Consider the following 113,999-nt stretch of genomic DNA (forward strand, 5'->3'; position numbering starts at 1 on the left):
GAAATCTGATAACATATTAACTTCTGAAATTACTGCTGTCTAAAAATTTACAAGTTAACAGCCTTTCTTGTTACTGATTATGTGCTGCTTTTATATAAATATTGTAGCACTTCTCTGTGACTAGATAGGGTTGCAGCTATTCAACAGATTTTAACAGCATCCTATATATGCAGTGATATAAACACTATTTATGAATGTTTCTTTCATTCTGAGAAATTTTGCTTTCCAGTCTTTTCAAATGCATGCTCAACATCTTTTTTTAACCTTCTTGGTCTTAATTCTTCTTTGAGCATTTTTGCTGTCAAGTTTATTATTCATTCTTATCATACATGTTTTATATCAGTCTTAAAACACTGTAATTTTTGGCAGTTATCTAATATTTCATGGTCAACTTCCAATAGTAAAGTTAAGTCTATGGACTGTAACCATGTGAACTAGCATGTTAATAAAATCCAGTGTGTTGGTCGAGAACAAAGCAGGGTTTTAACAGAAACTGTTATTGCAAAAATGATCAACAGGACAATTTCTACAAAATGATCAGCAAAACAATATTTACAAATATTTCAACAATGGCAAAATGGTAAGTTCTGATATTCATATGATGAAGACATAATCTTTCAATCAGTTTAATTGAGGTCTGGAGCTGGCATGTCAGTAACTGCTAGTAGTCTGTTGTTATTTATGTATTATTGTCATTTTGTTTATTTTCTTTTGTTTCCTATTCTGAAATCGGACTCGGACTTCTCTTAAACTGGGTTTTACTGTGCGTACTGTTGTACGTTTGTTTTTTCTACATTGGCTAGAGGTATAAGGGGAGGGTTGAGATCTCAAAAAACATGTTTAACCCCGCCGCATTTTTGCACCTGTCCCAAGTCAGGAGCCTCTGGCCTTTGTTAGTCTTGTATCTTTTTTAATTTTAGTTTCTTGTGTATAATTTGGAGTTTAGTATGACGTCCATTATCACTGAACTAGTATACATATTTGTTTAGGGGCCAGCTGAAGGACGCCTCCGGGTGCGGGAGTTTCTCGCTGCATTGAAGACCCATTGGTGGCCTTCGGCTGTTGTCTGCTCTATGGTCGGGTTGTTGTCTCTTTGACACATTCCCCATTTCCATTCTCAATTTTATCTCTTATAGAAGTTATTGACGTTGAATCAAGAATTTTTTTACTCAAATCTTGTATTTTGTGCAAAAAACTATATTAGAGAGAGAGAAACTAAAAATAGAAAAAATTATCAGCAATACAAAAGCAACAAAAAAAGAGGTCATGAACTATATTAATTTTTTCAATGTTGGCAATGCACTTTTAGATCCCAGGTGAGCGACTTAGACTCATTAGATCCTCTCTGTTTATGAGTATAGATGACAAGCATTCAGTCAAAATGTTTTGCCAGTGAACATTAAAAAATTTGTAAGTGGTTCTGTGGAACCTTGTGTCTCGCATGCGATTGCTACTGTCAGTGTAAAAGTGTAATGTTGACTTAAGAAGTGAGTCTATTTATCAGTAAAATACAGAATTTAAAACTTTTTCATTAGATGCTATTTCTTGGTCTAGAAGATTAGCTTCTGTCTAAGTTTCATAACAATCCATGAAGGTTTACAAATTTATCATGTCAAAAAAATTTAATCCCCGACTGTCTGTAAAAAACTAAGTCCATCTATCAGAAAAAAGAGATAATGTCTGAAGCAAACTTTTGAAAAAAAATACATTAACTCTTAATCATAAAAAGTTTCTGCCAAAGTTTCATAAAATTCTATGAAGCTTTGACAAAGAAATTGATGTGTAACAAACTTTAGACTGTATCTACTTTTAACTGTAAAAAAAAGTAAGTCCATTTATCAGTAAAATACAGAAAAATGAAAATAAATATTTTTAAAATTTTGCTCTGGATACTGTATTTAGGTCATTAACAAGTTTTTGTCCAAAGTTCATAAAATTCCATGAAGGTTTGACATAGTAAGTTATTGATGACTGAAAAACTTTAACCTCAGACTAAATCTGAAAGTTAACTGTAATCAGTGACCGCTGTGGATAGTAAACAAGGAATTGATAGTTTATAGCAAATACATGTTATTTCTAGTATATTTATGTTAATATAACACAGAAAAACGCAAAAATAATTAAAAGAAAAAGAAAACAAAAAAATATATTTAACTGATTTTAGAAAAAATTTTCCTGTCCCCCAAGTACTTATGATGCAACCACCACATCGTTGGCGGCTTTATCAACCGGTACTTACACAAAACGCTTTGCAAGTACTTGAGTTATGTTTTTAATCCCAGAAATAGGCGTATTACTTACTCTTTCATTTATTTCTAAATAATTTCGAAATGTGATACGCAAATATCAACTATATTCAGACATTTATTTAAATAGGAATCGAGAAACTTTTTGTCAGATTTCTCCCACACTCTTTCAAATTTATTTTCGATGGTGGATAATATTTTGGTCCTTTTTTCAGAAAGTTTATAGCCTCTTGGTCTTGAACAATGCTGAGGTCCACTTGTAATTACATAGCCATAGGGATCATATCTAAACTTCAATGTTTTAACAGTCGCATGTTGAAGGAGCATTTATTTTCTATACTGACATCTGATGTAACTAACATATAATTTTAAAAATTAAATTTCTACTAGGTTTTTTATACGAATAAGAAATTATAGGTGGCTCTATGTTATCAAAAAATGGAGGTATAAAGGTCTGAACTGTAGAGTCATTAAAAATACTAGACACATTAATTAAATCAATAACTCTATAAATGTATTTTATTTTTCGAAAATACCTTTTATGATCTTCAGGTTTATGAATTCGAGGGAACAGTCTATGGTGACAAAAAGCTGTAATGATACATGTACACTCATATTTTGATCTGAAAAATCTGTTTCTCGTGTCTCGTTTTTTATTTAGATAAGACCGTTGGTTTTCCTGTTCAAATTGTTTTACACTAGTCTTTTTGGGGCCCTTTATAGCTTGCTGTTCAGTGTGAGCCAAGGCTCCGTGTTGAAGGCCGTACTTTGACCTATAATTGTTTACTTTTTACACATTGTGACTTGGATGGATAGTTGTCTCATTGGCACTCATACCACATCTTCTTATTTATATTCATGAGGAAATTTGGTATCGACAATTCACCTAGATTCCAAACATAGCCTCCTCTTTAGAAAAAGGAATTCACAAATAAAAAAGGCCTTTAGTATTTATTGCCAAAGAAGTTAAGTTCAAAACATCCAAGTCTCCAATACACTATGAAGAAACACAGGAAGCTAGATTTAGCAACATAAAACCCCAACAAAAATCTAGGTGAGCAAGTGCCATCTGTTCATAAGTATTAATAAATTGATAAGTCAATTATGATGTCATAAACGAACCAAGGAGTAGATAAAATTGTCGTAACGACACATGGAACATATTTATTGTCATCTAGAAATTATTTAATCTGAGCTTTGTTACAATAACCTCCATTAACATGGCACATTTTCTCCCGAACAGCAAGACAAAAATAAACTAGAAACTATTACTGTAATACTTATCTGGATTGGTTTATTTATGCCATTTCTCTGTGATTTTTGTTATTACATTCATTGAGAAATTATAAGAAGATTGAGTACTCACAAAACTAGTTTATTACTAGGACACATGTCAATATCTCTACCCCAAGTTAAAAACCTCATCAGGGTTTGTTTTTGATAATATCTTTATGTTTTTATCCCTTTTGGAATTTGATGCTATATAGTAGATGGTAGTTACTGAATTCATGGATGGGATTGATACTTGTCTATCACTGAAAACCATTTGTTGACCTCATGGTTTGTTTTATTTTTGTTTTACATTATCATTGGGTTGCTGTCTCACTAATGTAAACCAATAATATCCATTGACTCAAATATATTGTAACGAATACATAATTATGACAGATTGGTTGAGACACAGAAGCAAACATTTGGACAACCAATAATGTTGACAACATTGATGGTTTGACTGTGGTTCTTATATGGCAGTTGGTTACCATTTCTGACCAGTTGAACAGTTTGATTTAACAAGACAAACTGCAATTGGATCAGAATTTTAAATGGCCTGCAATAAATGCAGATAAGCACTAGCGATCAAGTCACAGTAAATTACAGTCACAAACTGCCCTAAAGGACTTTCATATTTGAACAGGTTATACTTTGAGCTATTGCTCACTAATAATACACCTTTATAAATATTTAGTAAATAGAAAACTGATGGATGTGAAAGCGTATCATTAACACAAAGCTCCAAATGTTAGAAAGTCTTGATTTGTAGTTTCTGAGAAAAATGTGATGAAAATTTCATACATGGCCATTATGTGTAAGAATATATAAGTATTCAGTAAACAGGAAGTTTATGAGCAATTAATCTGAAAATGTATTAAACAGTAAAGCGTGCTGACATGAAGCTTGAAACTAAATTTCAGGAAACTGGTTCTTAGTTACTGCTAAAATGCAATAAAAGTTTTATGGGAAGGACTTGACAAAAAAATGGATAGACAGAAGGATTGACAGCCAGAAGGAAAGAAGGAGTGACTAAAACATGGATGGACAAGTTGACAGCCAGAAGGAAAGAAGGACTGACAAAAACATGGTTGGACAGAAGGATTGACAGAAAGGACAGACAGACCGACATAAACCAGAATTTATCCCTCCTTTGAATCAGGGATATAAAAATCTATTTACTTGCCAATTTGTTTGTTGCATTTATATACAGTAGCTGTGAGAAAACATATAGACAAAATAACTACCGGTAGCTAGTGTATAGACTTTATTTATTAATACAATGATAAGTAACAGTAGTAAACAAAATAAATAAAAGAATAGTCCTGTACATATCACAGACAATAGAAACAATTGGATGGACATAAGATGTAATAGCAAATGACAAGGTATGATAAGAAATGTCCCTGGTATCCTAAAATATTAAAACTCTTTTGTTCTGAGGTAATATGGTGTATTGAAAAGTAAATGTTTAAAACTGTGAATGTTCATTATTATCCTGATCTCTTGTACCTTACATTTACTGTAACCTTAAAAAACTGGCATTTTCCAGAAAATGAAGAAAATCTTTTTATTTTATACAATTATCGGGAATTTCAATTACTGTCCAAAACAAAGACATTAGATAATGTAAGAAGTTTATGTGAATTCAAGAGTGGTATGTTTTAAAAAAAATAACTGGTTTTGTTTGTCAAATGATATAAATAATACAACAAAAAAGTTCAAATGCTGATATCAAAATCATGTCTTTTTACCACATTTTGAGCATTTTACTAACAAATGAAACTGTACCTAGTCCTAAACCCAATTTTCCACTATGTTCAGCATTTTGCCCATTGTGTACAAATTTGCCAACTTCTGTAATTTTTTTATAAAGAGGGTGCCATCCTTAGAATACCTTGTCTTTGAAATGTAAATGAAGAATTTCTGCAACACTGTTGTACTTTGTAGTATATATAGACTAGTTTCAACTTTGAACAGAAACAGAAACAGAATTTGTCTATTTTCTTTCAGTGTTATAATTTATAACAAATTCAATGTTGATAATTTTGTAATTTTTACAAAAACTAATTTTCCAATTTCCCTTAAGGGAAACCTGATGTTGGGACAGAGTTTGATATTTTTATGTCTATCCATCATTGGCTTGCCAAATGTTTCCCTCATTTTGGTTTTATTCACTTTAACATAATTGAACACATATATATATATATATATATATACAGAATCTACTACAATAAATGATAATAATTTGATTGATTGTTGGTTTCTTAATGCCATCATAGTACATAATGGATATAGCTTGATGATATTTTGATCAGTAGTGTTAAAAAATATATATATGAATGTAATTCCTTCACATGCATTTCTTGTATTTTCATTTTTTCGTTTTCTCTCAAGCTTGCTATTTCTTTACTTCAAATCACTAGAGATAAACCTGTTTTATTTATCTATAGGCTTATTTATGCTAGTATAAAAACGATGCAAAGTAAAAAAATATTCCTGGGCAATAAGAAGATTTTTTTTCTTAGAAAAAAAAACAAGAAGTATTGCAATGGTTGACCTTGCCAATTACCAGCAAATTATATTTGGTCTGAAAAAAACCTAATGCCATGCAACTTATATAAAACAGCAGAATACAATATACTTATCAATATTTACAAACAGAGGTTGGTTGTAGTTTGTCAACAATAAAAAGTAACATATATAACAAGATGTCAATAAATATTAATCTCATTTGACTTTTTGTATAACTGAATTTCACAGAAATTAAAAATAATCACTAGAGCTAATGAGATATTGAGTCACAATGTTTCTTCTCCACCTTAAATATGAATTTATAGGTCTTTGAACAAGCATTTATGATTTATAAACTGATAATAAAAAAGAACATATAGCATTCTGTTTGTTTTGTAAAAACCATAAAAAAGGGACTAATTTAAGATTAATCATTTCATTTTTCTGTTTTATCCTATAAATGTAAACATATGTAAAGAAGGAATTAACTTGCTAATGAAATAAAATTGGCATCTTAAAAATGTCCATGGTCAAGAGCATGTTGTTTTAATTAAATTATTCAATAATGTATGCCAAAGAATACTTTGCTCCTATCTAGTGAGTGTCAAAATTGCTGAAGGGGAGATAACTGAAAAGTAAAATAAATTTGAGTACAACTCTTTATAAAAACCAGTCAATACTAGTAAAAGATGTGACAGTAATACAGATAAAATACGTATTTTTTTCTATTTTCATAATATCCATACTCTATGAATTAAAAAATCATTAAAGTATAATTGTAAAGCTAACTAGGACATTAAAAACCAAAGTTTACTATTTACTAGCTTATCTCCCTTTTCTGAAACAAGTCTATATAAAAATAATAAGATGTGGTACAATTACTAATGAGACAACTATAAATAACAAGCCAAATGATGTGGGTGTAAACAATTATAGGTTACTGTACTGCCTTCAACAATGAGCAAAAGCTGTACCAGATAATAAGTTAAAAAAGGCCCCAACATGACACAATGTGTAACAATTCAAACAGAAAAACCAACAGCCTGATTTATCTTGTATGTTCTTGGTAGTACTTGTCTAGATTAGTTCACATTTATCTATTACAGTGTGATGTTGTCTAGCAAATTAGGCAGAATTGTATTAAAAAAACTGAAAAGTAAATTCATATTCTTCTTAAAATGAGTATTATGTCTCTATGCCTATACTAATGTCATTCTACTACTACATTTCAATGTAACATAATTAAGTACAATGTATAACTTAAGTAAAGATTATGCATTCACATTCTTACAAGTTTTAGTTTAAAGTCCAGTTACACATACACCATCTAAAGACTGAGAATTTCTTTTTCTACAGAACTGTCCTAATCATTAATAGATCACTGATACAGATTAACATTAAAAATATTCTCTAGCCAATAAAATGATGACAATTATGAAATGATCAGAGTAAAAAAAAACAAAATAATAATCTATCAAAAATGTTCTTTTTTTCATTACCTACATGTAAACATGACAATGGCAAACACTTAGTCATGCAAAGAATATTTTCATAGGAAATAAATATTCATATTTTTGATATAAAAGGAATATAAACATATTTAGGTGAGACATTCTTCTTAAATAGTCAGGTCAACAGCTTATGCATGAAGATTTGATCAACACCAGATGAGGACGAGGGACTTGTAATGTGTCTCTCTATAGTTTATAATAAAAAACAGCAATTTCATAATTTCTAAATACAGGTATGTGTAAAAGAACCTAATTTTGGCATTACATTTTTAATTTGAATATGAGACTTTTTGGTAAATATGAATAAAATAAGATATTGGGTAAATGTCAAATATAAAAGAATATGCAGCATAAAAGATAATTCATGCTTAATGTCAGATTTATACAGTTGTGTTTCTTAAATAGTAAAAAAATATGAATCTCCAATAATGAGCTTTTCATGAAATCTTTCTACTTTTATCACTTGACTGGTCATCTTATAATGAAAGAATATTTTATTATACTTGTAAATATGGAATGATACTACAAATTAAAAAGTTATGAGGAATGTTTATCAAAGTAATTCATCACTATCATAATAGTCTTGATGCATCCAACTTTCCTTAGGTTCACTAGGATATACAGATGTCTGGGACTTTTTCCCTTTTTTCTTTCCTTTTTGTTTTGTAACTGAACCTGACATTGGTCTAATGGTGTCTCCTTGATAACCAGAACTAGGTCTTCCTCTTATGAAGTCTAAAAAGTAACATGATAAATATTAAAATCTTTCCAATACCAATTCATATGGAATAATAAAACAAGAGGCTCTCAAGAGCCTGAATCGCTCACCTGTATTTCAGAGAAGATTTTTAAATGTTAGCGCAAACTTGATGAACAAATTGTGTAAAATTGTCTTTAAAGGGCAATAACTCCTTAAGGGGTCAATTGACAATTTTGATCATATTAACTTTTTTGTAGATCTTACTTTGCTGAACATTATTGCTGCTTACAGTTTATATATATCTATAATAATATTCAAAATAATAACAAAAAACTGCAAAATTTTGTTAAAACTACCAATTCGGTGGCAGCAACCCAACAATGGGTTGTTAGATTCGTCTGATAATTTCAGGGCTGATAGATCTTGACCAATTCAACAATTTTACCCCATGTCACATTTGCTCTAAAAGATTTAGTTTTTAAGATATAAGCCAAAAACTGCATTTGACCCTAATGTTCTATTTTGAGCCATGGCGGCCATGTTTGTCGATGGATACAAACTTCATATACAATTTATAAACAAGATACCCTAAGGAACATTTAGTTAAAGTTTGAAGGTAATTGGCCCAGTAGTTTCAGAGGAGAAGATTTTTAAATGTTAGTAAACTTGATGAACAAATTGTGTAAAATTGTCTTTGAAGGGCAATTACTCCTTAAGGGGTCAATTGACAATTATGGTCATATTAACATTTTTGTAGATCTTACTTTGCTGAACATTATTGCTGCTTACAGTTTATATATATCTATAATAATATTCAAAATAATAACAAAAAACTGCAAAATTTTGTTAAAACTACCAATTCGGTGGCAGCAACCCAACAACGGGTTGTTCGATTCGTCTGAAAATTTCAGAGCTGATAGATCTTGACCAATTAAACAATTTTACCCCATGTCAGATTTGCTCTAAAAGCTTTAGTTTTTGAGATATAAGCCAAAAACTGCATTTGACCCCTATGTTCTATTTTTAGCCATGGCGGCCATGTTTGTCGATGGATCAAAACTTCGGATACAGTTTATAAACTAGATACCCTAAGGAACATTTAGTTAAAGTTTGAATGTATTTGGTCCATTAGTTTCAGAGGAGAAGATTTTTGAAATAGTTTATGACGACAGACGACGACGACGACAGACGACGGACACCAAGTTATGGCATAAGCTCACATGGGGCCCTTTGGGCCCCGGTGAGCTAAAAATAGGTGCTGAAAATAGTGGGAATGCATTAGATCCTTTAGTTTGAACAATATTTATTTTTTTCCAAAAAATGACAAATATACAACAGATACAAGAAAAACTTCTATAAATTTGTCTCTTTAAAGAAAATTTCTACAAACATTAAAGGTTTACTTTTAAAAGTATTTAATAAATGCCACTCAGTTCTCACATTTGTGGAACGTGGATGGATATAATGTTAAACTATCAAACAATTTTCTCTGACCATTATTTGATCCAGATTCACAAAATACACTGATACATCATTAAAAACAAACTAACCAACCAACATCTTCCCTTAGTCAGTAATTTACAGAAATGTATCTGCACCAAATTAAAAAGTATCTTTCAAAATATCCTGCTTCTTGAAAGGAAATATATTAATAACTATTAATTTTTTTTCAATATATTAAACTAAAAAACAATGAGCTGTAAAATTGCAGATATTAGAAAGTGAATACTTTTTTGAAGGTGGCATATGAAATATTTTAAGCAAATGAACTTTTTCTGCTTATCACTAGTTTTCATATAATAAAAATTGAGAAACTACCATCAATAAGATTTTTTTTTTTTATTTCAAAGTAAAACTGCATTCACTAAATTAAGCTAGAAAGTTACCATTCAAATCTGAGTGGAAATAGAGATTAGGTTTATTCTGATGCATGTAGGGGATTATTTTCTTATTTTTATATTTTAAATCCTTGTGTTTGTTATGGTGTAAATAAAGTAAAATATCTTTCAAACTGTTTTTTTTTATACAAATTATTGAACTGAATGGCTGTATTTGGAAACAGCAATATTGCTAACATTTTTAAGACACAATATATTTTCAAGCAATGACTTTATTCTTTACAAGGATCTGCTCTACTACTTTTTATTAAACTTTAACAAGCTATAAAAAATTAAAAAAAACATTTTTTTTTGTCCTGATTCATTAATTACTACATATTAGCTATGTTATATTCTCCCCATTCAAAACATATAAATATATTGAAACGCTGTCTCCCTGGTGCTAGAGTCGGCCACCAGAGAACACAGGGTCACAAAGAAAAAGAGAGTAAAATAATCTATAAAGTGTAAGGTTCGACATCCACTGTTTACCGTCGGACCAAAACACGTTACAGAAAGGGAAATCGTATACTTGTAGTTATATATATATTTTCAGTTGTTAAATAAAATATCTGAATAAAATAAAGTTTCATATTTTATTAATATAAAAAATAATCCACAACGGAGAGAATGGGTCTTGCAAGCTCTGTCACTGGTCTGTTCGGGTCCCCGGTAATGGTTGGTCTTACAGTATACAAACAAACTTTTGATAATAACCGGCTAATAATATATAATTCAACAGTTAAGTAACCCGGAGGTCACTTATTTAGAATCTTTCAATAATCCCAATTTAAGGATAATATTACTACCATTCCACATTATACAACATCAACTCAGCATAATAAAACCAACAACATATTAATTACTTTAGAACCGTCAATATAACAACCTTAGCACTGTCACCGACACATATACACTTAATTTGCACGTCAAAAACTATATTAGCACCGGTACCATCAAAATAATTTATCGCCGTCAAAAACAACTTATACACAACCAGTAACAACATTAGCACCGTCACCGACAAACTTAATTTGCACCGTCTATATAACTTCATTATAATTAGCACCGTCACCCGCAACTGTATTTAGCACCGTCACCAGCAACCGTATTTAGCACCGTCACCGACAACCGTATTTAGCACCGTCATCGGCAACTTTATTTATTACTATCACTACCACATTAGCACCCTCACCGGCAATATTATTTAGTCTCGTCATTCATAAAACAATTCCTATCGCTAACAAACTTAATCACTGTCAATGGCAATATTAATTAACACCACCACCCACAACCTTAGCACCGTAACCCACAACTTTAGCACCGTCACCGGCAACCTGATTTAGCACCGTCACCCACAACCTTAGCACCGTCACCGACAACCTTTAATAAAAACAAAGTAAACTTTCAACGCTTGGTTGTGATTATCAGACACATTTTAGCTTCTATTCAAATTTGATACTTTCCAACTTTGCCAACCCAACAATCCCTCGGTTCTGTTGTTGCTTTTGCTTTTATACTTCCAACTGAACAATGGCAGAGCTTGTTACATATTGTTTACCAATCTGCAACCATGGATCACACAAGGGAAATTCCCGTAATGCTGATATCATTTGTAAACATGGATTGATCTTCATCAATAAAGATGGGTTTTGATTTTAAATACATTAGTAGATCATTAGAAGAGTTTTATTTGAGTTTATATTCTAATAAGGTAACTACCGCGAAAATATGAAATCAGTACGTGAAATAAAACTTCTTAACAAACTAACATACACAAAACTGTCGTATCATTGAAACAAATGCCAAAATAACAAATTATAAGTCTGACATTACTTGCAACATTAGACATCTCCCTAACATCTATCATTTATCCTCAATAATTTCAAGAAACTATACAGACATAGGTTTACTATAAAAAGGGGGAAAAGCCGGCATTACATTATATAGTTATTACCACTGAACTACAATATGAACACATGACTCAAGTTTTGCTAAATTGAATAAAGTTGGCATTTGATGGATGGATGGATGGATGGATGGATGGATGGATGACTGTTTAATGTCCAGTGTCCAATTAAATACATATTCAGGATGAGATCATGTTGATGTGAGATAAATATGAACCCTGCTTTGTTCTAGACCAACAAGATGAGCCAGATATTTGAAGTGCTAGTACACAGGAAGAATTGTCAACCTACCCAGACAACCCTACCAAGAAACAGTATTCTGACTCCTGGCCGACTATTTTTGCTTTCACTCCTAAAATGCTGCATGCTTAGTGTAGAAGCAGCAAATACCAATTTTCAAGTCTTTGATTTGACCTGGCCAGGGATCTAGCCCATGACCTCCTGCACTTAAGAAGAGCAGGCTACCACAAGACCACCAAGGCGTTTGTTTAGCATTTGAGTACAAGAGTACAATTCTATATTGTCATTGATAAAAAAAAAAGCTACACAAAGCTTGATATGAATGGTCTGATTACTTTCAAAGTTTACACAATCAAGATTAGAATTTCTACGCTTCATATAAAATGTGCTTCTGTCAACCCTTTCACACCCCAATAAAATTACAAAGAGAAATATTGTATTCTTTTATCAAATAATATGCACACCATACAAAATGCACTTGATTCCATTTCTATGCTTATGACCACGACCATATTCTTTGCATTTTGTCAATTCCTTTGGAAATGCACACAAATTTATTAACCACATTCTGCACTCATTAAGAGAGACTTTGGGCAATAAAAAAAACCCACATTTTAGCAGCATTATATAAACTGGACTTATTTTCTACTTGTTACTTTTCTAAATTTACCAGATTTTTTTCCAATATGAATATGAGGGAAAAAAGAAATGAGATGGATACCCACAAACCAGCAACCAAACAATGATATATGACCTTGAAGGTTTTCTATAATGAGATGAACATAAACCAGAAAGGAATTGGTTTAAAACTATAAAACTAATTGGAATGATTAAGTGTTTATTAGAAACATGATACAGAAACCAAATCAAGAATATAAATGACACTCCGTGCAGTTTTATATTCACCAAAAACATAAACTTACAGAAATAAATATATTACATAGATGGCACAGGAACTGTAAAAAAGGGGACATAATTCATATTTAAATTCATTCTTGAACCAGAGGTTTCATATGTATTAACTCATCTCACAATAAATATGTGTAAAAAGATCTTTTTTTCTACTGTGTGTTTCTAGTTCAATGGAAATTCTAGTTAGAAAAACTGTAACTAATGAAACTGTACTGTATTTAGTAAGTGAATTATTACCCTTTTTAATTATCTGAATTCTTTGCATTACCATTTTCATACAATTTTTAGTCCTGAACATTTTTGCTTTTGCTTTTGAAAAAATCAATGCTTACTACAAACAACACCAGTACACCAGATGTTTCAAAATTTAGAAGGTGTGTTCATTTTTTACAAGTAAGACATCACTCTTATACAATTTGGTAGCAAATTATTACTGCTATAAGTTGAGCAAGAACTGCTATTCCTTCCAGGGCACTTAAGTCTAACCCAGGTTTTTGGTGAGGTTAGTGTTGCTCAATCTTTAGTTTTCCATTTAGTGTTTCATGGACTGTTGCCATTTGTCTTTTTTCTGTTGCCATGGTCTTTCTTCGATTATGATTTTTTATTGCCCCCTTGGTATGAACAAAGAACGAGGAATCTTATAAAAGGGTCTCCCCACTTATTCTTTACCTAAATATAGTATAAAAAGAAACTAAAATTGCTGTTGGAAGACATGTTGATTTGCAAGATCAAAAGTATTAAAGATTGTCACTCTTTTTTTGAATAATTAACCAATCAACCAATTAATAATAATATAAGTTAACTATACCTATTTCACCATCTTCATCTAAAGTTAAGTCTGTTTTGGCCCGTTGCAATCCCTGACGTAATTCTTTGCCTAGTTTCTTTGCAGCCTTCTCATTGCCACCAGTATCTATAAATACAAAAAGCCAAATTTAGATTGATAACTTATTTTAAACAGAATAGCACATCCTAATTTTTATGGTGATGTTGTTGTGGCATTTTATAGCCACCTTTACAGTATGGTTTTTTTCTCATTAGTGAAGGCCTTACGGTTGCCTTGAATTACTTACATTTACTTCATTTGAACTTTGGTGGTTAGTTGTGTCAATCATATCACATTCTTATTTTTATAAAAGGGTTGTGCACTCATAAACATGTTTTACCTCCCCACATTCTGTATGTGTGCCTGCCCCAAGTCAGACCTATAATTGAGTGGTTGTTGTTGGTTCATGTCAGTCATATTTGTTTTTCATTAATTGTTTTGTTATAAATAAGGTCATTAGTTTTCTCGTTTGCATCATTTCACATTTTGTCATGCTGAGCCTTTTATAGCTGACAATAGGGTATGGGTTTTGCTCATTATTGATGGCTGTAGGGCGACCTATAGTTTGTTACATCCATGTCATTTAGACTCTGGTGGATAGTTGTCCTATTTGCAATCATACCCCACCTCCTTATTTTTATATTCACTAGAATACAATAAAACTACCTCTGATAGCCGTATCTACTGCATCCTCTAATTCTCTTTTAGACATGTCTGAGGCTGTAGCTAACTGGGCCAAAAACTGTTTCTTTTGTTGCTAAAAAAATAACATGCCAGTAATTATTATTGCAGTTTCATTTAATTTTGAGGATGTATATTTTATATTTTGGAGATTCACGAAATTGTTCATAAAAAGGGTAATTAAATGTATCACTTGATTTTGTGAAACAATCTGGAATAGATATTTCATTGAGTACTTGATTATAGTGGCTTGGTTCTGCTTATTGTAAGTTATACACTGACTTTTGAAGATACATTGAAATGATCTGTATCATGGGCCCCATACATTCTTACCAACTCCCTATGCTTAATTTTGAATTTTTATCAATAATTGGAAATTTGAGAGAAATTTGTTTTCTGTTTAGCAGAGGCTCATGACATTATATCTATACTATACTTTGTAGTGTATAAGCCATCAGTATAGTAAGCTGCTATTCACAAATGTAAAGACTTTTTATTTTCAATCTAAAGTAATGACTTTTCCTTTTTGAAGTTTATCATTAGTACAAAAAAGAGAAAAGGAAAAAGGAATTGTGTCAGTCAACTGTCATATATCCTGCTATTTACCTTCAATTCAGTATCCAATGTAACTTCTAATTCTCTATTCAATGCTTCCTTGCTTTTCTCTAGCTCAGCCTTCATTTCTAAGTCTAGCTCTTCTCTGTGTCTCTTGTGTTGTTGTTCTAGATAACTTAATTTTAAGACTGATGCAGCTTGTCTAAAAAAAATAAATATTTGGTTTTTTTTTTACTTCTTTTTGGTTCATTTTAGCCAATTCACATCAAATTGGGAATTAATATATGTACAATTATTGACATTTGATGAGGTTGTTACAATGATTTATCAACTCCAGCGATATGATATTCACTGAGGCCAATGGCCGAGGGTGAATGTGATATCAATGGGGTTGATATATCATTGTATCGAATGATATCAAAAGTCAACAATTTTTTTATTATATTACTTTTTTATCCATCTCCAATATTCTAATATTTGCTCAAGATATTAAACTGTTCCTTGATTTTCTACTTAATAGTCTATCTGCTTTGGCTGAAGCTAACTTTCATAAAAGTTAAAATATTCAATAAAATTGACTAAAAAAATTTAACATTAAAAAAAAATGAAGATAAAGAAAGACGAGAATATCCATGAAGTCATATTGACGTTGTCTAGGGAAAAACTATTTATAGGTTAGGGCTTCCAAAACAGTCGTACTGTCCGGCTGGCACAAATATTTTTTGGAAGCTCTGTTATAGATACACATTAGATGTTCCAAATCATGCTTTTTCCAGCAGTGAATATCATGTATTATCAGAGAAGATTCCCTATGTTTTTAGCCAAAGAGAAAAGAGAATTTTCATAGTCACATGATAATAAGATTGATTTCATTTAAATGTGAAATAGTAAAAGTAAAAAAGTCACTTACCCCGCACCGCGTCTTTTTATAGAAGCTGATTTTACTATCTCTCTTTCTTCATGTTTTTCTTCTTGAAGTTCTCTGAAATAAGATAAAATTATTGACTAAATCATGTCTGGTCTGCTAGGAAAAAAACCTTCAAAATATGTTAATCAATCATATACCTTTTGTGGTATTTCTTGCTTTTATTGTAGTTTTACTTTAGTTATTTTCTTTGGGCCAGGATTTTATACATATTATGACTTTATCTGTCATTTTCGATGAATTTTGTATTGTCAAACATGATATGAAAACACAAAATATGAGTTACTATTCAATGCTGAAGACTATAAAGTCACATTTAGGGACACATATTTTTAAGAACCTAAGTAAACTAGAGGCTCTAAGAACCTGTGTCACTTACCTGCTACTTTTTAGTAAAAATCATCTTAAAGGGGAACAACTCTAATAAGAGTTAACTGACAATTTCAGTCATGTTGACATATTTGTAGATCTTATCCTGCTCATAATTTTTCCTTTCTAAAGTTTCTATCTATCTATTAAAGTTTTCATGTTAAAAGGCAAAAAATGCAAAAAAAATGTAAAAAATTATCATTAAAGGGCAATAACTCCATTAACAAGTCGACTGAAGATTTCAACCATATGGCTTATTTGTAGATCTTATCTTGCTGATCATTTTTGCAATCTATCTATTATAATTTTTAAGATATAAGGCAAAAACGCAAAATTCTGGTAAAAATTGTCATTAAAGATCAATTTCTCTAATAAGGAGTCGTCTGACAATTTTGGTCATGTTTGACTTATTTGTAGATCGTGTCGTGCTGATCATTTTTGCTTTTTTAAAGTTTCTGTCTATCTATTATAATTTTCAACTAATTGGAAAAAAATTTTAAAAGTGGTAAAATTCATCAACTCCTATAAAAAGTCGTCTGACAGTTTTGACTTATAAAAAAAGACAATAGTTAGAGCTCAACATTGTGAACATTTTTGCTGCTGTCATATTTTCCCTATTTATAGCGGTTTTTGAAATATTAGGCAATATACCCATAAGTTATATTTTTAGCCATGTTGGCCATGTTGGTTAACAGACGGGGTCATCGGGACACTTTTTTTAAACTAGATACCCAATGATGATTGCAGCCAAGTTTGGTTAAAATTTGGCCCAGTGGTTTCAGAGGAGAAGATTTTTGTCAAAAGTAACTGAAAACGCTGTCGACAATGACAGACAATGACAGACGACGGTCCCAAATGATGAGAAAAGATAATTTGGCCTTTCTGCCAGGTGAACTAATAATATGAGACAAATACTTTTCAATCAGAGGACAAAGTCTATATAAGCAGATATACAACCATTTGAATGCATTTGTTATTGTTTTGCTTGAAAGATATCTAACATTTAATAATGGTGGAAAATGAATACCTAGAATATTTTTTTATGTGAATCCCAAGGATCCGGCATGTCTACATATTTAGGAACTACTGGTACAAGTGCTATTAGAAAATGATTTTAAGGGCTATTGTTTTAAAGACTAAAGTTTAAGGAATTATTGCTCCATCCTTTCTACAGAAATGAGAACTTCCTTCTTTATAAATAAAAAGAAAATAAAACCTACTGTTCCTTCATTAATTTTTTACTCTGGATTTTATCTTGTATAACTTGTGTTTGATGTTCACGTTTATTCTCTATCTGGTCGTGGACATATTCCATTTGATTTTTGTGTTGTTGTAAGATCTGATCAACAGCTGAAGTCTTCACTGTACCATCAGTTAACTTCTTCTCAAGTTGGTCCTATAAGTAAACATAATTCATATGAATGTTAAATATTCAAAATATGTGTTTGGTGAGAATTCAGTATTTGTAAAACTTCTTGAGAATTTAGGTAAAAAACTTCGTACCATGAGCCATCTACAGAATATGAATTGTCTTATTCTTCTCCCATTTTAACTATTACTGGTAAACATTATGTTGTAGATAATGCGTATTTTAAGGTGTTTCTTGTCGTATAACACACCTCGTTATACCACAAGAAACACCTTAAAATATGCATTATCTGACTTATTTACCGTCAAAAAATAATATTTTCTGCAAAGATTACCAGGAATTGTATCCTATCGTACCGATCATATTGAAGTGGGATATTCTTTTCTTAAACGTTTAGGTATAACCACGCCTTAAGGCTCATTTTTAATGTGAATTAATCTAGATAAAAACAAGTTAGAAATCACTGTCCAGTTACAATATAAATGGTGTGCGAGTAATTGCAGAAGAAACTGAATTATTAAGATTTACGAAAAATACAAGTCACTTTGTAAGTAATTTGTCATATAATTTATATAAAAGGGGGTGCTATGTTTTTTCTTTTGTTTCATTACATTTTTATCGGGAAAAGCAGATTATTTTTTCCACAATTTTTAACGAACTTTTCAGAATAATAGTTTTCTCTTTTTTGTCTGGCAATATTTTTTTCTTTCTTCAAAAATTGAGAATCAGGATAACATATAATAGCCCCACCCTCCACCGTTCTGGCTGTTCCCTTGTAGAAATAGGAATATTTTGTCATTTAATACAGTAAAGGGTATTTATTTCAGCCTACACGGAGGAAAGAATTGTTTTTGAAAGTGTTAAAGATTGAATATTGTACAATAAAGCCCAATTTGTAATAACACAGGGATTAAATGTTTTAGTACTCTGTAGTTTGCATTGTAATCAGGGAAAATAATGACCTGACGCAGGTCATTATTTTATACCTTGAAGCACAATTCATTCAAAATTGGTAACGTCCAGGTTGTTTCTTCAAAAGAATGACCTGTCGTTCTGAAAGGATATAACTCCATATAGGTATATAAATAATCAGTTAATGCTGTTGTCCTAACAACACCACATTTCCCTCCCTATGTCTTCTCTACACAATATCAGTACATATCAATAATAATATAAATCTGGTGTGAAATGTAAGTCATAGTAGTCCAAATGTTGTGAAACTATATTGTACTACATAAGAAAACTTTTGCAGTAAAATATAATTCATACACCACCATTTGAAACTTAACCAAATAACTCAATTGTGAAATGTAAGTCTAGCACCAAATTGGTACAGCAATAATTGCACTATATAAAGTAAAAGCATATTTGAAATACAACTGGATGTTGTTTTAATAATTTTTGCAATACATTTTGAGTACTGTAAATTCAGAAATTATTGCGTGCATTTATTATTGTGATTTTGTCATTTTAGACTAAAATGTGATTTTAATTTTTGCGATATTGAGAAAAATCCAGTTTAGTTCATATAAAAAATTTCAAAATGAGAGTTTAAATTATTGCGATTATAACCCTGTCACATTTTTCGCAATAATAAAAACATCGCAATAATTTCTGAATTTACAGTAATTAATCTTAAAGTAGAAATGTACATCTGTATTTTCAAATATATTTTTATCTCATAAATACCTGTAAGCTCTGTAGCTGTGTGTCTTGTTTTGTCAATAAAGCTTGTCTTCTGGCTGCTCCAATCTATAAAATACAACACATTGCTATATATTGCTGTTAAATCATTGCATCTATTTTTTAGGAACATATATCAATTCCTTAAATCATGTAAGTTTCAATCAATAAATAAAGTAATTGATATCTGTGTCTTTTATTTTTTCTGTATGGAATTCATAACAAATCTACTTTGAGCATGCACAAAATCATGTCATATGCTGTACAACTCATGATGAGGCTGTATTCAGAAGTACAGTTGATATGAGAGTGTCATTAAGAAGGCATGATTCCAACATTACCAGGTTAGGTAAGTACTTTGAGCTTGCTTTCAGTAAGTTACAGCATTTATTGGTATAATTCAAAATTGTTTTCTTTATACATTTTGGTAGCCCTATGCTGATATTTATGTTTTAACAATTTTAACCAAATCATGATCTTCATAAAGTTTATCAATAGATATCATGTCATAGCTAATCCACACACCTCTAATCTACCAATCAGAACACCTAATTCCTTCTCCTGCTCCATTAAAAGGGCCTCTGTTTCAGAAGCCATTTTTCTTTTAAAATCTATCAATGCTTGTTGTCTTTCCATTTCTATTTTTTCCTCTTCAGATGCAAGTTCATCTTCCTATAATGGAAAGATTGCATTTGGGAGTTGCTGTCTTATTGACATTTATGTTTCCTTTAATTTTATTCATATGAAGAATATTAATAAAGTGACTTTTTTTAATTGTTAAAAAAAATTGACAAAATCCCAAGGAAAAGAAAGAAAAAATATGTTCTATTTATCAAGTGTTATTTTCACATTCTACTTTGAATTCCCTCAAAAGGCTCTGAAAAGAAAACACATGAAGTAGTTTATTTTTTGAAATTTTATTCTTCAACCAATCATTTTCTTATTTTTAAATTCAAAACAAAGTTGCTAATAATAATGTGAAACGATTATTCATTTAATCTCTTACCAGTTGTTTTGTAAGTCGGTCAAATTCATCTTTATTCATTTTTGATTTGCTCAAGAGTTCATCTTCACGTTTTTGTCTGATTTCAGCAATTTTTGTTCTTCTTTTTGCCAGTTTAGCATCCATACTGCAAATTTATAAATGATACTCATAAGATGAAAGAGTTGAAGAGTTCAAAGTCTAATGATTTTCTATTAAATCTGAAGAAAATGTTGTATACAGAACTAAAAACTAAGAGCTCATTTCAATTGTCTGACAATATGCAATAACTATAAATACCAAAAAGATTCTGTAAAGTAATCAGTTTGTTCCTGTTAAAAATGTCACGGACATCAAGTTTGATGTTTCTGTGCAAATGCATATACTGTATTTTATTAATTTTTCAACTTATGTTAAATTACTCATATGAGTTAATATACTTCGACAGAGTATTCTAAGCCTGCTGTTTAACATATTAAGTACTGTGGATTCATTTATTTTCATACGCACCAATTTTTGTGGATTGAGAAAAAAATGTATTTTCGTGGATATTTAATTTCATGTTTTTTGCCAAAGCTTGTATATAAGAGGGTCGTAATGGGGGTACCTTCATGACGAATAACGGTAAAAATTCTTGCCAAATGACGTTAACGGTAATTTTTGGTGCATGATGATAAAATGTACACTTTCTTTTAGACGATAAAAAAATGGACTGATTTTGACGAATCATGTTAAATTTTTTCCAAAAATAACGGTAACAATAATTATTTGAGACCTCTAACGAATCACGATAAGGATATTTTGACGAATCATGGTAAAATTTTAACCAATTTGACGCTAACGGTAGCCTAAAAATGACCGTTTGACGCCTGACGGTAAAGGGCATTCCTACCCTCATATAAGTATTTAGAAAATTGTACTTCAATGAAATTCAAATTCATGGTTTACCTTTACCCACAAATTCCTCAAAAATTGGTATCCCACAAATTATAATGAATCCACAGTAAGTAATGTCATTTAAGTTTTTACCTTTTTTCTTGTCTTAATTTTGACATCTGTAACTGGTTGTTCAAGACTTGCATGTTATGTTCATGTTCCTTCATAATTTTCTTCTTTGCACTAAAATATAGAATATCTAGAATGATCACCTCCTTCATTTTGAAACTGCATACTGTTATGGTTTGTAAATAACATCTGAATTGTTTTTTCATTTTTTAACTGGAAAGAAATGCTAATAAATTTTCCATATTACTGAGACATTTCCATATGAATGTGGGTAGCAATGTGGGATCATGTTGGATCAAAATATCAGTAACTATAAAATTACCTTTTTATTCTAACATTTGAGGTATCAATAACTTAGTAATAAACAAATCTTGATACCTGATAATATTTGCAAGTTTGATTGTTGATGGTAAGGGGCATTCTCATCCTTAGCAATATACAAAATTAGAAAGAGTGATAGTTGATGCCATGTACTCAAAGAGTCTAATTGTCAAGAACCAAAAAGGATTGATTCTGTGCCTGTTATAAGAAACTGGTAAAATGATAGTATGCCTAGAAGCTTATTTTTTCAAGATGATGTTCATCTTTTTTTCTATAATATTCATTGAAAAATGTTTTGTTTCATTTCCAAAATATAAACTAAGAGTACACAAGCTGAAATGTCTAGCCTACTTAATTGATCATAACTGAATAATATGTTGGTGGTCTTTAATAAAATTAATCTTATTACATGTACCAAGAAAACTTAAAGTTGTTCAATAAACCATGACATTTATAATGATTCCATAGACCAAATATAGCTTATTATTTACTGGTCCAAGGACACAGTTATCGTCCTTTGGTTTTCGTTGTCTACGAATATAGTCCCTAGTGTGAACAGTGTATAACTTGCATTTTTTTTTATACACTTTCCCAATTTATTTCTTGATATTTTATGCATGAAATATTAAGTAAGGGGATGAAATTACATGTTAAAAAAATTTTGGTGCTGAATCTTTATGTTAAGTAGTGATTTGGTCCAGTTAAAAAAGGTCAAAAATTAGAATGTCTGAAGCTGTCAAACTGAATTTTAGCCCCCCTTAACACAGAATTGTCAATATTTTGAGTTAGAGCTGGTAGAAGTTTCTATAATTTTGATATTATTTGTATCAATAGTAGTACACTACACTGTAAAAATCTTTTTGAGATAGAGCAGGTGCGATTTTTTTAATTTGAATTTATTGTCTAAAAGAAATGCACTACGAAATAACTGTGTTCTCGGGCCTACTAACGCATGAAAAAATCTTCATTCCTTTTTTTAATATAAGTATAATCATTGAAAAAGTAACCACAGAGAAACTGAGAATTATACACAAAAAAAACACAATTTTACTAAAAAATTTAAGAAGAAAACCAAATCACAAATGTTAGGAAGGACCATCTCCTTTTTCAACCACTTTCAAAAAGTTTAAAATTTAAGCTTAACATATATTGTTTTTCTTCTCAACTAAACAAAACACAAAATTGAAGACTTACTCCTCATTTAATTCCAGACTGTTATTTAATACCCTATTAACTGTTGTAAGTTGTTGTTCAGCAAGTGTTTCTTGTTCTTGGTGAGATTTCTGTTCATCATCCTCAAGTTGCTGAAAGAAAAGCAATATTTTTTCTTACAAAGTTGAAAAAACAATTTTATCAGCCATTCAACAAGACCAAATGATGTAAATTAAATGATATGGTAAAAATATTTCATTGCATTTTTTTTCATGCATCCACCTTCATTTCTTATCAAAATCTATGCAAAAACCTGTTTTTATGAGAATTTTAAAATTTTGCTAAAAGATTTAAGTTAACACCGATACAAAAAATTCCTTAACACATCTAAATAAATTCTGTACAATGGTAAGCATACAACCTTTCACTAGTTTGTCAAGAAGAATTCAAACTGCAACTAGGTAAAAATTTTAGCAAATAGGTATTGATTGTGAAAGCACCAAAGCCTTTTGTATATGCATAGAAAGATTGTTACAAAAATTTCTTAATAAATTGTTAGCTGTGGAAATAAAAACTGCTGAAATGAGAGAACTAGATTTACTTTATTTTTATTAAGATTAACTGAGTCCCATCAATACAATTTTGCAATGGCTAACAATTTCTAAAAAAAGTTTTTGTAACAATCTAATATTTTTTTATCATATTGAAGAAAATTTCTTAACAATTATGAAGTTACAGTGTTGATGTTTTCAAACTGTTCTTGAAATAATCAAAATCTATCCGATCAGTTACAAGAAAGTAGTGTTATGATATGGTGGTCTTCTTGATAATGGCGAGGAAAGTGTAAGGCCAAACAATTTCTGTGAACATTACCATCATTTTTTGCTCCCATCTTGCTTGAAGCATAGCTTTCATTCTGTTTTGTTCTTGTAGTCTAGCATCTGTAAAGTTAAGGTCAAAAATAGACTTTCATAAAAATTATAAAAAAAATACCTCACATATTATACAAATGTTATTTCAAAGAATTACCATATTACTTAGTAAAAAGATACAATAGGATTATCGTTAAATATTGGTGCATATTGTCCAAAGTAGAATGAAATATTGCACAACCTTGACAGTTAAATTGATTTACTATTCTACACAGAATCATACTTAGGGCTATTCCATTAAAATGTATGTGGGAGGGTAGGAAGGGAAGTTTAATTATTGAATGTGGGTCATGGGTCTTTTTTCAGTATGCCTCTATTACCATTATGCAAAATTATCTAAAAAATGGTTCTTGGTTGTAGGGATATTTTGAAAGTCCCTTCCTACCCTCCCACATACTTTTTTAATGGAATAGCCCTTACTACTATCCATGCAGTAAAACAATCTTAGTATGTCAAAACTTCCAAGTTTATAAAGACATCATGATTTACATGTAGTATATCACTGAATACAATAACAGGGAAATATTTTTATTTTTGGTAATGTTCTGTAGAAATTATGATGTTACCATACAATAAGTTATGGTTATTATACATTCAATAATGATAAATTACATTTTTATTAATCATTATCATAAACATTTTTAATACTTTGATTCTATTGTAATAAGGAATTGCAGGCTAAAAAATGACAAAGCAAAATGATGTGTTTTGTCCTATAAAAAGTCTACTGACCTATAACTTAACACTAAGGAGGTCTTTATAAAAATAATCTGCAATCAATTCCATCTTCATGCCTAATATATATATCATGTACTGTGTTACAACTCTAGATTCTACTGACTAGGAAAGGTAACACTAGGCCTCCGAAAGCAGGCGGTGTTGTCAAGATATCCCAATAGCATGAGTTTGAATCTCAGTGAGGTAAGAACAAAAATTTCTTTCCGCAAATTTGCAGATTTAACATTGTTGTGCCTATATTTAGAGTAATTATATATATAACATATATATAAGTTGGTTATTTCCTTGTTTATATGTGTTTTTACTGATCTTCAAGTTGAACAATCCCTTGTAAATGTTTATTGACTTACCTTCAAGATTTAGCATTCTTTGTTTATGTGCTTTGATCATTCTGTTGACGTCTGCAGGATCAGCTGATGATACAGAACCAATAGCTTTGTTCATTCTTTCTCCTCGCTCTTCTATTGATTGCACTTTATCCCGATTTATTCTCTAAAATTGTGTACATTTTAAAAATTGACTTAATGAGATTTATCTTAGATATAAAATACTGAACAATGAGAACGAAAACAAAAACAAAAACAACAAATGGCAGTAAGAAAAACCATATCTCAATTAATCATTTTTCTTTGTCTGAAACATTTTGCAAATATGACATTTATTCTTCATTTGCTGAATTAAACTTTCTAGTCTTTGCCTTTAATTTTGAATTTTCAAATTCTTATAACATATTGCTGTTTAAAACACACGTTATTTCTATTCTTTCTGTCAGATATGATGATGTCTGAAAACCAAACAGTCTATTTTGATTGCTTTATGAAAAACAATTAAAGTTATTTGAAATGTCTATTTCATACCGATCTTTTGAGGTAGCCAATTGCAACTAATTTATATAGTTTGTTCTAATGTTGTGCTGTTGCACCACTGTCCCAGGGGCCAGGTTAGGGGAGGGATTGAGTGCTCACGAATATGATTTAACCCCACCACATTCTTTATGTGTCTGTATCAAGTCAGGAGCCTGCAGTTCAGTGATAGTCCTTGGTTAATGTCTGTCATATTGTTTTTATTGTAAATTGTTTTGTGATAAATTAGGCTGTTAGTTTTCTGGTTTTTATTGTTTCACATTTTTCCTGTTGGGGACTTTAAAGAAGACTATAGGTTTTTCTTGTAGTTGAATACTCTACAGTGGCCTATAATTGCTTTCACCCACTTCATTTGAACTCTGGCGAATAGTTGACTCATTGGCAATCTTACCACATCTCCTTATTATTATATTACTGACTTTATTAATACAATACCTGTCTAATCTGATCAAGTTGTTGTAATTCTGTCTGATCAAGTTCTGCTTCTGTTGATTCTAGTTCTGTTCTTTGTTCTTGTAGCAACTCATGATAACTCTGAAAATATTTCTAGTATTGAATATGATGTTTTCCTCGAATGTTTTTACAATAAAAACATAAAACGAGAAGTTTTGCTTGCATTGTATGTAAAACTGAAAGTATTTAACATATGTAATATATGTTCAGGTATTTTCCATGGAATATATCTAAAATCATTTTCAGTTGAGGCAGACTCCTTGGATTTCAAAACATAAACTGTTGATAAACACAGAGATATGTCTTGACTGTCAGCAGAAAATTCAGAAAAAGACAATCTGATGAACGGCAATATTGCTGATTAATTCAAAGTTACTGGACCATGACCTTGGGGGTCAGGGCCTCGAAATAATCATCAAACTATTATGTACTGATAGTAATGCAACTTAAAAAATATCATTGATCTATCACAAGTAGTTCCTATCAAACTGCCTTCAACAGAAAACAATTATTGATGCCGTCACCATCGTCATCTGAGCTGGAAAAGCAACACCTATGTCTCGCCTTCCGCTTCTTTCATCACAGGTGAGACAATAAAACAAAATCACAAATATGAGGAAGGACCATCATCTAAGTATTATATGAATTTAATATTTAAAAAAACAGTTACTTATATGTGACCAGCCATGAGATTTTCAGGCCTATGGTGGTACCAGGGTTCAAAATTCAAAAGATAAATTGTGAATTCAAAACGTGATTGTTTTGTATATATCATAACATAAAATTCAAATTTCCTCAGGTCAAGAAAACTGAAACCTTATTTTACCGCATGATATAATTGAACATTCAATAACAGGTGCCCCGATTTCAACTTTGCATCGACGTTTTCTTATTATGACCTTTACCGCCATAAGCCTGGAAATGTCATGTCGGGTCACATATTCCCTACAGGGTTCTATGTTAAAATAATGATCGTCTACTAAGGTTGCACTTTTTGATTTTAAAAAATCACAGACTTTGGTACAACCATGATATCATCATCATTCATGTCTAATATTTATTCCATAGGTGGTATACGATAGAAGGTTTCTATCAGCATCAAAATAATATCTTGTTGTAGGTCTACAAGATTGAATTTTTTATTCACCTTTTATTACTAGTCTGAGGACATGATGTTTGTGGGTATTGCCAATATGTTCTTATTTTATAATACTTTCTGTTGTGGTAGCAATGTTTGATTTCAGACAGGCACAAACATTACTAACTTGATGCAGTATCATCATTTGATTATTCGTCTTCATCTTGATACTAATATACAGATTCAATTAAGATAATGCATGAATAAAGAAGATGAATGTACATTTTTTTTTTTACATTCAAAGACAAGCTCCAGTGTACCTGATAGCTTTCTTACTGACTTGAATCCCTTTTTCAAAGATTTGCCATATCAAGCGTTCTATATTACTAACACAAAGACATGGTGAGTTATTATTCAGTATTTCAAATAGAAACAAGCGACTTCAAATTGTTACAAAACAGATAAAAAGTATGAAAATTGTGAATTTTATGGTAAGTTGATGTCAAACCTGAGCATTATACAAACATATGTCTACTAAATGCCCTTATTGCACATTACATATCTCTTGCCATGAATTGACCAGCTTGCTTAAATGTTTAACCAAGTAAATGCTGAACAGAATACCATAATTCAATATTGTGAGTAATGATTTCACCTACCTCTATAAAATTACCAGTGTCTGTGGATTTGTCAGCTTTATGTAAGAGCAAAGATTTTTCTTGTTCATGTTTCTCATTCAGCTGATGAATTCTTCTCAATCTTCTCTGTTCTAATTTATTTGCCAAATCTAACTGTTGTCTTTGTGAATCTGATGAATGAAAAGATCAGAATGTAACTGAACATCATGGTTTCACATTTTGCTAGTAATATATAAGTAACTCCAATAATGCAAAGTTGATTACCATGTTTTATGACATAAGAAAATGGGGATAGACAAATCTTTGTATACTTTACACTCATAAAGAAAATGTGAAATTATCAACAACAAAAAACCACATAAATATGATGTGTTCAAGACTTGACAATGAAGTCAAAACTTGCAAAGTGATTTCAAATTTTTCAGAAGTTCAGGTAAATGAAAGAAATAGGATGGTAAGTCATGGCATCATGGCAATATATTTGTAAATGATTATGATGTATGCATTTCTATCAGACAAGAAATGCATGTTCTATGAACGATAAAAGATAAGTTACAAGTACATGTTTAAGTTCATATATTTTTATACCGTTGAAAGTCCTATATCAATGCTGATTCAAAAACTAAAAGTATTTTTACCAATGATATGGAGTAGATTTAATAACCATTATTCCATAACCAAGACATTTTCCAAACACTAAACAGTAATTAATAAAACTGTAAACACATATTTATGTCTCTCCAGTGTAATTTCATCAATATTGCAGGACAAACAAAACAATTAATAAATGATCTACAATTTATTTTCCTTTGAATTTCTCCTTTGAGCCAGTGTTATGCACAACAATTCACTTAAAAAAAAGTTTAAACATCACATTTCATTTGCTTTTTAAAGGACACTGAAACACTTTAACACCTATAAGGGAAGAAAATGTGTTGTGTGCACATATATCAGTATTATACATTTTTTTTAAATATCTTTTTTTGAAAACTCATGAACAGTTAACAGAAGTAGAAAACATATAGATATTTTAATTGTCAAGACCTTTTTCATGTTGTCTATTTAGCCGTTTAAGATCCATCATATATTCATTAAGTATTTCTTTTTTCTGTTTCTCTGTTAAGTTTCCATCTTGGACAAGATTTTTCATTTCTTCCTCATAACTATCAGCACTATTATTGCCTAACTCCTGTGCTTGTTTGTCTTGGATATTTCTGAAATCTATGATCTGTTTTCTCTTTGCCAATCTTTCTTCTAAAGCCTGGAAGATAACAATAGTAGTTGAAAATGCAGATTCATTTTATTTAATCATATTGCTAAAATTTCAAATACTTATGCAGAGAAATGCAGATATTAGAAAGAATCTGTTGAATGCTACTTTTAACTAAACCAGTATGTTGGTATAAGTTAAAGGGCTTCTATTATCTTGTTACAACCACTAAGACTGCAAAGGTTCTGTTCCTCATTGTAATTGAAATGTATAGATGCTAGATTTTAAAACAAATCAATTAGAATAGGATGAAAACTAATTGGTCAGGATTTTATTAATATTAGTACACTTAGGTCTCATTATATGACCCAATAGTGTTGGATTCTATTTACTTCTTATGACAAATCATTTCAACAAATTTTTGTGTGTGCATATTGTTAAAGATTTGTGTTTGAAATTCTTAAAAGGCATTTCTGTGGTTGTTGTTTGTTGCTGTGTTACATATTTTTTTTTTTTTTCATTATTTTGTACATAAATTAGGCCGTTAGTTTTCTCGATTGAATTGATTTACATTTGTCATTTTTGGGCCTTTTATAGCTGACTATGTGGTATGGGCTTTGCTCATTGTTGAAGGCCGTATGGTGACCTATAGTTGTTTTTTCTTTGTCATTTGATCTCTTGTGGAGAGTTGTCTCATTGGCAATCATACCACATCTTCTTATTTTTATATTGAATTATAAAGTAAATTATTTAGTGCTATGAAACATGGTAAACATATCCATTTACCATTAAAATGCCTGTACATAGTCAGCAAATATAATGATTTTTCAAAGATTATTTCAAATATTTTATTTTTCTTTTCTTTGTCATATTTTCATTTGTTTGGGCTTACTGTTTTTTTTCTGTCATCTATAACCCAAAAAGTGTAAATCATATATTTTATAATTGTACCATGATAATAAGATGATAATCTAATGTTTTGTAACCAGAAGACATACACTTTGATATGAATATGTGAATCAACATTAGATACTTAGAATTTCAAACTTACACTGAAGTCTTGTCTAATATAAAGTAAATTTTTAAAAAAAGACCAACCCTTTGTTGTCTCAGTCTCTCATCATTTAGTTTTTTCTCTAGTTTTCCCATATCTTTAAGTAAACCTTCTATTACTGCCTCTATCTGTAATGATTTGTATAATTTGTCATAATAAACATACAGTGTGCTGTCTTCTACAAATTTATTTATGATAATAGACACATAAACTTTTGTGATATTAAACAATTATTTTTTTTTAAATTTGACATATTCAAATTGTTTGATTTACCATAAGTTAAATTTGATACTGAATGTGTCTTCCTGATTCCTGATTCTGGTAAATCTCAAATTCCTTCGAAAACAAATGGCCCAATCCCGAATTTCCACAAAAATAAAGATCTAATCCTAACATCCTGAAAGTGGTCCTTCCACCCCTGAAGATAGATTCACTGACATTGTATATAATCTCTATTTTCATGAACTAATCTATACTTATATAGGAAAAGAGAAAAGAAATGTATCATCTATAAACTGAAAAGAGGTTGTAAAGTGGATAATATTAAAGTGTCGTTTACCCCAAATTCTATATACAAGATACGGTACTCTAAATATATAAATTTTTAAGGCATTCGATTTCTATTATTTTTGTTTGCATGATTTTATTTACATGACTTAAAATCAATAAACAGGTCTGCATTTATTTACTTCTTTAGGTTTATAATATAATGATAAATTTTCAATCACAAATCAGACAATTTGAAAGTAGTCTTTTTTCAATTTTTTGTGGATACCATGAAAATATTGAAAACTCATATTTTTAAATATCTTTACAGTATTCTTCAACATAATCTCCTTGTTTAAAAAGAATTTTCCTATAAATTCATGAATATATTTACTTTTGGCACTGAAACCTTTCCCGCTCCTACATTTTACCATCTAAATGGTTGGCAGGCTGATATAAATAGAAAAAAAATTACCTCAGCTTCTGACAACTTTGTATGTCTTCTCAAGTCTTGTTTTATCTTCTCTCTTTCTTCATCTAAAACTTTATTCTAAAAGAGAAAAAATAAAACATGTCAGAATATTAATCAAAACTATAAAAACCACAAGATAATTCTTTCATACTTTTAATAGAATTATCTGTTACTTTTAAAAATAAGTTTTTGACAGCTTCTACTATGAATGATATATTTTTCTATACTATAGTATATATTATACAGTTACTTTTTACTCCTAGGGTATAAAGATATCAATAAACCAATAGTACCAGATCTAAAATTATATTATATAAATGTGGGCTTTAATTCTGACTTATCTTGACAAAATACACTAAAACCTGTATTAAGCAGTCACTGTTGAAAAGTATCAAAAGTGAAAGTCCAAGAGAGGTGACCTTTGAAAAAAATTCACTCCAATATGGCCTGTGCCCGGATCAGGGCAAATTGTTTTAGTGTTTTAAATCAGTAGAGTTATGGTTCTTGTGTCAGAAATATGGCGGATACCAATTTCCCGTTTGACTTCGATACAAAATTTGTTATGATTATCTAGGTTATTAAAAACATTAAAATGAACGTTGTTAAAAGTTGAAAAAAAGATTTTGTGCAAAAATTAGGTGACGGCTGACCGGGTTAGACAGGTGACCGCTAATTTGAGTTAAATTATATAAAGAAAACGTTTGGGAGGATCTGAAAGTGACCGTTGGAGGCAGGTGACCATGAAGGCAGGTTAGACTGTAGAATAAGTTAACTTATTTCAAAATTAACTTTGATCATGAGAAGATTTTTTTATTTTGCTGATACATGTAGTACCATACTTCTCAACCCAAGGGAATACACAAAGATATACATTACCTGCTTTTGCTGAGAAGCCATGTCTATTTTTTCTAATTCATTGTCAAGAGTTTGTTGATCTTTACTGTGAACAACTCTAAGTTCCTGAGAAAAAAAAAGACATATATTGAAATATTTGTAAAAACAATTAATTGTAGTATGCCAGACTTCATCCTTGCAATTAGTGATATGACAGGCAAAATAATGATTACTTGCATAAAAGAAGTACATCAAACATTATTATGTTGCAATAATTCTTATTGATTTGCATGTGTACAAATACTTGAATCGGATTGGTATATTAGAGTTTTTTCCTTGGTTTACCATGTTGCAGAAACTACTTTTGTAACCTTTACTATAACATATTCATGTGCAATACACATGCATGAAATCCAGGGGTTCACAGCAAATTGAGATTGAAAAAAAACAAATACATAATAGTGACTGTTATTCTATTCTAATACATAACAAAAGAAAACAATGCATTGAAGCTTTAAAAATGTATAAAAATAACAATTTCATGAATGATCTTGGATCATAAACGTCATGGCAAATCATGATGTCATACGAATGAAAACTCTCAAGCTGAAGATTATTCTGTTACTTGTATCCTTCATATTCTTGAATATCTAAGTAAAATGAAGTTTTTGAGGTAGGTGTTATTTCAATTTTTAGAATTCAGAAAGTCAATATGACAGCTAACTCCTAAGTTATGACATTTCAATTTTGCATTTGATGGTAAATTGTAGCCAATGAATAAAAAATTATTAATTCAAAATTGATAATGTTTGGCTTAAGAATTATAAGGATTAAGAACATTTTTTCTACAGGTTATTGATGTGTAAACTGGGTCGCTTACTCACAAATAAAAAATGTGTTTAATCCTATGCTAATACAGTACGCTCCTTCAATATCATATAAAAACTTATGTAAAATGTTATCTGTATAAGTTACAGCAGTCATCTTTTGGTTATTTGCATTTTTGGGTTGCTTTCTCATTCACGAATACCCCACATCTCCTTTTCTTCATATCTATGTCTTAGCTTGCAAATTATCAAAGCAAAGATAACTTTTCAGGTATATTTTCAGTAAGACCATTACAGCATAAATCATTCATGAGTCAACCAGTTTTCTTGAAAGATTTCGATTGAGATTGTTACATTAGATTTTTTTTTTTACAGTGGCAAAATTGTTCATGAAGAATCATCTTATTTCAGGTGAGCAAATCTGATCCAAGTTCCAACATGTAGCATTTTTTTTAATTCTTTTTTTATAAACGATCATCTATAGTCTGTTAGTATATAGTATACAGAGTTGACATTTACACAAATAATGGTGAAACATGCATGATTTGTTTTAACTGGAATAAGTCTTATAAATGACCTATAAAAAAGAATATAACTATACATACTGCTTCAGTTTCTAATTTATCATCTTCAATCATTTTCTTTTTGTTTTGAATATCTTCCATGACAAAGTTGACAAGACGAGACAGAAGTGGGTCATCTATTTTGGCTTTCTTCAGCTTCATTCTTAACATGGCTAGGAACATCTACAATAAAACAAGTCAAATAATGTTTATTTAAATTTTTCCCATTTACACTTAAGGTGGTACATAACACTACAGGGAGATAACTCTGTAAAAATCAGTTGAACGTTTTAATCACGTATTATTGTTAAGGAAATATTAAACTTCTCAATGATCAAAATTAGTGTTTTCAAACTGCTATATATCCAATGAAATTTTTTCGATAAAGTGTGTGGTTTAAATTTTTTGAAATTTTTATATTTTTGTCAATCGGTCAAGGTAAATGAAAATTAAACAAGCCAAATTAATTTTAGTCAAGGTGTTTGGTACAACCTTAATATAACTTTCTAGCTTCTCATCAGATTTTTGTTCTTTTCTGAATCGTTAGTTTGCTTGTTTAATGGAATGGTTAAATGCTACCCTCTATAGGTTCATACAACTGCCTGTTAGGAGGTTTGATTCATTATAGAGGATATGAGTGCCTAGGGTATACCACCATTTTTTACTTCATTACTGACAAACTATGGTTGAGTGTATTTGTTCTATTGACCCATGTGAGTCTTGAATCTTAACCCCAATTATGACAGGATGGAGTTATCTTTACAGTTTTATTTAAACAAACTATATAAACCACCTGACCACCATAGGGAGCTTTTTTTCTATTTGCTAATGCATGTACCGATGCCATAAGGAACTGTAATTAGTATTCATATCATATGAAAACAGGTTACCATATATTTGTATCATGAGCAAAAACTTACTGGTAAAAACATACATTAGTGATTAGTCATGATTTCCAAATATAATTGAATGTACAAAATGTTAAATCTAAATTCTTTGGTATGATTATATCACAAGACTAGGATTATAATTGATAACCAGCAAACAAAATTGTTTTGTCAAATACCAGTAAAGAACAATACTGGAATTAAGTGAACAAATTGTGTTTTATTGTCTCTTCCACAGTTATTTCAGAAAGCCTGAATTTGTCTCTAAAATTAGAGATTGTATTAGAACTAAATCTACCATAAGATACAAGTTATTACGGCTTCTTGGGATGACATACCAGTTCACTGCAATATTCCTGTTACTGGTGTCTAATAATTCTCATGTAATATATTTTAATACATAAATTTTCTTAATTACATAAAGTCTGTGTACTTTCAAATATACTTCTAACAAAACTTTTCATTTCAGCTGATAGTAACCAGTACCAGTACTACTTTCCGGTACTTTCATTACGTTCTTTTATGAAACACTTCCACTTCAGCCCAAGGCAAGCTGAGGTATAGTTTACCAATAGAGCTATCTGAATCTATTCTGCTATTAAATTACTCACAGATTCTTTTTCTTTGCCAAGATCATTAGACAAGTGATCAACTCTGTCTAAGTCTTGTTTAGCTATTTCTGATTCTGCCTCTTCACTGTAAATAGAACAATATTGTTTAAATGAGAATTCAAAATTCTCACTCCTATCTTTCAGCTGTATATACAGAAAAATTTTATCATCTTAAAACTTATGCTGCGTTCACACGTAATTCGAATTAGTTTAATTCGCATTCAAAACGTTTAACGTCCAAACGTAAATTCTAATTCGAATTGCAATGCGCGTCAAATTCGCTTTACTTTCCTAACGACGTTAACTTTTAATTCGTATTAACAAAAACGCATTTCTAAGGCGAATTGGATAATGCGATTTAGCCAATTCGAATCAATTCGAATTAAAAAGAAGAGTGTGTGAACGCGATTAGCGAATTCGATTCGCATTCAATTCGAATTAAATGTACGTGTGAACGAGGCATAATAATTCAGATGATAACGTAACATTAAAAAGGAAATGGTTCTTAGAAAAAGTTTGACAGTTTAACTCCTCCCTATTTTCACTTGCCTGTCCCAAGTCAGGAACCTTGTCAGAAGTTGTTGTAAGTCATATCCAAATGTCTTCATTATTTGGAGAATTGGGTGTAAATGGCAAATCTTGTGTTTCTGTAATTATTTATTCATAACAAAATCAAACATATATAAATAATCTGTGTTCGCAGTGACCGCTACTTTCATCAGGAAAAAATTAAAACCAAAGTTTGCAAGAAACCATATGTTATAAAGGGGCCAATATAAGAAAAATGGAACATTTATTTTTGTATATATTATTAATTGCATTAATATAAACATTGTCTGAATTAACAGTTCTGAAACCTTAATAATCTCATGGTAACATGCTCACAGCCTCACCCCTGTAGAGTGTTCATGGGTTTTTTTCCTCTGCTTACATTAAATTTGAAATTTCTACTTCTCTGCTAAGCATGAAGCATACGGAGTAAGACCTAAGAATTGATGTTATATATGCACGGAGTGTGATACGAAAAAGTGATACGAAAACTGCATTAGTTTGATTGGCTTATCCAGCATCATGAGATGATATTATGACATTTCCATTTACAATTCGGTAGGTCATTGATAACTTTCGAAGGTTAAGACCATGTACATTTCGTCCATGGCAACGGACATATGTGATTTCTTCAATAATATACAAAACACTCACACTTTTCACCTGGAAATCTTTTTTTTGTTAAATTTTATTACATTCTGAAGCGTACAAAAACCTATAAATTGATCCAAATTGATCTAAACCATTAGAAAAAGGGGATGAAGAGGCCTGGTATTTTAAGAGTCCTGATAATATATGTATAGACCTTAAATACTGATTTATGAGAACAATACATGATTATGGAGTAATTTTCATTAGGTCCACTACAATGAGAGAAGTCTATTACATAGAATATATCAGTGTGTTCAAACTTAAGATCACCAAAATTTTTTAGGTTATCTTTGTCTTAACAGTTGTAAACACTTCTTTTTTAATATTTTTTATTACTACACTATAGCAGCTGTGGAATAATTTTTCAGGAAATTTATAATCCTAACAAGCCAGCATGATAAGTAAATAGGTCCATCTATGAATAAAAATAGTTATATCTTATTTTTTTATTAATATTTTGTAAATTTTATGACAAACTGTTTGATGTTAAGGGTCATCATTTTTCTTTTATTAATTTTTCTGAAATAAAATAACTTAATCTGGAACAAGAAAATAAACAAACTAAGATAGCACCATATTACCCATATGGTGACCTTATAACAAGACTAAATAGGCAACAACAGGTGGCTACAAAGAAAAATTTAATAATCTTATAATATAAAAATAAGGAGATGAGGTATGATTGCCAATGAGACAACTATCCACTATTTGCTTAAATCCTTGAAATATCTAACTACAAAAATAGACATGAAGGGAAATACGCTTTTATAAAATGAACAATATGTTTACTTGAATTGGCTGAAGAGGATTAAGGAGTTTAATCAAATGTTAAAGAATTTATTAAAATGAATTATGATTTTTATAAGAAGATTGCCTTGAAATGGCATTTAAAATTCTATTAATTAATTAAAGCTTGAGAAATTAACAAAGTATGACGTGAGAGTATATCTCACATCACGCAATAGGAATAATAGTCTATTTATATCCCTTAATCACATGAAATCAAAAGTATTTCTTATCAAAATAATTTCATTTTATAAACATGTTATACTAGCTATATATATATATATGTTATATTGAGAGGTCTAGTCTCCAAAACAGAGATTGAAATTATGCAAATATCTGAAATTGATCATTAAAAGTTTCATTTTCAAATCTTTTTTTTGCTGATCTTACAGTCAACACCCCTGATAAACACATACATGTTGTATACATTGATGGAAGGTGCTATATATATTTACTTTAGTTTATTTGCAAGAAAAGGATGGGTCAGATAAGCTGACTGCACTATTGGAGCTACTTAGCAAAATTATCATAGCAAAATCTGTATAAGACATCGTACAATATAACTGATGGTACACTTAAATATTCTTAAGGCGAAGTATATGTAATTTGGCAGTATTTCAGACCTTTATGAATTTTTTTTTGCATCTACAACATGTTGACTTGCATCTCTATATATATATATATATATATAAAGCATCTTCTTTGACTGTACCTTGTAAACTTGACAAGAATACCACCCATACCAGTCTGAAAAGATTTGTCAATTTTCACTTCTTTTCCTTTCTTTTCATGCTGATACTCATCATCTAACCCTAGTTTTCCCATCAGACCTTTTCCTTTTCTCTTCCCTGCACTCTTCTTTCGACCTTTTTTATCAGCTACAATCTATATAAGAAAATATCTTTTTTAACCATTCAATCATTTTTTACAATAAATTAAAAAAAATAACAGACTTAAATAATTTCGTGCATAAATTGCAAAAGAACATTTGTCATGTCATGTAACATCTGTAACACCTTTTTGAAAAAAAAAAATCATAAACTGACTTTTACAAAGTTTGTTAATAAGAACAAATTATTTCACCATATGGCACCATCTCAAAGTTTATGGAAATTGAGTTTACAACAGCAAGCACTGCCATTAATTCAGTGAACATAGACATATGTTTTAATTCTATATGAAGAACACTGGTTGTAATTTGGAGTAAGTCAAAACTTGCTTCTAATTTGGCATGTCTTTATATAGGAATAAATTATATATTAGATGCTCCAACCAAAACAAAGGTTTTGACAAGTGAAGGTAGCAATTTTGTGTCATGAATAAATACATTGTATTCCTTTTTTTTTTATGTTCTTTCCCATGTGTGTAGCCAAATGCTGTCTTTTTGACAAAAGAATATTTATCTTTTCTTAAATACTGGGGAGCAAGGCTTCCAAAACGGTCATATATGCCGGACATTTGTATAATGTCCGGTAAAAGTCTGGCTGGGCAAAGCATGAAACGGTCATCTACTTTTTAGTTTTCAAGGCTTTAAGAGACGGTCATTTTAACATAATTCGCGATCTTTTTGACCCAACGTTTTGCCTTTAACAGCCACACATTTCCGGTCATAAAAGTGACATGATTATTAAGTACTATCAAAACAACCCCTACTTTAATACCTTCTCATTTTAATCAAGGCTAATTAGTTGTCAAACAGATGAAATTTACCTGTTCAGGTGACAGGTAAACTATTTTGAACCGGACATTGATCAGTCTATTCAAAGTTATTTTCTTACATTTCAGCGGTTTGCATCTAATTAATTTAGTCAAAGATTTAAATTATCAGAAATACGTTTACAAATATGATTTGATGAAAAAATTGAAAAGGTGAAAATGAAAAATCGTCATAACCACGTTGTTTGAACCTAGAGACATGTCTCTGTTTGAACTAGTACACGTCATGTGCGCAGGTGTGAAATTTAATTATGCATCCTAATTTCTTCAAAAAAATGCTTAAATTGTCATTGATACCTTTATCTCACGTTTATTTCAAATATTTTCTTGAAGAAATAACGTAGAAAGAGCTACTTCCACTCATTCACACTTTGCAAACGTACACGGAATTTACGTATCCGTCTCTGGTCCATGTTTTACCATTGTCAAGATAACATCCGGTATAAAAACGAAAGTAAAGTTTTTGACAACGTTATTTTGCACAAATAAAGAGTCTAAGGCAGATATAAGTACGCTAATGTTGCACACTTCGAATGATGCACTGCCAATTTAACAGTTTAAGTCAGAACTTCGAAATTTGAATCAAAGAAAGTTTAATATCTTTTTTTTTAATGTCAATCATTGGGATGGCTAACTCGGCAACTGATTACCATAATTGCCTTTTGTTTATTTAGTCAGAACTCAGAAGGGATTAAAATCGGGATAATATAAAAAATGTCCGGCTGGCTAAAAATAATTTTGGAAGCCCTGCTGGGGAGAGGTGTACATTTTTTCATTCCTTTCATATCTTTCAATATGCAGCAGTGTCTAACAAAGGATTTGAAATGAGTCCTATTAGTTCTGTTTAAAGTGGATTCATTTATTTTCGTGGAATAAGGAAAAATAGTTTTTTTGTGGATATTTGATATCCTGGATTTGCCTAAATCTGCATTCAATAAAATAAAATTGAGAATGGAAATGGGGAATGTGTCAAAGAGACAACAACCCCACCAAAGAGCAGAAAACAGCCCAAAAGCCTTTAGAAAAATTGTACTTTGTTGAATATTTTAATTTGTGGTTCACCTATACCCATGAAATCCACGAAAATTGGTATCCCACGAAAATTGGTAACCCACGAAAATTGGTATCCCACAAATAATAATGAATCCACACTACAAACCTCAACTCATCATTATATCTTACCGTAACAGTATCATCATCATCATAGTCATCTATAATTTTTACTGTCTCTCCTCTACTTCTTTCCTTCCTTTTGCTGTCTTCTATTTCTTCTTGGTCTTGTTGCTACAAGAAAACAGAATTCATTCAAAAGTGTTATGAATCTAGATACTGTTATATTAAATTCAGTTATACTTGACAATGAAAGATTTATGATAAATATATGATAATGATTGAAATAACTAAAACTGTGAATATGAGATGATTGTGATGTGAAGCAACCAAAAATCAACCAATCAATCTTCTACATCATTAATCCAAGATTAACCTAGAGAATTTTTCTATTAGATATGGATATTAACAAATTAAGATGTATGTCATAGTGATTTGAATGTTGCACACAATATTTTACTTAAAATAAGAGGTCAGGAGTGAAATATCACTGATGTTTTATCAAAATTTCAGATGCTGAAATAATGAGTTTGTGTTTTCAAGATGAAAATGTCGAGCTTTTCTTATAAATTCATAGACAATTATACCGAAAATAAGCCATAAATAGAGATTTAAGTGACATTTAAGTGAAAATTGACAAAGTATATAACGTAACACTCTTGAAAGTTGTATTTATCTAAAAAGAACCATTATATATACAACAAACATCAGTCACTTTTCAAAATAACATACAGTAAATTCAGAAATGTTTGCGATGTTTTCATAATGTGAAAAATTGCAATGATATATAGGTGTCACAAAAATAAAAACTTGCATTAAAATTGTGATAGCATTACTTATATGCAGTATTTTCTGAAACAGCAATAATTTATCTAACATTTTTTTTCATTTTCAATAATCAAAAAAAAATGTGTGCTAAAATTTCAAAATTTACAGTATTTCATGCACAAACGAAATGACTGATCCATATACTTCGTGTTCACACAATATTTGATGCATCAAAAAGAATGGTAAGTCTTGTTTATAAAAATGAAATTAAATTGTACTAAAACAAGTACTTCACATTATAATACCCTTTAAATTCTAATTTATTTTGAATTTCAAACAAATGTCCACAGGGGCCACTATCATCTGAAAACATGGTTTAAACTCAAGTTGTTTTCTTTATTACAATCAACATGTAAGAAAAGGTCACCAGTAAATGGAAGATCTAAGTATTGAATTGTGGAAAAGCATATTGTTGAATTAAAATGGAAATGGATCAATAATCTTTTGTATATACATGTGAAGTTTAGGTACAGTTTAATGTGATATACTGATTAAAATTTGAAAGTAATTTATTGGCCTGATTCTATAATTATCTACTGAAATATCTAATTGAAAAAAGGCAATACTAATCCTATCTAAATTTTAGCAATAATAAATGCAAAAATTTATGGATATGCATTAAATATAACATAATGCCATAAAAAAATAAAACTAAACTTAAACATCAAGTAAAAACACAGCTAAAAAAAAGAATAAATTATATAGTTATTAAAATAAATTAACCAAGAATAAAAAAACATTGTATGATATTATTTTTTTAAGCATCAGAAGAAAGGATTTCAGAAAATGTGAAAATATGTCACACTTTGATGACACAGTTTTAGTGTAACCTCATAAGCATGATTTTTCAGAATTTTAGAAAAAATAGTTATCTTTAATATCATTATGACTAAATTAACATTGATCACAAGTGTTTACCATATTAATTTTTTTGAAGGAAATACATATCTTTTCGGGCAACAGGCTAGTTGTGATCTGCATTATTTCTAAACAATTCCAGGTCATTTTATTTCAATAAATTAACTCAGTACACAAACTACCATTTACACTGTTGACAAGCGGATGATGGTAACTGAAATTACCACGATCCCAATATGGCGTGGGGGAATCCCCGTAAGATCTTTCCCTCTTAATTTCTTTGTTTTTACATAAATGTGGCTAACATTACTCAGCCGTCGTTTGGTTATTAACATTTGCAATGAGTCTGTAAATTTTTAACCTTAAACAGTTGTCCGTTACTGAAAAAATTGAACACAATAAAAATGCGATGATGATGGTAACTCAAAGATGGGATGATGGTAACTGTCGATCAAAATAGTTAGGAGATGATGGTAATTTTTTATGTTACTCGAGGTTTCTTTTCGATCATACAGTGTTTAACATCACTATACATGAAATGAAACACAATAACACATCTTAACTGAAACCACTATATTGGAGTATAGACCAATACTAGCACAAGAGATAAAAATGTGTCGGGGAAACAAATTAAAATGTTTTGTAAAATGAAACATTCTTTAATGCAACAATTTCACAAACAGTGTTGTTATACCAATTAAAAAACTATATATATATGTTTCAACACAGAATCAAATAATTAAACAAATGAAAATTTAAAAGACTAAGCCTTTAACAGATTTATATGCAATTCCTGTTTCTTGTCAAAAATGAAAAGATAGATATAGAAGTTTTATAAAAAAAAAAAGTTTTAATTTGAGGTTATGAAGGATTAATCAAAAGTTAAACATATTTCAAGAAATGCTAGCCATAAGAGTATGGCTTCTTAGGGCATCACAATATGGGGTGGGGACTTTTTTCGGGACTCCGAGATTAGGCGGTTTTAAGCTCAGAATTTCGGGATTGATCCTTTTGGGATACGGGAATTCCTATTTCAAATTTCAGGATGTCGGAATTGAAATTTCTTTAAATTCGAGGCCTCTGAATTTTAAGCTTTTAAGCCCGGGATTTCGGGATCAGACCCCATCCTCCCCTCCTCAATATAGTAGGTTTGGGAAACAGAAACAGGAAATAAACATATAATTGTGTTCGGCTTTAAAGTGAAACCAGAGAGGAATCTCTGGAAAACATTTCATACCATTCAAACTTGTCAGACACATATCCTTTAAATCGACATCATATTAATTACAATTATTAGGCATATATGTCAGTTAAATTCGCAAATTCCTGAAACAAAATGTTAGCCCACAATCATTTCTTATTTTTTTTTTTCTAAAATCATTGCCGGAAAGGTATTTTTTTCCCTATTGATATCTCAAAATCATATCCCCACACATCCTCATTTATCAAAGCATACAGTGAATAGAAGGAATCGTTTACACATTTTATGTTTTACAGAAGTAAAACAGAAATTCTAGATGTTCTGTAATGAATATATTAAAAGCAATTATCAATTTTAAGGACTTTAATGGTGCAAATAAATAATTTTAAAATGAGTGTAGACCAGTGTACAATATAATTTTTTTTTACCACAATCAAGCTTCTTTCACTTTCGTTGGTGACTTCCATAGTATTGTCTTTTCGATAATATACAAATAATTCAATGGTGAATATATATTATGAAATTGGTTATATATAAAGATCCAGAGCAATACTCAGTAGCCGATCCAAAAAGGGGGGTGCCAGGGATTAACACCCCCCTTTTTTATTGGAAAATTTGTCTTTTTCATGGGACAAATTGACAAAAAATGTTAAGTAAATAAAGTACTAGCACCCCCTTTTTTTTTCTGAGAAAACCTTGCCAGCACACCCATCCTTTTTTCACAGTGTCTGGATCCGCCCCCGATACCGATACGTAGTACTCAACTATGGGTCATTATATAGGACGTAATACGTAACGTAAATTAATTTAAGGCATTACGTTTGCGCGCATTACCATTACATTTGCTCGCAAAAATCATTACTTTTGCACGCAGTTTTTGATAACATTTGCACGCATTTATTTGACAAGTAAACTCAGGTAAATACAGGTAATAATACTTTATATATCCATATATCACGGCTAAAATTGTACTTAGTTTGTCGTTTTATACAACCTTTTGGCAAGTTACCAGCATCCCAGAAATCAGTTACCATGATCTTTCAAAAATAACATGAACAGTTACCATCATCAACGTACTTTTTTCACTCTCTATTTTCTAAGTAATGGACAACTGTTTAAAGTTAATATTTTACAGACTCATTGAAAATGTTAATAACCAAACGACGGCTGAGTAATGTTAGCCACATTTATGTAAAAACAAAGAAATTAAGAGGGAAAGATCTTACGGGGATTCCCCCACGCCATATTGGGATTGTGGTAACTTCAGTTACCATCATCCGCTTGTCAACAGTGATTTAGAGATAGTTTGAAATATTTTTTTATTTTACAACCAATTTGGCCTCAAATGAGACCTCCTTTTAGTTAATTTTATAGCTGATTCTAAATGAATAATTGATATTATTAAATCCAATATAACAACTTCAAGCGCAATTAGCTTTACTAACAAAAGGCTACCAAGAGCATGAATTGCTCACCATATAAAAAACATGCCATTTTGATATCTATTTTTTGTTGCAATCAGTTATAAGATGCGTAATAAGTAAAAACCAACTTGCATGGACAATAACTCCTATACGGGGTCAATTGACAATTTAGACCAAGTTGACTTACCAGTCTAAGTAGATCTAATTTTGCTGAACACTTTTGCTTATTACAATTTCTCTCTATCTATTATAGTTTTGCAAAAAATGAGTAAAATTTGTCTTATAAGGGCAATAACTTATAAGGGACTGACGACATATGCCAAGTGATGGCAAAAGCTCACATGGCCTTTTAGATCAGGTGAGCTTAAAATGGATATGAATATATTACATATGAGCTGCATGGGGTAGAAATCAACCTTGTGCAAGTGCATTTATACATGGACATGTATAAGACTTTGATTGATTTTGGAACATTCAAATACGAAATAAAAGATGAATTTTTGGTATGTTTTGTAGGGTTCTTATATCAACTCAACTCAATTTTCAAACAGTTACAGAATTTGCATAAAGATTTTTTCCACCAAAAAAGGGTTTATATAGTTGTATCTATAAGGCGCAGCTCATATCATAGACATCAGTCAATGATTTGATGAAAAAGAGTTATTTGGCAAGTTTTGTCTGTATACAACAAACATAACTATATTTGTAGTTTGGATTAATGCTTGTAAATTCTAAAATACCATTCCCACAAAAAAGTTTGCTGTTAAAAAAGCAGTAAAATAGCTGACCCAAAGAGAAATCAACCACCAGACATTTAAGAAGAAAATGGGTAAATCTTGCAACAGCATCATTGTATGTTTAATGAGTTCTGACATAAAAGAATACAATTTGAAATTATGTCGCTATGGTTATACAGCAAAGGAAGTAGTCAACTAATGAGATGCACATGGAAAGAATATTATTTACATGTTAATCATGCCTATATATACTAGTTGACAGTTAACATATTTTAAGAGATGCATGGAATCAACTGTTGCAGAATTTTCCCGATTTGTTTCTAAAATACTACAGTGAAAGATTATTAAAATAAAAACAAGAAAAATATATAATAAATGCAAACAACTTTTACTTACCTTTTCTGCCTATAATTATTATGATAAGAAAAATGAATGTACATGAATATTTTACCAAGAATGACCATGAAAATATTAAGGATGTGTTATTTCAATTCTACAACTTGGTATATAGAACTCCAATAAATTGACAATACATTTTCTAAATTACCACTAAAATGCCTTAAAGTTGTCAACTGAATGATGCTATTTCATCTGAATGATTTTGATTTAAAAATCAAAGAACTGAGGTACTGAACATCTTGTGGATGGTCACAAGCACTTGTCTCAGAAAAAAAATCACATCTCTATACCTGAAAGTGAGGTTAAGGTACATAGATATATTTTTTCAGAGACATGTTAGTGCGTGGATGATGAATAAATGACAGGGAATTCAACCTCACCATAAAAACTATTATATTGTAGTGATACAAATCAGTATACTCTGGTTTGTTGTTATATATTATATTAATATTTGTATATATAAGTTAAATGTATATATAATTTTCATCCATTTGTATATCATTCTATTCTACTATTCTAATAATAGTGCAGTGCAAGTGCATGGTGGACACTCTTCTGTAATAATTCGATTTTTCTAATAGATTGGATTTGAGTAGGCATTCATATTTTCCCGCAAACGTTCTTGAGATATTCTTCTGCATGCGTTAACTCAAATTTTCGATATTCTTGATTTGATATTATACAATTATAGCCTTTGTATGAGGTCGATACGAGGTTATATCGACCCAAGAAAAGCATATTGACCTAGGACGAAGTCCGAGGTCGATATGCCTCTCTAGGTCGGTATAACATCGTATTGACCTCAACCAAAGGCTACAATTGTTATATTATTAATCAACAACTATTGCATGAACAATGTAAAATTGGGGATTTCTAGAATGTATTTTTAGTAACATGCTGTATGCTCTGTGCAATATGCTGTTTTTGACCTACGAAAAGCTATACACAACAGTATTGGCGTGCAAACTGAGTAAATACAAATGTACATGTGATCAAGTTTTAACGAATCACAAAACTGTTTAAAAATATTTGATTGATAATACTGATGTATACATATTTCTCACAACAAAACATATATCATTTATCTATGTTCTTAAAAATTATTTTCATGAATATTTTTTGATGAAATTGATATATAACAAGCAATAAGGAATGTTATTTTGCGTTCTGTTATCAGTCAAAAACGAAAGTCACGTGGGTAGAAATGTCTTTGGCAACAATACACTGGAAGGCCCTCATGGTCATTCCATGCAAAAATGAAAACAACACGTTATAAATTTCATGCATCCAAAGCGCTTTTCTGGATTTACCTTCATCAGGAATGCTCAAAGCCGATAGAATATTTGAAAGCCAATGATGTTTAAAAATGGATACTTCAACAAAGTAAAAAAATTTCAAATACAATGTACAAATGTATATAATGATAATATAATGATAAAAAATGTTATTACACAAGTAATCAAATACAGTGATTAAAATACAAAGAAGTTGTCAAATGCTCACCCTTTTCTTAAAATAATCTCTGATGCAGACTGGAACACAGAAGACTGTCACTAAAATTCCAAAAGCAAGTCCCAAAGCAAAAGCGCCTCCTATCCATGCTTTATTTATTTGAAAGGACTCTGTTTCATATGTAACAGTTACTGGTAGACAAATATCATCAAGGATTCCACTTCTGATACGGTATGACATTGCTGGTAAAACTCAACTAATGGTCAATATTGTTACTGTACTTTCTTTAGATATTCATTCCTATTAAATATAAAGAAGTGAATTCAAAACAAAAAAAACCCACACATAATGGCTACAACCTCAAATTTTAAAATATATAGATGATTTGTAATAATTCTGAAAATCTTAGATTATAGATCAACTTGCATTACAGCATAATATGAAAATAAAGTGCTCCAGATAGTGCCCTTTCAGAATATGTTTGGCCACTTTTAAAGTTTGAATTCATTCCATTAAAATGATGTAGTTTGCCCACAAAGTATTGATAAGGAAGAGTAGTTTTGAGTATAAAGGAAATGAACAGGGCTCACACTAACTACTTTTGAATTTTAGGGAGAAGTGAAATTCACCTTTTTAATCTAACAAGGAAAGATGAGACTTGAAAAGGTCACTTCATAGAGAAATTTTTGTTTATACCATGCACTACAATATTACTATTTTGTCAATTAATTCCTCCTTTTTTTTCTTTTCTAAAATAATGAATCCAATATGCATTATTTTGTTTCTTTTTAATAACAAATAACTATAATTCAGTTCTTACTTTTTGTCATTTTTTTCTGTTGAAACATATATTGAAGGCCGTACGGTTGCCTACAATTGCTTACATCCACTTCATTTGAACTTTGGTGGATACTGTTGTCTCATTGGCAATCATACCACATCTCCTTATTTTTATATAGTACTATAGAAGATTAAAAGAATAGCAAAAATAATAGATTTAGTCTTTATCAATTACTAGTTTAAGTAAGTCAATCAGGAATGTAATTTGTTTAATATCTTCACTACATCCCGTAATAATTTATCAAATTTTAAGTCATCTAAAGAGTCAAAATGAAAGAATAAATAAGATATTAACACCATGGTTTGATAAGCCATCTGCCATTAAATAAAGTTATATTCTTTCACCTATTCACAGTGTTAATAAAAAAAAGGAGATGTCGGGTACAGTAAAAAAAAAACAGCAACCCAAAGACAAAAATTACCAAAAAGATATCTAAAGGACAACATCCTTCAACAATAGTGTCCATATGATACTTCAAACTCTACAGAGTCTACAGTCTATATAAGTTATGAATAAATTAAACAGAAAAATTCACCAAATTCTATAAATAACAAAAGGCATTTACCGATATTAAGATATTATACGAGACAACCACTGACAAGGTCACTGACAATGAAGACAGTCAAAAGGTTAAGCCTATGTTACATGTATATGTCCTGACGGATAAGCTTTCATCATGAATGTTTTACGTAATGGAGAAGACCATGAAAGTAGATAATTTTAGGCTGCATTTATTTGACAAATGCAGACTTTTGTTTTATAATTATTATATTTTAACTACAGAATTTTTAATACATTTGCATTTGACCAGGGGAACATCTTAAGTTTATAAAAAGCACCAGAGAACATGCTACTTTTAAGAGCCAAGCTTTAGGAGCTGTTTATCTCTCCTGAATAAACGTTGCTTATTGAACATTGTGAATACTTTTTTTAGAATATTTTACATCCACTTGGTTGATGCCAATGCTAGTGGAATTTTTATCCCCTAAGGTATCACCAGGCCAGTAGTCAGCACTCTTCAATTGACAAGACATATCATTGATAGGTCATTTCTGTAAATTTTCTGCTCAGACAATGTTGAATTATTCGAAACACTAAAGCTTTTCTACCCCAAGAATATATGGCCATAGCCAAAGCTAGCACAACTGATGGAATTTTCAGTTTTCACAGGTCTTCAAATTCATATCTGAATTCTCCTTCCAACTGCTTTGATTTAGCGCCACTGATAAACTGGAAACTTTGTTGAGTTTATTTTTACACAGATATTTCACATATCTTTTATGCTTATTTTAAACGATTCTTATTTCGTTTTTATTTTATTTTATTTATACTTTAAATTGTTAAATGATAGCTGATCAATTTTAGATGAATATAGTGTTAAACTAGAATTGCAGGTGAACTGAAACAAAATGAAAATTGCATCCCTGCAATACTATTATATATATTAAATATTTTTGATTATCTCCCCTTTAACATGCTGGACCTGAATAATATTCCTGTATGCACATCTTCAGGAAGTGTCAAGTTTGATCAATATCTCTTTAGTCTTTTATAAGGAGTTGCACTTACAAGAGGCTATTACTATACATTAATGCAATCCTGAAGTAAATAAGTTGGATTATCTCCCATTTAATATGTAGGATCAGAATTGAATATGCCTTTTATGTACATCCTCATGAGGTAGTGTCTTACAACTTTGTTATTTGTCATCAGTATCCATCCAGCCAATGATATGTATACAATGTTGTACAAGGCACACTGGCAGTCTGGCCTGTTGGTTCCACAATACATCCCTCAACAAAAACAATTATTAATTTTGTTTGCAGGGGTTATAATTATAATACAGAAAAAGTTATTTGTGCAATCTGGGATTTTTTTATACGATTATGACAGGTAAATGCCAAATTTTCTTTTATGAACATGTAGTGGGAGAGACAAATGTGCAGGTCATGAGGTTATTGCTTTATGATATCCTAGATTTTTGTGAGGTTACTTTTTTTTGGAAAAAGCAATATTTAAGCTTGCTTTAGAATACAAATTTGTTTCAAAAATAAACAAATCAATGCAGTATTACTTGTTGATTTTAATTGACATAAATAAGTGAGAAATTCATATTTAGAGAAGAAAAATTACCTTCCAACTTAATTGCCAGAATGAAGATGTGTTTGGTTCATTTGACACACAATCCTCTCTTATTGCTAAAAAAATCGATCATTTAGTGGCTTAATTCTTATAATACTGTAATTGGTTCTCCTACCCATAAAATATCAATTATATCATGCAAAACATTGCCAAACTTTTAATTGCTAGAAGTAAGAGTAAGTCAAATTCAATTGTACTTAACCTATTTACAAATTACAGACTCAGTTATTCTTTGAAAAAACTGTGAATTCATATACTGTAACTGAGAAAAAGGCACCATTTTAATTGTTATGCTTGTTTAGTTTTTGACTGCGCTTCAAACTAAATATACAGAGAATGAAATTTCTATTGGAAATTGTTAAAGGGAGATAATATTGTGTAGCCCAATTATCAATTAAGCTGTGTATATAAAGCTCAAACTGTATAATATTACCGACCTGCTTTGTGATATTTAACATGCGTTTCCCTATAATATCTTTTACTTAATTTTCTTCACCAATTTATAAAATCATTGTATTACCTTACTGTGAAAAAAAATAAGATGATGGAGATCACGTTAGTTAAAAGAATGAAATGACAGTTACATTCAAGTTCAGTCATGCATGCTTGTTTACTTGTTTATCAGTCGCGATGGGTATTAATCGACGTTAATCTGCCGCGTAAAAAGTAATTGATCTATTTTCGTTGTATAAAGCGCAACAACAACATAGACTCATTTCTTTCTTTTGATTTTTCGTGCCGTTAGAGATTTTTCGAAAGGAAGCGTGATTGGTTACGCCAGGTGCCCCAAGAAATTATAATCAAATATGTAAAATTTATACACATATCATAGGTAAGATAGTTTGTGTACATGAAAATACAGTAATTCAGTTTGCAGGATATACATTTTATTGTTAGATACTATTTTTAATGTCCTGTGTCACTTAAATTGCCTCCCTCATGCCTGTCTAATCTCTAGTCTGGGACCATGGTTCACTGATCGACAGCAGAACCAGGTGTAATACAATAAATGTATTCGTTAATTGGATGTTAAATTCATGCATCATGGGATAGCATTTCTTGACACATGTCGGGAAATATTTAGATTGCCACAAATTCAATTTATTGAAAATTATTTTTAAATTCATAAAATATGCATATTCCAGAAAAATATAGCACTTATATTATCCAAACAATATTGTTTAACATCTTGAATCACCAGTTGATTAATGATTTGATGGATATATTCATTCATTGCTTATGGACATGGATTTTTCTAGCATTCCACAGGGTCCGATATTCATACCCATTCCCAATGGCAAAACCTCTACATTTTTCCAAATTTTGGGAGGAAAAATTCCCAAATGAGATTTTTAAGGACATCTGCCCGTCAGATTGAAATTGTTCAACTTATGTTTTCACCTATATTATTCATGACAGAGATGTTTTTTTTGTTCAACTGCTAGCTTTATGCTGAAATTCGCAAACAAGTTATGTGTAAACATGGTAAAACCGAGTAAAAACATATCCGACTGACAAAATACAACTTCGACACATGGCCGCTGTAAACCGGAAATGTAGATAAATGCAATACCAGATCAGATTCTGGAAGCATATAAGGCTATTTCCGGATTTGCCAATCAAATGCAAAAAATAAATTTTTAAAAAATTGCCTGAGGTGACAAAATAAAGCTATTATATATAAACTCTTGAATTGAAAACCAAATCATCTTTAAAAAAGAAAGAAGAAACAGGAAATATTTTTACAGAAAATCAAAGACATTTTCATGCCAAAATCCAATAAAATGTTACATTCACTTTTCTTTATCACTAAAAATTTGATATTGGATGTTTTTATAAATGTAAACAGATCTAGGAGGTGATTTCTTCTCAATTTTGAAGGGACAGTAAAAATTTGGTAGGGCAAGTGAATTTTGAAAAGTGTTAGCCTGCTTGGCCAGTAACAGTCTTATTTAGTCTATCCCTGAATTTATTATTTAAAACTGTTACCATCTTTGAAGATGAAAAAGGGGGAAATTCTTATCAAATGTGCGCTATAAGGAGTACAGTATTTTGATACTAAAATAAACTTGATTGCCTTGTTGTCAAGTTTAAAAGGACAGGAAAATAAAATTATATAATGGCAATCATGAAGTTTCTTATTTTATTTTCACAAAAAACATAATTCCTAATGAACTATACACATTAAAACTCGCATCTGGTATATTTATTGGGTTTTCACAATTTCATTGAAAATCGTGTGAAAAATTCCCAATACTGCCCAGGGTCCTTTTCCCCAAAATAGCCAGAAAAACCCCTGATGGAACATGCACATGTACAGTAATTCAGTCCCATTCAGAACTGAAAAGTGGTCATGTATGGATTGTATTACGTCTGGCTGTACTGACACAAAGAGGAGGTTTGGCCAGGATGCCTGGCTAGTCTTAATCTTTAGCGACTGCCTACTTCTTCTCAGTATATCCAACAAATAGGACCCAGCAATATTCCAAATCTTTCTTTCATATTGATCGGAACCTTTTAGAAGGCACTGTTCTGAACATCAGGTAGTTTGAACTTCAAATTTGCTCTTGCAAACTGTCAGTAAAACCATGATGCCCTTATCTCTGTTGTAAAAAAGTCATTATTGGTGTCTACAACACGTACAATGTACTCATAAAGATCAAGGATTTTACTGGTCAATATATTTACACCAAAATACCTCAAAATATCTAAACCACTTAGGAATGAGCTTTAAATGTACCCTTTCTAGAAAAAACATGGGATTTTTTTACTTACATTTATTTTAACATGAAATAGTTGGGGATAAATACTTCTACAAAAGAATGCCAACAAAAAACTGTAACTGTTTTAATTCTAATATATTTATTGTAGTCATTTGTAATTCAACTACTGGAATCCATCTAAATATCACTTACATTATAAATAAGTATTTGATAATGGTAATAAAGAAATTATTTTTTTTCCCTGTGACATAATTACAATTGATGTACATATATGTGACTTTAACCATTTTTTGTATGTTTTTTTGGTGATTTGGTGTATTTTTGGTTGTTTTGGGGGTAAATCTAATATACTATTAAAATGTTTTCTCTGATTTTCTGCTTTTATAGTTTTAACCCCTGGTCTCTTTTCTTTATATTAATGATACACCCATTTGTTGTTTCAATGCTAAACATAAAAAATTGAATACATAAATAAGTAATACAGCATGACAGTTTATTCATAACAATTATTTATAGACAGATCTTGTCAGTGAAAGAGGGCAAATTTTAAAGTAGCATACATGTATATATCTTTTCTACAAAGAAATACATGAATGGATGGAAAACAGCTTTAAGCATTCATTTTTCTTCATTTTCATGAATAGGCACACGTAAAACAATGTAATATGAAGAATGATATTGTGTGTTCAGTTTAAGTTTTACATGTTTCTACCATAACTCCATTCAATGATTATAGAATACATTATTATACATAATTGAGACAGCAGCACATTGACAAATATACACAAAGTCACAAACAGAAATATTGAAAACAAATACTATTTGTAGCATATGACATTAAAATTTGGCAAAATAAATGTCACCACTTCAAAGATTGGGTAACTTTTTTTATGGGTCCATTTAACTGCTTTTAATCTGAGTATTAAACTGTGATGTATGATGTATTTATATGATAAACTGTTTTTTTTTTTTTTTTCAGAAAAAGAATGAAATTACTGTATGCCATATTAACCCTTCTTGGATTTACATCCCTTGTTTTTGGACAGCAATATACATCAAATTTAGATTCAATTTATGAAGAAAATGCAGTAGTTATTGTTGGAAGTCAAACTATTAATTTAAATGTAAGTTAATGAAATTATGTACATTGTAAAAATAACTCATAAAAATAAAAGGAAATGTCAGTGTACATCAATAAGATATGAATCCAATACAATAAAACACAAAAGTCAAGTTTGACATTAAGATAAATTTAGTTTGTGCAAGTATTTTCTATGTTTACTTTATGATAACTTTCAATTTATGTACATAGCATCAGCAAACAAAGTGTTTATTTCATTTCCCTACAGCTATATCACTCTTATCAAAACATCAGAAAACACTGCCAAAATTGCAAAAGATTTCACTTTATGTTATCAAGTTTGACCCAGAGATACCAAGGACATTGTTTTGATCTGATGACATAAAAAGGATTGACAATATCACTGCAAACTTCTAATAATTTCAACAACTGTGCTTCCATTAAAAAATCTAAAATAAATATAATAAATTTTCAGAACATTGTGTATAAACACATATTTTTGTTTTATACATGCACCAGCCACTTTTCACAATTTTTTTTTTTCAATTTCACTGCACTCACTTGTCAAAAAATCTTCATGATCATGACATGATGTATATATACATGTATATTCCTGCTTTAAAAGGTTAAAAGTATGACACCTACAGTGTTCTCCCCAGGGCCTTTTAGCATCATGGTAATGTGATGCTATAATCTTAAATGTGATGCTATCTGAAGTGGTTTTCTTATAGGTTATGTTATGGATGTGATGCTATATTTTTTAGAAACAAGATGGTATTTCAATTTCCCCTGTTTACCAGGATGCTAAATGAAATATCTGGGGAGAACACTGCACCTACATATATGACAGAATCACATATTTTATTAGGATGAATCTGACGTGTCTCAATAATTCAAATAACAGCTAAAATTTTAATAAAATGTTATAAAATAAAAGAAATTTCTAAAAAAAATTCCCTAGCTACAGCTATCAAATAGATTGGTATACATGTATTTACTTTTTTACAGGACACCTATTATGTCAACCCAGAAGCATTGGATCCTGCCTATATAAATACAAATGATTATGTGAGGTATCCTTCCTTAATTACCTCCAATGGCCATATTATGGAGATCATTGGACTTAATGACTCGTCTGGTACTTACCCTGGGTCAACAATTGTCTTTGAAAAAGTCATTGAGGTTTGTATTTTGCTGTAACAGAAAACCAATCAATTGTACAGTCAAACTACTATAAAGGTCACCTCTTTTATGAGAAAACCTCTCTTGTTGGATCATCCTGTTTTTGTCCCACTGTAGTAATAGCTATATATTTTGAACCTGAATCCAAAGGTCACCTGTCTTATAAGGTCAAGTTTTTTCTAGTCCAAAGAGTGACCTTTATATATAGGTTTGACTGTATATGTATATGCAACAAGACAACACTTTTTACCACACAAACTGGATTTATTTACGCGACTTTCGCGAGTAGAAAAATAACGCAAATATAAATCGTCACATATATATAAAACTTGGATCTTTCCTTATTTAACTACATCAAACAAATTTGAAAATTGCGAAATTAAATCGCCGCGAAAATGGGCTAGTAATGGCTAAACGCGAAATAAAGTATCCCCGAAAATAAGTTGGTTTACAGTATACCCTTCTGTCTGTATGTCCATCGACCTTGATTAAGACGTTTTTGTTTAAGTAAAATTCTAAAAACCTGTCGTGATATATTACCTATACTGAAATGTCTCAATTGCATATATAGTAAGATATGTTAATGAAACTATTGAATCACAATGAGCTATATTTCATGCATTCATGAATAAATATTTGTCTTATAGTTTTATTTCTTGATGTACATTGTACTACTTCATTCCAGTTGTATCTTAACAGTTTTTGGTACTCAAGGTCATCATGCCCTACGTTTTTTACTTGAGTTGCGTTGCTTTGGGTAATTTGGAATTGTGGTTCAAGTTCTTATTTAATCAATGTTTACAGAGATATCCTCCCATTTAGTCAATGTATACAGAAATATCCTCTGATTTGATCAGTGTATACAGAGATATCCTCTTATTTAATCAATGTTTACAGAGATATCCTCCCATTTAATGGGGTATTTATTTTAAATATATTATTAATCAAAATAAAATTAACTCTGCCGTTTGCATCATAGGGGAGTATTGATCAATAAAGAATTGAAGAATATACTGATATACTTTATATGTTTTATAATTTCAGATGAATGATGACACTATTTCAACTACTCAAACACAGATGTTAGAAATACAATTGTGGCTATCAAACAATGATTCTTTAGAGGCTATTAATAATGTGTACATTGAAGAAGATTTAACTGATGGATTAAAGGCAGATTATGGTACAATGACACGTGGAGGAACTAATCATAATATTACAAGTACTAATGGAGAGAGAGAATTTGTTTATAATGTGGGAAACTTAGCAGGTAAATAATAAATAAATTTGTAGGCTGAAAGGGCAGAACACAGTTAATATGGAATTTGGAAAACTGGACTTTTACCAAGTTCAAGGCTAATCTAGAGTGTTCCAAGAAAAATTCTGCCAGGTTCAGTTGTGTTTTTTTTTTAATAATTATCAATTGTTTTTATGGTATATTTGCATAGAAAGTTTCTGTTTGTTTACCCTTTTAGGAACTTGGAAAGACCATTTTAAACTTTTTTTTTAATTAAAGTGTGAAGATCCATCTGACTAACATGCTTCATAAGTGCATTTTCTTAATGGCTCATTAGAAAATCTAATCAGGCCTTTGACTGGTTCAATTTTCATCTCCTTTTGGAAGTAGAAATAATTTTGATCATGCTTTCTAGGTTCAAATTATTATAATTTCATAGGTAACTTACCTTATGAAGATTAAATACCCTTTTACCCTTGTGATATTTTTTTACTGTGTGGTAGATGGAATCGTCAAATTGAATATATATAGTAACCAAACATGTTTTTTTGTTTTCCTGTTACATTGTATTAACATGTCTATTTCATGTATGATCTCTTTAGTCATTGTCTATTTTATGTATGTTAAGAAACTCAAAAGGGTCATTGGTCTAAAAAATAATTGTCACCTTGACGACTCTAATTCTGCAGTAGAACCCATGCTTGGTGAAATTTGTCTCTTTGTATTGGGAAATGTAAATCTTATGCCTTGCGTAAAGAAGGTGCCACACAGTCACTGTATGTTGAAAAACCCTTACAATAACATTTTTAGGGGTTAGTAGGTTGCCTGTTGCAAAGCAAAATTTCTGCCTCAACTCAAAAGATTCTGATTAAACAGTTCTTATTGCTTTCCTTTAATATGTTTACATGTTATAAACTTATAATGTTTTTCATTTATTTGACATTGTATTTTAAAGCCAGTACGAGTTCTTCTTTGACCTTCATTGCTCGACCATATGGAGATGACGGGACAGAATTAGGGGATGGTATTACCTATTATTACAGCAATCTTTACTTTGATGCTAAAGATGTAAGTGCATTTACTCTTTTTATTAAACGAAATCAAGCAATAATAAGGTTAAGAATATATTAATACATTTTCACTCCAATGTATCATTTCATGAACTGTTAAACAATTCCTTGAAAAAAATGAAGAGTGTTAATAGTTTCATGTACAGTAAGGCCATACATTCAATATTCATATTCATGAATAAATAGGAAAAGTTGTTTCTGCTTTTGAAAGGGGAAGGTATGGTAAGGCATCTTTTTTTAGACCATTAGATTTGAATATTGCAAAGTATTATAAGTATATCTAGTAAAAACCTTCAGATGATCTCAAGATAGTATTCTGAAAGATATCACTGATAATATATTTGAATTTGGTCTTATGTATTTTCTATAGGCCTTAAAATTTGAAGTTGATGAAAAATTTAGAAACTGACAATTAAAATGGCCTTTTTTCATTGTACCGGTAGTTTGATTAACATTTATATACCTAGTTACAAATACTTCATACCTTTTCAATGCCAACTCTATTTTTGAAATCTTTCTTTTTACTAAAATTTTATTTATTAAAAGAAGCTATTACCCAAAAAGATATTTTGCAACAACGTTTCTAGACTAAAATGTTAATGTGTTATTGTGAGTCAAATATCTATTTGGGTAAGACTGTTGGTCTTTTTTTTTTTATTTTACTGAAAACTATCAGTTAATTTATAATTTTTTGGTTAAGTATGACAAGTATTACAAGTTAAGACATGACAGTGTGGTCACAAATGATAATTCTGTACTAAAGTGACTAGATATTACTATATCATCTATCATCCTATTCATTTATCAATAAAAGTAACCTATTTGAAATTATAGGAGTTTATTATTGTAATTTCAAGGGTCAAAGAATGTTTCTTTTCATACCTTCTTCTTTGCCTTTGTCAGTTTTTATTTTTATAGCATATTTCCTTTCTTTTCAATTTCTCTGAAAGTACTAACTTGTGTTCATCAGGTATACAATTCTGTGCACTTAATAAAAAAACCCACAAACAACTAACAAACAACAAAAACAAACAAAACAAACAAAAACAAAACCTGCTGCCTGAAAGTTGATAGTAATGAAAGTTGATTATTTGATATTTTATTTGGCACTACATTACATTCTTTGCAAAATATTGTTAATCTGTTGAACAGGGAGGTGGAACATATCAGACTGTTGGACCATTGCAAATATCTGTTTGTGTAGTGAGGGAAGATAATGAAATAGCAAATGTAAGTATTACTGTAAATTCAGTCATTTTTGCAATGTTTTTATTATTGCAATAAGTGCTGGTATCAAGTTAATTAGTAACACGCTGGAACTCGAAACACATTTTAATTTCTGGTTGCATTATTGTATGCAGAATTTCTTAAAAACCCATTGATTAAGATATACTTTTAGAACTATTGCGAACCAAATGAAAGTTTTCCACAGAGTCGTCTGCTCTTTACCAGGTTATTTAAACTTTTGTCTATTCTCTTGTCCTATTGAATAAATACAATAGCTATTGTTCTCTGTGTAGTTTTTTTCACTGGGACCTTTAAATTTTTTCTAGGAGAAATCTATCACTCATTGAATAATTTACCTGACCAAAATATTATCTTCTTTTTTGGGGGAAATAGTTGTATAAACTCGCATAAACTGCATGCAATATTGTATTTAATCAATATCAATAATATATTTTCAGTCTGTTCAATATAAACACTGATTTAATTATAAAAAGTTTATTTCTGACAAATTTTTTAGTATTGTTCCATTGAATTTGTATGTTTTTGTTGTTGTTCAGTTATAGAATACATTTATCAAGACCTTAATTTAAACACAATAATTTTCAAGTTTTTATTTGTCAAACACACAAAAAAAAGCAAATTTTAATAGGGAAAATATAATAAAATAGGTTCAAAAATGAAATCAACTTTTAATTTTTGAATCAGTGTTTATATTGAGCTATTAAAAATGAATTATTAATATTGAATAAATACAACACCACATGCAGTTTTTTGAGTCCTTATTTAGTATTTGTACATGTACATGTACATGTATTTTCATTATTGACAGTTCAATTTTTTGTTCAGGTTAATTAATCAGTGAGTGATAGATTTCTCTTGAAAGAAATTTAAAGGTCCCATCAATTAAACAACACAGAGAACAATAGCTATTGTATTTATTAGATGGGACAAAAGAACTTACAAAAGTTTAAATCGACAGGTAACTTGCAGGTGAATCTGTGAAAAAGTATCATTGGGTTCGCAATAACTGTTTATATACAAGATGTAGTTGATGTTTACATAAATGTGACTATGTTTTTTTTATTAAAAATATGTTAACTAACTCAAGAAAATGCTGTTTATGTAAGTAATTTGCTTTGTGTTTATTTTTGTTCAGTTTCTACTTGTAGCAAATCTTGTAATCATTTGGTATACATGAGTTTCAATAACTGCCTCTAGATTTGTGGACAAATTTCAATGGTAGAATTAATTCTCTCTGACCTCCAGATTTAACTCGTAATGAGCATATGATGTAATTGAAAAGGAGGCTTACCGTGTTATGAAAGCGGTTAAGGGATGACTTGTTAATTCCTTCTCTAACAGAGAAATTGGTGAATCATTACAGAGGGTGGTAAAGGGTTATTTTTGTGCTTTGCCATTTTTATTTCACGTGCAGCCGTGAAAAAGGTTTGTTATTCACCGTGTTTCATGAAATTGGTAAAAAGGTCAACGTGCAAGAAATTTTAATTGTTCGTTCATCGTGAAAGTGCAATTTTATTTCGCGTTTTTCCATGCAGATACACCCCCCCCCCACCTTTACGCCCCTCATTACAAGATTATTTCATGTGATTATTAAGGATCCCAATGGAAAAATATTGCAAAACTCACTTTTAGGTAGATAGATATTGATTTTTTTGTAATATACAGACACTACATGCTGTAAAAGTAAAATTAAGAAAATGAACTGTACATATTTTTACTGTATATGTATTTTGATTTCTGTTACAGTTGTTTTACCAACATGGATTTACAGCATTAGCCTTCTTCATGGCTGCTCTCCTTGGAATTATATTAGTCGCTTTGTTTGCTGTGTTGTATGTCATCTTCATAACAAGAAGAAGAAAATCTGTAGTTGGAATAGAGGTTAGTTACAGACTATATTTCATGTTAGATGACCTTCTTTCCGTAAAATTATAACCCTTGGACTTGAAAAACTGCAGGGAAATTATTCTTGTCTAAACCATTTTTTCTTTATTGCTGGTACGTATTGGGTTGATTGTTGGTTCATAAGTGTATTGTGGTGAGTTATAGATGGAGTTCACATTTCATTCAAGAAGACAACACTGTCGCTATTTTATGGAGTCTGTTAGTCATTCTGCAGATGGTTGAAATCTTATTGTCCATATATTTTTACGTAATTTTGCATTTACTTCAAATGTTGAAAAAACAGAAAATTATGTTTTTACAGAATTTGTATAAAAATGATACAATACAATTATGTCTTCCAAGAAATTTTAATTTTTATATACATTATAATGTTAAGTAAAATGCATACATAGAATATTGGTGAAACATCCTTATACCCATTATTTCACAAACCCTTTTTTTATTTTAGGATCAAGTAATGATGGAGAAAGGGAAAAATATTATTTTAAATCCTGCTGACGTTATGAAGACTGGGAACACAATTCTTGATTATAGGTATTTTAAGTTCTCAATGTTATATATACATTCATTAAGATGTGAAAAAAAGTATTTAAATCCATAAACTTATTGACAAATGGTTTGGCCCTAACATGATTTTTAATAATGAAACTTTTTTAAGGCAAATTTTAGGGTATACTTTACAAAAACTTAAGGTTGCAACTCCTTTTCCTAAGACTGAACTTAGACAATTTGGACTGTTTTGTTTGGGCCATTTTGACTTCCAAACATTTCATCTTGAGAATCATACAATTTTTTTATTACATTCTAAAGGAATTATAAAAGAGTTTGTGAATAATACTTCAATTAAAAATTTGAAATGATTTATTTTGGCCAGTATCAAAAAGTATCGACCTTTTAATAAATAACACATAATTGAGAACTAGTATTAAAATGCATATTGTATTTGCTATATAGTTATGCACATTGGTTCTCAACTTAAGAGATTCAAAACTGCACCCAATTTTTCGTCCAAATTTTAAATGTTAGTAATGAATTTTAAGATATTGTTTTTACCTGTAACCATTGTTTTTTTTATTTATAACTTATCAAAGAAATTATCTCTTATCAATTTTACTCAAAATCATGATCTGCCATTTCTGTGTATATGGCCTTATCACAAGTACAAGGTCATGTTCATATTTTAACTTTTTTTAAACTTCACTGTTTTATATTTGACAGCTCAACAGCTCCAGATGATAGTATTGTTGGAATTTTATCTATGAAAGACAGACTAAAAAGATACAGAGAAATTGATGGGTAATCTTTTTGTTTAGTGTTGAATGTATGTTCAGCTGTTCTATCTATTTGCTTGTATTGCTGTCAATCGTAAAGATGTACGCTAGAAGACCATCAGCTAAATAGCTAACATGAGGATACCCAAATTGCACCTATTTTGCCAGTTTTTCACCGTCATTTATTTAAGAAACAGGCAAAAGTTTCGATTCTGCATTTATTTTGTAGATGTATCTTTGTTTACTTTATAGTTCTACGCATTTAATTTTGAATCCATACTGAATCATAGAAAAATTGGTTTGAACCTTACTCCTACAAACCAAGATTATGTAATGGAAAGCACCTAAATTGTATACCTTCTGAACTTCACATCCGTAAAAGTGGAATAACATATGTTTTGTTATATTTATCCACATTTTTTTAACAATTTGACAATAGTCCATTCTTACTATACATAGTCTGTTGCTATATAATGTGACCGTTTGGTGTATATTTAAATATGTTTAGCTATGTTGAAAGATGTGCATAGTGTCAAATTATAGAAAAACAAATTCTTTACTGCTGTTCTTGCAATGGGTACTAGGTGCAATTTGGGTACTGTGACTTTATATATATATAAAGAACATTGCTTGTTTTGCTTTACATCATTTTATAGTGGGTGAAAGATGACTAGCTTTAAGCTGAGTTCTAACACCTTATAAGAAGATGAGGACATCATCTAGCATTAGAATAAGCAATTCTCTTTGACTTTAATACTGATGTTAACATATTTGTTTCTTATTCATCAGTAAGTCTAATATGGAAAGAAATACATGAATGGTGCTGTGAAGACAGGAATGCAAATTATTTTTTCCATGACAATTTTTTATATTTCAGTTTGGATATTGTTTCTTCAATTAAAGTGGACACAGATATTGAGACAGAGAGAAATGATGCTACAATTCAGGCCACTGTACTGCTACTCAATGGACTTCATCAGAATAAAGATTTATCATCAGCCAATCAACAACAAGTTGTAAATAACTTTAAAAAGAAGAGAACAAACCTAGACAAGAACTTAGATGATGAATATAAACGTGAGGTCAAGAAATTGTACAAGAAGCTTGGTGCCAAAAATAAGGTAAGTTAGGCCAGATGGTATTGGTATTGAGTTATGTGGTCTGTTTAATGTTTAAGACTGCAAACATCTGTTCAATTTTTGAGCACTTTGAATGAATTGAATTGAAAAGCAACAGGAGAATACAGAAAAAATTATAAGGGAAATCATTGAAGATATTGCTTATGTATGATGCTTTTAAAATTTGTAAACATGAAAGCCAAAATGTTTTTTTTTCTTTGATCATTTTCTAGTAATCATAGTGCTAAGACTGAATGATTGATTGTTGCTTGCTCAAGGTACAGTGGCAAGACACTTTAAATCTAAATATTTAGTTTTCTACATAAATAAAGGGGAGACAATCTAAATATTTCAATAAACCTATATAATTTTTCTCCCTAAAATGTTCAAAATTTCTACAATTAAAGATGGTGCTTAATACTTAAACATGGTGATTGTATATTATACATAAAATATCTTCTTGCATAATATGCCATAACTATATTTTAGGCAAGAATGTCTCATTTGCTGCAGAAACAGAAAGATGAGAGGAAAAAGATTGTTAGTGAGATGCATGATCTAGGAGACAAGGTACAGTACAGTAAAACTAGACATCTCTTTTATAGGTATTTTATGATTTGCACATGTTAAACAACTGCTAAAAAAGGAGTTTTTATATGGAATGGAAGCCAAAGTCATTCAACTCTTCAACTTTTGTATAGTAGTATTCTGCTAAAATAACAATAAAAACTAAAATAATCTTGTTTGTAGTCATCCCGAATAAGCATAAAATATTTGCCATTAGATTAAAAGTATAAAGACAACAGTCATCATTCTTGTTTGTAGTATTCAGTTAGATGATGGAAAAGACCTAAAAATTTTAAGATATATTCTGAAGAACAGTTGTAGTTTCACTGTATGTTATTATTTAGGAAAGAAACCAGTTGTTAAAGATGATGGACAAACAACACCAGTCTGAACAGACAGAAGAGACATATAAGCTTAAATTAGAACAAGATGAAGAAACTGAAAATCTTAGAAAGGTAAATTAAAAATTTTGAAAACAACATTCAAGCATATTATTTTGGGTTGAGGTGTGACGTAAATGATTTATTTTTTTAAAACCTGTTTACCTGTGACAGTTATTTACTTCATTGTACATACTCATTGAACTAACAACCAATATCCCTATTTTAGAAATATATATAGCACCAAAAGTATTGATTTGAATTTAAAGATCATTGTTGCCACGAATTTCATGATAAAAAATCAACCAAAAATTAATGACAATCTGATGTAGATATACATTTAGGATTGTTACCTAGAATTTTGTAGAATTTGTGTTGTCTGAGTAATTTTGAAACGCCCCTAAGCAGGTACTTATCATAGGTCAAAATATTTGAGTTGGGTGTTAAAAGGAATATATTCTATAAGGCCAAAATATGGCCCCTATTTCTAGCTTAATTGTGTTAATGGGATTTAATGGCCAAAATCACAATGTATCGTATCTTTAACAGTGAATAGATAGGAAATAGTTTTTTGTTTGTTTGAAAATATATGTTTCAGTATATCTATTTTAATATTTATGCAGACAGGGGCTATCTTATCCACCCATGGACACTTACTGAGAATTTATTTTGATCTATTTTGTGATTATGACTGAATCTTTTTAGACCAAATATTGATAAAATATTTATATATACATTAAAATAAAAGCCATGAACCCATAGATACATTGAAATAAAAGTCATAAACCCATAGATACATTGAAATAAAATCCATGAACCTATAGATACATTGAAATAAAAGCCATGAACCTACAAATACATTAAAATAAAAGCCATAAACCTATAGATACATTAAAATAAAAGCCATGAACCCATAGTTACATTTAAATAAAAGCCATGAACCTATAAATAAGTTAAGATAAAAGCCATGAACCCATAGTTAGATTTAAATAAAAGCCAGGAACCCAGACAAATCAAAGATGACCAAAATTACTTGTAGTTAAAATTCATTGGTTTTTGACATGTCAAAAACTTTCAATTAGCAGTAAAAAATTAAAATGCTGTAGTAAGATTAAAACACAACAAAATTACATGGACGCTAAACCAACACTAATCAATTTAAAGCACAAAGATGCCAGGTGAGCAATGCAAGTGCCCTATTAGGTGATAATATTTGCATAATTTTCCTTTAATTAGTAATTTCTACTTATTGTATTCAATTCAGTTCAATTCAATATTTTATTAAAGTCTCATCTCTCAATAATATATAATACAACATTACATTTATTGTAAAAATATATAGATATAAAAAGAGAGCCATTCTGTACAGAATTATAAGAGGCTATAACATCAAAAACATTATAGAAAATTTGTCTATTATAAAACATATTTATGAGAACATTATTTACAGTATAAAATATTTCTACGTCTATCTAAAATAAGATAACAGGCTTTGGCACAGCTACCAATCATATTAATATCTGTAAATAAAAACACTAATTTCTGTTTATCATCAAAAGACATAAAATCACTATTAAAATGTATTGCTTCATCAAATGATTTCTTTCTAAAATCGTCATATAAAGGACACGATAAAATAACATGGGCTTCATCTTCTAAAATATCCTTACAATTATCACAGACTCGATCCTCTAAAAGTAATTTTTCAAATCTCCCCGTTTCGATTCTTAGTGGTGCTACACCACAACGAAATTTGGCAAAAGAACTCCTTTGCGAAAATGGCATTGGAATTTTACAATGAGTTTCTGTTTCATAACTGTAAGATTCTTTATTTCTTATAAAACCAAGTTAATGGTACAAAGAAAGAGATCTTTTTACATATGATAACATACAGATTCTGAGAACTTAGAAATTGAAACAAAATTAGTATCACAAAAGGCTATACCTTGAAAGAATTAAGAATAATGTTTTTTACAATTCAATGGGTTTGGTCATTTCATGGTTATAATGTGACTATTCTGATAAAATAACATTTTTTTCTTTTTATGGTTGTAAAGAATATGGTAAAGTTAGAATGCTTGTTTTCCTCCATTGTCTTGTGCATGTAGTGCCAGTGTAGACATTAAAAATATAAAGAGATAGTAATGTAAAAATTTAAACTGTTAATGGAAGCTTATAGTATTGTTTTACTAACTTTATCATTTTAGAAATTTATCAGGAGAACAAATCCTTGTATCAAATAGATAGTTAGGAAGTTTGTACAGAATTTGAAGAGACATATATATATATCTATAATCTATATGTGTTGGCCTGAAAAATGTATTCCTTGCTTGGCTGTGACAGTATTTGTTTAGTGTTTTGCATTTATCTTGCAATAGATAAATGACAATGCATGCTGAAGTAACAGATTTACCATATAGTAAAAGTGTAGTACAAAAATGTTTATTATATTTAATTTTATAATGTTGCCTCAAAAGTATATATACCGAGGTACTATTTAAACTTGGAATTATTATTTGATTATGATTTATATGTTTATCCATCCATCATTTGTAATGCATAGAATATTTAAGGAAAACACTGTGCACTTTGTGCACAAAGGATTTTTAACCAATTCCTATGCAAAATTGGATTTTACTGGGTTTTTTGTTGTTTGTACTTCACAGTGTTTTTTTTTACCTTTTGTTCATGTATTGCACTGGACTTTCCTTAAAGTTCCGTGTGGTGCACATCATTTTCATTAAATTGGTTTAAAGGGTAAAACAAATTTTATCATCATTAATTATTCCAAATGCAGTAATTTTTCAAAAAGATTAATTTTTAAGCTCAAGTTATTCAATTTAAAAAAAAAATGAGAATTGTGGGAAAGAATTAAGTTGTGCATAATTTAATATTGTATATGACTTTTGCAAAAATGTTTTAATTAAACATAATTTTGGAAAAAATCTGATATATATAGATATTTTAAAATCATAGAAAAAAGGTCTTTATATTACTTGTATCATGTAGGATAGTGTTTTTTTTTTCTATTTTGAAGTATTGAAAGAACAATTCAGGTATCAATTAAGTCTTGTAATTATATGAATAATAGTAAAGACAAGATCAAAATAGATTTTTCCGATAGGGAAAAGCCACGAACAGCTTCCACTTTTATTACATATTGTTTGTAATATTTTTAGGAATTTGGAGCAAGAAAGAGGGTTGGTCTGAAGGAACTACAACAGGAAATGTTGACAGAAGCAGGAGAAATAGGTTTGCTAGATCAACAGAAAATGAATTGGATGTTGGAAGAACACAGGAAAACACAAGAAAAGTTGGAGAAGACTTATGATGAAGAGATTTCAAGACAACGTATGTTACTAGAAGAGAAACTAGAAAGACGAAGAGCTCTTGCCAAATCAAGTGTAAGAATATTTAAATCATAAGGGATGTTCTATATATCATGTCATGTCACATACCATCATATAGCAAATTTTAACTCAATATGGTTTTAATCTGTGTACTCCTACAGGCATTGCATTGCTATGTAGTTTTAGTCATTCATTTACTGTAAATTAAAAAAAAGATGATTTTTACATAATTCCAAAGAAATGTGAATTGATCACTATCTCATTTATTAGCATTCATATTTAAAAGTCAGGTTTTATTGTTTGTATGTATGTAGTTACCATAAAAGGAGTTGAGGGTTACAAAGTGGGGAGTATGTGCACATATTAATGTGAAATGCAATGGCCATTTCATGATGATCAGAAATAAATAAATAGCTGTTTACTAACTTGCACAACACACTGAATAATTAGCATCAAGAACACAAACGCATGAATTAAAAATTGCAAACATGTCGTACAACCCTTTCCAACCTTCAAACAGATATAAGAAGATGTGGTATGAGTGCCAATGAGACAACTCTCCATCCAAATCACAATTTGTAAAAGTAAACCATTATGGGTCAAAGTACGGCCTTCAACACAGAGCCTTGGCTCACACCGAACAGCAAGCTAGAAGTTCTTAAATATTGCATGGAAGTTATAATTTTATCATGTGTAATGATTTATTTTATTTAATTACACAATAGGAGACTCAAGAGGATGACCAGAGCTACTTACTGAATACTATGGCAGGACATCAACTGACACTTATAGAAGAAAGTCAGAAGTAAGATCCATTAAATACCAAAGTACCTTAGTGACTATGATATTCATTCACTATTGAAAGTATAACAATGGAGAGTGGATAAACATTTGCAACTCACTTTGTAAGACAGCAAATTCTGATTTCTATTAAAAAAAGATTGTACAGCTGTATACAGTTAGTGTTTTTCCATCAGGAACCACAACATTCCATAAAGAAATGCACTATCTTTGAATTGTATAAGAATTGAACACAACCTATAAGTAGAAAATCTTAGAAAGTTAATTTCTGTACAATTTTGGTGTTGCATTTTAGTTAAATTCTTTTGATATTTACGTGTTCTAGAGGATGCAAACTTTCAAATTTGTCCAGAAATAGTGTTATTATAACTACTGAATTTTTTTTTACTAGTAAGACCATTAGTAACAATCAAGCTTCCTCAAAGTACAAAAATAGCTTATAACATAACACATTTTACAGATCCTCTGGAATGGGACATGATCAAGCTGAGAAATATATAGAAGAGGCCAAGGCTGAGTTGATGGCTTTAAATGAAAGGAGAGAAAAGGAAAGAGAAAAACAAGAAGAAGCATTGCATAAAAGACTCAGTGCTTTGAAAAAACAACAACTTGACAATAAGGTATAGTAATTCCAGGACATTATAACATCAGAGTTTGCCAAAAAAGATTTCATACTTGGTAAGAGTGTTTATCATCATGTGTAGCTGACCATAACTATATTGTCATTTTGATAATTCTTGGTAGATTTATGGGACTTTGCCCATTCTTTTACTATTGTAACACATGTGACTCTTCTGAAACTCTTTGCCCTAATAGCTTTCATGCTTGATAAGATTGTGTGTCATCATGTAAAGATGACAATAATATATTGTCATTTTGATTGGAGACATTTCCCTTCAGAGATATTTGGCAAAGGTTTTCAAAAATAGAAACACAATATGTCAAAATTAAGTTATTGGTGTTGTCTGCTGCAATTCTGACTATCTATGTACATTTCCTATTAAAAAGTTCATGACATCCAATTGACTGTCAATGTTTTTACTTTGGATATGCCTTATATTTTCTTATATCTACTCCCCCTTTGCTACGTTTCACTCTGTAAAATTTCACAAAATATGGTGCATGGTTATTTATTAAAGAAACGTTGTCATTAAGTTTGACATACCAAAATCTAATATTGTGCATGTAATGCATTTTTATTATGCAATTCTCAGTTGGATATTATTCCAACTTCTTATTAGGTCATTATAAAAATGTTCTTCTGTTCCCATCTTGTATGCTCTTAAACATTTGTCAACTGTTTCATTTTTGATTCATTTTTTTTCACACAAATGAGGAAAACTTTCATATCTAATTAAAAAAAAATTAAGGAAATACTGCATACCTATACACATAATGCTGTCAGAATATAAAATGCTACCTTTAGTTATGTGACCTATCCTGTAACAATTTTCACAATAATAAAAACTTCACAAAGAATCCTGAATTTACAGTATTTAAAAACAACTACTTTAGCAATTGACTACTAATATTCCAACTAGTATTATTTTGTTGTCTATTTTTTTTTATGCAGGTAGTCATTAAAAAAAAAATCACATAATTATGAAAGGATGTACATCTCTGAGGATCAAAAAAAATCTAGAATTAAACTTGTTTTCTTAACCTGATTTTTGGGTTTATATGACTAGGAAAGTAATGGAGAAAAAAATCATATGGTGGTGCACTTCTTTTTTTGCTAAGGCCGTTTGAAAGTACCCATTTTTAATGATTTTCCAATTTTTCATCAATTTTTACCTATTTTTGGGTTATTATCATGAAAAAAATCACAGTTTCACAATTAAACTTTTTGTCATACTTTCAATAAAGATGAAGTGGACCAATCTGAATAAATTTAACTTAAAAAAAACTATAGGTTGGTGTTAATATTAGAAAGTTTTATAAAATTTTGTTGCTTTTTCGAGTCAAATTGTCCATGCCGTCAATTTTGTAAATTTGTGATTTTTCTCCTTTTTTTAGAACAAAAAGCATATTATTTCAACCTCTTTGTTATAAATGATTGAAAAAAACATATCTAAGAATTTTGAAAAGAAAAATTGATATGGGGTTTTGGTAAAACCATTTCTTTGTTCTCCTCACCCATTTTCTCAACATTTTGGCGAATGACACTGACTGGATTGGCTATAAAATTGGAAAATTTTATTACTCAAAAACTACTTATTGTAAGTACACAATTTTTTCACAGAGTTTAGTTTGATTATAATATTTTTTAAATTCATTGTTATTTTCCACTTGTATCACATGTTTTGGAACTAATTCAAGAACGAGATTTCAACGAGACTGAAACATCAGAAGAATATATCCTTAATAGACATTATAGTAAACATTAAATAAAGTCAATGTCATGAAGGTCTGGAAAATAGAAATATATGTTTTAAAATACTAGCTTAACAGTCTTGATAAAAATCACTTGAAATGGCTTATATGAATTAAATAAACAGAAAATGCAACAGCAAAAGCGCCAGTGAACAATGAAATGGAAAAAAGTGTCCACATTGATTTCTTTCTGTTTTTATAATGAGATAGCTGAGAATTAAAGAATGATTTTTATTATGGCCTGGTTGATTTTTACATAATATCTGTATTGTAGAGAAAAGAACAGAAAACGAAAATGGAGGATTTTGAAGCCAGAACTATAGGGACACAGTCTGAAGGGCCTGTTGGTGAGTTGATTAACACATCTAGCTTTGAATTAAAACAAATCTTAGCAGTAAAAAAATTTGATTTCTCTTGTAAAACCAGTCACACATTTGATCAAAAACTAAGAGCATTTGAATTTTTTTCATGAAATCTGAATTCTGAAATATGACGTTTTTTGATGTACTAGATAGCAGCATATTTTAGTAATGACAGTAAATGAGTTGAATATGTCTTTGAAAAGGGGTAACTTTATTTCTAAAATTGTCTTTTTAAAATGTTTGACTAAAAATGGGGGAAATATAGTCTTGACACACATTTCCTTTCTACCTTTTATAACTAACTGTAGATATGTATCATATTTTACATGATGTATTATGTCAAGTTTTTGTTTGATCTGATCTATATATATGTCAGTAACATTCCCTGTAAAATACAAACTTTGAAGGTTCACTGAGTACCAATAAATCAAGGTGCTTGAATCGGAAATAGAAAATGATATTCTTTCATAATGTTTAATTGTTTATTTTATAAATTTTTATTGCAGACCCAGAAAACTATTTGACAGAAAAAGCCCAGCTACAGTCTAAAAATAGACAAGAGTTATACAACTTAGAGAAAGAAATAGATGAAGTACAGTCCACAGAACTTGAACAGTCCCGTGAAGAAGCATTGGAGAAGACTAAAGAGGAACTACATATTCATGAAGAAAATTTAATCAAGAAACTAGAACAAGAAGGTACAGTTTAAAGCTGTCTAAAGTAAATTCATTTCGGACTGAAGGTTTTGTTCATACTTAAAAGGTGTTTGGCTTATAAAGTTTTAAAAATAGAGATATTTTGTACTTTTAGTAATTTAATAAGCCAGAAGTTGGTCAACAACAACAACAATAATACTTCATTTTTTAAAAACAGGGTTACACAGTTAGCTGTATATAGATTTTTGTTTATTTGCTCTGCTTTATAAAGTTTTTACTATACGTATATTAATCGATTTATTTATAAGGAAAGGTATTAATATCAAAGGAAAGATTCCATGGCCTTTATTTGTAATGGTAAAGTTTGTTATGTTAAAGGTAGTATATGAAAGTAGTTACAGCCGATTTCAATGAGTGTGTAGCTAAAGGTAATATCTTTGGTTAGCTTGCTTGCTAGCTGAACCGTGAAGTCATTGTTATGTAAGGTATACTACCCTCCTTTCGAAGTAGCCTAGTCCTACAGACAGATAGATTGGTTATCTGTCGGACTAGTCTAATCTTAAAGGAGGGTAGTTTACCTAACCTAACAATGACTTCACGGTTCAGCTAGCAAGCAAGCTAACCAAAGATATTACCTTTGCCTACACACTCATTGAAATCGGCTGTAATGTGTTAGAAGTAATTGTTTCCTGAAAATTTTAAAAACATTCATAGTCTCCATTTTTTGTAATTATACCCCCGCTTTAAAAAAGTGGGGGTATACTGTTTTAACCTCTGTCTGTCCGTCCGTCCATCCATCCGTCCATCTGTCATTCCGTCCGTCCGTCTGTCCCATGAATATTTTTCGTCGCATCTTTCTCAGGAACTACATTACAAGGATTTCTGAAATTTGGTTTCAGGGTTTATATGAGTCAGCTATACCATGTGATGCGTTTTCAGATTCATCACTCAACAACTTCCTGTTTACCTTATACTTTTAGCAGGGCGGGGATTTCATTAGTGAGCAGTAGCTCACAGATTCACTTGTTTAGAAAGTCTTCTGTGCATTTGTTGTTAAGATTGTTGAACAATGGACAAACATGTTGCCTTTTTTTTTGCAAAACCTATCTTTATGCATCACAAAAATATAAACATAAAACAAAATTTATCTGAAATTATAGTATTCAAAAACAGTGAACCATCCTTTAAGCTACGTTTACCTCAAATATTCTGACTAGTATTTTTTGTTGTCTTGTTCCTATTTTTTTAGTTTTTGCAGGTAGCTATTTAAAATAATCACAATTAAAAAAAAAATATTGATAGACATTACAGTTAACATTATGAGTTTTTCCATTGTCAACAGTGAATGTCATGAAGGTCTTGCAATAAATTCAACAGTGAATGTCATGAAGGTCTTGCAATAAATTCAACAGTGAATGTCATGAAGGTCTTGCAATAAATTCAACAGTGAATGTCATGAAGGTCTTGCAATAAATTCAACAGTGAATGTCATGAAGGTCTTGCAATAAACCAGAAATATTTGTCTGAAATACTTGCTTTACAGTCTTGATAAAAATCACTTTAAATAGCTTGTCTGAAGTAAAAAGACAGAAAATGTAAGGTGAAAAGTGACCACATTTCTTGCTGTTCTGTTTTCCTGTACATAAAAATTTTGACCACCAGCTAATGCTTCAAAATTGAGAATTCTTTTGCTTTTCTTGATACCTTGTATTTCAAGGAATCTATTTTTGGTACATATATATATAAACCTTTATTTTCAGGCATGGACAGATCTAGAATCAACAGTTTATTGGATAAACATGAGCGAGAAGTTGATAGGTTGGAATCTAAACAGAAAGAACAACAGACACTACAAAAACGACATATAGATGTATGTCTTTGAAATATAATATTTTGCTCAAATATGTCTCACTTAATTACATGTATGATTGAACCATACTTATATGAATAACTTTGTGTAGTGTTGTAAATAGAGATTTAAAAAAAAAAAACACTTGAATTTTGAAAACAATTGGGTAAGATATATAAGCAATGGTTCATTAGATATAACAATGCAGTTTTTTTCTGGAAAAGCTTGAAGTAAACAGATTTATAACTGTTGACTGATTCGAAGAAGAAATTAAAAAAAATCAGATAATACCAAGAGAGCAATAAAAACATTAAGTTGAAAAAGAATGGGTATCTCTATGGCTTGGATTCTTCATACATTAGAGATTTTTTCTTCACGTTTTCAAATTTTTCTAAATATTTTGTTACCTGTCTGGCTTTTTCGTAGACTATTAATTAAACATATATTGCCAGCAATACCTACATTTCTCTACATTTAAAAAAAACCAACTTGCATATCAAAAGCACTTCTAGTGATATATTTTTAAAATCTTGTTATTTCTACTTTATTGTTCATTCAATTTAATAGAAATCCTAAGACACTTTTTTGTTACCAAAAATTCTAATTTCTCAAACGCTTGTATCTTAAAAACAAGCAAACAAACCTATCTTATATTATATGCATGCTCCAAGGGAGTGAGTATACTGCTTTACATCTGTCTTTCTATATGCCCCTGCATCTGTCTGGACCATAATACATTTCTCAGCAACTACAACCCATAGCTTCTTGATAGATAACACCCATTTTCATCTGATTATACAATACCATGTGAAATGTTTTCAGTTCCTTAGATAACATACTTTCTGTTTGATGAAAAATTGTATCTTTTACTGCAAATGGAGTCAAAAACATTGAGGGGGGGGGGGGGGGGGGGTAAATTAGTGAGCAATACTATCATTTTCCATAATTTTGATAGATTATACATTATCTATTGAAAAATACAATATATATGAAAATGTTGTCATTTTGTATTCCAGCAGTGAATGTCCTCAATCAACAAATGGAAATAGGGAAATACACGGTTTATTTCATCCATTTTATGGACAGTATTAATATTGAATAATTTGTAGATCACTTAAAATGTCATCCAGGTTTTAATGTGACAACATTGAACTGTAGATCTAACACATAATGAATTCCAGATATAAATTTATTTTTTGAATTGCAGGAAGTACTTGCCCAGAGAAGACAGGAGTGGGCAAGAAAGAAAGAACAGGAGAAAGTTGAACAAGAACAATTGAGAGATTATGAAGCTAAAGTTGTCAAGTATGTTTATTTTATTTTTATTATCTTAAATATTAAAGTATATATTCAGTATGGTAATGACTGACAAAATTTATCTCTTAACTTAAAATCATATATTCTTCAAGCTAATTGATCCTGTTGAAATTTCACATGCCACGAATTCTAAATGAAACAAAAAAAGATAATTGAAGTTATATATGCATAATAAGCTATATAATTCCTAGCCAACAATGATAAAAAGGGTTATATATTTATATAATATGTATTGAAGGGATATTTGATTCATTTCCCTTCAGTGTGTACAATTAAATGTCATAATTATTGGTTATTGGGTTACTGGTTATATTTGATTAAAAATGTAATTTACATGTAAAAGAAAATAAATATTAAATACTTATGAAATTAAAATAGCCTCTTTCTGTAGTAATTTATTTTTTAACTTATTGAAAATTTCCAGAAACAGATGGTTACAAAATATAGCAAGACTTGTCTCCCTTTAACTGTTATTTTTTTCTAATGGAAATATGACACAAAGTATTATTATATTTCATGTCAAAATGCGTGATTGTGATTGGTTAATACGAGGGAGACAATTTACTCTATCCCATGGCAAATACTCTATTACCCTTCACAGAGATGCTTGATCATTTGTGCGCTTTACTAAGTAGGGATGATTGTTATGTACAAGACGTCATAGTTAATTACCTTGAATTTTAAATTCAACAGACAGCAATAACAGAACATTCAGTATAATAAATTAAATAACACATAGCTGAAAGGGTGATAGAGCAGATTGTTACCCTCGAAAAGACATTGTCAACCTTGGCTTCGCCGCGGTTAACAATGTTTTCTCGGGGTAACAATTTGCTCTTTCACCCTCTCAGCTTTGTGTTATTTATATATTGCCATCTGATTTCAGGTGAGACACTTTGATCTGTTCTTTCTGGGGTTAAATGTAGTTTTGTGTAGTAAAGGGGCACAATTCATGATCTGGATAAGGATTTTTCTGTTCAGATTCCACAGTAGCTTGCCAGTATGATATAATAACCATCATAAAATTGACACATTTGATCTAACTGCTATTTTTGATAAAGTTTTTGCCAAATTAGATATGAGCCACATCCTACTCAAAAAATGGTATAACAATATCAACATTTTTGTATACATCACCTAATACAAAAATACCATTTTAGGTAGGACATTGACTCTAAATGTTATTGGCAAGATCTCATAATGAGGCTTTTCAGCATTTTATTAAGTTTGAAACTCTAAAGCAAATATGTAAAACAAACTCAAAATGTAAATACTTATATCTTACAGACAATTTAAATAAATGAATGTTGTTATAAATTTATAATACTTTTTTTTAATTTTTAAATTCAAGGGTCCAAAAGTTACCTTATAATATCTTCTCCTTTCTAAAGAAATATACAAAAAGTATATTTTCTATATTTCATTTAAGAATATGTACATTGAATGTACTGTTTTACTGTAGTTGAAATTATTTACACTTATTAAAGTTTTTCATTAAACTATTTTACTGTTTACAGCAAATTGATTTGTGGCCAAATGAGCATCTCTGATGAAGAGAGAGACAGAATAATGAAAGAACATGAAAAACAAATGGTTAAACTTGAAAACAGGTAAATAATTGATGTAGTACTAATTTTTTTCAGTATTAAAAAAATTATAATCATAAAGGATTTGGTTTACAAAGAGTTTGTATTGTCCCTGAAAAATTGAGATTTCTAACATCATTTTTGCAAATGTTTTGCCTGATTAATGCAAAATTAATGTTTTATGGTATCCTTTTTCACTGATGATGCCAGTATGACATCATAATTATGTGTTTTGGCTGAAATACATATTATATGACCACATTAAACCTATATTTGAATTGTTTCTGATTGGTCATATATAAAAATTAGGAGATGTGGTATGATTGCCAATGAGACAACTATCCACCAAAGTTTAAATGAAGTGGATGTAAGCAGTTATAGGCAACAGCAGGGTTTTCCCAGGTTCAATTTTTTTTTTCGCCACCACTTTCGCCAAAACAACATATTTTTCGCCACTTCAATTTTTTTTCGCCAACTAACATTAACATATTTTTTCGTTTAAAATTTTCCTTCTTTTAAAAAAAAAATCAGTTTGCCACATTGTTGTCTATTATAATTCTAAACATCTTTTGTTTTAATCTACATTGTAATAAATTCACATTCAACAAGCATTTACGTTTTAAAATATACTGAAAATTGCAATATAGATCATGAAATTATTATTTTTGACTTCTGCTGGGGAACACAGGATTCATTGGCAGTAAAATTATCGGATACTTCCCGTTGAAGGATAAACACTTCAGATTTTTTCTAACTTTTTGATATTTTCTTCATAACAAGTTTTCTTTTCCGGACCATGGTTAAAAGAAAAAGCTGAGAAGTAAACTGACTATGATTCAAACACGTGCGTCGCTAAATGGATTGTAAAGTACCCACTTCAAAACAATTTCTATCAAAGTTAAATTAATAAAGGATAAAGTTTTAAGTCAGAGATTTTTCTCATTTTGAACATTTTTCGTCGTAACAACAGTTTTCCTGACCATTGTTAAAAGAAAAAGAGGGGACTTAAAACTATGCTTCAAACAAGTGCATCGTTAAAACGATGCAGAAGTACCCTCTTTAAAACAATTACTTCTATCAATGTTAAAGGATAAAGTTAAAGTCAGAGATTTTTCTTGCTTTTTAACATTTTTTCGTCGTAACAGTTTCCTGGAACATTGTTAAAAGAAAATGAGAGGACTTAAAACTTCAAACAAGTGCATCGTTAAAACGATGGTGAAGTACCCACTTCAAAACAAAAATTTCTAGCAAAGTTTTTAAAAAAACCTTAAGTGACATGGGGTGCCATTTAACCACACCATTTCATTAAACAATACAATCAACACCTCTATTAATTATAATCCATTGTTGCTGATAGCTATAAAATGCAATCAGCTGAATATTGATTTTCTATCAAAATCGTAACGAGGTCAAGGTGAATTCCCAGTATTGTCTGATAAGGGAAAAAGGTAGAGAAACTTGATAAAAAGTAAACAAGATGGACAAAGTCGAACTGTTATATTTCTTTCGTCAAATTATTTCGCCAATAAGGAATTTTAATCGCCACATTTTTTATTTTTTCACAAAATGCGAAAATGGCGACCGCCAGCAGAAACCCTGCAACAGTACGGCCTTACTCTGACCATTACCATTTTTGAAAGGAAATGCATCTTGAAAGGAAATGCATCTTTTACTTTTTTGGTTGGAAACCAATTGTGATCTTATTCTTGCCGACTTGTTCCTTTTTTCATATGATTCAGGTCTGGAGCTGGCATGTCAGTAACTGCTAGTAGTCCTTTGTTAATTTATGTTGATCATTGTCATTTTGCTTAGTTTCTTCTGTTACCTATTCTAACATCGGACTCTGACTTCATTTAAACTGAGTTTTACAGTGCGTATTGCTGTGTGTTTGTTTATTCTACATTGGCTAGAGGTATAGGAGGTGGGGTTGAGATCTCACAAAACATGTTTAACCCCGCTGCATTTTTGCGCCTGTCCCAAGTCAGGAACCTCTGGCCTTTGTTAGTCTTGTATGTTTTTTTTAATTTCGGTTCATTTATATGTTTTGGAGTTTAATGTGACGTCCATTTTCGCTGAACTAGTATACATTTTTGTTTAGGGGCCAGCTGAAGCCTGCCTCCAGGTGCGGGATTTTCTCTCTGTGTTGAAGACCCATTGGTGGCCTTGGGCTGTTTTCTCCTCTTTGGTCGGGTTGTTGTCTCTTTGACACATTCCCCGTTTCCATTCTTAATTTTATCATACAGGAGCTTCTCAGGAAGAATGAAAAGAAACTAGTATCATTCTTTAACATAACATTCCGCTATAAAGATGAAGTGCTCTCACTTAATTATTCAAAGTTTGGTGACTATGTTAAACACATCCTATCGAACTTGAAATAAAGGATACCAAATATTTAGATAAACCTGCCTCATATCTTGATTTACATCTACAAAATGGACAATGAGGGTAGTTGGGAACAAAACATTACTACAAAAGGGATGATTTCAGCTTCCCAATTGTGAACTTTTCATTTCTATGTAGCAATGTTCTGGCAGCTCATGCATTTGGAGCATATATCTCCCTGTTGATACAATATTCAAGAGCTTTTCTTTCCTATCTTGATTTCCTTGATAGATGATTGCTGCTTACAAGGAAGATATTGAACCTAGGGTTCCAAGTGGTTCAGTTGAAGTCATCCTTCAAAAGTTTAAGGGACCCCATCACAAGTTAGTTAACCATTATGTCACAGATGACCACAGATATGTTCCAGTTGTATTAACTACAACCCCCCCCCCCCCCCCCCCCCCTCCTCTTTTACTCAATTGTCACATCACTGAATGAGATTAAATCACATGACTTGTACTTGCATGTGCATAACTTACAGGTGCCATATGTAGAGCAAGAACTGCTGACTCTTCAGGAGCATCTGAGATCACTCCCAGTTTTTGTTAGGGTTAGTGTTGCACAGTCTTTGGTTTTATATGTAGTTTTTTTGGACTTGTTCGCCTTTTGCATTTTTCGTTTTTTTGCCAAGGTGTTGTCAGTTTCTCCTCGACTTATGAGTTTTGAATGTCCCCTCGGATTCTTCAGCCTCTATTTTAATTTATAACTAAAAAAAATTTTAAGAAATTTTAAGCAACAAGTCATTAAAATCACATGGTATTATATGCAAAAGTGTGTGGGCATGCATACAAGTAGCTGTAAAACATATGATGTATCAGGAAGCTTTCAGAATTAAAAATTTATATCAGTTATTTAATGTTCTCAAGTGTCTGGCTCTTAACTTTTATTTGAAACCCTGTCAAATTATGAAAATATATTATAAAATGCTCTTTTTAAAATGTAAGAAACTAATAGCTACTTCCATACAAGTTATCTGGGAATACTATAAGTGCTTAATTTGTGTATAAGGACATATTGAAGGCCTTAGTTGTCCTCCTTTGCAGAAAGTAGAATTATAAAAAAGAAGTTCTAAAGAAGGTTTTATGATATTCTCATTATTTTTTAGCTTAACTTTGAATAAACTAAGACAGAAAAGAATGTTGGAAGAAAAGTTATCCCAGAAGAAGGCTCAGTTAATGCAGAACTTACAAGAGAAACAAACTATAGATAGTGAGGTAAATATTTTAATGCAAATTCATAAATAAATGTAGTGCAACTGAAAGAGAAAAATCAGTCCTGGTAAAAAATTGTCCGGGTGGACACAAATTGCTTGTATAATATGTCCATGGTTACAGAATTTACTAGTATTTTTAGACTGATGTCATTAAATAATGTCCACAGATGAATTTCCTAGGTAATAATGTCCGTGTCCTTAATATCACAGACTTTTATGATTTTTATTACTTCAACATTTTTGTTTCTTTATTTTACTTTTGAAGTGATAATTATACAAATTCAGACCTGCCAACTATCCCAATTTATAGGTAATATCCCCCATGAGAGGTGTTGACCTGAATTTTGAAATTCTGCATTATATGAACTGAACACTCAAAACAGTCATTTTTAAAAACGAGATAAAAGGGTATTCAAGCACATACATACTCATTCAATCAATATTGTAGTAGATTAAAAACACTTATGGCAATATAAGAGGAGTATTAGGTCCTCTTGCACTTAAAATCCCCCATGGAGATTTTGAAAAGTTGGTAGGTATGCAAATTTGAATTAATATTAAGGAAAGTCTTAAATATTGAAATTTTAAAGGGACTTTTTTCCCCCAGTAAAAAATGATAACAAGTACTTTTATAACTAGTTAATTAGATTTTTTTATTACTCAAATATTTTACATTTTTGTAATTTAGTCATTTTCAGAAGAGTTCTATACAAATTTGAAAATTGCCCTAAATATGCATGAAAAACTCTCCATGCACATAATATACTAGAAAAGTAAGTCCCCGGAAATTTTTACTAGGAAAATAAGTGCCATTCTTATTTTACTAGTTATGGACTAATTTTCCAAGGAAAATTTATACTGGGACTTTTTTTTCAAGTAAAATTATGGTCATGGACTTGATTACCTAGGAAACAAAGTCTGGGGAACAAATTTTACAACCAGACCAAATTTCCTGTTACAACACCATTAAATGATGTTTTAAAATATGAAATTTGGAATCAAGCTTCATGTGAGCATGCTATGCCATGTGATGCATTTTCACATTCTTGTTCATCAACTTCCTGTTTACCGAAAACTTATAGTTTTTTTATGCCCCACCTACGATAGTAGAGAGGCATTATGTTTTTTGGTCTGTGCGTCCATTCGTTCGTTCGTTCATTCCTCCGTTCGTCCGTCCGTCTGTCCCACTACAGGTTTAAGTTTTTGGTCATATAGTTTTTGATGAAGTTGAAGTCCAATCAACTTGAAACTTAGTACACATGTTCCCCATGATATGATCTTTCTAATTTTAATGCCAAATTAGAGTTTTGACCCCAATTTCACGGTCCACTTAACATAGAAAATGATAGTGCGAGTACTATGGACACATTCTTGTTTCTTATAGAATCTTAGAAGAAAACTGGAACACAATGCTGAAGATGATGATGAGGAAGGACTGAAAAAGAAAATGTCGCTAATGAAATCTCAGGCTGATCATCGTATGGCAGTATTACAAGGGAACAGACTGAATATGGATGATGCTATGGATGAGGTACATAACTGATGTTAAAATAACACACTTTTCACATACCCAATACTCAACATGTAAAGTTTGATGGTACGCCATTTATGTTAAATGTTCTATTCCACATGTCACGGCACATTTTTACTAGCAATACTCTACCATCAAAACTGAAATTATATTTCTTTACTAACATGACAATTTTCTTTTGTAACTTTTAGATTTATAACAGCATGACAAATTTCTGAAAGTTCAAGATAGACAGGAATTTATTTTGGAAAAAACAATCATAAAGAAAGGAATCATAAAAATATTGTCTCCCTCTTTTGATGTATAAGTAGAAGTTTTTTAATTGAAATAAGACATTATGCTCATTTTGAATATAAATTGTACAAACCAATTGAAAGAAGAATATGAGAAATAAAGTTCAAACCTGAGAAATATAGAAAAATTTGACATTTCTGTATTGTGTAGAAATGAGAATTTTAAAAGTTTGATTTTCTGGGCACAGGTGCGAATAGAAATGATGAAAGAAAGAGCTCAAGCACTGAAAGATCAAGAAGAAAGATTAGGAGCTATGGTAGCATCACTTCAGATGTCAAAGGCCAAAGAGGTAAAATTTCAGAATGAAGCAAATAACAAACATAAAAAAAACAAGGAAAATTAAATGTAATGGAATAATTTCAATCCTCTTTATATGCTGTTCATGGAAAATTTTCATTGATTTGTTTTTCTTGAGCCTGCCACATTTATGTCGTGAAAGCGAGACATAGCATTCTTTAATTCCATCATCAGTGTCATCAACATTTAGATTAAATATGTGGTAAAGCTTTTTTAGCTCACCTGGCCCAAAGGGCCAAGTGAGCTTTTCTCATCACTTGTCGTCCGTCGTCGTTAGCTTTTTACAAAAATCTTCTCCTCTGAAATTTAACCAAACTTGGCCACAATCATCATTAGGGTATCTTGTTTAAAAATGTGTCCGATGACCCCGCCAACCAACCAAGATGGCCGCCATGGCTAAAAATAGAACATAGGGGTAAAATGTAGATTTTGGCTTATATCTCTGAAACCAAAGAATTTAGAGTAAATCTGACATAGGGTAAAACTGATTATCAGGTCAAGATCTATCTGCCTTGAAATTTTCAGACAAATCTGACAACCTGTTGTTGGGTTGCTGCCCCTGAATTGGTAATTTTAAGAAAATTTGCAGTTTTTGATTATTATCTTGAATATTATTATAGATAGAGATAAACTGTAAACAGCAATAATGTTCAGCAAAGTAAGATCTACAAATAAGTTATCATGACCAAAATTGTCAGTCGACCCCTTTAGGAGTTATTGCCCTTAATAGTCAATTTTTAACAATTTTTTGTAAATTTTTGTTATCTTTTACAAAAATCTTCTTCTCTGAAACTACTGAGACAAATTTAACCATACTTGGCCATTATCATTATTAGGGTATCTAGTTTAAAAAATTTGTCCGATGACCCTGCCGCCCAACCATCATGGCCGACTTGGTTAAAAATAGAACATAGGGGTAAAATGCAGTTTTTGGTTTATATCTCTGAAACTAAAGCATTTAGAGCAAATCTGACAGGTGGCAAAGATGTTCATCAGATTTAGATTTATCTGCCCTGAAATTTTCAGACAAATCCGACAACCCGCTGTTGGGTTGCTGCCCCTGAGTTATTAATTTTACACAAATTTTGCAGTTTTTTGTTATTATCTTAGATATCATTATAATATCTAATATCTAATACTATTAATTATGATTTTAACCTTATTTTACATGATTTCCAAAGCATCAGTAAATACAGGTGAGCGACACAGGCTCTTGAGAGCCTCTAGTTTAATTATTTTGTCAAATCTTTAAGGAATTTTATGAAATTTGTACAGAAACTTGTCTATGACTAAAAGACAATATCCAGAGTATAATTTGTAAACCTTCATATTTTATGAAACTTGGACAGAAGCTAATCTTCAAAATCAAGAAATAACAACTAAAGAAAAAAATTGATTTATTTTTAAATTCTGTGTTTTACTGATTAATGGACTCACTTTTTACAGAGAACATTACTTGTACAATGAGAGCAGCAATCGCAGCCAAAATACAGGGTTCCAGTTCTACTGAACCCTTTATGAATTTTTAATGTGTTCAAAGTTTCATTGAAGAAGCACACAACACACTTAGAAATATAAATATTTATTAACTCATTGGTCTAAAAAATCTTTTTTCTTTTATTGCAGCTTGCCAAAATAGAAGAGCAACAGAAAGCTATTAACAATCTGAAATCTAACCTGCTAGAGGATTTAAATGCCAGGAATTTGTTAGATGATACTGAAACACAGAAAATAATACAAAGTCATAGACAGGTTAGTTAAACAAATGGAGCTATTGTTTGGAATTTTAGAAATACTTGACTTTCATGATTAATTGAAATCATGTATGGGTAAAACTATTTATGCTTAATATATTCTGTATATTGTAAAGATCCTTACAAAATGACCACAATTATTTATAGAATCTAGTAATGAATATTGCATATGCATAAATGTTAAGACATACTCCTAGATGGTTAAATAAATGTTTATTAAGGTTTATTGCATAGGCTGTTATAATAAGACCTTCAAGTAATTTACAGTAGAATATCATGAAACTTTCACATAATTGAAAGGAAAAGTTTTAAGTTTATAAATGGCAGAAATATATATAGACAATTTAAAATTTGTGCCAATGACATGAACTTTTTTTTTCTCTCTTTGAATATATGTATATAAATAACTATGTTCACATAACTTATGTGATTTGGTCAAGTCACTCTTTATTTCTTGTCTTTTTTTAGGCACAAGATGATCTTAACAAACAAATGGAAGAACATAGAGTGAAACAGGAAAAGGTATATACTATACAATTCCTATAAACATTTAGTTATTTACAAAAATATATCAGATATCCAGTTTTCTGAATTTTTTGTGTAGTTCTATAGGCTGGGTTTCAAGAAGTGCTATCCAAGTTTCATCTTCGCTAGCCAAGGGTTACAATCCAGTCCCCTCCTCTCCACCCTTGGCAGATTGAAATAGAATTTCGGATCCACATGTAAATTATTTCCATTGGTCGCAGTTGTAACTGGCAGCATCCGATAAAAGTGCCTTTAAGATAATCACATGTAAATGTGGAAAATGTAAATAAACACTTGCCATGTCCTGATTGTGCAACAAGTCTTTATCCCCAAAACATAGGACGATATTTAGTAACAATTCTAAAGTTCTTAATGAAATAATTTAAGTTCCTGGGTATGTTTCTCGCGCAAATGATGGAATGTCAACATATATTTTCGGTTCCTGCTTCGTAAAATTTGTAAACACTAGACACAACCATTTTACGCCTCCACATTGAAGAGAGTTTAAGTGCAGCCATTGGTTAAGAATAATGTAGTCGAATTGGGCGTAACTTTTATCTACCGGTAGATGACGCAGCATTTTAATCACAAATGATGGCTTAATCTGCCAAGGGTGGAGAGGTGGGGACTGGATCGTAACCCTTGGCTAGCTAAGATGTCCAAGTTTGTAGTTTAGTGAATATAGGATGCATGGTTGTGTGGGCTAAAAAATCAACTCTTACAATTTCTTCAAAGAGTCTTCAATTTTTTGAATGTATATACATTGCAGATGTGCATCTCAGCTATAAATACATGTTTGGAGATTTTTGCACATTTTCCTGTTGTTGAAAGTGGTCAGTAGCACTGTTGAAATCAAATCCTGTGAAAGGTTGTGTTTCTCTGTTGACACTGCAGCTTCATCCATCAATAAAAAATGACCGATCAATATGGTCAAGATGACTGAAAGTGATGTTTAACATCAACAATCAATCAATCAATCTTGAAGTTGATAATAATCATGAAAATATATAAGATGTACAGTATTATGAATTTTTGCTGTAGTTTTTTATTTGCTGGGTTGCATAAAGTGCAAATTTGGTTTGTAGTATATTGAATGTCAGGTAGGGTGGGAAAAGACGGTAACTTTGTTTTGTTATCATTTTACAGTTTTCAAACCATAGCTTGCAACTTGTTTCTGAATTACAGGTATGGACTATTAATGAATAAAAAATGGCTCTGGTAAGCCTGAAATTGTTGTAGCTTTTTACCCATTATGTGCACAAATGTTACTTTATGAATAAAACATGCTCATTCCAGATGTTGAAAAAGAGACTAAGAGATAGACTAGAAGTACGTCAGAAGGCTATGGAAGAACAGCAACGAACAGAACTACAAGAAATATTAGTAAACTGTAAAAATAAGACAGCTATGAGAATCAGAGAAGCCTTACTGCTACACAAACAAATGATAGCAATGGAACAGTTCAGGTCAGTTCATATGGTGTTGGCACTTTATCAAATATTGTTTTCTCATATCTGCTATTATAGATCTCTGCAAACAAGGAATTATCTTGTCAATTCATTCATGTCTCTGTCCATGAGTCTTTTAGAATAAATTTCGGAACTGAATGGATTTGTATGAAATTTTACATAAATATGTTCATGAAGGAAAATAATTCTTCAGGTATATTGGAGAGGAGATCAATGAACAATGTCTTTCATGTAAATGTGATAGGAGCTCACTCACAGTACCTTTGGTTTTAAATTTGTAGTGGCAAACTTGCTTTTTTTTTTCTTTCAGACTGTAAACTCTGAAATGTAGCTGCTTATTTAAATAAAACGTGGAAAGATACTTGGTAAAAAGACTATGAAAAATGAACCGATATTAAAAATTTCACAATAAAAAGGAGTTTATAAGTAAACTACTGTTGTCAGACAACATGATTAAAGTAACCAGATTTTTAAAAATAATTCTTCCTGTACTAGTTTAGGCTGATTAAGAATGATTCATAAATTATCATCTTTAAACATCATTGTCTCGCCTCAACAAAGTTGAAAAAAATGAGACTTGGGTGTGCAGTGTCCATCAAAAACAATGCATCATTTTGTGATTAGGTCAGTCTAAGGGAAACTACTAGTAATAGGTCAGGATATTTAAATAGTATGCAGTTGCATAAATAAGTATTGACACATGTCATTTCAATGGAGATTATTTTGCCCCACTCCTCAGTATTGGTCAGTCATGGTTTATTGAATTTAAAACTTTGCATAGTTTATATGTTTTAAAAAGTCTGTGATTAGGTCAGTTTTAGATGAACCACTAATGGTAAGTCATGATAATTATTTGGTATGCAGTTGTATTAGCATTTACATGTCTCCTTTTCAGTTGCTTAGTTTACATGTTAAAGTTTGTGATTAGGTTACTGTAAATTCAGAAATTATTGTGAGGTTTTTATTAATGCGAAAAATGCGACTGAATGAGTATCGCAATAATAAGAACTCACATTTTGATATCTGATGTATATATCTGTAAGCAGATTTTCCTGATATCGCAATAATTAATCTTGCATCTCTTGTCAATTCTTTACAAATCGCAATAATAAATGCACACAATAATTTCTCAATTTACAGTAGTTTAAGGGAAACCACTAGTATTGGATTTATGATATTTCATATGACGTTGTATAAGCATTGAAATATCTCATTTCCAATGGAATATTTGCCCCCAACCCCTTTATCCATGGTCTGTTGACTTTGAAACAGTTATGATAATCAATAGTAATTGGTATGCAGTTGTATTAGCATTGGCATTCTTTATTTACACAGATGTTGTTTGGACCAGCACTTTCAGTCATATTTCATTGACTTGAAATGTTTTGCATAGTTTATGTGTCGAGTATTACTGTTTTACTTTTAACCATTACATTGTATTATCAAAATATCATAAAAGGGAGCCATATCTCTGTGTCAAAACTTTTAATTAAAAATTCCTACTTTTTTTGTGAAAATAAAAAAAAATGTTCTCTTTCTTTTTATTTTGTAAAAGGGGAAAGAAAAAGAAAAATTTGATTTCTGTGACCTTAAGTGCTTTAACATGTAATACATTTGGGGGGGATTTTTTCCAGATTGAATTAAAATATTTTTTATGAATAATTTGTATCACTTTAATGTAGTTTGTTCATAAGAGGTAATTGATATTAACAGGAATCAGTTAGACAGAGAGATCGCACAAACCCTGGAGAACGTTAGACAAGAATATAATCTGAAACGCATGCAGAAAATGCAAGAGCAGGTTAGATATAATTTTTCAATGATGCTATTTCAAATAATAGTTTCTATGTATTCATAGAAGTGGAGTCAATGCACTACAGTTTTAATGCATGATTTTTTCTGTTTGTATTTATTTTTTTCCATTCACATTACTTATAAATGAAGTAAAAAAAACATTTCAAATTATTTTGGACATTGGCTTCTTCAGTAAAGAATCATTAAAGGCCTTCTATGAAAGGAGACTACTATTACCAGTTGCAGAAACATCTTTAAATAGTTTTTTATGCCACAATAATTATGTATTTTTCAAGAAAGAAGTTTTTTGCTTTGTGTCATTTCCTGACAAACTGAACTTGGAATGGTACAGTAACAACCAGTTGTTTTGTAAGAATAAATATTTTGCCATTTATTTTATGATTGTAATTTTCTAGGAATTGGAATTTATTGGAGGTTTGGTGAAGTATAGCAGTTTACAGCAGAGTGAATGTGTTACTGTATTGAATATGTTGTTCCCATCTAAAACAGATGAAGAAATCAAAAAGATTATGGCACTGATATATGGAGAACAAGCACTTTCTCAAAAGGATAAAAAGTAAATATTTTTACTTATTGTTTGAAGTGGTATTTTTTTGCTAAAAATAATAAAGAAGACTCAACTTAAATTTCAGTCTTCACGGTTCACCACAGGCCCTCCAGTCCAAGTATGTAAATTTCAGTCTTCACGGTTTACCTCAGACCCACCAGTTTAAGTGTGTAAGTTTCAGTCTTCACGGTTCACCACAGGCCCACCAGTCCAGGTGTGTAAATTTCAGTCTACATAGTTTACCACAGGCCCACGTGTCTAAGTGTGTAAATTTCAGTCTTCACGGTTCACCACAGGCCCACCAGTCTAAGTGTGTAAATTTCATATATCATGGTTGACCAGTCTAGGTATTTAAATATCAGTCTTCATGGTTCACCACAGGCCAATCAGTCCAGGTATGTAAATTTCAAGTCTTCACGGTTCACCACAGGCCCACCAGTCTAGGTATGTAAATTTCACTTACAGGGCCTTGGTGGCTGAGTGGTCTAAGTAGTCAAACTACTGTATCTATAGCCTATAAACACTGAGGTTTTGAGTTGAATTTGGAACGTGGCAGGTGCTTTCAACTCCAATCTTAATTGACTAGGATTGTCAGTTTTCCTACTGAAGGTCGGTGGTTCTTTCCAGGCACTCTGGCTTCCTCCACCAATAAAAACTGACTGCCAAGAAATAGTGCAATAGTGCTGAAAGTGGCGTTAAACACCAATCAATCAATCAATCAATAAATTTCACTTTCAGGCCAGTATTGTCTTTTAAAACAATTGCCAAAATATGGTTTGGGCATGTTATCAAATAAGTTAATTGTGAAGACTGCTTAATTGGATTCCTGTTAATTGTATAATCTTGTCATTTACATAAGAATTCAAAAGACAAAACCATCTTCTATCTCTTTTCTTAGATGAAAATCATTTAGCTGTGTAGGTTCAAACAACAAAACCTTGATTGCATAAAAAAAGTTTGTAAAATTATATAAAGTATACTACTTTGTAAAAATGGTTGTTAATCCAGTGAGGAAGGCATTAACTATTATAATGTTTTAAATATTAGAAGGAAGATCTTGATAATTCATATTTTGTATACAGATGCCTCATGGTTTGACGCTTCTGTCTGGCATATGTTGCCCTTGACCTCAGTTTTATATGCTTCAGCTACTGCTTAAAAGATACAGTTTTTTTATTATGTGAGTTTTAAATGTGACGCCAACACCAAAAGCATGTATACTAACTGCTCTGCTCTGTCTGTCTGTCTGTCCGTCTTTGTATCCATCCCTCTGAAAGACCTTAAGTAGAAAACTTTCGTCAAAATTATCTTGGCTTCTATCTAAGGGAATGGTTTTATCCACTTCCTGTTTGCCGAGAGTTTGAAATTTTACAACACTCAGTGTGCACGGAAAATTTTCGTCAAACTTTTCTTGGCTTCTATTGAAGGGAATGATTTTATACTTGATCTGGAGCTCGATGATGTTGAGTTGTGGCCTGTAAGTAATTTTTACATCAGTGGTGCCACCACTTCCTGTTTGCCTGGATAATACTGTTGGAAGGTCTCAAGGAATTTTATTTTAGTGATGCATAATGCAATGATATCAACAGTACTTTCCAACATAGCTACAATTCTGATTTTTGAATAGTACTAATATTCCTACAATTCATATGTTGAATAACAAAGCAATAATTTAAGTACAATATTTTTTTCTATTTCAGTACTGGAAGGAGGAATAGCTCTCTTCTTCGACGTGTTCAAGGGTTAGAGAAGTCATCTGCCCCTTGGGCACAGCTCTCAGACAGGTGATTGAATTTGTTTATTTTTTACACTAGGCTTGCTCTTTTTAATGTCATTTTCTTAGAAAGCTTGCTTCACTAAATGTTCATGTCTGCTTTTTAATCAGGCTTTCATAAATTAATTATGGACTAAATTATGAATATGTCTCTGATATTATAAAAAAAAAAACAACATTCGTATCTTTTCAAAAAATTCTTTCACTCAGGAGTAACCTTGCTTTATAGCAGGTTTATCAATTTAAAATTCTTGAATAATGTTTGAGACAAAAATACAGTGATTTATAAGAGCCTTAAAATCAAAATAAATGTTCATGTTTTAGACTTTTCCAATAATCTTTTATACTTCCTGGTTGGTATAATATTTTTGAGAATATCGCACTTTTGTATCTGCAACTACTGCTGAACTGCTTGACAGAATTATGTGAAATTTTCACAGAATTTTAATTACATAATGTTCTTTTGATATTCGACTTCTACTCTAGATGTCTTTTGCTTTTTTGAGTCGAGAGTTGCTGCCCCATTGAAATATACTCCATCTCTTTATTCATATTGGTACAGTAATTACTTGTTAGGTCTATAAGTTGGACCTTACTATGGAAATTTGGAATGGAAAGGTTGTGCAGAACTCAAATTTGTTATTATTATGTTTAAAAATATTTATAAATAAACAGGCTTGTAAAAAGTATTTTATAAAGAAACCCAGTTTTAAGCATTTGAATGACCATAATTTACAATTAAATTATTTTTCAACATAACTTTTCTTAGAAGTAAAATATAAAATAGAATTGAGAATGGAAATGGGGAATGTGTCAAAGAGACAACAAGTAGTTTGTCAGAAGTAGTATGTTTATAAATAAACTGTTTTAAAAAAAATTGAATTTTTCGAAATACTAAGGATTTTCTACCTCAGGAATAGATGACTTTAGCTGTATTTGGCAAAACCTTTCGGAATTTTTGGTCCTCAATGCTCTTCAACTTTGTAATTAATTCAGCCTTTTTAATTTTTTTGATTCGAGCGTCACTGATGAGTCTTTTGTAGAGGAAACATACGTCTGGCATACAAAATTTTAATCCTGGTATCTATGATGAGTTTAATAAAATACACATTCATAATAATTTGTTTAGTTGAATAACAATTATTAGCTAAAATCTATCTAGTTATGGCTTGTTTTTAAAATCATTGGTCTAATATTAATTCTGTTGTACATGTATAAACCAACAATAGAAATAGAACTTAGAAATGAATGTTACTTATTATGTTGTTCATATTTTTAAACTAATTTATTAAAAAAATTATAGATTTAATGTAATCATGTTTTTTCAGTGCAAAACATGCTGAAAATTTGCTGATCGTAAAACAAGCTGAAAACTTGGTGAATGACTTATTTGCATACACTGTAAACTAACAAATGGAAAGTTCATTAATTTTCTTATTTTTCTCTCTTAATGGCAGTTGGTCTCCTTAGGTCACCTTGTGATCTGAAAACAAACATAATTGTCACTATGAAAATTTGAAGAAATTTCTTTTTATAGTCATATTGAAATCTTAATACAGTGGAACCTGGCTAAACCAAACTCCTCCAAAACTGACTATTTTGCTTGAATTTGCCAGATGTTTTCTTAACACAGTTTCAAAGACAATAACTAAGGAAAAATAGTAGTAGTTACTAATAAGGGAGTTAATTATACCCCCACTTTTTGAAGGTGGCAGTATGTAGTGATTGGGGTGTCTGTCCATAAATCCGTTCATCCTTCTTTCCCTTGTTGTTTCCACTACTGCTGCTGAATAACTTGACAGAATTTTGTGAATCTTTCACATAATCTTACACACTTGATGTACTTTTGTGCCAATTTTATTTCTTCATTCAAATGATTTTGGGGTCACTCTAGCATGACATGATAGAACATCCTCCTTCGACGTCACCCTTTTATCAAATTGAAATTTTCTAAGAATCTTAACAATATAATGCAATTGTACACCTGCTATTTTGTTTTTTATCTGAATTAATTTTGGGGTTTCCTTTTGCAAATCAGGGACATTACAAGAAGCAGGAGTTTAGTTTAGACAGGTCCCAAGTTTAGAAAAGAGAGGGGAAAGATACCAGAGGGACATTCAAACTCATAAGTCGAAAGTAAACTGACAACGCCATGGCTAAAAAAGAAAAAGACCAACAGACAAACAATAGTACACAAAACACAACATAGAAAACTAAAGACTGAGCAACACGAACCCACCAAAAACTGGGGGTGATCTCACATGTGGCACCCATCGTGTTGCTCATGTTAGTACAAATCTGGTAATAAGACTAACTCGGTAGGTCACATTCGGGAAAAGGGGACAGGATTGTAGTTATGACATTAGGAACATATACGCTATCATCTGTGAAATGGATATTCCATAACGGTCAACTAACTCGTGATGGCGTCATTAAAACTTTAGAAAGAGTTCACTTCAGACAGGTTTTACTGCATTGATTTTGGTCACACCAATTTTCATTTTAAAATTAATTTTAACCATTTTTAAAAGACCAGTAGCCATAAATTTCAACATCTGACTATCTGTGGAGTTTTGGTTTGCATAATTTACCTGTGTTTCTCTTTCTATACATAATCTTCATTACGTACAAGAGTTTTGTTATATAAAAGTACAGGTTGTGCATGTATCTTGTGATGTTTGTTGCACCTATTTTGTACTCTGTATCACTGTGTAGGTGTTGATTTTAGATGTGATAATTTTTTTTTAAATTAAATTTATTTTATCTATGTTGTGACATTGGTACTTTTATGTGTAGAACTGTAAACACAACATTTGTTCAAACCTATGCAATGAACCACAGGACAAAAAATAGATTTATTATAAAGCAAGCATGCCTTTTTGATGCAATTTATTTACAAACGGAAGCAACTAAAAAAATCTTTAAAGTTTAATTAGTTTTTTCGTCATGAACAGGTATTATATAAAAACTATTTTCGGTTTTATTATGTAAATCATATTTAAGCTATGAAAATCAATAACTTGTAAAGTCTTTCAAAATTTTGAAAAATAATGTATTTGTAGAAATAACTATTAACTTACATGTATTACAATAAATTGTCATCCCCACCTCTTTTCCCCCAAAGTGACTCAATGTTTTTACTTCAACAGACTTTATACAAATCCTACCAAAATATCTGATATTAAAAGCTAGCATTGCCTTATTTTTCACCCTTTGATAGTAGAAACAAAAATACAAAATACATTTATAAATATTCGTTTCTTTTGACCATTTTTTTTTTGTCAACTGCCCTTGTTGTGGTCATAGTTATTGTTGACTAGAAAAGCTTTGTATTTATGACCTGTGACAGTTACTATTTTATAGCATAAGCATATAAGCATCTAAAAATGTAATTCCCTTTCAGTCGTCTGCTCACAGTTTTGCTTTGATTGGCATTACATCTCTGTGATTTCCTTTTCCATTGATGAATTCACATCAAACTATATTCCAACTCTTTTTCTTATTTTTTTGTATACTTAAAATGTTTTGTACCTTGAGTTAATAGAAAATGCAATCCTCTTAAATTCTATCATGTATTTGGTATAATATTACTCTATATAAACAGTTCTCAATGAGTGACCTGTTATGTATCATGATTCTAAAATTATATTTGTTACAAGTCAATCCAATTTTACAGATAAGTATCGATTTTTTAATATAAAGGATTGTTGGTAATGTCATTGCTGTAAACCTAAATGAAAAAAACATTACACCATTTAATCGGCATTTTATGAAAGATGACCATGTTTGATTAGGTATATAATTGTTCTGTGAATGTCAGACATTAGATTATTTGTAAAAAAATAGCTAGGATAGTTCGTGCATTATGCTATGAATAAGAGTGAATGCATGCTAAACATCTTCCAAGTTTGATGAATTTGGAACATTTATAAAATATATACTAATAAAATTGAGAATGGAAATGGGGAATGTGTCAAAGAGACAACAACCCGACCATAGAACAGACAACAGCAGAAGGTCACCAACAGGTCTTCAATGCAGCGAGAAATTCCCGCACTTGGAGGCGTCCTTCAGCTGGCCCCTAAACAAATATATATACTAGTTCAGTGATAATGAACGCCATACTAAACTCCAAATTGTACACAAGAAACTAAAATTAAAAATAATACAAGACTGACAAAGGCTAGAGGCTCCTGACTTGGGACAGGCGCAAAAATGCGGCGGGGTTAAACATGTTTATGAGATCTCAACCCTCCCCCTATACCTCTAGCCAATGTAGAAAAGTAAACGCATAACAATACGCACATTAAAATTCAGTTCAAGAGAAGTTCGAGTCTGATGTCAGAAGATGTAACCAAAGAAAATAAACAAAATGACAATAATACACAAATAACAACAGACTACTAGCAGTTAACTGACATGCCAGCTCCAGACTTCAATTAAACTGATTGAAAGATTATGTCTTCATCATATGAATATTAGGCACAATCCTTCCCGTTAGGGGTTTAGTATCATACCATCATAACATATATGAGAAGAACATAACCCGTGTCATGCCAACAACTGGTTTTTAAATAAATGTGTTTAGTGCCTATGCAAAGACCCTATAAGTGAATCAATATTAACGCCAAAATATGCAATCTTTAATGACCTGACAACAGTATCGTAACTATATCCCTTCTTAATAAGTCTATTTAAAGGTTTTGTTAGCTTCAGAGGTGAATACTGACATATTTACAAATTCACATTGTGAAGTATTTTTTTTTCCATCTTATTTATTTCTAGTTGATAATGAATTTTCAAGTGCAGTTTAGAGTTATGAATATTAATCTTCTATTACAGCACCGGGAGCCGGAAATCTCCCAAAAAGAAGGGCAAGAAGAAAAAGATGATTGAGGAAGATGATTACTATGACAGGGAACCGGATTTTGGTGGTTATGGTGAGCGACCAGAACCACTGGGAGGGCATTCTGATAACTATTATGAAGATCATTCATTTGACACTCATCAAAGGTTTCGTAATTATGAAAATGACTTTGATAGGCCACCTTCAAAATCAAATAAAAGGCGTTCGTTTGGTGAGGATATACATTTTGAATCACCTGTAGCCTCGGCACCACGTCAACTACCTCCATTACCTGCAGAAACTGGTGGAAGGAAAAAGAAGAAGAAAAAGCTCTTGAAAAAATTAGCAGATTCTACCTATCGTGATGAGGACAATTTTTAGAGATTACATGATACCAGTTCATAACTATTTGTAGAGATTACATGATACCAGTCCATAACTATTTGTAGAATTCTTAGTTGCTACTGGTCTATAGGGTAGATTTCACCAATAGATAACATATGTTTCCACTTTCTTTATTCTCTTTTGAGAAACAAAAGTGTTATTTTTTCCTGTAAATCCCATAAAAAAGAAGCAATTAAAGAAAAATTACAAATAATATTTATTTTTAAAATTATTTTTAGATTATTTAGATAATTGAAAACCATTACAATGTTTGTTGTGGTGTAATTGTTTTTATTTCTGTGATATTCCAGTCTGTGATTTTGCTCAATTTATAAGTCTTTTATATTTTATATTTTTTTTCGTTTTAATTAAAACATCTAAAACAGCATATTGAAGCTTTAAATTTTATATTTCTAAGGCATTTGTTTATTTCCAAATATTTCAATAGCTTTTCACCAGAAAATATTATATGAAAAATACTATATTAGGTTTTTGAGATATATTTGAAAAAATTGATTTCTACTAATTTTACTTATCTCATACACTGTTTGTGTAGACATTTAACCTTAAATGCCAAAAGAGTGTGATAAATATATGTAAATGATTTAATTTTCTAATTCACATATCTTTTGTGGTACTCTCCAGGTATATGTAAAAGCTCAAGTTGACCAAGCAATAAAAAAAAAATAAGAAGATGTTGTATGATTGTCAATTAGACAACTAAAGACAAAAGAAAAGAGATGTGAAAATTGCAGGTTACCATACGACAAGCACTTTTAATGATAGATTTAGTCTAGGATCCTGCCTCAATATCTGCTCTGTATTTTAGGGGTAGATCAGGAAGAAGTCATGATACCAGTGTTCAGAACTGATTAGGATTAAAGTTACTGGGAGTGTGCAAATAAAGTGAACATTTGATAAATCGATCAGATTGTAAATTGATATTTGATTAATTTGGTTAACCAATAAGACAACCATGTTTAGATTTTCACATTTTATGGTAATTTGGATGAATTTTTTTATACTTTTTGCAACAAATTTGAAGCAGACAAAATATTTTGTTTGTCGTATTTATGAAATAGTTCCTACTCCACAATGCATTGTGCTAGTGTCTACTCAATGTAAGCATGTTACTGTTGTATACCTGACCTTGCTGCTAAGTAGTGAGTCAGAATACTAGGACTTAAGGTTATTGCATATAAACCAAATAAAAGATAATTGTTTATGTTGAACCAGTTATGATAAACTTACTGATTTAGTGATAGTTGTTAACATATCACACAATAAATATTCAGTTTTTAACAGTTTCAACTTTGGGGCATATTTTGCAACTCACATGCTGACTATTTTTTTCAAAATCAGCTATGATTAAATAAAAAAAATGTACAATGTATGTTTTTTTAATAAACCTCATGAAATTAATTATAAGATTATCTTCCCCACCCTGTTACCATAAGCAGGTTTTTTCTCTTTCAAGTTCATGAAATATTTTACATTTTTAAATAATTCTTAAGAATTCCTTTCTACTTTTTGGAAATATAAAAAAGTAACTCTCTTCCCTTCTTTCCTATATTTTAGGGGAAGGAGGAAGAGAACCAAATCTACTTTTATGGTGGCCTAAGGTTTCAATGAAAATTTAGGGTTAAAATGATCAAGAAATTTGTAGAACTGTTTAATAAATGTGCAGTGTAAATTCATTATGGGTGAACACACTTAATATAACTTCAATACATCAGTTGTAACTTTCAGGATTATCTTTTTGTAAAATAACAAAACCATCCTCATCAGGAAAACATGCTTTCTCGAATTTTAACATTTTTTGGCACAATATGCAAATTAATTAAATTAACATTTTCTTTATCCTTTTTCCATGTTTACATTCATTTTTATTCAAAAAAGCCCTTCATCAAATAAAAAAACAAAAAAACATTAAAAAACAAAAAAGATATATTCTACATATTACAAAATGTATTACTGCAGCAGATATTAACCACTCCTGTTTATTAGCCAAGCATATGTTGATTCCAGTTTAACTGACCAGTCCATGTTTTATCAAAGCCAGATATTGGTGTCATGTTTACTCCTATTTGTCAGTTTCTATTTTGTCATATTCTGAACAGATTTGTTTGTTTGCAGGTGTATGGAAAACAGAATCAAAAAACTTTTATGTAACATGCATTCCTTACTTGTTGTTGTTAATTGTTATCAGTTATATTTATGAGTAATTTTAACTGTTTTTACATGTACCTTTTATATTTATTGTTATAATACCTTATACATACATTTACCAATTTTGTTAGTCTTAATTTTTTATGGACTTTTTGACTTTTTTAAAATGACATCAAACCTGCCAACCTTTTAAAATCTCCATTGGGGACTTTAAGAGCAAGAGGACCTTATTCTCCTCTTATATTGTCATAAGTGATTTTAATCTTTTATTATATTGTTTGAATGAGTATGTATGTGCTTAAAAACCCTTTTAACTCATTTGAATGCCTGTTTTGAGTTATTTAGTTTATAATAAAGAATTTCAAAATTATGTCAACACCTCTCAAGGGGGAAATCCCAATAAATTGTGAAGGTTGGCAGGTCTGTGACATCTGGACATCAAGTTGGAAACCATTTCTGGTCCTTCTTCCTCAGTATAGACTTATCCTTTATTATAAAGAAAAAGTTTTCTTTTACAAAATTATAATATGTAGTTTATAATAGAACATTCACAGTGACGGAACAAACTTCTTGCATAAATAGATAGCCAATCAGTTTCTGTCATATATTACATGTTTATCTCATTACATTAGTTTCAAAAAGATTTATATAGTTGGCATGAGGTTTTATAATTATCAAGTGTATTAATTTATAGTTCTTATAGTTGAATTCTGTTTAGAATATATCTTTATTCCATCCATTAATGGCAGCCATTTCTATATTCATGTTTATTGTCGGTCTCTTTATACCAAAAATAAAAAAATCTTAGAAACACTCTATATGTATTATCTTATAACATTATTTTGCCTGGCGATCTGAAAATTACTTTCATGGAAAAGATAGTTCCAGATCATATATTAAATCAGTCATGAATACAAAAGCTGAGTGAAATGTTATCAAAAATTCAATGCTCAGTGGGTATTATAAAGATTCAGGGTTTAGTCAAAAGAGAGGCAAAAGATACCAAGGGACATTCAAACTCATAAGTGGAAAATAAACTGACAATGCCATGGCAAAATAAGAAAGACCAGAAGACAAACAACAGTATACAAAACACAACTCAGAAAAGTAAAGATTGAGCAATACGAACCAAATAGGAAGTGATCCAAAAGTTTTTTTAAAAAACCCTTCAATTCAACATTATAAAGTTCTAGACCAAACATCAAATCATTTCTTAATACAGAAGCTGAGAAATATGTGACAAAAACTTCCATGCACAGTGGGTATTATGAAAATTTAAAGTATCATCAAAGAGGAAGTATTGGCTAGGCAGACTGGTACACTGTACAACTTGTTATGAAGTTCAAAGCCAAATATCTAATAGTTCCTTAATACACAAGCTGTACCAAAGGTATACAGACAGACAAACATACCACATCTTCTTTTTATAAACAGATGGATAGATGAAATGACTGACAAAAGGATGGAAGGACAGACAAATAAATAATTGCAGTATACCTCCCACTCAATGAGTGGTTTATGACTCGCCTTGACGGAGTCAAAAAGCGAGACATAGGTATGCTGTTTCCGGTGTCGGCGGTGGCGGTGGCGGCATCAACAATGTATTAGTTTGTGATTAGGTCTAGTTTATGGTGAATGACAAGTGGTAGGTCAATGATATTTGGTATGCAGTTGTATTAGCATTGGCACATCTCATTTCCATGGAGATTATTTGACCCTGCCCCCTCAGTCATGGTCTATTGACTTTGAAACTTTTGCTTAGTTTACATGTATAAGTTAGTGATAAGATCAGTTTAAGATGAACTGCTAATGTTAAGTCAATGATATTTGGTATGCAAATTTATTGGTATTTGCAAGTATTGTTTCCATGGAGATTATATAGTCCCACCCCCTCATCATGATTCATTGACTTCGAAACTTTTACATAGTTTACAAGTTAATGTCTGTGTGTAGGTTTGTTTAAAGGGAACGACTTATAATAAGTCAATGGTATTTGGTATGCAGTTGTATTAGCATTGGCACATCTCATTTCCACGGAGATTGTTTAGCCATGTACCTTCAGTCATGATTCATTGACTTTGAATATTTACATTACTTAAATGTTAAATTATTGCTATTTTGATTTCAACATTTGCATAATCAAAATTACAAAAAGGCGAGACATATCTCTGTGATAACAGTTTATAATTTTCCATATATCCTTCATAAAATTATTATAGATTATTACATGGCATTTTCCATATTGGCCTGGTATCAGCTGGAGACTCCAATATCAAGCCAAAGGGAGTAGCCAGATGGCTGATAATGGTCGAGGGCTGATACAAGGCCAATATGGAAAATGCCATGTTATGATCTATTTATCACATATTTTATTTATTGCTTTTTATTGACAGGTTTACTGGAAGTTAAATTAAGGGGCTCAGTATGGGTATTTGAGGGCAAATATCTATATTGGTCCCATGGACAAATAACCAACTCAGAATTATTTGATAAACATTTATTCAACACTAATATACCATTCATGACAAAGGACCAAATAAACCATTAAAATGGTCTTATATATCATATTCTTTCAAAATTTTTATGGAATTGTGAATTGTAAAATTGATGACAGTATTAAGTTTCCTTTCAGTTTTCCACCTTTGATAGTTCAGAGTTATAGAGAATGAGAACCTATCATAAAATTATATGGACTTGTTTTGACCAAATTTTTATTCAATGTTAGAATTAATTGATAAAACTATGCTCCCTTTTAATTTCAGTGATTTTCACTCTTATTGTCCTTAGTTAGATCAAGTTTTTTTCAAAGGAAGTCTGAGAGGGAATGAATAAAACACTTTTTTTATGTACTTTACATCCCACCCATTCCTCTTTTATGGGCTTGATATTAAAAAAAAACAATTTTTTCACATCACTGACATGACAAATTTACAAATTTTTATATGCTATAAAAAATTATCCAAAAGAAAGCAAAATTAATAATCATTGTTCATATTATATATCTAAGATGACTGCTGCTGTTTATACCATTGTGGACATATAACCTTCAACTTTGAATTCAAGGATTTTAAGGTTTTAGCAAGTAAGCTTGCCAGGCAGAACTTAGGAAATTTTGCATGTGGGTGTATAACTCTTTAGAGTATACCATTTGGAAAATATACAAAATTGAACATTGCTTGGATGCAAACTTTATATTTAAAAAGGCAGTAGATGCTGCATACCTTGTATACAAAAAGCCTTATGCTACAAAGTTTCCATCTGTATATCGTCTCCGTAACCTCATTTTCATGGATCAGTGACTGGTTAAATAAAACTCTGTAGTTTTATTATTAGTATCTCGATGACTATATTTTGGTATATGGGATCCTTGAAAAGTCTTCATGTCTGTTAAGCAGGGTTCATCTGACCTGGGCGCATTTCATGGATATGTGATCAAGGTTAAGTTTTTGTGGTCAGGTCCATGTCTCAGATACTATAATCAATAGGTCAACTATATTTTGTGAATGGAATGATAGTAAGGTGTACATGTCTGTCTGGCAGAGTTTATCTGACCTTGACCCCATTCAGTCACGACCAGTAAGTAGGTGAGACATTTCAGCGTGCATTCTCTCGTTTATGTTTTTGCAGGTGGTCTTATGTTGGCCAGAACAATTTTAACCTTTGACAGAATATTGATAACTGGCATGTAGATTACCTATGGCATACTGTTGTGACAGAAATATTTAATGATCTGTTCTGACATCTAGTAACAATTGTTGCTTTTATTCTCTTTGTGCAGCGATATCTGCTTCTAATTGGAATTGGCGGGAGAGGTATGTTTCAGTTAATTACAACATGTTTATAGGTTGTTTTGTCAATTAAGGAATTTGGCGCAGGTTGCCGAAATTTGGTTGACTTGATCAACATCTATTTACAATTAGTTCTGTGTTCCAAAGTGACCATTAAAGGTTCATCTTAGCCTCTGCTTCATCATGCCCATAACCTCATTTGAAATAAAGGAATCAGTTTAATGTGCAAGCTCACAAACATCACGCCCCAATCGTAATTAATACGATGAATCCCACTTACCACTAAAAAATGGTCCCCCATTTCATATGTGCTGATAATCGTACTTATCCGCGGTTTCAATTAGTTTATCCAAATTTGAAGAAACTCCGACATGTATATTTTTTTATTTCGGGTAAACATCTACCTGACTGGTGGTTTTATCTTTTCATGATTCGTGTTGCAAAGAAATTACATAATACAAGGAAAATGATAACTGTCACCAGTTAGACTTTGAATTAATACTTGAGGTGTGGCACACCGTCAAATACACTCCGTATAATATGTAAATTCGTTATGTCTAACTCGAGTTCTTCTAGCTCAAAATGTATATTCATATATGCACCATGTTGACTGCGGTATAAAATATGGTCATATCCGAACTTTTCCCAACCGGCGGCGGCGAAAGAAAAATCCATGCTTAACTTTTGTCTGCGCGGGTTGTAAAAGTACGCAGCCACGTCAGGTCGCAATGGGGACTTTAAATCCGAAGCCTCGTGTAGGGAGAGTGCAACACTCGTAACACAAGAAAGAACAGCTTGAAGGGGTCCGTAGGTTGCCTGTTGGAGGGAAAAGTCCTGCCCCCATCCAACATACCCCCATGTCCGGGCCAGTGGCGGATCCAGAACTTTTTACAAGGGGGGGGGGCACTGACTGCCATAAGAGGGGGCCCCGCTACAATCATGCTTCAGTGATTCAATATATAACCAACACAATTTTTCCCACAAAAGGGCCCCCCATGATCCGCCTATGGGACTCCCTGTTGCCTAGTCGAAATGCCTACCCTTAATCCAGATCGAGCTAACTTGTAGGACCTAAAACTGTTGGATTAATTGTTAATTTGTCCTCTTCCTGAATATGCATGAATTATTTGCCACTGGACGTTAAGCAAAAAACAATCAGTCGAGAGTTTTACAAATCTAATAGTACATTGAGATGTAGAAAATTTCATAAACAACACCAAAAATTCGCGGGTGAAACATTTAAAACCCTTTTATCTTTTCATCAGAGAAGCACTTTAAATTGATAACCGCAATGACATGCAGATCAAACAATTTCTACGTCAATCAAGCTTTCTATGGCGGATGTAAGATGAGTGATTCGATCAAGAATGAGGGGGTAGCCTTTCCAAATAAAGACGATACATTAAAAGTCAATAAAATACACGAAATTTAAATTGAGTCAATTTGACAACATAAACCTTCCCAAGTTTACCTCATGTATTCATAATTAATGATTGGAGAATAAAATCACATATAAAAACATCAGATGAGTCACAATTTTTATTGTATAAACACAACCTTAGTAGATATGATTTATTAAAAATATACAAAATATAATAAATAAATGGAACACACAATCAGTAAAAAAGAGTATTTAAAAAGACTAGATATCATGTATAAAAAAACGTACAACTGTCGTAAAAAGGACAATTATAGACTAATGAATGAACGAATTGGATTTCTTTCGAAAGATGATAGGAATTATGAATAAAAGGACTCGATAGGGGTAATTTTACAAGACGGCATACCCCAAAAACACAATAAAATCAAACAAAACACGAAAAAAGCCAAAAATAAAGACCTATATTATTTTGGACGTTTGCACCTTAATACTATTTATAGAAAAGAGCTTTTAGACATAAGCTTAAGGTTATCTCTTTGTTCGAAAGGTCATGTCAGGATAATGTTTAAACCATAGAAGTAAAAGTTTGTTAACATTATTAACTCAAAATAATTTAGATATATACAGCAGCTTATATCATAAGTATATATATTTGAGTAAAATATACTTGCCAATAAATGATTAATACATTATCGTTAAACATAGAAAATATACAAAATTCAAACAGGAAATGTAAATGTAATTGTGGAAGACAATGTTTTAAGCATCCTTATCACTTTAAATATCACGGTGGTTTGGATTTTTTTTTAACAAAAAAGTTGTAAGTAATTATTTCAAGATAATTGTTTATTTTTGATTAACATTGATTCGAATTGATTGATTAAAGCGTCACGGTCTTGATCTTCAGGTTTTTAAAGTGTCTTGATGACAACGCATATTCTTTCTTTTGGTTTTGTTGATTCATACAGTTCCGAGTACATACATATCAAATACTGACTGTCTGATTCCACATTTTGTATTTTGAAATATTCTGCGTATTTCGGAACATGCACGGGATAAATCGTTGGGTAAGGTCCTAATTTCTGATATTCGAGTTTCATCGAAGACACCATGCTTGGAACCCTCATTTCCCACGTGATTTCTATAGTGTGGTCAGTTTCAGACACTTTTGTAAATCTGAAGTTGTTGGTCTTGTCCACAGCTGGTTGTTCTGTCGTTCTAACAGTAGGCGTAGGAATGGTTTGGGCCGTGCTTTCAAAATTTTGGCAAACTGGTATTTGATATGATGGACCGCAAGTCAACCCGCCTCCTTGAATATTCCAAATGGGCACATTCTTAAGATGCTCAGGGGATTGACACATGCCATTCACCATATACCGAAAAAAGGGTTCTGTTGCACTGCGCTCTCTAATCCAATCTTGCAACCATTTGATTTCGCAGTCACATCGGAGGGGATTTCCATATAAGAACATACTTTTCAAGGCGGTAGAATTGGCAAATACACATCTATCGATAGTTTTAATGCTATTTTGTTGCAAATTTATTGATTCAAGACTTTTCTCCGTGCCATACAATTTAGCCTGTGTTAAAATCGAAAGAGAATTTCTTTCAAGCATCAAATGGCTCAATCGTCTATTGAATGTGAACTGTAAGTCAGGAATTTCTTTAATGTCTGTTCCACCTAACTCTAAAACAACCAGATTTTCTAAATATTGTATTGTTTTCCACAATTCAACTTCATCGACGGTAGTATCGGTTAAAATTAGTTTTTGCAGTTGTTTTAAACCGTTTACACTATCCACTGTTAGTTTAAAAAGTCCTGTGGAAGATTTGCCGTTTTCATTCCGAAGATCTAGTACTCTCAGTCTGATCAACGATAAAAACGTATCTTTATTTATTGTGTCCAACTGGTTGTAGGATAGATCAAGATTTTCCAGCTTATCCAGTCCTTGTAAAGCCCCTTTGTTTATCGTTGCAATTTTGTTCGAATCAAGATTTAGAGTATTAAGGTCTCTCATATTAAAGAATAATCCATTCGGTATGGTATTCATTCTGTTATGTCCGAGGTTTATCTTTTCCAATTGCGACCAAGACGTCGAGGCTAGAGGGCCTAGTTTTGTTTCGTCTAAATTGTTCAAATGAAGTCCAAGTACTTTTAAAGATGAACCAATTCCTTCAAAGCATCCAGGATAAAGTGTCTCAATTTTGTTATGAGATAAAACCAATTCTTTTAAGTTTGTCATCGTTTGGAAAGCCCCATATGGAATGTTTTCGAGCTGCATATATACAGCATAGAGTTTTTCAAGATACTTTAAAGGTTTCAGTTGTTTCACTGGAAATTCTCTCATTGGCAACCCCTCTAAATGGAGTTTTGTCAGTTTTGGCAGCCGATATAAAAATAAATCATTGGAAAATGCGGATACGTCCATGTATTTTAATTCTAATGTTTCCAGATTAACTAAAGTGTCAATCATTGTATTTTGTCTGTTCATATGTGCTTGATTGAAATGACGTAAGGAAAGACTCTTCAAGTTAGAAAGTCTTGACATAGCACTGTACGGTGGGGATATGGTCTTATCCCCATCAATCGACAATTCTTCCAGGTAGCTTTCCAATCCTTCAAACGCTGTGTCGGAAACTTGTGATATCTGGTTTTTACTCAGATCAAGTCCTTGTAATCGAAGTCCTCTAAATGCGGTAGGAGGAAGGAATGTAATTTTGTTGCACGATGGGCATTGGGCGCCGTTCGATAAGAGAACTGGGTCGTAGCTATTGCTAAGTGTGAGTTCAAGAAATATTTCGTCTGATGGTTGAAACTTTGGAACGGAAGTAAGACTCTTATCTCTGCAGTTGATTATTCTGCCTTTTCCGATTGGTCCATTTTCGCAAATGCACTCTGCTACTGGACACGGCAAATCTGCCTTTGCCGCGATGATCACAATACAATAAACAATAATCTGCTTCATTAGCTTCATGTTTCTGTGAAGAAGAAAAAAGGTATAAGTTACTTGATAATACACTATGTATAACACATTTCGGAAATAGTTCATCCTATAATCGGAAACCCATTTCTCCTAAGATCGGAAACCCATTTCAATGAACGACATATTTGGATACGTATGTTAATCAAATATTTCATTATTATAAACCTAATGGGATCACTATCAAGTTAAGGGCCATCTGTGACACTCGAATAAAAAAAATAAAAGGTTCCAATCAGTACGAAGTTGAAGAGCATTGAGGGCCAAACATTCCGAAAGGTTTTGCAAAATGCAGCTAAGGTTATCTTTTGCCGGGGTAGAAAATCCTTAGTATTTCAAACAATTCAAAGTTTTGTAAACAGTTTTAAATAATCATTTATGAATATGAAAATATAAGAGTTTCTGATAAAAACAAATTATATCGAACGCAGCAGAAATATTTTTCTAAAATCCATTATTATTGAATGAATATGTAGAGTTGCAGTGGATTAAACTAGACAAATGCACAAATTTACAAGAAAAAGGCGAAAATAGATTTGAAATGCAAAACGTGGATGAAATTATATCGATTTTACAGCTCAATATCATAAGAGTCACGCGTCTATAGCAACCGCAAATCGTACCATACATATATATTCGTGCACTTATTTAATAGGATATCAATTAAAAACTCAATTGGTGTACTTGTATAACCTATAAAAGCTTAACCTCAAAAATGAGTTTCTCTTTGACCTGTCACTCTAAGCAGGAAACCTTAGAGGTGAAGGTATGTACTGAAGTGAAAATCAAACGTTTTAAAATAGCTCAGACCAATCATATAGTACATCATTTTGAGTCTGAAAACACTTTAAAATTGTCATCACAAGTATAATCATTCATTGCAGCGAGCCTAACATGTTCTACATAAAATTACAATAAAATAAAAATAGTGTATACTTCCTCTGAAAGTTAAACAACAAACGAAATAAAATATAAAACATCCAGAGATGACTTTATGGTTTTCCACAATAAAATATTTGAGCTCTGAACATTTTCCTATTTGAGAAATCCCCTGTCAGTAGTTTCTTAATAACACAATTTTGTTGAGATAAATACGCAAATCAGATCAGATATAATACAATATTAATGATAGTTGTTTTCTTTTAAATCAAAATCTAACTTTGTTAAAAAGTTTTCTTACCTTGCGATACCTGTAAATTACTATCTTTTAAACTTGTACCTCGTATAACTTTTACAAGTGTTGGTTTCCTGAATATGTCTCTCTCGTTCTAGTTTTCAAATATTAATAAACATGTTTGCGGTAACTCCATATATAAATAGTCTCAACATTTTCAGCCTATTAGATCACTGTTTAACGCCCACTTATTTTTAGTTCTGCAAATAAACTTCCAGTAGGTTTGTCTTTTTAAACATCAATTATGTAAATTCCGTACGTTTTTTTAAAAGATCGATAAAACTTTTGTCTGTCTCCTTTTAAAGGTAATTTTGAAGGTGATTCTCGAATGTTTATATTTCAATCTGTGGTATTACAAAATTTATTTTTGACGTAATTTGGTGCGGTTTCATTATAATGTTCAATCACAGAGCTGCAAAATTAATTAATTTACTGGAGCTTTTAATGCGATTTATATCATTTGAAACCAAAACGGATGTATTTCGATTAATATTTTTATTGTTTAAACACTTCAAAGGGTCGAACATGATGAAATGTGCGTAATTCTAGAAAAGGTGGTAATATTTCGAGAAATGAATATCCTCATTTAACAACACAAAAGAAATCATGGTTATCGTCACGACCAATATTACCATATGCTAATTTTCATTGGCACGATATTTCAAATATTTATTTTATTTTCAAATTCCGGATCCGTTCAGCCAGACCAGGCAAAAATTATTTATGTGTTCGTATTAAGAAAATAAATTATGATATCAAACCACATATATTGCAATGAAAACTTTTAAATAGTAATTGAGTAAGAAATATTTAAGCATCATTTTAATTGCAAAAAATCATATCATTTACATATAAATATATATTGTATACTTTAAACCAAGGGCTTTTTTACAATCTAATTGTATTGTAATTGTGTATTTAAATTCTATGTATCTATGCTAATCAATGTTCTTTTTCCTTATACATGTATTCTCTATATGCCCCTCGTGGGCCCTTAATTGGTAATAAAATATAACTTATCTCTACCATTTACAAATTTTAGTTCAGATTTTAATTAGAAATACTTCTATTTGAATGGGAACAAAGATATCGAAATCTGATCTGTCTGTATAATCGTATAATATTCGGTCTGCATTAATTTGAGATTATTTATTGGTGTGACTCAGTTGACACGAAGAAATAACTTGCGCTCTTTGTAGATTTCGTCAACACAGGTGTGTCTATACCCATTCTGTTATTACAAAAATAATTGAATCGCATTGAATTTGAATACAAATAAAATGCAATAAAGGTATCATGTTGCAAGGTGACTACCAAATATGGTTACATAAACATTCTCATTTATACATTCTTATGCAAAGCTCGTGACACAAGACATTTTGACATCTGTGTTACACCCTGGAAGAAATTATAAAACAGACGTTTGAAGTCGTTGAATTCCATTTTTTTTTGGTTTATATTGTAGATGCAATTATGCTGTGCATTCCAGTCTGAATTTTTTCCACAACGTGCATTTATTTAAATCCATTTGTAGACGAGTAGTTTTTTTTTTTGGATGTAAATACAAAAAAGTAGCAGGAAATTGCGTCCATCCTGGACTGCAACTGGTTTTGAAAATGCCTTCAGTTGATTTTTTTTATATGCATGGCATGTTAACCAATGTGGTAATACCGCCTGGAGGACTGAAAGTCCCCTCATGAGGATATATGATAATCACAAGTAAGCCCTGCTATGTCATATTAAAATTGATCAAAAGATAAAGGAAATAGTTCAACAATTTCCTATTATACCATCAAGGACTTAACTTAAAGTAAAGTTAAGGGAATAATCCATTAAAAAAGCAGCTAATAGTGGTGTTCCAATATACATCACAAGTATTTATACCGTATTGAAACTTTCTTGTTCCTGATTTTATATTAAATCAGTGCATTTTTTTCAGACACTAAATGCATATTTATGGTATTGTTCCGGCGACACAGTTATTGCCTACGAATATAGTTCCTAGTGTTGACAGTGTTTAACTTTTTTTCATACACTATGTATCTCAAAGTTTATTTCTTTTTATTTTAAGTATAAAATGGTAAGTAAAAGGGGGAGGGGGTGAAATTGCATGTAAAAAAATTGGGTCATAAATTTGTAGGTAAAAAAGGTAATTGGTCCACTTCAAAATGGTAAAACATAGTGTTTGAAGCTGTCAAACTGAATTATAGACACCCTTAACATATAATTGTCCATATTTTGAGTTAGAGCTGGTAGACTTTCCTATGATTTTGATATGTCCCAAAAGTAGTTCAATACACTGTAAACATATTTTTTGAGATAGAGCATCTACGATTCTTTTATTTTGTATTTATTGTCTAAAAGAAATGCACTACGAAATAACTGTGTCCTTAGACCTATTATTGTTTTGATCTTTTTACGCATTTCTATGACTGATTAATTCCCGCTTATATTTGACAGAACTTAAACATTACAAAATACGTTTTCTGTGTCGAACTGCATTGTTATTGCGCATAAAAACACGAAAAAACTTATGTAATTCATTTCACATGAAGGGATACGGGTAATAAATCCCCGAGACAAATATGAAAGCCACAATGAGACCTTCTACACGGACAGAAAGCTCGTATTTCTCTTCAAGTTCAAGACGATCCCTAGTACCGGTTTGAGCGGTATTCGACACGATGGACCTGTGCATTCAAGCACGCACATACAGGGTAATATCACCAATTACAAACTATAACGGGAAAATAACTTTAACAAATACTGTTACAATTTGAATAGGATATATCAATTTTTATTCCTTCTGAAAACAGGGTATAAATTTATAGTTTGAAATTTCAAGGTGACTTTTCACTCTTGATGGGCCTGTTCTTTTTTATTTGAAGTTTCAATTTATTGATAACGTAATTTTACAAAATTATACCCCTCCATTAAGAATGTGTTTATGACGTTCTTTATAGACAGTATCTATAAATGTTCTAAAAATGAACAGAATAATAGAATATTTATTATTCCAATCAAGGGCCCTTGATGGGCAGCATGACATGTACGCATAAAACAATACATCAGGATTTGTAACAGAAAAAACATTTTTTTTTATACATTGAAATGAAACATTTAAAAGTTCAGACATGTTATTATCTCCATTCTATATGAATCACATACATTTAATTCCAGGCAGGACCAGAACCATAAAATCATTACAATTATCATTGTTATTACATACATTAATTTACATTTCGTCTAAGATCTGGACATGTAATAATATAGTTCCCTAAATATTTAAGTACAGACAAATTTTCATTAGTAAATAACCAAACAAATTTTGCCTCATTTGAGAGATATGAAAAATTAGGACAAATACTGTTTATCTCCTTGAAAAATATCTCCCCATCATCTTTGTATGCTGGACAACTAGTAATAAAATGTTGTTCATCTTCAACCAGATTTAGAGTACATTTCTTACAAAGTCTTTGGTCTCTTTTCTATATATAAAGTTTTATACCTGTCTCTTTCTATTTTGAGATCATGGGCACTGATTCTGATTTTACATATGGCACTTTTCAATTGAAAATTGTTTAAAGATGGATACATTTCTTTAGAAAAACAAGTTTTTAGTTTGAACAAATGATGATGCCGGTTATACGTCAATGAGACAGAAACCCAACACATTACTTAATTAAACCAAAAAAAATCAATCAACAGTTGACAAGTCTATACTCCACTACACAAATTGTCCAGTTGAAAATACGTTACAATTACTTGACTTGACGTATGATGTTTGTCCTATCTTAGTCATATTTGAAAAAAAAAGCAAAAAGTAGTAAGTATCATGTTTTTTGCCTGTTTCTGCGTTAGCCAATGTATTTCTTATGCTTTTATGTTTTGACCATGGAATTATTTGAAACCATTTGTTACATTTGAAGTCTACGCTTACTGTTTGTATTCTATGGTATTAACTGTTCCTGTTTTTGGTCGTTACCGGTATATATTTTCATTGCACTTAAAATATAATCGTCAAGCGCATTAGAGAAAGTTAATCTAAAAAGTGATGAACAAATATTTGTGACTTTTAAATCTCATCCTATACATGACAGATGGTAAAACAATACTTAATACATACAACAGACAATGCAATAGGTTAAATTAAATATTTTAGTTATGTAATATGTACAGTCATCATCTTTGTCAGGGGTAAACCTTGGCATACCTATGTAATGAACTGAAACATTTAATGATAACAATTACCTTGGGCTTTCATTCAGATCAGGCATATACATGTAGAAATGTAAATGCGGTCTATACTAAAATACAGATGATATTTTTACACTATTACCTATCTGTTAATATAAAATGATTTTGTTAGAAGTTAGAAATAGTTCCGACACTTTTCAACTGTACTTTAGTATATCCTTGTTGCGGCTCCTTGTACTGTGGTTTATTTTGTCCCCCCCTCTTTGCAGTTTTTTTTTAAACACGATCGTGCATCACGAAAGCTGCAACGCTGCTCCATGCAGAGAAATAGTCCGACATGTACTAGTATTCAGCCCGTGTTTCAATCAAGAATTACAAATGTAATTGTAAATTTAAGAATAGAAGTAGAAAAAAGTAAAACTATAAAGTAAAGCTTTGTCATTAACACAAAACATTGATAATAACTAGCTGCATGGACACCTAAATTATTTATAGATAAAACTGAGAAAGGAAATGGGGAATATGTCAAAGAGACAACAATCCGGCCAAAGAGCAGATAACAGCCGAAGGCCACCAATGGGTCTTCAACTCAGCGAGAAAATCCCGCACCCGGAGGTGGTCCTCAGCTGGTCCCTAAATAAAAATGTGTACTAGTTCAGTGAAAATGGACGTCATACTAAACTCAAAAACATATAAATGAACTAAAATTAAAAAAACATACAAGACTAACAAGACTAACAAAGGCCAGAGGCTCCTGACTTGGGACAGGCACAAAAATGCGGCGATATGTTTTGTGAGATCTCAACCTCCCCTATACCTCTAGCCAATGTAGAAGTATACCTCACCTCAAAATCCAACCAAACATTTAAACAGACTTATTCACAAGGGATATAGTTACGATACTGTTGTCAAGTCATTAAAGATGTGTTTTTTTTAATTAGTATTGATTCACTCATAGGGTCTTTGCATCGGAAATAAATACATTTATTCTAAAACCAGTTGTTGGCATGATACGGGTTATGTTCTTCTCGTATATTTTATGATTACATGATACTAAACCCTTAACGAGAGGGATTGTGCTTGATTTTCATATCATGAAGACATAATCTTTCAATCAGTTTAATTGAGGTCTGGAGCTGGCATGTCAGTAACTACTAGTAGTCCTTTGTAAATTTATGTCGATCGTTGTCATTTTGCTTCAATAGTTTCTTCTGTTACCTATTCCTATATCGGACTCGAGCATCTCTTAAAATGAGTTTTACTGTGCGCATTGCTGTGTGTTTGTTTATTCCACACAGAATTACTACATTGCACTTTCACTGTGTATTCTGTGTATTACCATTTAAAGATTTAAAGAAGGCGAATTTGAGATCGTACATGAGTGAGACGACAAGAAACTAGTCGGTAAGAAGAAAACACTTTTAAGAACTCAATAGTGAGGACCCGGTCGAATCCAGGGATTTTTTTAAGAATGGACAAAGACCAATTCAACTACTTCATGGTTAAGTTGAACAACTGATCGAAATAAATTCAATGCCTGAATTCATATTTCTACCCTAGCAATTTTTCTTTGCTATTTAGGGAACTTGTACTACTTTTCTCGCCAATTTTGCCATGTGGTTTCGTTTTATAAACAAAAATAACATCTTCCCTAAACTGCACTATGATTGGCTTATACACATTAGAGTCCATCAAAGTTTCAAGAAAAATAGGAGGAGATTGAATTCCAACAAAGTTCGTCAAGTTTTTTAATCAAAGTTATCTTTGACGCATGTCAACGTAAATGAATCTTCAAAGACTTTGACCAAGTTTCTTTGGTAAAAAAAAACAAACTTTGAAAGTGACAACGGACCTCAAGACGAGAAAATTCAAAGCGCCGTTTCTTCATTAGTTTGCTAGGATGTAGTGTTTGCAGACACGCCATTACGTGGGCAAAATTCTATAGTTAATTCAATGTGTCAAAATTTTTGACATAACCTTTGGTAATCTGATGAAGAAATTATTACGAATACTAACAACCTATGAGTCTCATTCCACATCTGTAGATAAACAATCCCAAAGAACATAATTTAATGGTACATCACTCAGCTCACAGCGGTAACTAATTTATTTGCGGTAATTTTTTTGTGAAATTTTCTTGAAATAGACTCTGGTATGATCTCTGTGATATATATAAATAAAGCTAAATGAGCAATTAGTTCTATATTATAGACAAAACATCAAAAACTTTTAAAAGCTTCCGGAATTTTTGATCGTCCTTGATGTTTATTTAGACAAACTGACAAGATCGGTATTCAGGAGTAGATTGTTTAGTGATGATTTATATCAAAACGAATGCCAATTCGGAAACCGGAAATGTGCAATGCATGCATCAGCTGGAATTTATTATTGAAAATGTCAAAAGACATATTTTGAAAATTGATAGACACAAGTTAGAATGGAACTATTACCATTTGATTTTCGGGGGGAAAAGGGGGGAGGGGGTTAAAAATGAAAGGCTTGGCTTGGTAAGCAGGATGAAAATGAATATTCTGCACAAAATACAGGAAACAATAATAAATGTGTACAAAAGGGAAAATAAATTTTCGCGCGAAAGAAAAAACATGCGGTATGGGAAATGCTCATTGTTGAAGGAATGTTGTACATTGCCATATAGTTGTTAACTTCTACGTCATTTGGTCTCTGGTGGAAAGTTGTCTCATTGGCAATCATTCCATATCTTCTTATTTCATATATGCGTAGCAACAGATGAAAATAAATGATAAATCCGGGAATATTCTACTCTTCACCCCCATAAATATCAAATAAGGTAGATTTTTTAAAAACTGCTAAATTTCAATTATCTGGAAATTCCATCATAAGGTATATAAAAATATTCATGACACATTGTTGAAACAGGCTGCCATAATTGGTTTATGTCAGACCGTTATTTCTCTCTTTTGAATTGTTTCATATTTTTTTATACCGCAGTCTTTTATAGCTTACTATACGGTATGAGGTTTTGCTCAGTGATGAAGGTTATTAAACGTCCAATTTAGAAAGTAATTCATATTTCAAACATCAATTTTATTGTGGTATTAAAAAAGCACAACACAGTTATGTGTGCTGGAAACATTTTATCGTGTAGTTTTAAAAATTTAAGTCAGTCATCTTCCCATAGAGCAAAGGTAATTTGACAAAATTTCTCAGAAAATTCAAAAGCCTTTTCGAACAAATTTTCAAATATATACTTCGATCGATGTGTTTCAAAATGTCTACTGCAGTTATTCCCTTATAGAGCCAAAAATATAGTTTACTCATGCATTCAATCATAGGTTAAGTAAGAAACACAAAAGAACAACCTAATTAATTCCATCGAATGACAATACTGCTATATCCCTTAGAAGCGGGATGCAAGGCGACGATTCAACTATTACTTTACTCTTGTAACCATGTATTTAAGAAGTTAAACGTCATTTAATTAAGTGAACTCAGTATGCTTACACGTAGTTATTTTCAATAAGTAAGCCTTTCTTATTAGACCACTTAAGACAACAGGTTTTGAGTTTTTATTTTCTTAAACATCGAATAGTATAGTGATAGTAGTGCATCTGAAAAAACATTTATAAAAAAAAACCTTGGGAATGTAAAGTTAAACACTTCATAACTCTAACTGGTTAACAAAGCATAAAATGAAAATAATTAAAGAGAGATAACTGTACATCTCGAGCTGTACAATGCTGGTAATTTCTCTTGTCCAAGAGTTTGGCTAGCGTAGAGTAATATCAATTTAAGATTATGTACAACTTACCCATGTCCGGTTTTTTAAGAAAACCATCATTACATTTAAGCAGATGTTTAAAGTCTATAGGAACCCATATAGAAATAAGGAGATGTGGTACATGTATGCTTGGATATGAGACAACTATCCGTTAGAAGGAACATAACATAATAATCACACCATTGCTTATGATGTTAAATTCCTTAATTTCAAGCAGTCACAGCTCTTTTGTCTTAAGTTCAAATACAGTGACAG

The 113,999-nt window shown here is 30.9% G+C and overlaps 3 protein-coding genes across 7 annotated transcripts; 1 reads left to right on the plus strand and 2 right to left on the minus strand.

Moving 5' to 3' along the window:
• Positions 1–4,765: 4,765 nt before the first annotated feature.
• LOC127734965 (trichohyalin-like) lies at positions 4,766–50,005 on the minus strand. Of its 4 annotated transcripts, XM_052245017.1 has the most exons (26): positions 49,908–50,005; positions 46,456–46,704; positions 39,578–39,679; positions 37,392–37,564; positions 34,694–34,778; positions 33,238–33,378; positions 31,848–31,931; positions 30,975–31,049; positions 30,058–30,141; positions 28,794–29,010; positions 27,771–27,919; positions 26,016–26,114; positions 25,068–25,209; positions 23,921–23,988; positions 23,090–23,199; positions 21,599–21,688; positions 20,594–20,717; positions 20,113–20,259; positions 19,594–19,656; positions 17,756–17,931; positions 16,152–16,223; positions 15,293–15,443; positions 14,672–14,762; positions 13,988–14,092; positions 13,191–13,223; positions 8,145–8,275 (listed from the first exon to the last, which is right to left on the minus strand). In XM_052245017.1, the coding sequence occupies exons 2-25, from the start codon at positions 46,642–46,644 to the stop codon at positions 13,204–13,206; spliced, it is 2,757 nt and encodes a 918-aa protein (XP_052100977.1). In that variant the 5' UTR covers positions 46,645–46,704; positions 49,908–50,005; the 3' UTR covers positions 8,145–8,275; positions 13,191–13,203. The 4 variants fall into 4 exon arrangements, with proteins under 4 accessions (XP_052100976.1, XP_052100974.1, XP_052100975.1 ...); XM_052245016.1 differs by lacking the exon at positions 13,191–13,223 and having other exon boundaries at positions 4,766–8,275; positions 49,972–50,005; XM_052245014.1 differs by lacking the exon at positions 13,191–13,223 and having other exon boundaries at positions 4,766–8,275.
• Positions 50,006–50,104: 99 nt separating this feature from the next.
• Positions 50,105–97,279, plus strand: LOC127734966 (limbin-like). 2 transcript variants are annotated; one of them, XM_052245019.1, is made up of 31 exons: positions 50,105–50,219; positions 53,090–53,234; positions 54,200–54,373; positions 55,418–55,643; positions 56,566–56,678; positions 57,833–57,910; positions 59,675–59,809; positions 60,282–60,367; positions 61,052–61,129; positions 61,982–62,225; positions 62,712–62,792; positions 63,134–63,244; positions 66,349–66,573; positions 67,245–67,324; positions 67,781–67,940; positions 69,968–70,040; positions 70,562–70,753; positions 72,472–72,581; positions 73,768–73,865; positions 75,395–75,487; positions 78,951–79,059; positions 80,443–80,589; positions 81,071–81,172; positions 82,807–82,932; positions 83,403–83,456; positions 84,756–84,925; positions 86,642–86,729; positions 87,139–87,299; positions 88,991–89,074; positions 90,393–90,441; positions 93,907–94,110. In XM_052245019.1, exons 2-31 carry the CDS (start codon positions 53,097–53,099, stop codon positions 93,958–93,960), a joined length of 3,639 nt encoding a protein of 1,212 aa, XP_052100979.1. In that variant the 5' UTR covers positions 50,105–50,219; positions 53,090–53,096; the 3' UTR covers positions 93,961–94,110. The 2 variants fall into 2 exon arrangements, with proteins under 2 accessions (XP_052100979.1, XP_052100978.1); XM_052245018.1 differs by lacking the exon at positions 90,393–90,441 and having other exon boundaries at positions 93,907–97,279.
• Positions 97,280–101,777: 4,498 nt separating this feature from the next.
• Positions 101,778–106,046, minus strand: LOC127734967 (slit homolog 1 protein-like). The gene is made up of 2 exons (XM_052245020.1): positions 105,794–106,046; positions 101,778–104,611 (listed from the first exon to the last, which is right to left on the minus strand). Exon 2 carries the CDS (start codon positions 104,605–104,607, stop codon positions 102,544–102,546), a length of 2,064 nt encoding a protein of 687 aa, XP_052100980.1. The 5' UTR covers positions 104,608–104,611; positions 105,794–106,046; the 3' UTR covers positions 101,778–102,543.
• Between the last annotated feature and the right edge of the window lie 7,953 nt (positions 106,047–113,999).

This window comes from Mytilus californianus, unplaced genomic scaffold (genome assembly GCF_021869535.1).
Source record: "Mytilus californianus isolate M0D057914Y unplaced genomic scaffold, xbMytCali1.0.p SCAF_3, whole genome shotgun sequence".
Lineage (NCBI taxonomy): Eukaryota > Metazoa > Mollusca > Bivalvia > Mytilida > Mytilidae > Mytilus > Mytilus californianus.

Bases quoted from the DNA above. Each gene is read 5' to 3' on its own strand.
- LOC127734967 (XM_052245020.1), bottom strand. From the start codon at position 104,607: ATGAAGCTAATGAAGCAGATTATTGTTTATTGTATTGTGATCATCGCG.
- LOC127734966 (XM_052245018.1), top strand. From the start codon at position 53,097: ATGAAATTACTGTATGCCATATTAACCCTTCTTGGATTTACATCCCTT. The intron at 53,235-54,199 runs GTAAGTTAATGA...ACTTTTTTACAG, and splicing joins GTCAAACTATTAATTTAAAT to GACACCTATTATGTCAACCC. The intron at 82,933-83,402 runs GTTAGTTAAACA...GTCTTTTTTTAG, and splicing joins TAATACAAAGTCATAGACAG to GCACAAGATGATCTTAACAA.
- LOC127734965 (XM_052245016.1), bottom strand. From the start codon at position 46,644: ATGTCATACCGTATCAGAAGTGGAATCCTTGATGATATTTGTCTACCA. The intron at 30,142-30,974 runs GTAATTTTTTTT...AAATCATTACAG, and splicing joins CAAAGTTGTCAGAAGCTGAG to ATAGAGGCAGTAATAGAAGG. The intron at 26,115-27,770 runs GTAGGTGAAATC...AAATATTTTCAG, and splicing joins ACACTGGTAATTTTATAGAG to AGTTATCATGAGTTGCTACA.